Source organism: Zingiber officinale, chromosome 2B (assembly GCF_018446385.1).
Source record: "Zingiber officinale cultivar Zhangliang chromosome 2B, Zo_v1.1, whole genome shotgun sequence".
NCBI classification, from domain to species: domain Eukaryota; kingdom Viridiplantae; phylum Streptophyta; class Magnoliopsida; order Zingiberales; family Zingiberaceae; genus Zingiber; species Zingiber officinale.
Genome location: NC_055989.1, coordinates 139,454,747 through 139,598,925, shown reverse-complemented (window position 1 = coordinate 139,598,925; position 144,179 = coordinate 139,454,747). Strand labels below are relative to the sequence as shown.

At 37.3% G+C, this 144,179-nt stretch overlaps 7 protein-coding genes across 8 annotated transcripts; 4 read left to right on the top strand and 3 right to left on the bottom strand.

The window, feature by feature from the left end:
• The first annotated feature begins 10,797 nt into the window (after positions 1-10,797).
• LOC122047456 (pentatricopeptide repeat-containing protein At4g21065-like) lies at positions 10,798-13,283 on the top strand. The gene has a single exon (XM_042608773.1). The coding sequence runs from the start codon at positions 10,874-10,876 to the stop codon at positions 13,220-13,222; it is 2,349 nt and encodes a 782-aa protein (XP_042464707.1). The 5' UTR covers positions 10,798-10,873; the 3' UTR covers positions 13,223-13,283.
• A 3,669-nt stretch (positions 13,284-16,952) lies between these two features.
• Positions 16,953-19,103, bottom strand: LOC122047455 (protein KRI1 homolog). Its single transcript, XM_042608772.1, has one exon. It carries the CDS (start codon positions 19,040-19,042, stop codon positions 17,240-17,242), a length of 1,803 nt encoding a protein of 600 aa, XP_042464706.1. The 5' UTR covers positions 19,043-19,103; the 3' UTR covers positions 16,953-17,239.
• A 4,149-nt stretch (positions 19,104-23,252) lies between these two features.
• Positions 23,253-33,026, top strand: LOC122047453 (SEC12-like protein 1). 2 transcript variants are annotated; one of them, XM_042608770.1, is made up of 10 exons: positions 23,253-23,488; positions 23,575-23,675; positions 26,126-26,255; positions 26,478-26,569; positions 27,292-27,391; positions 27,480-27,552; positions 27,629-27,749; positions 31,901-32,020; positions 32,432-32,502; positions 32,595-33,026. In XM_042608770.1, exons 1-10 carry the CDS (start codon positions 23,321-23,323, stop codon positions 32,768-32,770), a joined length of 1,152 nt encoding a protein of 383 aa, XP_042464704.1. In that variant the 5' UTR covers positions 23,253-23,320; the 3' UTR covers positions 32,771-33,026. The 2 variants fall into 2 exon arrangements, with proteins under 2 accessions (XP_042464704.1, XP_042464705.1); XM_042608771.1 differs by having other exon boundaries at positions 23,346-23,488; positions 23,575-23,697.
• A 1,797-nt stretch (positions 33,027-34,823) lies between these two features.
• On the bottom strand, positions 34,824-35,622 carry LOC122049597 (bax inhibitor 1-like). The gene is made up of 3 exons (XM_042610966.1): positions 35,426-35,622; positions 35,192-35,305; positions 34,824-35,087 (listed from the first exon to the last, which is right to left on the bottom strand). Exons 1-3 carry the CDS (start codon positions 35,609-35,611, stop codon positions 35,034-35,036), a joined length of 354 nt encoding a protein of 117 aa, XP_042466900.1. The 5' UTR covers positions 35,612-35,622; the 3' UTR covers positions 34,824-35,033.
• A 14,029-nt stretch (positions 35,623-49,651) lies between these two features.
• On the bottom strand, positions 49,652-53,143 carry LOC122047452. The gene is made up of 7 exons (XM_042608769.1): positions 52,410-53,143; positions 52,152-52,238; positions 51,831-52,076; positions 51,535-51,699; positions 51,404-51,457; positions 50,910-51,056; positions 49,652-50,280 (listed from the first exon to the last, which is right to left on the bottom strand). The coding sequence occupies exons 1-7, from the start codon at positions 52,569-52,571 to the stop codon at positions 49,903-49,905; spliced, it is 1,239 nt and encodes a 412-aa protein (XP_042464703.1). The 5' UTR covers positions 52,572-53,143; the 3' UTR covers positions 49,652-49,902.
• Positions 53,144-70,923: 17,780 nt separating this feature from the next.
• Positions 70,924-76,880, top strand: LOC122047451 (O-fucosyltransferase 36-like). The gene is made up of 3 exons (XM_042608768.1): positions 70,924-72,312; positions 76,053-76,302; positions 76,397-76,880. Exons 1-3 carry the CDS (start codon positions 71,039-71,041, stop codon positions 76,571-76,573), a joined length of 1,701 nt encoding a protein of 566 aa, XP_042464702.1. The 5' UTR covers positions 70,924-71,038; the 3' UTR covers positions 76,574-76,880.
• Positions 76,881-77,840: 960 nt separating this feature from the next.
• On the top strand, positions 77,841-128,081 carry LOC122047450 (probable inactive ATP-dependent zinc metalloprotease FTSHI 5, chloroplastic). The gene is made up of 20 exons (XM_042608767.1): positions 77,841-78,903; positions 81,461-81,929; positions 87,653-87,853; positions 87,992-88,285; positions 88,399-88,668; positions 89,288-89,377; positions 89,487-89,618; positions 91,315-91,488; positions 93,527-93,648; positions 100,627-100,828; positions 101,928-102,056; positions 102,675-102,857; positions 105,864-105,983; positions 107,280-107,465; positions 107,569-107,643; positions 114,103-114,162; positions 114,271-114,378; positions 125,410-125,490; positions 127,438-127,547; positions 127,624-128,081. The coding sequence occupies exons 1-19, from the start codon at positions 77,966-77,968 to the stop codon at positions 127,507-127,509; spliced, it is 3,906 nt and encodes a 1,301-aa protein (XP_042464701.1). The 5' UTR covers positions 77,841-77,965; the 3' UTR covers positions 127,510-127,547; positions 127,624-128,081.
• The last annotated feature ends 16,098 nt before the right edge of the window (positions 128,082-144,179 follow it).

The following is a 144,179-nucleotide window of genomic DNA, read 5'->3' as shown; positions in this document are numbered from 1 at the left end:
TTTTTTCATGAAAACATTTTACACCCTTATCTTTGGAAATACATTATTAACTTAAAATCATACATAATCTATTTCCAATATTGCTTTAAAAATTATGAACATAATTCACATTTTTTATGTGTGTCAAAAGAAGAGTGTCAATATAAGGGGGAGAATATATATATAAAGTTGTTCTATTCTCAACTTTATCAAAATTATGGTTTAAAATTATGGATCAAACTAGGGTTAAAAATCAATTAGGTGGGAAATCTTTGAAAAATATGTTTGATTGTTTTTTTAAAAAACAAGTGTTCCTAATTCTTGAAAATCGTTAAAAAAATTTTTTTAACTATTATAGTAAAAAAAATATTTTATTTGCAAACTTGTTTGTTAAAATTTCAATTCTGTTTGCAGATGTTATTTAAATGCTCTTATTGATTTTTTGCATGTTATGCTTGAACTTCACTTACATATTTTTGATATATATGACAAAGGGGAGAATATAAATTAAGTTAAGAAAATCAAAACCTCCTAATCACAATGATCCTGTCTGAGCGCTGAGTCGACGGACGCTGGAGACGTGGCACGCTCCGCTGTCTCCGACTGGTGGTGTAGCTCTCCGACGAACCTGCAAGGAAGTCGAGCCGGGAGAGGTTTCCCGGCGACGGCCCTCCGACGCTCAAGTCAGGCAACGAGAGAGGCAGCGTAATGAGGCTACAGTAGAGATGTGTCCATACCTTCGTCGACGTCTGGGGGTCCTTATATAGAACCCAGGGGAGGCGCGGGCACGCTTCTCTACGCGTGCACGCTTTCCCAAACATACCTTAACAAGCGTCTGTCAGAAAAGTACCTCTGGCGTCATTCCACAATCGTCCGAGCATATCCCGGATGTGACGGTGGAAGCTTCCGTCGTATGATCCTGTGTACGGCTCGGCCGCCAACTCTGCTGCTTGTTGGCGGCAGGCGTCTCGAGGATGATGTTATCCCCTGTCTCCCTTGTCCTCTTGCGTTCCCTGTCTGTTCCAGGGCCGAGCGGGTCGGCCGCTCGACATGCATATGACTTCTGCATCGGACATATGCTCGGATGAGACTGCTCCCGCCTGTGTTGCCTTGTGCACCGGCCGAACGGACATTCCGCTCGGCCCTTGAAACCTTTTACCTTGAACATCGGAAACCCGACCCCTAGTCGGGTTGTCTTCCTTCGATTCGGGGGATTCATGTCGGTCGGCCTGCATCGCCCGGTCGGTCAGCCCACTTCATCCGGTCGGCCGATCTCAGGGTTGAATCTCTTGACCTTTGACCTCCACGTGCCGTTGACCTTCCGCCAATGAGGATCCCCGTCCTTATCACCGGATCACACAATAATACATATTACATATTTTTGAACTTAATAAAAATCTCTTTTACTTAGGGTTTGGGACTTAATGCATAATTTTTTACTTAGCCAGAAAGGGTTTTATTTTACTAACTTTAACCCAGGTTGTCATTGCATAAAAAAGAGGAAGATTGTTGGTGCAGTCATCACCAATTGTCAAACTCGGGTTTTAATGAATAACAAATGATTTAAAGTTAGATGTTGTGTGTTCTAATCCTTTTACTAAGTGTGCATGAGTTAAAGACTTAATAGGGAACATACACCAGACTGAAGTCTAGTCGGGTCAAGGAGGACTAGACGATTGACAGGAAGTCTAGCTGAGTTAGAGAGGATTAGACAATTTGCAGGAAGTCCAGTAAAGTCAGGGAGGACCAGACGATTACCTGAAATCCAGATGGGGTATCTGGTAGAAAGACCTAGTGAGTCTAGTGATCAAGGTCAAGTAAGTTTACAATGGTAAGTGAGATAAGCACCGGAGGAGAGTGATATAGTGAGGACGAGTCTCAGTGAAACTGTAGGCGCTGGTCTAACTTAGATCTATTTTGAAATTCTAAACTGAGACCATGACTAGATCCTGGTCTTGGTAAGACAAGATCTAATTAATAACATTATCTTATTTCTATTTTGTTAACCTTGTTTTGTATTGTACATTTACTATTTGGACTAACGAATTTTGCATGAACTAAAATACATAACTCAACCTCATATGAATATTGCTCGAGGTGTCTCGAAGTTGTAGGAAGGTGCCTCAAAGTTTAGTGGAGGCATCCTGTACATGGTAGAAGTGCCTTCGCGTGGATAAACTTGGAGGATAGAAGTTCGTTGAGCGAAGGTGCCCTAGAGTGCATTGGAGGCACCTCATAGCACGTTGGAGGCTCCTCAGAGCGTATTGGAGGTCTCCTCCCAAGCATCCTATCATTATTAATCTTCTCAAGGTATCCCGCAAGTATCCGATCACTCTTGACATGTTTCAGGCCTACCTACAAGTATATGATTACTCTTTACCTATTTCAGCCCTTTCCACAAGCATTCGATCACTGTTGACCCGCTCTAGGCCTCTCGCCAACTTCTTTCAAGGTCACTCACATCACATCCAGTCTGGACCATGACTTTGATACCACTTGTTAAGGCCAAAAGAATTCACATATCTTCATAATTGTATGATATTATTTATTTTGGGTCTAAGCCATCATAGATTTATTTTTGGACCTAAGCCCTCATGGATTTATTTTTGGCCTCTACCCAAAAAGTCTAATACCAATGGAGATATCTTTTATCTTTTAAACTTGATATTTTTACATGTATTTTTAATATGAGACTTTGATTGTATTCCCAACAAGTATTATATATGGAGAAATTTCTCAAAAAAAAAAAAAATCTACAGTGATTGAATCTTCACACCCCCTAATCAAAAGACTGTTATATTTGAGAGTATTCTAAGATAATCACCTAAGATATTGTATTATTTATTTGATAAATAAAATTTACTATTTATATATACATTCTATATGTATGTGATTTGATCCTAAACTCAATTATTAAAGTCCACAATATAATGCATAGCATAAGAGAAATTATGATTAGATCACAATTAGTGAGTATTTCATCATGTGTAATTATGTACATATTGAAATCTTCCCTAATCGATGAATTGATAAGACTAGAAATCATCATTTCTGTGAGACTAGCACATGTTATATTCCTTTGTTTAATCAATCAATCGATCGTCACTGTTTGAAAATATTGAGGTGTTGAGAGTTAACATGTGGATGCTAGTTAAGAGTAGTTAGTTCATTGGATGCGATCTACTATGTGATTTCATATTGCTCTTTATATGTCTATGAAAATTTTATTGTGACTTGAGTGCAAGCTTTCTTAGACTTGAGATATTCGAGTGATCTTAGTCATGAAAACTTATACTTTAGCATCTTGGCAAACATCTCCTTGGAGGTGTAAGTCTGGGATGATTGGTATAAGTCAATATGTCTGAAGATGTTTAAATAGCCCACAAACGATTCACCACTCATTTGATAATGGAGACGTATAACCTACGACCTCTTATTAGGATTATTATATAGGTCCCAGTAGACCGGCTAGAGGGGGGTGAATATACAACTTGCAATTAAAGTTAGCACTTCTCTTATTTCTTAACTTAGCAAGGACAAAAACACGAGTTAAGCAATAAACATAACATAAAAAGTAAAGAGACTCGAGAAGTTACTTGATTACAACCTAAGTGATTGTTAATGCAAGGATATAAAATAATGCACTACCAAAGCTCCTTCTTTGACAAGTGCCAGAGGAAGAGAAACCCCTTACAATGTTGAGAGTACAGAAGCTTAAAACATAAGACAGAAAAGAATACAGAATGTGTTGTGTTGAATTTCAAGAACTAGATCTCTATTTATAGCTCACTTATCGAAACTAGCCGTTTGCTAACGTGACGCATTCCAAGCGCCTAGACTCAGTTAGGGCACTTGGATGTGGTCATTTTGATCCACTCTACAACGACTCTTCGTCAATGAAGTTTTCACTTTCCGGGCACTTGGACCTAGTTCGGGCATTTAGAGTTGGCTGACGTAGACTCTAGCACTGATTATCTTCGCAATGGGCTGATGATGTGGCTGGACATCCAGGGTGCCTGGACACAATCAACTCAGGTTGACTTATCCAGTCGCTTGGGTGATCTTCCGGCCGTCCAGAGTTGAGTTCACCCGAACCCAGTGCCGACTTTCTCCCTGAGCAGTCTTCCTCCCCGATAGGGCTATAAATGAACCAAGTGTTTGTGAACAAGCTTGGTGTTCGGCTTGATAAGAGCTTATTTATGTTCGTTCAATATACATAAGATTAATTAAACAAACAAGCTTGAACAGCTCGTTAAGCTAAACAAATAAGCTTGAATACATATGTGTTCAGCTCGTTAATGTTTGTGAACAATGTTCGTGAACAATGTTTGTGAACAACGTTCATAAACAATGTTCACGAACCATATTCATTAATAAAACTCTTTTCAATATGCTAAATAAACAATAAAATAAATAAATAAATTTAAATTATCAAGCTCATGCAATAACCAATCAAACAACTAAAAGTTTCAAACAATCTTGAATTGAGAGCTTGATAACATCTAAATGAACCAAGCTCAAGCCAAGATTGAATTAAGAGCTTGATAACATCTAAACGAACCAAGCTCAAGCCTTTAAACAAGCTCAAGCTCGTAAAAAATAAACCAAGCCAAGCTTGAACACTCATTTCAAAAGCTTGGTTCATTTTAAGCTCGACTCGGCTCGGCTTGATTACCTTATCAAATAAGCTTGAACACCCCAAAACTTGGCTCGGCTCGGCTTGTTTACAACCCTACTCCCTGACTTCTCGTCCCTTGGAAGCATCGCACGAGTCCTTTTCATCCACCGGTGTACTCTTCCGTAGCTCCTCATCTCTCGGATGCACTGAGTCCATCGACTTGCTTCTCATGTCTATCCTTCTCGCTTGTTATATTTTTCGATCAACTTCTTATGTTCCTAGGTTCTTGCACACTTAGACATAAGACATCAAAATCGTAGAGCCTAACTTAACTCAGATGATCACATCAAAACTCACTTGGGGTACTTACATATTACTTGTAAGTCTTTGAGCAATAATTGTCAAGGGATGATTTTCTTGTACACGTGTTCGAATAATTTAACTCCACAAGACAAGAAATTATTACTTGAGCTAGGTGTGATGTAGTCAGCCTAATGGAGACTGACACATAGACCATGTCCTCAATCAAGTGGGTATAAGATGCGTGAAAGAAATAGACATAATGATAACTATAGTTGTTTAAGGGTTTAAAATTTATTTTGGTATCAACTATAATTTTCCGGTCAATTGAAGATCATGATGTACTAGTAGGTGTCACTTATGATCAATTTATAATTAATAAATAATTATAAATGACCAACAAATCAGGAATCTATTGGGTCACACACACTATGAGAATATCCGAAAGATATAAAACAAGTTTAAGAATGTGATTCTCAGATTGAGATATATTAAGTCTGGTAGAACCAGACGAAGGACAAATATGGAAAACATTTATTGGATGGAAGCATTAGTGCACCACACTTCTTTTAGGTGAGTTGAATCTATTTTGGTTTAATTTTGAACTAAAATTAGTTTGGTTTAATAATAAACCAAAATTTAGTTTGGTTTTAAACCAAGTTGGTTTGGTTATGAACCAAATCTATTACTAATAGATAGGGATGACTTATTGGGTATGGGCTTGATTTTGTTTATCAAACCCAGATGGAGATGTATAAATACATCTTCATGGGAGAAGAGAATAAAATATTTAACTTTTAGGTTTTTCTTTATTCATCCCTCTCCCTCGCTTGTGTCATCGACAATCAATAGGGGTTGCCTCCTTTTATGTCACAACCTCTAGCTCACTGTCGGACCTTCCAATTGACCACCGTGTCACTAGCACCAGATGCCAGACAACTGCCGTCACCGGCCACACAACGCCGGACAACAACTTGAGTTGTTGTCCCAATTTGTGCCACCAGGTTGCACTAGCTATAGGGCACAAATCAGGTCGTGGGCTCTTCTCTCATATCACATGGTCCCCTTCCTTTGTCTAGTACTGAAACGGAGATGTGACTTGTGGCTTTGTAAAGTCATCTTAAAGGTATCTTAGTGTGGATACCGATAGAGGCAAATCTAGTCAGGTTTACTAGTTGATGTCATTTCCATTACACGTTATACGACAAGTATAACTTCTAAACAAAATTTTATTTTATGATTATGTCTACACATGTATGTTTTTGTGGATATGTGTTTTAATAATTTAAAAAATTATTATACTTCTGCTAAGTATTTTTTAAAAAATGTACTTTTGTACGTGCATAGAAACAACAACAAATAGGGTTATTGAATTTGAAAACCTTCATGTAGACCCTGAACAACGACCAATAATACAATGTTATGATGCTAATGGCAGGGATCAAGTGTGAAGAGTGTATTTATTAATGAGACTTTGTTAGCCTATTCATGACTTTCAACAAACTGAAATAGGAAATGTAAAAAGAAGGTTTGTTGCAAATTAGTTTTAAAAATATCTGAATTGGTTGGAGTATAGTATATTCAAAAATAGTGCATATTGTTTATATTATTATCTTTTTAGAACTCGAAGTAACCATGGTGGGGGAGGTTCATTTGTTGGTGAAGGATTTAAAAATTGAAGAATGCTGGAGAAGTTTGATCAACATGTTGGCAAGCATAATAGTTTTCACATCATAGAAAAATTGAAATGCAATGATCTAACAAATTAAAATCTTACCGGAAGTATTTCTTCTTTATTTACTGGAAAGCTAAATAAAGATAGAGCTAAATATCGAACTCAATTGAATGCATTTGTTGATTGTGTTTATTTTATATTGAGACGGGGATTAACATTTTAAGGTCATAATGAATTTAATTATCAACAAATAGAGACAATTATTTGAAACTTTTTCATTAGCTTGCTGAACACAATGAACTTGTACATAAAGTTTCATTTCAAAATGCTCCTCAAAATTGTCAATTGACATCATCTAGTATACAGAAGGATATTTTTGTATTGCTATTGCTGCTGAAACTACTTGTGTTATTATCAAAGATATTTGTGAGACATATTATACTATCTTGGTTGACAAGTCTCATGATGCATTAATGAAAGATGAAATAACAATTGTTTAAAGATACGTGAACAAAGAGGAAAAGATATTAGAACGTTTTCTTGGTATTGAACATCTTCCTAATACAACTTCATCTTCACTTAAGGATGTCATTGATCGGTTATTCTCTCATCATGGTTCAAGCATATCAAGTTTGCGTGGTCAAGGTTACAATGGGGCAAACAATATGCAAGGTGAGCTTAAAGGCTTGAAAACTCTTATTTTACAAGAAAATCCATGTTTTATCTTAATTGTTTTGCTCATCAACTCCAATTGAATTTAGTAGTTGTCGCAAAGTATCATTTTCAAGTTCAATATCTTTTTGAGATCACATCAAAAGGTTATGAATATTGTTAGAGCATCTTGAAGAGGCAAGATATTTTTAGAGCCAAACAATATGAAAATGTTACATAAACACTAAGGAGAGGACAGATTCTAATGGACGTGGATTGAATCAGGAAATTAACTTGCAACGAGCCGATGATACTCGTTGGGGTTCACATTATGGTACTTTAGTTAGGTTCATTTCCATATTTTCATTCATAATTGAAGTGCTTGAACTTATTATTGAGGATGGGGTAAGCACAGAGTAGAAAATTGAAGCACACATATTGTTCGATGCAATGTAATCATTTGAGTTTATATTCACTATGCATTTAATGAAAAATGTATTAGGGATTACTAATTATTTATCATTGGCATTGCAAAGAAAAGAACAGGAGATTGAGATACTATGAGATTAGTTCATATATCAAAACAAATATTATAATCTATGAGAGATGATGAATGTGATTCTCTATTGAATGAAATTTATTTATTTTGTTCTACACATAAAGTTATGATCCTAAATATTGATAAAAAGTTCATAGTTCTTTACCGTCCAAGACGAAGAACTCAAGAAAAGATTAACTTGGTTTATTATTGCTATATATGAGTTGTTTGTGTTGTTTTAGATAAACAACTTATGAAGCTTAATAGTCATTTCTCTGAGACAAATACTGAATTACTTCATTGTGTGGGATGTCTTAATCCTAAAATCTTATTCTCTACTTTCAATAAGGAAAATCTCATTAGTTTTGCTAGATTATATTCTAAGGATTTTTTTGCATACGATATTGTGTTATTTGATAATCAACTTGAGAATTATATTATTGATGTGCATACATGCAGTGAATTTTTTAGCGGTTGATGGGATTACAAATCTTGCTATGAAAATGGTAGAAACAAGAAGACATGTGGTCTATCCTTTGATTTATATGCTTGTTACTTTAGCATTGACTTTGTCAATTGCTATTATGAGTGTAAAGAGAACATTTTCTGCAATGAAGATGATAAGAAATCAGTTGCGCAACTGAATGGAAGATGATTGGCTTAATAAAAAAAAAATGAAATCGACACATCAGCGGCCCCCTAAAGTCGGTTACACGGATATGGAGGGAGGTAAATATAGGTACACAGCTGAAAGCGCATAGCCGAGATGCTAACCCTCAAGGATCGAACCTTGGACCTCTTGGCCACGAAATTATGCGCCCCTAGCTGTGCTACGCCCTGGGGACAAAAAAAAAACTATTCGGGTAAACTTTTTATAGTTACCAACCCCACCGCCGAAACGACCTCATATCAGAAAACCCCCTAAGGGATTTTTTGGAGGTACGGTACCACTGTGTTGATAAGAGGTCCCACTACCGAGACAGTAGCACCTCAGCCAACAGACCCCTCAAAGGGAGATTTATTTGTTGCTAAGGGGTCTCGAATCTGGAACCCCAGGCAACATATATCTCTATGCTTACCACTAGGGATAAGTTACTTTGACAAAAAAAAAATTATTCGGGTAAACTTTTTATAATGATCAGCCTCACCGCCAAGATGATCCCATATCAAAAAACCCCCTTAAGGAATTTTTTGAAAGTGTGGTACCCGAGACAACACCTCAGTTAATAGACCCCTCAAAGAGAGATTTATTTGTTGCTAAGAGAACTCGAACCCGGAACCCTAGACAACACATGTCTTCATGCTTACCATTTGGGATAAGTCACTTCCCCACATGTCTTCCCACTACCGAGACAACACATAATCAAGGTCCCATCGAAGGGGAAATTATTTGGTGCTAAGAGGACTCGAACCTAGAAAGTATATGTTTCCATGCTTATCACTTAGGATAAGTCACTTTGATGAGAATGATTGGCTTAATATTTATATATTTTGTACATTGAGAAAAATATTTTTAATGAAATTGACAATGAAATTATTATGTAACCATTTCACATCATGACTTTTCATCATGAACAATTGTAATTTTAGTATAAAATTTTGTTGAGGTATATTCATTGACTATTTTAAAATTATATATAACTACCCGACTTCACCTCTAACAAACTCATTATAATGTATAATACAATGACACTAAATAACACCCTGGTTTATAGAGCTCTTTTGATTTAAAAAATATTAAAATTCTGAATTTTGTGGTGTTCATCAATAAGTTTCATCTTAAGTTTGTTAATGGATCTAGAAAATTTTAAATTACTTTAAATCAAATCAACATATTTTTGAAAGCCTCCTTAATATATCTATGTCCTCCAACGAGAGTAATAAATTTTTTAACTTATAAAAATTTAATAAATTTTATCACAACTCATTATAAAATATATGATAATAATACTTACTAACCAACACTATCAATAGATTTCTAGAATTTTCTTGGTTCAAAAAATATAAATTTTTGAATTTTTAAATAGTATAGGTTCATCCATCGATTTTGTCAAAATCTTATTTATGGACTTAGAGAATTTTAAATTATTTCAAATCAAAATTAATATACTCTTTGAAATCTCTTGATATGAATTGGAAAGTGCAAATTGTGAACAGAAAGAGTACGTTTAGTTTATAAGTTTTCTATTTTTATTTTTTGAAAAACGAGCATTTTTTAAGAAATAGAAAATTTTAGTCATTTTCTATTTTTCCAGAAAATGATATTTATTTTTTAGAAAATAGATATAAAAAATATAAATCAAACATTATTTTTAAGAAACATATATTTTTCAAAAAATAAAAATAAAAAATGTGCAAACCAAACGCACCTCAAATTTTTATCTATTTCATTTGGTAGAGGGGATAGAATAAGTGATATTTTATGAATTAAATATTATCTTAAGTTGTTCTATTTTTTTAGTGGGATAGGAATCATAACGTAAGTAATAATTAATATGATAAACAATCACTACCCCGAAGATATAATAAAATAAGTTGGATTATAACTTTTCCTATCGCTTAGTATCCTAGCCCATGTATCAAACGGGACCTTAAATTTGAAAAAGCGAGATAAAATTTTGAGAACAGTGAAATGAGTAGGGTGTAATGGGAATGTTCAAACCTGTATATGTGGGTTATTCTTTTTTGTTTTTTTTTTTTTTCGGTCGGGGCTATACCATCGTGATAGGATATTAAGATTGCTCAAAATACTCATTGTTCGTCCTCAACTATAGCACATTTGTAAAAAAAGTTTCTTTAAATAGAGCACGTAATCAAATGATGTTGAATTTCTAGGCTACTCGTCGTATGCACTTCTTTATTTATTTTAGTAATCGGTGAAATTTTTTTACCAGATTAGATTGATCAACGCGAAATTAGTCGATGAGAGTAATTGAATTTATCAATTTTTTTAAAAAATAAAATATAAAATTTATTTATTTATTATTACTATTATTGTTTTATAATGTCCCAACGAGGATCCCCGGGCCCACGGTTCTTCGAGATCTACGCTATGATTTAGCATCTACGGATCAAATCCTCTCGTCCTCCTTGCACTCCATCAGCATCCGCCATGGACGCCGCCATGGCCACCCCAGCCAAACGCCCCGTCTCCCCACTCCTCTCCTCCCGCTTCAAAACCCTCCCCGTCTCCTCTCGCAAGCCACCGCCACCTTCTAAGGAGCTCGCTGCTACAACGCTGCAGCAAACCAAACAACTCCACGCTCACATCATCCGCACGCAGTATCAAACTGCTGCTGCTGCTCCCCTTCTCTCACCTCAAGCCCAAATCAACCACCTCATCACTTCCTACATCAAGAACAGCTCGCCCTTCTCCGCGCTGAAGCTCTACGCCCACACGCGAAAGACCGGTGCCGGAGTCGATAACTTCACCGTCCCCTCCGTCCTCAAGGCCTGCGCGCAGCTGTCGAGCATCCGCCACGGCATGGAGGTCCATGGGTTCGTCGTCAAGGCCGGACTGGATTGGGATGTCTTCGTGTCCAATTCCTTAATGCAGATGTATTCCGACTGCGATGCCTTGGGCTGTGCCGTGAAGCTGTTCGATGAAATGCCCGAGAGAGATGTGGTCTCTTGGAGCACCATGATTAGGAACTATTCATGGTGTAAGTTGTTCGGCAAAGCCATGGATCTTGTCAGAGACATGCTTCTGTCGGGTATTCGACCTAGTGAAGTGACCATTATCAACATGCTCAATCTTTTTGCCGACGCCGGAGACATCAAAAAGGGCCGACCGGTGCATACATATCTGATCAAGAACAGTGTTAAGGAATCCCCAAGTGTCAATGCTACCACTGCCCTGATTGATATGTATGTCAAGTGTGGAAGTCTTTCTGTGGCTCGGAGAGTCTTTGACAGGATGAATGAAAAGAGCACTGCATCATGGGCTGCTATGGTTGCCGGTTGCGTTCGCTTCAAGGATTTGAGTGCTGCAATGGAGCTATTCGCGAAGATGCGAGATAACAATGTGTTCCCCAATGAGATCACAATGCTGAGCTTAGTGATTGAGTGTGGATCAACTGGCATGTTGCAATTGGGCAAATGGCTTCATAGCTACATACTTCGGCATGGCTTCAAGATATCTGTGGTTTTGGGCACTGCATTGGTTGATATGTATTGTAAGTGCCGCGATTTAAGGAGTGCAAGAGCATTGTTTGATCGCATGGACGAGAAGGATATCATGGTCTGGTCTGCTATGATTGCGGGCTACTCACACACCAATTGCATCAATCAAGCCTTTGATCTCTTCAGCCAGATGAAAAGTTTGAATCTAAAGCCTAATGAAATAACTATGGTAAACCTCCTTTCTCTATGTTCTGAGGCTGGAGCTCTCGATCGAGGAAGATGGATTCATTCGTGTATTGATAAGCAAGGAATAGAAATGGATGTGGTGCTCGCCACTTCATTGGTAGACATGTTCTCCAAATGTGGAGATGTTAATGCTGCTTATGCAGTATTCAATCAGACAACTGATAAAGATGTATGCATGTGGAATGCTATGATCAATGGGCTAGCTATGAATGGGTATGGAAATGAAACAATCAGCCTTTTCCTTGAGATGGAGAAGCATGATGTCAAACCGAACGATGTCACATTCATTGGAGTGCTCCGTGCATGTAGCCATTCGGGGCTAGTTGAAGAGGGTAAGCAGTTCTTCAATCGCATGGAGCATGCATATGGATTGATTCCCAAGGTTGAACATTACGGGTGCATGGTTGATCTTCTTGGTAGAGCTGGAAATCTTGATGAAGCACATGAATTGATATGGGGAATGCCTACCGAACCAAATACGATCATATGGGGAGCACTTCTTGCTGCGTGTAAGGTTCATAAGAACCCAAAATTAGGGGAAGTGGTGGCAAAGGAACTTCTTAAGCTGGAACCCCTAAACAGTGGGTACAATATACTTCTCTCGAATATTTATGCAATTGACCGGAGATGGAACGATGTCGCACAAGTAAGGAAAAATATGAAGGATACAGGAATCAAGAAGGTGCCTGGGATTAGCTCAATTGAGGTAAATGGAGTAGTCCATGAGTTTGTGATGGATGATGCTTCACACCCTCTACATGATCAGATCCAAGCAATGGTTGCGGAGATGCTAGAGAAGCTTAAACGGGCAGGGCATGTTGTTGATACGTCGGGCGTGTTTCTTAACATAGATGATGAAGAGAAGGAGACCGTGCTTAACTATCATAGTGAGAAATTGGCAATGGCATTTGGTCTTATCAGTACACCTCCGAATACTCCAATAAGAATCGTAAAGAACCTACGGGTTTGTGATGATTGCCATGCTGCTAGCAAGCTTCTCTCTCAGATATATGGCAGGGTAATTGTTGTACGGGATCGGAACCGTTTCCATAGGTTCTCTGAAGGATCATGTTCTTGTAAAGATTATTGGTAACTAGAATATTCTTTTGTGAAAGTTCATGTGTCAAGATGCAAATTGTTATTCACTTGATTAATTTTGTCAAATAGGTTAACCCTAAACCCCAAAACTCTAAACACCAATTTAGAATGGTTCAAGATTTATAAAAATATATTAGTTCAAATCTCTACTACTAATTTTGAACTTACTAAATTGAACATAAATAGTGGTTAGTATATAGCATGGAAAACAAAGAACTTGACCAAAATAACTTGCTATTGGTATGAAAGCAATAAGAACAATTCCTATTCCTATGAAATCTTTCTATTAGTCAGACAGGGTGTTATGGTTAGATCTTCCAGTGATCAATCAATAATCTCGATGGACCCCTTCATCAATTAGATGCCGAGAATGTTTTTCTCAATGGAGACTTGGCAGAAGAAGTATACATGAGCATTGCAAGCCACAACAACAAAGTTTGTAGTTTAAAACAATCATTATACGGACTCAAAAAATCTCAAAGAGTTTGTTTTGACAAATTTACTAATTAACGAGAGATCTCGAAATATGTTTCGGACATTTTGAAAGAAACTGGAATGCTCGGATGCAATATGTAGACATTTCTATAGACTCAACAATCAACCAAGGAACCAAAATGAATTATGCACCAGTTGATAAAAACAAATATAAGGCTTGTGTGCAAATTCATATATTTATAGTGATATTGATTAGGAAAATCAATAGTAGATCTAAGATCAACTTTCGACTGTTACACATATGTTTGGAGAAACTTAATTACCTGATAAAACAAGAAACAAACTATTATATCAAGGAGCAATACATAAGCTGAATTTAGGGCAATGAAGCATGGTATATGTGAAGGCGTGTGATTACGAAGACTCTAAAGAAGTTAAGGTTCATTATTGAAGAACCTATTCAGATATTTTGTAATAATCAATCAACTAGCAATATTGTGAATAACCTAGTGCATCATGGTATAATGAAGCACACAAACATTGATGGTCACTTTATGAAGAAAAAGATAAGAGAGGGAATAATCAAATCTAATATAACCTAGTGAGTATATGTCCTTGGGATTACAATGAAAGAAAATAATGTTAAGTATCTGTACCTGAGATTATGATAAAAGAAAATAATGTTAAGTATCTGTCATTGGGATTGCAGTGCAACAGTTAAGTTCTCCAAATAATTAATCAGACATCTAAAGTTTGAATTCCAATTGCAACGCACTATAGAGGTTTTTTTAGTAGGACAACAAATCTAAGAATGATGTTCGTTTAGATATACCTCTGTGAGTGCTTTCTAATTTATCTTGTAGCTAGTAAAAAAATTTTGTGGGACTGAGCCGATCACCTTCAGGATTAGTCTATTCGAAGAGTTGGATACTCGAGGAAATAATGAATCTAAAAACCTAATGACATCTTTTAGACAAAACAAAAAAGTTAAGTCTCTGTCCCAGGGGATACGGTGCAATGGTTAGACCTTTCAAGTGGTTTACCAGACATCTATGGATTTTATCCCAACTTTGGCGTACTACAGGGATTTTTCTCTAGTGACACAATAAACCTAAGAATGTTGACCGCTTGGATGAGTCTTCGTGAGTGTTTCCTGATTTACTTTGATAATGGATAAGAAATTTTCATAAGATCAGATTGATCACCTCCCAAAGTAGTCAGTTCGTAAAATTAGTTATCTAAATTAAAAAAAAAATAGTTAGGTATCTAACTCTTCAGCCAAAATAATAAAAAGTGTAAGCACTCTTAAGGAACTTTACCCTAAACGAATTTACCAATTTTTTTTTTTTAAAAAAATACTCTTATTATCCATATAGTAAAAGAAACACTCATCTTTTAAAAATATCAAAACAACATTTTACTTATAATTTGATATCCAAAATATTCATTTTTTACTTTTATTTTAAAATAACTGAAATCGAAATCGTACTATTTAAAAGAGCAATTTTGATTAAAACACTATAAGAACAGCTTTATCAAACCTGATCCAAGGTTGTATAAATATGGTCAAAGCACAAAAGAATATTTTAAATATTAAATTATGTTGAAATATTGTTTTAACCATTTTTCAAAGAAGAGTTTTCTTTGATCAGGTATCCAACTCTCTTTCAAAAGATTAATCCTCTCCATCTTGGAGAGGACTGACCCGGTCATTCAGCCATACAAAAGGTTCTAGTGTATAATTCAACATCATAAATAATTTGAACACAGTAGCGTATGATATATTCTATGAGAAAATCGAATCATTGTATGAAAACTCATCCTAATTTTTAGTAAAATGTTTTTTTAATAGAATTTAGCTTTTGATCGATTTAAAAGAAGAACATGTGTCACACCCCATGGCCGGACCGGGGACTGATATCGACATTACTTTCAATCCAAAGTTCGAAAATAATAAGCCTCAGTAGTATAGTAATTGTCACATAAAATCAGTCTTTACATATCTAACATAAAAGTACGTCGTTTTCACTGCTCAACAAATTAAATTACATCTCCCTAACTAAATTAAGAAATTCGTAACTGCAGCAGATTTCTAGTCCTCCTGCCCGAAATTTACGTTGATTCACCATCCCCAGAACTTGGCTTGTTCTCTATCCTCGTTCTCATTCTCGGTGCCCCTTTCATCTTTCTCTGTAATGGGTTGTAAGGATGGGGTGAACGATTTGGAAATCACTCAGCAAGTGGGGGGCACCACACAAATACTGAAATTCTTGAAAAGCAGTAGTAAAATAACACAATTTAGATACAGATTTTCACATAGACACTTAAATTGGATCATGTTCTACATGACTTAACTGATATCAACCCTCTAGAATTATCCCTCTTAGAGGAGAGGTCGGAGATTAAAAATATCACAGAAGTCAGAAATCAAATGTCAAATATGTTCAGAATATGTATTCCTACCATTTAGTTCATGATCAACCTAGTGCCTAAAATTATGAAAATAACGGAAATCAGTAATCAAGAATGTTCAGAAGTAAAGCAAATTAATTACAGGGAATAAAAAACCATTTCTTTCAAAAAAAAAAAAAATACGGAATTTGTATAATAGATTCACTTACTCTTTCCTTGGAAGTTGTTACTGCGGTGACCTCTTCTTCCTTGCACAACATGAATCTATCGAGGTTTCATCTTCGCTTACGATCTAACCTTCTCTCCGATAGATGTGAGATTATTTATAATGGTGGGGTGAAGATTTGATCCCCTATTAACCCCACTAATTCCACCTTTCATTATCCCACCACTTCATTATAGTAGTGGGGGTGAGGATTTGATCCCCCACTAATCCTACTATTTTCATCTTTCATTATCCGACCGGTCTTCACAACATGATTAAGATTGATCACACAATCGAAACAGAGCAATTAGATACGAGTGCCCTAAGCATCATTGAAGAGGTCAATGGAGCGAAGAACATAGACTCGACCCACTTCTTCCCAATCTATTTGAACCATATGATCTGAAATTCGAAGGATGTAATGCTCAGTTAGTTTTAGTGCAAAGGCTTCAACTAATTGCTAATCGAACTAGGGAAGGTCAAGTAGGTTTGCACTAGATGTAACAATATTGCCAACAAAACAATCATAAGATCGAAGAGTTTCAAAACCCTAAATTTCAAGAAATAAAGGAAATGAAGGAACAATTCTTTCATATCAAACATAAACAACACAATATTTAAACCCAAAATCATAGCAATATGTAATACAAGATAAGAAAAACAGCACCAGGAATAAACAATAAAAATCAACATGTAATCGAAATGGTAAGCCCATAACTTATACAATGAAGTACCGACAAGTTCATGTTTACTCCAACTATTTAAGATCAGCTAATAGGAGTTTAAACTATAACTAAGCAGAAAACATATCGAAACAATGAGAATAACAAAAGGCAACATCAATTAGAAATACAACATAAGGAACCAAAAAAATTATAAATTGTTCATAGAATAGAGACTCTCATTTCATATTCATCTATAATCGCCCAAAATTGTTCAGCGTGCACACCCCTTTAGGCTTTAGCTACGTCTCTTCGGATGCTTTGAGGGTATTTTTCCATATGCCATTAGCCTTGAATGTGAAAGTTTCAATTCTGCTTGACGGTGTCGTCTTCTACTGCGCCGAGACAACTTATTTTCTTCACCATCTGGTTGCTGATCACTCGAACCAGCCTTTGATTTGAGCATCTTTTGCTGATTAGAGCTCTCTCCTTGAAGAATCAAGTCCTTTTTCAGCTTCTGATGGTATGTAACCTTCCACTCTTTTTCCCTATAGGGGGCTAGCCTCTTCAAGGAAACATATTGGTTCAGATCCTTCTCGTTCGCCATCCAAATATCCTCAGGACGCAAACCATATCTATTAGCCAGGACGGTTCTATACTTGAACCGAGTTTTAAGGTCCCCAATTGTATCTTCATAATCTAGTTTATAGTACTCGTCCAATTCCTTATCAAGCTCTACCTTCTCCTTGAGAGAGATTTTACGCTTCCTCTTCCTCTTGCCATCTTCCTGCTTGGGTTCTTCTTCTGCTTCTTCTTCTTCTTCTTCTTCTTCTTCTGCTACATGTCTCTGTTTTAAAAACCTTTCTCGAGCTGCCTCAAATCCCTCTTTTCCAATGCCAAGCAGTTCATCCTCCTTATTGAAATCTGGCTTCTCTAGATCTCCTTCCTCCTGACTCCCAAATCCAGGATTGATATCCTCAGCATCATAATAATCATCCCCAAACATTTCATTCATCTTCTTATCATACTCCACTGGATCAAATTCCTCCTCCAAATCATCCTCGTCTAGCTCAACAGGGCCACCATCTCCAATCCCAGCAACAGCTCGGATTTTCTCAAGCTTCTCATGAATCTCCTTCTTCTTCAGATTCTTCAGATGCTTTAACTCTTCCTTCCGCTCGAACTCTGCCTGTGCCATCCTCTCCTCCTTGCTCTTCCTTTGCAATTTCCTACTATTTGTCTTCTTCCTCACTGATCCCTCCACAACCCTCGAATGGCCCAATACTCGATCTGCACCTCCTTCCTCAAACCTGAAATTGTACTCAGCCTCGTACTTGTCCTGCTTATCGAGCTCATCATCTTCGTCTGAGATATGATCAATAGATGGTTTTTTATCCTTCTCAGGGATCCACATTTTGTTGCCCATGTACTTCTTCAAGTACTTCTCGTTATCGTTGATATCAACATCGTTTCCGAAATATTTATTCACGTTGTTGTCCATCTTTTCTGCATCCTCATCCTTCTCTGCCTCTCCAGGCTTCTCCTTCACCTTGAGAATGTCATCCTCCTCGTCAACCGAAGCAAAAGCAGCCTTCTCCGCTTCCAAGAATGCCTTGATACCTTCGGCCTGTTCTTCGTTGTAGACCTTTGAGTTGTATTTTAGAGGCTCATCCTCGAATTCAGGCCCCTCTTCGATAAAGTGCCGAGCATTGACATCCTTCAGGTACAAAGGTCTCTCCTTTACAGCCCTCCGCTTCCCACTCTCCTCCTCGTCGGATGAATAGATCTTCGTGTCGCTGCGGAGGATCTCAGGGTCATTATTCTTGACCCTGACGAGCGTCTCGAAAAACTTGAGGTCGTTCCTACCGGACAAGTTGATATCCTCATCTGTATCGTCGTCGTCGTCGTCGTCGTCGTCAGACTCGTCAGAGGTGTCGGAATCGGCAGCGAGACCCTTTCTCTTGAGCTCCTCCAGCCGCTGGTGGGCCTCCCGCCGTTTGTTGTGCTCCAGCCGCTTGGCGAAGGTCTGATCGATTTCGATGGTCGACAGATCGGCTTCGTCGGCGCTTGTATCAGATCCATCAAACAGGTCGATCGCCATGATCGGCCACCCGAAAGCTTGACAGCGGAGAAAAAAACCCTAAACTCGCACAAGGGAAACCCTAGTTACAGCGAATATATTATGATTTGCCTGCAAATTACATTTTAGTCTCTGAATTATTATATTTGCATCATTACTCCATTAACTTTCATGCAGCCCCGTATTTTGTCTTGATGTAAATATTTAGTTTTAATTTCCAATAAAAATTTAGAGTAACAAATTTATTCTACGATCAGTGGTAACAATGTAGCTCCAACTTTTTAAAATAAAACAATATAAATTGTAATTTTAATTTCCTCCAATATTTTATATTTTGAAGAAGGAAATATCTGATATTGTGGCAAATATTTAAGGGCAAAAATCATGAAGGCATTTTGGACTATGACTCTGATATCATTTGTTGTGCCCAAAGGATGTCCACATTGGGCCTAGGTCTTCATGGCTTTGCTCTTTGGGCTCTCCCCTAAAAGCCTCATCTCAATGGAGATATCATGCATCCTTTTAATTTCATGATCTTTACTAAATCTTTTCAATGTGGGACTTTGATTGAATCTTAACAATAACAACTACGAGGACGGGCTCAGTTGGTAAGTGCATATGATAATAGCTATAATAGTTGGGAGTCGAACCTCGCCAAGGGATTTTATTATCTTTGCGGATCCCCATCTATATACTTGTTAATTTGGGTTTCTATCAAACTCCTTCTCAATAGCATGGGATGATCGTGAGAGGATCGTTAATGTGCCAATATCATATTTTTATGATTTCGAAGTTGCTACAACTATATAACAGTTATAATTTGTAGTTATAGTAGCTACGAAATAGCTATAAAAATGTAGATGCTACAACTACAATAGTTGTAACAATTACGATTTTATAATTATTACAATATAAAAAATAATCTTAATAAAAATGACTAAAATTCTTCGGAGCCTCCGAACAAATTCTAAATAATATTTTTTAGATTTAAAACTGAACCATTATTGTTACACTTGATAATAAATGTAATTCGCTAAATGAACTTCGATTATATATATTGTACATTTTGTGATTTAATCTAATAAAAATTATAGCTTTTTCAAAATTTATCTAATTCTACCTTATAATAAGTTCAATTTCATAACTATTATAACTATGTTGTTGCTATAAGTATGTATAATTAGAAAATCATAGTTGTTATAATTGTACAGTATTTATAATTTAAGTAGTTACTAGATGCGTCCCAGTTCAAATTTTAAATGGGAAATATAGATAAAATATAATAATCAAATAGTATGGTTGGTAAGGCACGGTCTTAATGATTTTAAAAGTAAAGGAAGTCTTTCTATTTTTGCCTAATATTTAACATGAATATCTAATATAATATATAATATGTTAGGCTTGAGAATGAACCCTAACAAAGTGTTTATCGCATAATAGAGCTTAAAGGGTGAGGTCTGATGCATACCGGACTAAGCTTAGAAATTTCCTTGGGATCATATGTCAGTATAGCAGCATGATTAAGCACCGCATGGGAATTTGGCCTTGATATTAGCACAGGAGTTATTGACTGTGATTATTGAGATGAAATTCTGGTTATGATTTTTAATCATACAAACCCTATTATCTAAATCAAACAAGGAGATTGCTTTGCACAAATTATCAAGGAGATTGCTTTGCACAAATTATCTTTGAAAGAGTCCTTATGTCTAAAATTTACGAAGTCAGTAGCCTCACCAAAATCGAAAGGGGCAATAAATGTTTTGACTCAACCCCCAGAGTCAACCTACAAAGCCTAATCATGGAAGAAGGAAATCCAAACAAAAACTGATATCTCAAGGGTGATGGGATACTTTAGAAGAACTCAATGATAAATTTGATTATTATGTAAATTATACTGATCCTGTCCGAATCGCCGAACCAAAGGACGCTGGGCATGTGGTGCTTTCCTAGTCGATGGCGCAGGCCTCCGAAGCTCCGGCGATCCTGCACAGAAGTCGGGCCGGGAAGGAGTTCCCGGCGGCGACCCTCCGACGCTCAAGTCAGACAAAGCTCAATAGAGAGAAAGGGGCTCCAAAACTCGTCGCGTGCGTACCTCCGGCGGAGTGAGAGGTTCTTTATATAGAGCGGTGAAAGAACTAATGCACGTCCAGCGAGGTGCATACGTGTCTGCAGCCCATATCCCGGTATGCACCTGTCAGAGAGTTTACCTGACGTCATACTGCAACAGTCCCATTGCGCTTTCGATGGGACAACAGGACACCCCGTTGTCAGACCAGGAGTATGACCTAGTCATATGACTTGACGGCTGTCAGAAAATGTTCCCCCTTCTTTACTGCTCATAATCCGGGGCGTCCGACCGGCTGGACAGGGAGTCCGTCCGGCCGGCCCCTCCTCCTTTTATGCGCTGGCCGGACGGCACTCACCTCGCGTCCGGCCTGCCGTTGACATTGGTGTGCTGGGGAAATTTTCAGTAGGCGCTAAGTAGAGACTGTTAGCAGTGTCATTTTCTCCTGATTCTTCCGCTCGGCTCTTAACTACTGTTTCGACAGAGCGTCGGAACCCCGACCCGGTCGGGGCGCCTTTTACTACCGAATGTCCCTTGGTCGGCCGATCGGTTTTATCCATTTCTTCCAAGTCCGGTCGGCTCACCCTTCTCCGGCGGGCTACTTGGCCATTTGACCTCCACGTGGCTTTGACCCCTCGTTAGGGGGTCCCGGACTCTTACCACCGGATCATATACAATTCCAGATCCTCTCCCGGATCTAAAGTTACTTGAGCCATCATGGGAATATGAGGTAACTGATAGACAACCCTTTATTTTTTCCAAACTTTTGCCAACCGAAAAACATGTGGTCTCTGTCTGCCTCGAGGATACCATACTCCTACAAGAACATCTATCAGAAAATCATGCCGGGACTATAAGTCCATGAACCTCTGTACCCCAATCCATGGACATTTATGATGATGCTACTGATATGGAGGATGATTTCCTCAGCCACATCCAATACTTGACAAATCTTACCATGCCTATTACATCACTCGAGCCAAAAGACACAACTTGGGATTCCTCTCAGGATACCTCTAATAGTGTATAAATAATATTTGAGGCAACAACTTCATGAAAACCTTCTCTTCATTCATTTCTCATACATTTCAGTGACTTCATGATATTTACATGATTCACACACTATGCATGCCTAATTATATAGCATGGATCTGTTTTAGCTAATAATTATTTTACTATGAGATTTTTTTTTATTCTTTAGTTTTTGTTTTTATAATATTATTTTTTTTTGGGTAGTTTTAATTTAATGAACGAACAACCAGCTAATTAGCTGCTTAAATTTGAAATTTCTCATAATCTTTTGAAAATTTCCCACTTGAATTTAATGAAGAACAAAAGTTCCCTTACTAAACTACCACTTGAACCAAAAACATAGATACTCTACTAGATCCCCTCCCAACTATTGGAAACTTCATTTATACTAGAGGGGTGAATAGTTTATCACTTGTAGGTTTAAATTTTGATTTATTATTAGTAACGCTGTATATGAATCAAACGTTCATGATTAAGTTTAGTGTTCAAGTTGGTAAGAATATGTTTATATTTGTTCAATATACATCAAATCAATTAAATAAATAAACTTGAACAACTCATTAAACTAAACAAACAAACTTAAACACATATATGTTCAACTCGTTAATGTTCATGAACAACATTCGTGAATAATGACCGCGAACAATGTTTATGAATAACATTCGTGAACAATATTCACAAATCATGTTCATTAATAAAACTTATATTAACGTGCTAAATAAATAAAAAAATAAAATAAAATAAATAAATAAGTTTAAATTATTAAGTTCAATGATCAATCAAACAGGTAAAAATTTCAAACAATCAAATAAGTTTGAATTAAGAGCTCGATAATATATAAACGAACCAAGCTCAAATTAAATTTAAATTAAAAGCTTGATTATATTTAAACGAATAAAATCCAAGTCAAGATTTTAATAAACTCAAACTCATTAAAAAATAAATTAAGTTAAACCTAAATAATTATTTTAAAAACTTAGTTAATTTTAAATTAGGCTTGTATATTGCTTATTAGTTCGAGTTCGAGGATGTTGTGTATGAGCGTTTATTCTTGTAGGTGTATTTACCAAGTCAAAAAGGACGTATAAAATGCCATCACGCGGTATCGCCCCCCGAATATTCCCTCCTCCCTTATCTTGCGCTACCCCCCACCCGACCCTTTTGTGTTCGTGGGAGATCGAGGAGAATAGGAGGGAGAAATGGAGGGCGACGACACGGCAGGGCCGGCGACGTGCGCGGCGTGGATCCGGGGACCGGATAAGCGGCTGCTGGTGGTGATGGGGAGGGCGAGGAACCGCTTCTGCCCTCCCGTGATCGACATCCTCGAGTTCGACGCCGAGACCGCTTCCCTCTCCAGCGATCCCCTGGTGCGTATTCGCCTCCCAGGTCTTCTCTTTCTTGTCCCCGTTGGTTCTGGATGACGTGGATGAAGAGTGACGCTGGGTTGTCGTAGGCGAGGCTCGTGATCGGGGATGAGGAGGGAGGCGATCCACTGGGGTTCGCGGTGCACCCTAGCGGGGATGAGTTCGTTTGCGCCACTGTCAGCGGCTGCAGGTGATGGTTTTAAAAAGTTCGGGTAATTACTGATTGACACATTTCTTTGTCGTTGACGTAGATCTAGATATTTGGAAAAAAGAAAAGAAAAAGAAGAAGCTAATTTAACTTTATCATATATAGTTTAGTCAAACAGCATCGATTTGTGGTGACTAGTACTTAATGCAACACCATTACTTTGAAATGCATAATGAGGCTATCTATTAGTTATCATATGGAAAACAACTTCCACCAAACTTCAGCGCCTGATGATTGAGATTTAACTCGCCATGGCTTTTATCCCAGTGAGTTACTACGTTGAGGGCTTTTATCCCAGTGAGTTTCTACGGTTGAGGGTTTTAACAGTCGACCCCATCTAGTGGGATAAGGTTTGGTTGTTGTGGAGTTTGCCACGGTTGCCTCCCGATCATAATTTCCCATCGTACTTACTGCAATATTAAAAGTCCATCATCCCTTTTGAGTTATTTCCTAGGGAAAATTCACTTACTTTTTCTTGAAAAATGATTGCTAGGTTTCAATAATGTCAAAATATCCTTCAGAGATTATAAGCCATACAACTTACTGTTCCTGCAAATCCTATAATTCAAGAAAAACTAATGAGCTTCCATTTCTTCAATGTTTATGCAAAAACCTTTCATTGTTCAAGAACTGTCTTTTATGGAACTTAAAGGTTGCTTTTCAGAAATTTTCACTAGATCTGAGTAGGTTTTGGAAATTTTCTATTCGGCTACATGAATCCTATCCCTCTGTTGGGATCTTATGCGTCATTGTTAATATTCAAATCAATTCAATCGTTTTTATTATATTAAGTAAAGTTTTCTTTTGTTTTGCTACACCTTACACTTTGACTTTAACCGACTAAACTTTTCTACCAGAAGAATTCATACTCAGACCATCTCAATTTATTCTCTCTCATTATTATTGATTAGAGCTAAAACCTAATTTCTGTTGCATATATGATTTTATTTTAAAAGTTTATAATCCTTGCTAGCAACCCCCACATGTAAATGGTAGCCCAAATTCGATCCATTGAATATGATGAGCCATATTACAGTCTTATAAGATTCTTTTTCTTTTAACATAAGCATATAAAAGTTACACAGAATTCCATCAGATCCTTTCCATTTTCTTCTTGTAGTTAGTCCATTAAGATATATCCATGGATATTCCTGTTGTGGAGTATATCTAAGATATCTAAAACCCCTACATGAATTCTATATTCCATCTATTTAACTATTCGCTTTATTCTTTTCTTCTTACTAAAGTTGTTATTTGAAACTTCATTCTATATATTCACCTTTTGTTCTACTTAAAACTTTTAATTACTAAAGGTTTTCTACATGGTTCTATCTTCAAATTTAATCTATTTACACCCATCAATCATTCTTAAATTGTTTGTAAATAATATACACCGAGGAAGTTTATCTTGAATATGACTTTGTGAATTTATACAATGTTAATTTACGAAGATAGTCCCCCCCTCAAAACACACACACAAAAATTTCTTTGCTTCATTTCCTTCCTTCTTCAACTTCCAATCTATCAGCACAATCTCTCTAGCAAACTATGACATGATTTGAGATTTTGAACCTTGATGTCAAGTGGTATCGAGTTTCAATGATTTACCGGAGTGATACATTTCGACTGTTTCGCTAAGCATGGTATGATATTTCAAACCATGACTACTAGTATGTACATCATCATGCATGTCTTTTATGGAATCTAATGTATTTTTCTAACTTAATAAATACCATATGCAAATTCTTCTTCTTTTATATATTTTTATTAGTTCTCTTATTAAATAAATAGCATGTATGGGTGACCTTCCAGACATGAAATTAAATTGATTCTCAAATATATTTGTTTGATATTTTATTTTTCTTTGGATAACTTTTTTCTAAAGTTATGGTCGGACGCATCAACTTAGTCATATAGATATGTACTGAATTTTTTCTTTTATTCCTTTGACATCTTAATTTTAAAGTTTTGCCAAATATCTTAGAAATTTTTTACTTTTATCTCCTAAACTTATCTGATCTTCAATAAAAAAATTATATGAACATACATGTTCACCACCAACCTTCATTTCCTACAAAGATTCTTAACATCTTTTGATCTCTTAATTTCAAGCAAATCTATGATTTGAAAATTGAATGCATTAACATAAACAAGAATTTTTTGTTTTTTGTGCATTTCATTTCCTAAATCTCTGCACTTCCTTATTCTAACTTTAGCATCCCAGTAAATGTTTTTCTCCTAATTTTTAGTTACTAAGTTACCACAGAACTTGAAATTCCTTTTCTCTTTACATTTTCTCATTAAGCATTTTCTCCTCAACTTAATGAATGAAATGCTCCACTAGTAGAACCACAAGTTTATTCGTTTGTTTATTTTTTGCTTTTACCTTCAGTGAGAAATTTCAGAAAACAGTTCATTTCTTTTATTTGCAGATTGTATGACTTAGATTATCACAATTGGAGTATAAAAATGGCCAAAGATCTTCCTGCTATCCAGTCCATTGGCACTCAGAAATGTTTGGCATTTAGTACGGATGGTCTGAAATTTGCTGTTGGTGGAGAAGTATGTACAATCTCTCTTCCTAGACTCTTCATTAATTAAAAAAAACAAAGTTATGCTGATGTTTAGGAAGAATCTTTAAAATTCTCCCTTTTATATTGGTATACATAAGTCTACATACACAACACGTGTAATACAGAATCATATACTGAATGTGTTTTGATGCTCTTCTACCACATCTACTTAATTAACATTGAAAGTATTTTCTTTTTCTTTTAACTTCAGGATGGACATCTTAGAATATTTCATTGGCCAACCTTGAATTTGCTCTTGGATGAGCCAAAAGCTCATAAATCTTTTAGAGATATGGATATCAGGTAAAGCACCTCTTTTTCGTCAAACATTATCATTTTTCCTCTTTTAATTGGCATGCTCTTGCACATAAGAGAGTATCTGAGTCCAGCATTACTTTCTATTTGAACTTGATGTGAAGTGCATCATGTGTACTAGCATATTTTTCAACCGCCCAGAAGTTGGACAGATTTCTTTATAACAAGCTGCTTGAAGTTTCGGTCTGGTCTATTTAATTTTGTTTCCCATTTATGTAATCTGATTGTTGTATAAACATATGGGATAGTTTGGTAATAATACTGTTTTGATCAGAAGTGCCTTTAGTAGAGATATAATTGCTAACCTTCAGAAGCTTTTGATGCAGAAAATAAATGAGATTAATATAAAACTGCTTAAAAATTAATGCTTTGAAATGCAATGAATTCCTGATCAGTAAGTAGGAGTTGAAACATGATTGAACTTGACATCAAACTAGCTGAAAACTCTTAAAATTATGACATGTTAGAGTTGTGGAAGTAATTGTTAGTTTGGAACTTCAGTAACTGATTAAATTTTCTTACTAGGACAAACTGTTATTACTAATTTCGCTAAGAGTTAACTGATTAATTTTGAGTTTTTGATAGGTTACTTGAAAATTTGTTCTATCGCTAGATTCACCTCTAAGTGTCGTACATATATATTTTAATTATGAACATCGTGACGGGGTGATGCTTACATGTTATGGATTTTTTTCAACATTATTTATCAGCTTGGATTCCGAATTCTTAGTTTCGACATCTACTGATGGCGCTGCAAGAATATGGAAGATAACTGAAGGTGCTCCACTTGTCTCATTGACTCGCACTGCAGTAAGCTTTATCCCCAGCATCTTGTATTTTGTGTTTACAAAGCACTGATATCTGTAATTTATAATAGCTTGTCTATTGCTTCTCTTAGGATGAGAAGATTGAGTGTTGCCGATTTTCTAGAGATGGAACCAAACCTTTCCTATTTTGCACTGTCCAGGAAGGTAGCTAACTGCCAACCTAAAAAAGTCATTTCGATTACTACTAATTTTCTGAATAATCATATTTGACTGAAAATAGGTAATAAAGTGGTAACTACAGTGTGGGATATGAGTACATGGAACAGAATTGGCTATAAGAAGCTGATAGGAAAGCCTATTTCTGTTCTTTCAATTAGCTTGGATGGGAAATACCTTGGACTGTAAGTGCTTTTGACAATTTGTATTGTTTAATCCAATTGTACATATGGATCCTAATAAAATAAAATAAAATAATCCTTGTTTCACCTCTAATAAAATGCAACAAATACTTTGATAAATCAAATTCTTATATAAAGAGTTATCAATTGCACTAAAGGCTTAAGGTTTTTCAGGTCATCTTTAATTTTCATACTTTCCTGGCCTTTAGTTCTTTTTTAGCTTTTCTGCATGTATTATATCCACTTATCATACCTTGGGCTGTAAGTGCGCTCGGCTATTTGTTACTTGTTAATCCAATTGTCTATACAATACTTAATATCAATGAGAATGAGCCTTATTTCATTCCTAATAAAATGCAACAAATAGTTTGATAAATCAAATTCATATATAAAAAATCATTAACTGTGCTCAAGGTTTTTAAAGTATCTTGAATTATGTTTGCTTGGCCTTTTTCACTTTTTATCTCTTTTCTGTGTATTGCATCCTCTTACCGTGAGTTGGGCTGTGAATGCACTTGGCAATAAAATCCGACTGTTTATTAGGCTACTTATTTTTTGATGAGAAGTAAAACTTGTTTCATCCCTAATAAAATGCAACAAATAGTTTGATAAATCAAATTCACATAAAGAACAATCAGCTGTGCTTTGAAGGTTTTTCAGGCCATCTTGAATTCTTATATTTGGCTCGTCTTTCTCTATTTTTAGCTTTTATTTTTTATTGGCCTTTTCTCTCTTTTTAGCCTTTCTGTATGTATTATATCCTCTTACAAAAAGATTTCACTCCAAATTTCTGATCATGTTTGTGTTTGAGATATATGATTGCTATCGTGCACTTGTCTTTCCAAGTGTCTCTTCTTGTTAACTGAAATCATTTCTTTGTTTTTTTTTTTATTATTTTTGGAAAAAAATTCTTTTTCTAATGTTTGATATTTCAACTATAAATGATGTGACGATCACTTCTTCTGAGGTAGTTATAGAGCTTTGAACATCTCAAGTTTTTCTAGGGTAGGGAATACGTAGGCCAACTTTTGTCCTCCTTAGTAAATATTTAACTCCCAAGTCAAGTAGTTTCTTTCTTGAGTAATGTTTTAAGAATAACCAGATGTTTATATAATCCAAATATCTTAAGGCTATGCTTAGTTGTTCTGAAAGGAACGATGGATTAGAGAAAAAGGAGTTGATTCATGGAAAGAGAAAAAAGAAAATACAATGACAATGAAACTTTTATCACACCAAGTGGGGTCGACTATATAAATACTCCTACATCATTGACTCGATCCCTGACTAAGGAGGAAGAAGCAAATATGATAAAAATTTGATTATTTCTAAGTGTGGAAGGACCCTCCTTTACCCATTCCATCACAAGTAGTCAAGGGATTTCTACTTAGATTCTACCAAAACTAGACCCTTTTCCCTGTAAGTTACACATTTACTCAAAGTAACAAGGTTTAAGAGAAGTCATTTCTTGCATGAAAACTAAGTGGGATCCTTATAGAGTTGACTTTATAGTTATGTCATATATGGTTTACGAAGAGATTATCCTGGTCATCCTTCCTTGAACCTAGCCTTGATAAACAATAATCCAAACGTGCAACTATAAGCAATAGTGTGGGGTCACTATGAAGTGGTAAACTTGTCATGAAAACACACACATATCTTTAGTTAGTTTTAGATGCTTGGCTTCTTTAGGGTCTTCTAGAAAGTCTTTTGTACATAATCTCTTTGAGTTCTAAGCATTTAACATGACAAAAGGTTTTGAGCACCAAAATTGCATTCGTAACAAATTCAAATTCAAATTCTCAAAAAAAAATATCATAAATCAAAACAGCAACAACAATCAAGTCTTATTCCACTAGGTGGAGTCGGATATATGGATCCTTCTGCGTCATTGAGCTCTATCCCCTACTATATTATCATCTATACTTAAATAATTTTTTTCTTATTTTATTGTTGCTAACCATATCTTTTTTGGCCTTCCTCGTTTGATGTACATATTTGTCATAGTTTCACATTGTCTAACCGGAACATTTATTGGTCATCTAAGTACATGTCTGTACCATTTTAAACGTGTCTCTCTGAGTTTTTACTCAATAGACACAACTCTAACTTTCCTTTTAATGCTCTCATTTCTTATTCTATCTATGCTTATATGTCCACACATCCATCTTAACATCCTCATCTCTGCAACTCCCATCTTCTTCTCATGTGCTCGAGTCATAGCTCAGTCATATAACATAGCAGATCTAACCGCAGTTTTATAAAATTTTCCTTTAAGTTTTAGAGGTACTTTACGATCACATAAAACACTCAACGCCCTCCTCCATTTCAACCTCCTGCTTGTATTCTAGGTAAGACATCTCTCTCAATCCTTCCATTGTTTTGAAAAAATGATCCTAAATACTTAAACTTCTCAATTCTAAACAACTCGTCATCTCCTATCTTAACAATTGTCTCATTACGTCTAATATTGCTAAATTTAAATTTCATATATTTTGTCTTTACTCTACTAATACGTATCTCATCTACCAAAACAATATCGTTTGCAAACATGCACCATGATAGTGAGTTTGTCCATAATTAGTGTAAAAAGATAAGGATTTAGAGCTGATCCTTGATGTAATCCTATCTTTATCAAAAATACTTTAGTTAATCCGCCTATAGTTTTCACTCTGATTGTTATATTCTCGTATATATTCTTAATTAGTTCGATATATGATACACTACCACCTCTGTTTTCTAGAATTCTCCATGTAATTTCGGTTAGGACTCTATCATAAGGATTTTCTAAGTCAATAAATATTGTGCTCCCGATATTTTTCAATTAGTTGCATGAGAAGATGTATAACTTCTATTGCCGACCTTCCAGACATGAATCCAAGTTGATTTTCAGTCACCATGGTCTCTTTCCTTAATCTTTTTCCACTTCCTCTTTTCTCAAAGTTTCATGGTATGATTCATTAGTTTAATACCTCTATAGTTTGCACAATTCTATACATCTCTCTTGTTCTTCCATAAAGGAACTAGAGTACTTATCCTAATCATGCATTTTTTTCATTTTCAATATCATGCTAAATAATTTTATAAGTCATTCCATACCTTGTTTCCCTATGCACTTTCATATCTCTATCGGAATATCAAAGAATAAACAATTACATAGTCAATCCAAATCCCTTTATAAATTACAACAAAGACCAGTAATGGTGCAAGGTGACTGATCATAGCTGTCAGTTGTGGTTGACTTGTGGAAGATAGGGCTGTTCGGTGACTGATCTCAGCATTCCTGGTTACCTGGCACATGACATTCACTAGGGCGGTGCAAGATACCTAGGGGTTTGTGTTGTCTGTGGTAGTTGCAATGAGGTTCTAGAGGGCATTCGGAAAGTGCAGTACTGGTGGTTGGCATAGACTGTTGATTGTCAACGGAGGTCGAGGTTTGTGTGAAGTGTCATTAGTGGAAAATAAAAGAGAGCGAGTGCTTGTAGCTGGTAGTTTCCAATGTTACAGGTGCTATGGAAGACAGGAAGAGGTATTGGATCAGTTTGTAAACCTAGTGGAGTAAGAAGAGAATGGATTGGAGAAAGGATAGCCAATAAAAATCAAGGGAGGAGAGAGACAAGGAAGAACAAAAGTGGGGATCAGATCGTTTAGATACCTCTTAGTGCAGACAGATAGAGAGGGGACAGTGTGAGAAGAGAATAGAGAAATAAAAGAGATCAAGATGGAACAACAGCAAATTGTATTACTGTGATCGCAAAAGTTTCCTTCAAATACATTAGATTCAAGATCACAGAGCACAACTGCCAACACTAATCTAAGATTCATGGATAGAAAATGAATTAACTTCTTAAAATATGATTTTCATAAGTAGCTAAGCTATAAAAGTCTACTGCCACAGTGTCTTCTACCTGCATCATCTTTCTCCATATCCAGCTCTATTGAATTTTCTTCCTTATTAGCCTGGCCTATCTTAACATCATCACACAAATTCCATGCTCCATAGTCCCTATACTCTGAACAACAATTTTACCATGAGTATGATAAATGTTGAATCTACCTTTTTGTACATGCTAACAAGTTATTATCGATTGAAGATTTTTTTAGCTTATGCATGTCATTCCTTTCCCAATGAACATTTGGCTATCATTTCTTAACAGTGGAACCAAAGATGGTGATATGTGCGTAGTTGAAGTAAAGACAATGTCAATCTCTCACTTGAGTAAGAAGCTTCATCTTGGCACTCCCATTACGTTGCTGGAATTTGCTCCCAAAGAAAGGTATGGACACTCTGTTTACATGCTTAAAGTAAGCTAGACAGACAGCGTGTTGGTGGTTATGGCTTTTTTCTGAGCTACCAAGTTTTTTATTTCAATATAGGAAGGAAAATATTTATCATCTACGATGCAGGATGTTTAAATTAAAATTGTTTTATGAATATGCAACCACAAACTGCTCAAATAGATAAAACTGTTTAATGTAGCAATTCAGTTAAAAACACAAAACTGCATGCATACCAAGGCAACTGATGGGTGGTAATGGACAAGTTGAAAATTGCACCATTCAGAAAGTTCCTTTTCTTTTTTAGTACTTTCTTTTAGTGACTTGCCAATTTACACTTACAAATATTGGAGTTTCACTCTGAAGATGGTTATCTAGACAGTTTAAAATTTCCCTTGCGGATAATGCAGGGTTGTTATTTCTACTTCAACTCAATGGGGGTTCAAGCTTACCAAACTCAATGTGCCTGCAGATTGGAAGGGTATTTGACATTCTGTTTCATTCTCAACTTTCTCATCTTTTATAATCTTGGCATTTGACATTTAAGGTTTTGTTGTCTTTATCCTTTTACAGAGTGGCAAATCTACTTGGTATTAGTGGGCCTCTTTCTTGCTTCGCTAGTTTTGTTTTATATATTTTATGAGACTTCTGATTCATTCTGGAACTTCCCTCTTGGAAAAAACCAACCTGGAAGATTTCCAACCGCAGCCTTCACCGATCCTCAACCTTCAGAAGATGGTCCTTGGTGAGGACTTGGGGCTTTGTCTAGATTTGGTCTACTGGCAAACCAAGACCAACAACCGCCTGTCTTGATATCCTCTAAATATGTCATGTTCCAGCATTCTTATTCATGCATATGATTACTGTTCATATGGTTACGGTTTGGAGATTGATCTATTGCAACAACCTGTCTTGATATCGTTTAAATTTGTCTGATATAGTAGGCCTTCTGGCTTCACTAGTTTTATTTTATATATTTTATGAGAATTCTGATTCATTCTGTAACTTCCCTCTTGCAAAAAACCAACCTGGAAGATTTCCAGCAGCAGCCTTCACTGATCCTCAACCTTCAGAAGATGGTCCTTGGTGGGACTCAAGGGCTTTGCTAGATTTGGTCTACTGGCAAACCAAGACCAACAACCGCCTGTCTTGATATCCTCTAAATTTGTCATGTTAAAGCATTCTTATTCATGCATATGGCCATGGTTTAGAGATTGACTGCCAACATCTAATGTGAATTCTTCAACAAAAGTAGTCAAGAATAAAGATGTGACGACGATGATGTCTTCTGGTATAGCCGTGTTGCTGTCTGCCCTTGTATAACTTGGGTTACTACATGGGTCTCTAGAAGTTAACTGAACATATTAACACAAAATGAGATATTGGATTTGCCAACTATAGGATGGTTCAACGTTCTTATCGACCTTCATATTTTCTAGGATCAGTTATCGACTTCCCTTTATGATGATATTACTTTTTTTCCCCTCAGTGATTGTTGGGAAAACGACACATGAGATGGTAAGATGCTAGAGGGGGTATATGATTCATATTACTTCTTAAAAAAAACCCACTATCTTTTTCCTTTTGAGTTACTTATCGAAATTGAAAAAACCTTTTACAATATGCAAATTATGAGTAAATACAAGGCTAAGAGGAATACAAGAGGCTATTAATCAAAATTTACCTTCTATTTCATCAACCTTCAGGTCTTCATTTCACGCCCCCTTTTATAGCCTTCAACATCTCTTCATACTTATTATAAAAAAATGATTATCACACTAATAACGTCGAGCCATGATCGATCCGATTTCATAGAAATTTTTTACCGATCATCAGAATAAATCGGGAAGCGCTCGCAGCAGGCAATCCAGAATCTCAGCATCCTTTAGTTGCGTGATTCATTTGGAGGAAAAATTTCTACAAATTCATTATAGTTAGGATTTAAATTGTGAATATGTGGATAACAACCTGAATACTTTATCGTTGCACCATAGATATAACCTAAATCTATCAATAATTATTTGAGCTATTAGAATCCACTATCAATCGACTAGACTACTATCATCCTAGTGTTGCACCCATGTCTTATCTAATCCAATGACTTTTTCAAACTTTCTATTTATAATATCAATTCACAAAATTCCCTTAAGTTTTTCTCTCTTCAAACCTCCCCAGAGAGAATAATTTTTTTAACTTATATCTTTCCTCTCTTCTTCCCTTTTGACAAACCTCCCTTTGAAAGATGCATAAACAATATCTCAATTATTGATTTTATCCCTCTGTAATAATCTTTAGCTTACAGTTAAAGTTCCTTTTAGCTTATATTCAAACCCTGAATGAACTCATTAGCATGAATATCAAGCTCCATCATTATAGGCCATTAAATACCAAGCTCTTATCCCCAGGTTGGCAAAGATAGTACCTATATGCATAGTTATTCTTATAAATCTTATAATCAATCTCTCACACAAAGGGATACTACGTTAGAATAAATTCTCTCATAATTTATCGTCTTTTAAAAAGTGTATCGTCTTTTAAAAAGTGAAGCCGTCCTTGAAGGACCGCTAACATGATGATTAAACTTTGCTTCAATAAAATGCCAAGCTCCCTTACCAAACCATAAGAAAGATGAGGTCAAGTGAGCTCTCTATCTCACGCCCATAGTACGGTGGGGACATGCAATCCAACTATAGAGCGTATACAACAATAGAAGCCACGGTCACATTATCAAGCACGTGTTCGTCCGATCAAATAAATGATTGTTCCAATGACGCACACACCGTATGCATAAGCTAAGCCAGCTAATTAAATAAAGTAACTTCCATTTCTCATCTATGAAAGTTAGCCCGGAAGTCAACAACATTCTTTAGGCCGTTACGCGGTCACACCCTCGAAGTTCATAATTACATTTAGCCTGTAACAAGTGTCCTAGCAAACACAGACGCATGACAGTCGGAAACAGGGAGAAAGCCATAACCATAAAACATTTTGCTTGTGATAAGTGTGTACCAATTAAGATTTCTTCTTCCTTCTTTTGTCTTCAGATTTCTCCGATGCATTTTTCAACTGCACAATAAAATATTTTTATTTTTTCAAAAATAAGAGAGAACTCGACAAAAAAATAAAGAAATTTATCAACTAAAGAGCTGGCGCAGTAAAACTGAGCTTACCATGATGTTGAGAATACGGACAAAAACTGCAAGAAAATCTGTAAAGAGGGTCAACGCATGTTTCCCATAGTCCAACTCTCCACGAGAGGCTCTCTCTATGATCTCTTGGGTGTCCTAGACCATGTATCCAGTGAAAATTAGCAGTCCCAAGTAAAGCTGGAAAAATGAATTTAAAATTTTAGATTGAGGAATCGTGGACGACTTCCATAATTTACTTTCCTTTTCTTCTACTACCTCAATTTTGAACCCAGCAGCCGATTGACCAAAGAGGGAACTAGCAAACTGCAACCATACGAGTATAGAAAGGCCAGAAGACAGCAATCCACCCAGGTAAAGATATTCTCTCCTCTTGGAGACGAGGGCGGCTCCTGAGAAACACGCAAATGCGATGGCAGTTCCGACAAAAGCAGTGATGAGCATCGCCCATTACTTTAGTCATTATTGGCCTTGCTTGCACTAGCATTTTGTAAGTTTTTTTTTGATATTATTAAAAATAAAAATATGTAATAATCAAACACACAATCACATAAACAGTCATATGCTATAAAATTCAAGTAACATAACAAATTAAAATATCAACATTAATAATCATCCAATTCTAAGAGAATTTGTCCAAAATCAAGAGATAAACAAATAAAAATATCACATATTATAATCTAACCACATTGTCATATGGAATCCCTAAGCAATTCTCGTCTTCTTACATCTTCACTATCATCTTTATTACTATGATTTTTCACTTGATGTTCACTATTATTATTAAGTTCAGCATCAACCTTGACAAACAATCTCTCATCTGGTTCAACATGAATCAAATAATTGAGTAAAATACAACAACAGAGAATAATTTATTTTTGTGTTTCAATTTCATAATGTGGATCCATTGAACTTTTTCTAATAGCAATCTCTTCTTAATGACTTTAAAAGCTGAAGAATGTTGAAGATTAAATAATTCTTGAGCATTTCATGGTGGATCACGACTATATTCTTTCAAATGAATGTTCTCCTCGATATGGTGTAATAAGACTGCTATTTAACATGAATCCAACATCAACAAGATAGCATTTTCCTAAAAAAATTATGTTATTAAATTATAAAAGCAAGGAAAACCTAACATAAGATATGTCATTTAATACTTTCTAGAATTTTAAGACATTCTTGTCTAGTTAATGTATTTTTTATTATTCTCGAGTCGAATGTTGTCCCTTCCTACCTGGCTAAGATATAAGTGAATTTCAAATCAAATGTGCATGATGCTAAAACATTTTGAGTTGGAAAATCCTTTCAACCATTAAACTTTGGGGCATCAAAGGGAGAAACTTTAACATGAATGTGTGTTTCATCTATTGCTCTAACACAATCTTGATATACCATATCTAAATTATTAATAATTATGAATATATAGATATGCAGCCATATTAGTCAAAAAAAAAATAAGAGTAATATTTTCACCTTAAAAATGGATAGAATATATTGCTATTTAAGATTTCTGAAGGAAATTATGACCCATTCGGTTGTTTGAGAAATTTATCCTTTAACTCCATTATAGCTCTTAAAACCTTATGGAGATGATGACTCATTGTTTCTCCTGATCGATAGAAAAAGAAGTCAAGTGCATGACTTGTAACATTGTGACCTAACAAATAGAGCGATTTTGTTACTTGTTCTTTTACAATGATCCTTGTTGTAGGTCGTAAACCATTATTTTTTTACTAAAATATTACACAATTTCATAAATACAGAAGGACTCATTCTAATTATATTATGACATTGGTCATTAGTTAGTACTTTTATCATTAATTCATTTAATACACGTTCCCCTTCTAATCTTACAACACGAGAAATTTAACTATTTTGTTTGTACCTATTTTGTGCATACCAAGCCGCAAATAAATAAACAACCTGTGCCGATGTGAGTTGATGCATACGATGTAATTTAATGAAATCATTATATTTACCATTTTAATCACCCATCTATAATCAAATAAATAAATTATAAAGAGAGCAATAATCAATTTGGAAAAAAAAATAAATGAATTCATTTATGTTATGTTTCTTTGTACCAATTAAAAGGTTTTGTAATTTGACTCTTATACTGTTGTTCTTTTTTTTCAAACGAGAGTGCATCATTCTAATTGCTTTGCAATTTTGTTGCAAGTCATGACTTTATTAAAAACAAGATAAGGTCTCCAAGACTAGTAGTTATCATATTAAATGTGAAAGCACTGGACCGCATTGGTTGTCACTCAACACTATCAATGAAATCTACACCACATCCAACAACCATTGAGTTTTCAAGATCCAAGAAATGGGATGTCTGACTTAGTTACGATATTATTTCATAATTTAATAATCTCTAGTCAATTTCTCAAGTATTTCATCTAGAACACAAAAATTATTGCTCCAAATTTTAGATCTTGCTTGGTTTTTAATAACTGAAAATCATGCATAGTAGATTATGTCAGATTCTAACACTGAGAGATACATCCAATGAAAAGAAGAAGATGTAGAATCTGTGAGATTTGCTTAGTTTTTAATAATTGAAAATTATGCATATATCTAAATCTAGAAAAAGAAGAAGAGAACCTAGCACTAAGAAACATATCCAAAGAGAATAGAAGAGAAACAACCTAGCATAGCAAAGAATAGAACACCAAGAAACAACCTAGGTTAAATTTGGCAGGATTCTAACACTGAGAAACAACCTAGCACAACAAAGAATAGAAGAAGAAGAAAAGATTAGGGTTACCTGTCTTTAGATAGATACACTGCGAGGGCTAATGTCAGTGCTATGGAGTGTGGGCAGTTGTAGTCGCCTAGTCAAGCGGTACGAGCAATTTCTTGTCGGATGAAATGTGGTCCAAAGACGAATAAACGATACCTAAAACAATGCTTGGAAATTAGTAGTATGAAATAGGGATAAAATTAAAATAAAAGTTTTTTTGATTCCTCTTACCCTTCCTTACATCCCAATTTTGGGTGTAAGTAAATCTTCCATTTCATAGGTAAGGAAGGTTAAAATTTACCTTTCTTTTCCTTAGCTCACCTCCTCCCAGACAAGGTTAAAAATTTTATTTTCCTTTGTTTACCCTTCCCTCTCCTTCCCTCACCTCCTCCTAAATAGAGGATAAATGGTTGTGGTTATTTCTTCTCGAAACATCTTGAGGGTTTGTGCGACTTCTGAATCAATCAATTTACATCGTCAGCTCAGAACTATCTAGTACTAGATTACTAGTGAATTAAACCGTCGGATCACAAGAGTTTGTTGACTTAAACGGGCCTTAAATATATATGATTTCATAAGTATTTTGTAAATTAATTTAGGACAAAACTCAAAAACTTTTTTAATCATCAAAATGACTCTTCATTTATTATAAAAAAATATCTTTTTTAATTAATAGAAAATTTTAAAATAGTAGAGCTTTTTTTTTTCTCTCCTAGGGTTTCTAGTGAGAGTCAACTACCCTATGGTCTATAGGGTTTCTTCGCTCAATCATTTCTTTTGATTTGGATGTTGACTCTATTTATGATGGATTTTGATGAATTAACATGCTTAGTAGATGAAGTTCAAACGATAGCGCCAACAGAGGAAGACACAATAACCCTAGAGACGGAAGTTATACGAATTGCTAAGGAGCATATAACTGCATGTTTGGTGGCGAAGATTCTCTCATCTAAAATAATTAATAGGGACACCGCATACAGCCAGATACTCCATATTCTCCAAGCTAAGAGTCACATCGATATTGAAGCAGAAGGTGATAACATCTTTGTTTTGAATTTCAAATCTTCTATTTATATGAAGTGGGCGTTGCATGATGGCCCCTAGAACTTTTTTCAAAGTCTGATAATTATCAAAAAGCTTTTAGGGTTGTAGAACCTATGGGAGATGAAGTTTGGGGAGACGAAAATATGAGTTCAGTGCCACAATCTACCACTTGTATTTATGAATGAAATAATTCTCAAGCACATATGAAATAAAATAGGAAAGTTGGTGGAAGTGAATCCAAGTGACAATGGTAAGTTCAGGGGTTAATTTGCTCTTTTACGAATTGTAATTGATGTGAATATTCCTTAAAGTTCTTACATATTGGAATGTATAATGGTGGGAAGGAAGTAATTGTTATTCTTGTCTAAGAGAAACTTCTGGATTTTTAATACACTTATGATTGACTAGGGCATGTATTCAGAGAATGCGAGGATGATCTTATGGATAAGGTTAACCTTGCTTATGGCTTATATATGGCTTATGGAGAGTTGCTGCTCACGTGAATGGGCTTGAAGACACAGCTAATCCAATAGCAATCCTTGCTCATATCAAGAATGCAAAAACGACAGTAATTAGAATGGTGATAGTGAGGCGGACTAGGAGAAATGCCATAGAAATTCTTTAGGGGAGCAAAGGGTGCACTTAGTGGCTATTGCTAGAGCAGATCCCTCATTTAGAAGTTTTCATGGTTGGGCCAAATCTGAATTTGAAAGTAGGGGATGTTTATCGTAAGAATGTTATGTTATATGATTCCCAAGTAGTAGAACCAAAGGGGGAATTGTTAGAGTGTATACTGAAAGCCTAAGCTTTTGTAAATATTTATTTTGAATAAAGAATCACATTTGGTCAAATTATCTACATTTGTTTGTAGTTGTTCAATTAATTTATATTGTAGATAACATAGTATGTGGTGTCACATACAGAAGATAATGTTATCAGTACCTTATAAATTATAAACAGTAGCTCACGACCAAAATAGAAAGGAACAAACCATTGGAAGGTCGTAGTGTAATTAGGAATTAGTTTATCTTAACTATATATATAATTACACTAGTACACTTAGAGTGTATTGAGTAGGACCATCAGAAGTTGTTTCTTTTATACTGACTTTATAAAGAAACAAAGATCTCAGTTATTATGGAAGTGCGTGCTCTTAATCCTAATATAATAACAAGCACATATATTTGATATTTATTTCTTTAATTTATCAATGGGTGAGATTTAGTTCGATAAATCAATAAGCCCGATAAGTTGGGAAATGATATCACTTATAGTGTGTGTTGTTGATTATAGAAGGAAACTGTGTCCTAGTGATCTAGGTTGATAATGTCCCTAAGAGGAGCTTATAAGGATTGTCATGTTAAACCCTGCAGGTGAACTTAGTCCGACATGACGATAAGGTTGAGTGGTACTACTCTTGGACTAAGATATTAATTAAATAAGTTATCAGTAACTCACTTAATTAGTGGGCATTCGATATCTTAAATACAGGGAGACTAACACACTCATAATAAGAAGGAGCCCAAAAATGTAATTTGGGATTGGTGCGGTAGTTCAATAATAGTTCTCTAGTGGAATGAATTATTATTGATAAAATTAAGTTGTGTGTTCGGGGCGAACACGGGATGCTTAATTTTATCGGGAGACCAAAACCAATTCCTCCTCTCGGTCCCTATCGTAGCCTCTTATTTATAGAGTACTATACCCACATATACCCACCTTCATACCCATGTTGTAGGGGCCGACCAAGCTAGCTTGAGGATCAAGCTAGGGCCGGCCAAGCCTTGATCCCTGGGTGGCCGACCCTAGCTTGAACCCAAGCTTAGGTGGCCGGCCCTATTAAATTAGAAAAAAAATTTAATTTTAAAATTTTCTTATGTGGAAGATATAATTTATTAGAGAGATTAAAAATTAAAATATCTCTTTTATAAGTTTCTACAAAAGATTAAGAAAAGAGATTAAATCTCTTTCCTTATTTGTAGATTGGAAAGATATTTTATTTTTCTTCTTTATAAATTATTCACATGTTGAAAAATTAAAATTATAAAAATTTCTTTTTATCAACCATGAAGGGATTTTAAAGGGAAATTTTATTTTTTAAAATTTCCGAAGACAAATAAGGAATTTTAATTGTTGATTGAAAATTACCTTGTTTGCTCTCCATGAGGTGGGTGACCATAACATGATCTATTAGGAAATTTTGTTTAATTTTTCTTAATTAATTCATGTCAAGGAAAGTTAAGGAAATTTTATTGTAATTAAATTTCCTTATTTGCCAAAGCTAAGGATTATAAAAGAGGGGGTTTTGGATGCCTTCAAGGTGAACGACCTCTATTATTTTCTCCCTCTTTTCTTCCTTGGTGTGGCCGGCCTCTTCCCTTTCTCTTCTCTCCATCTTTGTGGCCGAACCTCTCATCCTCCTTGGAGATCAAGTGATGGCCGGATTTTAGCTTGGAGAAGAAGGAGAGAAAGCTTGCATCCCTTGGAGCTTGGTTGGTGGAAAAAGATCTTCATCCTTTTGAAGCTTTGAGCTTGGCCGAAACTTGAAGGAAGGAGAAGAAGGTGCTAGGTGGTCCTCGTCTCGGAAGATCGTTGCTCACACAACGTCCGAGATTAGAAGAGGAATACGGTAGAAGATCAAGAGGTCATTATCTACTAAGTAAGGTATAACTAATATTGTTTTCCACATCATGTTACTTTTATCTTCATGTAAAAATACCAAATACAAGAGGCATGCGATTCTAGTATTTCGAATTAGTTTTCGATGTTGTGTTCTTTTATTTTTCTTTTCCTTGTGATTTGATTGTTCTTTTTGGTTGACCTAAAGTTATTTAAGGAAATTAAATATTAGCTTTCCTTTAAAGGCTTTGTCTAGGCGATGGTGGTTGTTCCCATATCCAAGAAGGCCATGTGCCTCGCCATACAGTCCTGGAAGCCAATTTTGGAAATTAATATTTAATGGAATTAATAACCTTTGTGATTTGGATCGAACGTGTTAAGTTCCGCAGGAGATCCAAGTCTAAACCTAAAAGAACAAATAAATTAAACTTAGGATCAAACGTGTTAAGTTCCGCAGGCGATCCGAGTTTAATTTAAAAGAGCACATGGTAGCTAGGAAAAGGTTCAGACCTTTGTACAAAAATTTTGTACAGTGGAGCCATTAGGTTTTCCGAGTAGCAACCAATAGGGATCGGGGAGTGCTAACGCGAAAGAGGTGATGGTAGCAATCGCACAACCAACTCTCACTGATCAAGTTAACATGAGTAAGCAAGTTAAGAGAAGTATGGGGTGATGGAAATACATAGCTCGTTTGGGACAAAATGTAAAAGATATGGTTATGAACACTAATAGCAGTACTGATGGGGCTAAAAGGGGGCTAGAAAGAGCTTCTGTAGGAGACTCAAAATATTCAAAGAAATGGCTCACACTGACAACAGATATCATGAAATGTCGATGATGGTTGCTATGTAACATCGCCAAGAATTATGAGTTGCATAATATGGAATGCTAGAGGGCTTGAGAACCCCCCGGATAAGAGCTCGTCACTCCTTTTTGTTAGTGAAACAAAAGTTTGAGGTAGATTATGTGAAAGGTGAAAATACTTTCTGGGTTATAGTAGTATATTCTATGTAGATTGTTGTGTCATATATGGGGGATTGCTACTCCTATGGAATGAGCAACTAAATGTCTCTATATGGTCATATTCTAAATTGCACATTGATTGTGTTATAAGATATGGGGATAAGAGATAGAGATTCATAGGTTTTTACAGGAACCTTAAAACACACCTGCGGCCCCAATCTTGGGAGCTTCTTTGATGCCTTAATCAACTTCTGAGTTTAATGGCAAGCCTTGGCTTGTTGGTGGAGACTTCAATGAAATTTTCTACGACACCGAGAAGCTTGAAGGGAGATTACATGCCCCATCTCAAATGTAATATTTCCATGATGTACTAATAGACTGTAATCTTTAAGATATTCATTGTGGAGGGGAATTCTTTTGGTGGATTAACAGATGCTCAAATTCTGACTTAAATTTTGAACATCTTAATCATTATGTGGGGAATATTGAATGACATCTAATATAGTCGGTAGCATATGTCACTTCTCTAGAGTTATATAACTCTAATCGCTATCCAATTATACTTAATTTTAATATGTCATAGAACCCTTGCAGCAAAAAGAAGCAGAAGTTCCAGTTTCGATTTAAAACGTGTTGATTGGCACATGGAGATTTAGAGAGGGTAGTAGAAACAACATAGTCAAGTCTAGAGAGCACAATTTTTTTTTCAGTGGACAATAAAGAAGTATTCATTAAATGTGTACTATAAGTTATTCTCACTTATGCAATGTCATGTTTCTACCTACCTAAATCTATTTGCGACACAATTGAGCTCAAACTTTTAGTGGGGTACGGAGAATGGGCGTAAACATATGCATTGGACATCTTAGAAGGAGTTATGCAATCCAAAAGGAATGGGAAGAATGAGATTCTATAAAATTGAAAATTTTAACAAAACAATGTTGGCTAAACAAATATGGTGAATTATACACGAGCCCAACTCACTCATGGCCCTAGTATTCAAGGTTAGATATTTCAAAGTTGTAGATATTATGGCAGCCCCTATTGGTAGTAACCCGTCCTTTGTTTGACGATCTTTAATTTGGAGTCGAGCGATGATTGAGAAAGGGTAATACCAGAGGGTAGAAAATGATCTTAACATAAGATTTATGCAGACAAATGGATTCCCACCTTGGAAAACCATGTTGCTCCAAATGATATCTCTATTCGGCTGGACTCGAAAGTGTTGGATTGGATAAGTGTGATAGGGGGGGGGGGGTGAATATCGCGTTTTTTAAAACTTTTCTTTTCGTATTTAAAAAACAAGCAGAGTAAGCAGCAGAAAGTAAATGACTCGATTCGGTTACTTGGTTCAGAGCCTAGGTCGACTCCTACTTCAAGGCCCGCGATCCTTGACCGCACCGATGGGCAATCCACTATAATCCTTCTTTCCGAAATCCTTGGAAAGAAGCATATCGTACAAATGAGTAAGATAGTAACAACCTACTATCTTACAAATGAAATAATACAATGCAAGGTAAGAAATGATATACCGACAAAATATAGAATTTGAAGCTCGGTCGGTACTTCCAGACGGAGTAGCTTGAAGAGTCGTAGACGACTTGTAGCACGATCGGCTTGCACAAAGGAGAGCTTTGAGATGATCAACAAGAGTTGAAAAGCCTTAGACCTCGAGCCCCTTTTTATAAGTGTAATTGACGTTCGGTCGATCGATCCCTCTGTTCGGTTGACCGAACCAGCTCCCTTCCTTCCTGGTTGGAGTCTGACGCTGATTCGATCTTCGGCATTAACTAGTCATTAAGGGTTCGATCGATCGATCCTTCTTTTCAGTCGACCGAACAAGCTCTTTCCCTGTTTGTCGAAATTTGCCGAGATCCACTTTTAATGTTGCATTAATGGTTGATTGGTTCGGTCGACCGATCCATGGGTTCAGTCAACCGATCCGCTTTATTTCCTTCTACTTTTGATTGGTGATGATTCTGTGCTGAGTCATCAAGTTCGGTCGACCGATCAGCTTTGATCTGACTCGGTCTATTCTGGTCTGATCTGAACATTGCTTTGATTTCTTCTTGTTCAGTCAACCTATTCACCTGTTCGGTCGATCGATCTAGCCGGACATACGCAACAGTGTTAGACAAAGCATCCTGTAAAACAGATGTTAGCACAATAATATTATAATGCATGAGTAATATAAAAGACAGTAGAACTATCTTGATCTCAATTTGGAAACCTTTCCAGTTTCTTCAGTTGGATCAGCGACCTAAGGTTGTTCCCATCGGAAACTCGACCTCACTGTCGCTCCTCTAGTTGTTTACCTCAACCTACCTGTCAAACTTAGATCCTTCAGATCTAGTTTGGACTTTTCACTTAGCTTTGATCGGCTCGCTAGGACTTTTCTCTTGATCTTCGATCCTCCAGACCTCTCGATCACACCGCCAAGCGTCGGGTCCCCTCGACCCACTTGGACTTGCACCTGGGTTCCATGATCTGCTAAGATTTCTCCTACCTAGCCTCCAACTAGGTCTTTCCCGGTTGAGTAAACAGCCTGCACACTTAGCCAACTTGTTAGATCACAACAAGACTTAACTTGAACATTTGACAACATCAAAACTTAGGTTTGATTCTAGTGCAACTTGCATCAATAATCTCCCCCTTTTTTATGTTTGGTAACCAAGGTTCAAAGTTAAGTTAAAATATGCAAAAATTAAATAAACAAGCAATTTAACTTTTAACTCTCCCCCTGAGTTAAACAACTCTCTCTGAATTCTCTATCTCTCCCCCTTTGACACACGTCAAAAATAGGAGAAAACTTTAAAACCAATTTAAAAGAAAATCTTTGAGTTAAAAAAACTTAAGTTTTATAACCCAGTTAAAATTTCACAAAGTTTGTAAACCTATAGCAGTTTGTGAAAGAATATTTGAAAAACCTAACAATCTTTTGAAGAATTTGAAAAATATTTGAAGTTAAGATTTTATAAACATAGCAAAGTTAAAATTTTAGCATAGGTAAAGTGTTTAGGAAAAAACCAATCTGAAAAATTATAAGAATTAAGGAATAATTCTTAATTAAAAATAAGAGAAGTGTAAGGAATTAAGGAATTTTTGTTACAAAATATAATAATTTTGAAATTTTGAGAAGGGTAAAATTGTGAAAAATTTCCACTAATATTTCAAAAAAGTTTTCAAAAATTAATTTTGAAAATTAATTTATAAACAAAAAAAGATTTGAAAATTTTGTAAGGTAGACTTGAAAAATATAACTTGAAGCTCCCCCTAAAATTGACAATATCCTAAAAGTCCAAGCATGATTAGAAAAACTAAGCAAAAAATGTTCTTATGATGAAATGTCCAACCTTTGTACAAAATTAACTACCACAAGATAGTAGCAATTGACTCAGGTTGGTCAATTTGAGCATTTAGAGCTAACTAGGTTGTTACTAGCTAGCTTACTCAAATTGATCCATGTATGTTGTTTAAAGCCCAGCTTTATAGTGTTGCACTGACATAAGTATCTGAAATCTTAGGTAAGGTCCTAAGCATCTCACCTATTCTAAGTTATCAAGCAAGGGATCATACTGTGCTTGTGAGATGCTGGCTCCTAAAACTATAGGATCATACAATTCTACGATAAAGACCTAGGCAACTCCAGAAAGACAAAAAGCTTGAAATAAGTTTTGAAAAAAAAAATTGAAATGGAAATTTTTGCAAAAATAATTTGAAAAACTACTAAGTAATATTTTGAAAGCATGTTAAGAAACATATTCTATAAAACACAACCCTAATTGTCTTCTTAGGTTACTAAATTCTGCTTCAGGTAATGGTTTAGTAAAAATATCTACCAAGTTAGATTTTGAATCAATATAATTAAGTTCAATATTCCCTTTGGACACATGATCTCTAATGAAGTGATGTTTAACCTCTATATGTTCAGTTCTAGAGTGATGAACTAGATTTTTAGTTAGGTTTATAGAACTTATATTATCAATGTAGGTCTTTACATTCTTATAATCTAGATTAAAGTCTTCTAATGTATGGGACATCCATAGCAATTGGGCTACGCATTCGCCCATTGCTATGTATTCGACTTCAATGGTAGATAAGGTCACACATTGTTGCTTACGGCTAAACCAACTAACTAAAGATGTTCTTAATTAGCAATTGACATCCTCCGCTAGTACTCTTTCTGTCTAACTTACATCTAGCATAATCCGAATCAGAATGCCCAACTAAGTCAAATTATGATGTTCGAGGGTACCACATTCCTAAACTAATAGTTCCTTTTAAATATTTAATAATTCGTTTAACCAAGGATAAATGTGACTCTTTTGCACAAGTTTGGTATCGGGCGCACATACTTACTGCAAATAAAATGTCAGGTCTGCTTGCAGTTAAGTAGAGTAAACTTCCTATCATGCTTCTATAATATTTTAAGTTAACAGGTGTACCATTTTCGTCACTATCAAGATTAATGTTACTTGTCATAGGTGTTTTAAGTTCTTTAGAGTTTTCCATACCAAATTTTTTAAGAAGGTCTTTTGTATACTTAGTTTGATGTACATAGTTACCATCTTTAATTTGTATAATTTGAAGACCTAAAAAATAAGTTAATTCACCAACCAAACTCATTTCAAATTCATTTTCCATTAAAGTTACAAATTCCTTTAAGAATTTTGAGTTAGTTGAACCAAATACAATATCGCCAACATAAACTTGAGCTATGAAAATATTTGAGTTAAAGGTCTTAAGAAAAAGTGTAGGATCAATTTGCCCCTCTTTAAACCCTTTGGATTTTAAAAAACTAGACAGTATTTCATACCAAGCCCTAGGTGCTTATTTTAGTCCATATAATGTCTTTTTTTAGTTTAAAGACATAGGTTGGGTTTTCTATATCTTTAAAACCGGGTGGTTGACTTACGTAGACTTCTTCCTTAATATGTCCATTTAAAAAAGTGGATTTAACATACATTTAGTATAACTTGAAACCTTTAAATGCTGTGTAGGCGAGCAACATTCTAATTGATTCAAGTCTGGCTACCGGGGCATAAGTCTCGTCGTAATCTACTCCTTCGACCTGACTGAACCCCTTGGCTACTAAACGAGCTTTATTCCTTAAGATTTCATCTTGATCATCTAATTTATTCCTAAATACCCATTTGGTGTCTATGATTGTCTTACCTTTTGGTCGAGGTACTAAATCTCAAACCTAACTCCTTTCAAATTGATTTAACTCTTCTTGCATTGCAATTACGTAGTCAGGTTCTGTTAATGCATCATTTATGTTTTTAGGTTCAATTTTAGATATTAATGCTATTTGACTTAGGTTTCTAAAAGCAGATATGGTTTGAACCCTTAATGTAGGACTTCCTATGATTTGGTCAACTGGATGATTAGGGTTAGATTTTTAATATTCGTGGATTAGAATTTTCATATTGTTTGGTTTGTGTTAATTTTTCTTCTTCTTCTTGATCAACGGAACCATGTTGATTAATTGAAATGTTGTTATTTTCATTAAAGGTTACATTGGTGGTTTCCTCAATTTTCAAAGTAGATTTATTATAAACCCTATAGGTTCTACTTGTAGATGAATAGCCAAGAAAGATTCCTTGGTAAGTTTTCGAAATAAATTTTCCTAAGTAATCCTTAAGGTTTAAAATATGCACATGACAACCAAAGACTTTAAAATATTTTATGTTAGGAATTTTGTTAAAATAAATTTCATAAGATGTTTGATTTTGATCTTTATTAATTATAATTCGATTTTGGACATAACAAGTTGTATTAACAGCTTCAGCCCAATAATATTTAGGTAGATTGTATTCATTTAACATTGTTCGTGCAGCTTCTTGTAAAGTTCTATTCTTGCGTTCAACTAGGCCGTTTTGTTGTGGAGTTTTAGGGCACGAAAATTCATGGTGATAACCATTTTCTAGGCAGAAATTAGTAAATTTTGATTTTTGAATTCTCCTCCATTATCACTTCTGATTTTCTTGATTTTAATTTCTTTATCGTTTTCTATTTGTTTACAGAAATTTCTAAAAGTTTCATATTTGTTAGATAGGAACTTAACCCAAGTATATTTAGAGTAGTCATCAATAATGACCAAGCAATAAAGACTTCCATTTAGTGATTTTATGCCATGGGGAGCTGTTTAACTCAGGGGGAGAGTTAAAAGTTAAATTTTAACTTTGACAACATCAAAACTTTAGTATATAAATGGTATGAAATTTATATCATATCAAAAATTTAGTATATTAAAATTTTAATATGATATTGATATGATATTATTTTATATCAAAATTTTAGTTACCATATATGTATACAATTTTGGTTTAATTTGCCATTTGATTAATATGCCATTTGATAGTAGAGTTTTTAATGTTATTAGGAATATAATAAAATTGGCATTTTTTTAGGATTTATAAAGTTGTATCTTTATAATAAAGAATTGTTGATTAATTTAATTAGACATTTACAGCTATTCACCCACTCTAATTATATTGATCCTTAAGTAAATTTTATTTATTTGCTAATTCGTAAATTTTATTTATTTGCTAATTCAATAACCTCGAGTAAGAGGGAGAAAAGATTAAATTTAAAATAATATTAAATAAAATAAAATTTATTTAAATATAAATAATGATATAAAATCTAATATATAGAATAATTTATATAGTGTACTTCATATGATGAGATGGAACTTGATTATTGTTGTCACTAATTTAGTAACCTTGAATACCATGATATAAATTTTGATACAAAATCTTGGTCTAGATATACACTGACGCATATTTCTCAATTTCCACGTACATCCCAGACTACATCCAATTGTGGCAAAAGACGAATACGCTCGCCCTCAGTGCCCCCGTCAACCCGTCTCAGGGCCAACACGAAGGAGACAAATCACAAACGACTACTAGCCTTTAGAATAGTGACTAACACATAAGGGAGGTATTTACCTCGACTTTGCCGAGATTCGAACCTCAGATCTCATTGTGGCAACACATCATGTGTTAACCACTAGACCCATTCGAAAGGATAAAAACTATATGGATAAACTTTTTATAATGACCACATCCCAGCAATAGTACAAAATGGCAATACCAAATAAATGGCTACAATAAGCAACATGTTAAAGAGACACAGTAGTAGGTAAAATATCAACACAAAGTTCCTTCCTTCACAATTGCCTAGGACTAGTGTTGTAAGATTCCAGCCCAAATGACCTTCGTGGACAATCATTGTTCCTCGACATAAAATCACACATGGGAAAACGATGCATAAAACATTCAAAGATGGTAGTAGATTTCACAATTGCCTAGTACTCGACAAGTGTTGAAGGGATCCAACTCGAATGCCCATTCTATGGACAATTATTGTTCTTACCAGGACCACCATAATAAATGTAGTGACCCCAGTCGTCATTATTGCCATTCCGTATGTCATAGCAGCTGGGTTCCTCCGTGAATGTACCGACCTCCATAGGTGTTCTCAGATTGTTGGACTCATCCACTATCTGTATGTTCCTGAAGTAGCTTGCCTTGCCGAAGCCTTCTTCAGGAAAATGGCCACTGCCCATCTCTGTTGATGTATGCTCGCCCTCGAGCTGTGAATTGACCACCTCCCCTCCCCATTGAATCATCGATGAACTGTCAGCCAAGTAGGAAAACAGGAACGAAGGCCAGTAGCCCAGGACATAGTCATTTCCAAATTGAATCCACCAATGCCCCTCCTGTGGATCCTGTAACAGTAATGGTTATGTTTTGTTAGGTTGTATCGTGCCAATAAAATGAATCACATGACTCTATGACAAGCAAAGCAGAAATATTGATTGCATAAATATGTAACTCTACATGTTTAGTTCACAGGAATAATATTATTCCACTCTTGACTAAAATTTGATGAATTTGGAATGATTATTCTGCCACAATTGCTATTCCTTGATGATTCTTCTTAGCTATTCCATATATCAAACCCATGAATCTTATTCTGGTACGTTGGAATTCTTACTCGATGAAGCAAATTAAGAAATGCATATCTTATCTACTCCTACCCTATTCCATTCCAAAAGAATATTATATTCCTCACCAATGCCATTCCATGAACCAAATGTACTATAAAGGTGCAACAAGCATCAGGTTTTATTAAAAGAATCACCTGTTTCTTTGTAATTTTCAACTGGTTATTCTAAATGCTAATCAGAATCGATGCATGATCCTTTTTTCAGAAAACTTTGAGGAAAATTTTTGAGAAGCTAGTTATTGGTTGAAATGAGCAAGAAGGATGACAGATCATGAGACTTATTGAAATAGTTATGATGATTGGTTTTGAATGTTAATGCCAATTGGTTTTGATGAGCTTGATTTGTACCTTCCAAACAAGTATACTGATGTCATACTGTGATCCATGGTAGTTGGAAAGGGGGTATATGCTGGCACCCATAGCAATGTCATTGTTGACCTGGATGAATCCTGAGCATAGAAGATTGTAGCACCCTGTCGCTTGATAAGCATCGCTCTGTTAATTTACAATCAGAATGTTAGAAAATGTGCTCGATAAGATGGAATACAGAACCTATATACACCAAACTTGATACAAATAATTTCTTTCTATAGAAATATACCTTTCTTGTGCCAAGTTCCATATCTTAGGAATAGAATATTTGATAATTTAGGAATCCAAAACAAAAGAATTGATAAAAACTACAGAGTGGAAATCCATAATTTTAAGCAGCATCACTTCCTATGGTGAATAACAGTAGAAAAAGAATCCAAATAACACAAGAAAAGCCACCTAATGTCTAAGTTTCAAATTTGTTTTATTAACTAGAAAATTGCAGAAGTTGAGAAGATATGTTAACTTACAGTCCAATAAGTAAATAATCTTGTATTGTTATCTCCATAGAGCTCTGGACTGACCTGATCATATCATGCCACTGTAAGGATCAGCGATGAACCTAAATTCTTTTTCATGTTTAGCGATTGACCAAACACACCTGCCAACCAGCTTCAATACTATTGAGATCATCCCCAAATGCTCCCCCTAAAATCCAGAGCTGAGACAAGCTGAACTCATTGGCCTGCTGAATCTTTGGTCTCCACACGTTTATGGTAGTTTTTGCCCCATAATACTTATCTCCCTCTACATAAGCAATTGCGTGCTATCAAAAGAACCAGAAGAAAAGAAAGAAAGGCAAATGAGAAAGGATGATGAACAAAATCATGGAATCCATGAGACAACACCAAACTGTCATTCAAAATCCTTTGTTGATTTCTTTTTGCTTAACCATACCTGGTGGCCACTCTCATTGACAAGGTCAGGGTCAAAAGACACCAACATTGGGACGGTTCTGTGCTTCTTCTTCCCATACCTTTTCACAGAGCTTGCTCTAAGCACATCACCCATCTTTGTTCTCCTGATGGGTACTGTCTCCTCGGGACACCTCCCATTTTGGTGCCACGCCTGAGCCATTGAGTGGTCTTTCTTGTGGGATTCAACATTGTTCACGATACCTTCGGGGAAGAAAGTAGGCCTCATCTGGTAGATAGACAACATTTTTGTAAAAGGCATCAAGGAATCGGAACTTTCAGTAAAGATCCATCAAAGGCAAACCTGTAAGGTGTGGTTTCTGAGGAAGGGGTGATCGAAGGCTGGTTGGCGAGAGACATGAACACAGTCAATTGTGTCCCCATCAGGACTCTGCAATATTCATGTTCTTCTTCAAGGCAAATGCTTACAAATCTTAGAAAAGGAAGTATCTTCTATACTCAAAGAAATACTCAATTTCTTTGCATTTGAGTATCTTCTATACTCGAATCAAACTGAAAGGTAAAGAAAAAAAAAGGAATAGCATAAGAGAAAGAGAGGGACCGTGATGGTCTTAACGGGGGGCTTGTTGAGCCGCTTAAGGTGCCGAATCGCCTTCAATTTGTGCCGGGCGGCCGCGGCTGAATATTCTTGCCCAAGGGCATCTGCACACGATAACCAGAGAAGCGCCGCCACGGCAAGGTTCACGCCGAGATGCGCTGCCATTCTTCGCTAGCTATAGAGATGCGAGCAAAGGCAGCACCTTTCCCAACCCACCCCTTCCCTGTTTAGGGTTTCTCTGTCCTCATCACTTCGCCTTCGCTCCTCTAGCGCAGCCGCTGAAAGACATCACCCCGACGTTCTTATCCAAAGCGGAACACTTCCTCTCCCTTTCCATCCGTCGATTCGTTCTGCTCTCCTTGTCTTGTTGTCAGCAACATGCCATTGGCGTCATCCGGTGGAAGGGAGCAGATCGGGCAGGTAGCGCGAGTGGAGCCAAAAACAAAGGCACAGTGATGGATCAATCACTGCGTCGGTGGCACTTTCGCGCTCTCTACATGAATATCCCGCTGGGATTGGAGCGTAGCGGAGGGAGAGCAAACAACAGCGCAGCGATGGATGTCGTCTTGCGCCTCGTCGACGAAAGATGCTCTGCCTCGGCCACTGCCTCGGGATGGTGGTGGTCCGCTGCTGCTGTGCTCCATCTCCGACCTGCTTACAGTCGACTCGTCTCTTTCATCGGAGAGACTAGAGAGCGCAGGCAAACCAGATTCAACTGAAACATGATCACCCAATTCAATCATATAATTTTTTACAGTTTTATTTTTATTTTATCCATCTCCATTTCATTTCTATATACATTTAAATCGGTAAAAATTAAAAGGACGTACCTCATTTACATTTCCATGGATATCCTTATTTTTTAAAAAAAAAAAAGTGAAATGAGCATCCTATAAATACAATAAGTGCACTGCCGACTAATTTCTACAAATCAACTAGCATTTAATTTTTATATGGCTGAATAATTAAATAATATATTTATAAGAATTAATTATTAATTTTTATACACTAGAAGTTAGATGTTAGATATTAACTTTTATAATTGTAAAAATTAATTATTAGTTTTTACATGACCAAATGATAAATAATGTATTGATATTTGGACATATCATTTAAAAAGGACAGAGGACATTCATTTGACATTTTTTGGAGGGAGCGCATAAAAATATAATTACCCAATTTAAATTTTACAAATTTTAGATTAGTCAAAATTAAAAATATATTAAATTTGATATTTAAGAATTGTTATATAGATTTTTTATGGCACAATGCCACATTAATATCACATAAAAAAAACTTGCTCATCTTTCCTTTAAAAAAATAACTCCCAACAATTTTAGTTATGGGTCCTAATTTTTTTTATGGGTATTATTTTTTATGTGATAAATGGGCATTGATGCACTTCTAATGGCCCTCTAAGTTTATCCATATTCCCTTTGTTTTCATATTTGAAACGTTCTAACACCATTAAATATTTTTGGCCTTTTACTATTTACTGAGTCTATCTCTACCTTTTTTTTATTATGTTTTAATATAACGATAAATAAATCAAACGTTCATAAATAAATTTGATATTCAATTTAGAAAGAGCTTATTTATATTCATTGATCATGTCTGAAAGTCGAGTCGACGGATGCTAGAGATGTAGCGCTCCTGTTGACTGTGTGAAGACTTCGAGCGAAACGGACCTGTAACCACAACCACGTCAGTACTGAGTCAGGGAAGGGTCCCTCGGCGTTGACCCTCTAATCAAGTCAGTCACCAGTGATGTGGAAGCAGTATAATGAAGAAGTAGAGGAATAGTAGCAACAGTAATGTGCGCGTACCTCCGACGAAACTTAGACCCGAATCCCTTCGAACGAGCTAGTGCGGTCAATGCTGACATCACCCGAATCCCTTCGAAATTCGTGCAGATCGCCCCCATTAAGGCTGAGCACGCATGGCCTGTTAATGGCGACCATTAATTGCAGACCAATGGGGGCATGTCACGCGTCGTCGCCGCAGTCACCACACGTCCGAAGCTACAGGTGCTGATGTGACATTTGGCGATTTGAATTTTGCGGCTGGATCGGCGCTCCGGTTCCCATGTCCTAGATCAGACAGCTCCAGTCGACCGAGCCCAAAGTTTATAAAGCCACAGTGACGGCTTCTCTTCTCCACTTTGCGTCTTCTGCGAGTGTTTTGACGGTGAACTTGTCCCTGTGCGGTCGGTGCTCCGGCGATCTTTTGCGCCCCTTCTGTGACCACCTTTTCTTCTCCTATAAGCTCTCCTCCTGAACCTTGCTTGCCTTCAATCTTTGCATTTCTATTCCATTGCTTTGTGTTTCTTGCTCGCATTTCTTCCCTTTGAACCTCCCCGTCTTCTTATATTTCGGCGATGGTAAGCTCCTCGCAACCGGCAGACCCCTCTCCTCATCTTTGGTATACTACCATGGAGACCAAATTTGATACGGGCGACGCCGAGAGTCTCAAAAATGCTTTTGAGCTTCCCCTTGATCACGAGATCATTTTGCCTTCCTCGTCCGATCGGCCAAACGATCCGTAGATCGGCACAATCTGTTTGTTCAGGGATCAATTTGTGGTCGGTCTCTGATTCCCTATTCATCCCTTCATCATTGAAGTTTGTAATTATTTTCGCTTTCCCCGCCCACAACTCGTGCTGAACTCATTTCGCCTCTTGTGCGGCGTCATCGTGCTGTTTCGGCTGCACGACATTCCTCTAACCCCTCGCATTTTTCACTACTTTTACTATCCCAAGCAATCCGAACTAGGAGCCTTTCTCTTTTAGTCTCGGGTCGGGCTAGTCTTTTTTGACAAAATGCCAACTTCCAACAAACATTAGAAGGAATATTTCTTTTTTATGCGTCTTTCCGAACGATCGAGCTTCCGGACTCGTTGGCAGGTCGGATTACCACCTCAATTGGATCTGAAGAAGTACAAGAGCCGCTCGAACTACCTTCATGTCGCCTCCATGTTGGGCGGCTAGAAGTATGACATCCATAAGATACTGCTTGATTTTGTGTTGTACATTTTTGGCCTGAGTCTAATCTGCACAGAGCTATCGACCAGCCTAGGTAAGAGGTTTCTTGCATGTTTTTCTTTTGATTCTAACTAATTTTTCTGCTTCTTTTGCAGCCAAAGTTATGTAGCGTGCTCGGATGTCTGGCCTTGCGAAGATTCAGAACGATGAGATCGAGGCGATTATCATGGAGGAATTGGTAAACTGCGGTCTACAGGCGGGCGACTCTCATGATGAGAGCGCAGCGACTCCCGCCCTGGTGAGTGGGGGGGGGGGGCAACTAGCTAAGCCCCAAGTGTCGAGGTTGTCGGCGACATGCAACCACCACTCGAGCAAGTGCCCATCGCCCGCTCGAAGAACTCGGGTTCCTCTGGCAAGCCGTTGCTAAGGTCATAGTGTTTCTTGTCTTTGACTGTAAATGTCCCTAATCTTGTATCTGCGACTAATTGCTCGACCGTAAGTGCAAGCTCAGATTTAAGGTCATCGCTCGACCATTATTGGAGACTCAGGTTTAAGGTCGCCGCTCGATCGTTTATGGAGACATGAGTTTAACGTCATCGCTCGATAATTTGACGAAGTCATGGGTTTAAGAGTGTCACTCGACTGTCGATGGAGACATGAGTTTAACGTCGCTACTCGACGATTTGACGAAGTCATGGGTTTAAGGTCGTCGCTCGATCGTCGATGGAGACATGGGTTTAATGTTGCCGCTCGACGATTTGATGCGTCATTCGGCACAAAGCTTGGCAATCCTTGTTTCTTATTTCTGTCCTACATTCAAAGAGTACAAGGATGCAAAGACACATTGATTATTACATCAACGCACCTCTCATCCGGCTCAATAAGGCTAGAGATGGTTCGCGTTCCACGGCCTTTCCAGTCGCCGCCCATCCTCATCCTCCAAGTAGTAGGCACCCAAGCGGAGCTTCTCTACGACCTTGAAGGGTCAAACCCATGGAGCCTCTAACTTGGTGACGTCGCGCGACCGGCTTCACTTTCTTCCATACCAAGTTGCCAACCTGGAACGATCTTGGGATCACCCTCCGATTATAGCTTTGCTTCATCCTCTGTTGGTATGCCATCAATCGGATGACATCTTTTGCGCGCGCTTCGTCTACCAAGTCTAGCTCTAGAAGCCTCCGCTCGGCGTTATCCTCACTGTAGTGTTGTATTCGATCGAATTCAACTCTGACTTTGACGAGGATGATCGCTTTGCCGCTATACACCAGGTTGAAAGGAGTGGCCCCAGTCCCTTCTTTGGGAGTTGTGCAGATCGTCCACAGCACGCTGGGAAGTTCATCTACCCAACTTCCTCCAACATGGTCTCCGTGCGCGTAAGATTCGCAAGATCTCTCGATTGGCGACTTCGGCCTACCCGTTGCTCTAAGGATAGGCCACGGAGGTGAAAGCTTACTAGATGTCATATCCTCCGTACCATTCTTTGAGTTTCTGACCGGCGAATTGCCTTCCATTATCTGAGACGAGCCGGCGCGGGATGTCGAACCGGCAGATGATGTGTTGCTAGATGAACTTCACGACCATCTGTTCGGTTATTCTTGCCAGCGACTCAACTTTGACCCATTTGGAGAAGTAATCCACTGCGATGAGCAGGAACCTTCGCTGACCTGTTGTCATGAGTAATGACCCAATAATGTCCATGCCCCACCGGTCGAACGGGCAAGAGATTGTGGACGCCTTTATTTCTTCGGTCGACCGATGCGAGAGGTTATGATATTTATGGCAAGACAAACAGGTAGCCACCATCCGAGCGGCATCCTCCTGGAGGGTCGGCCAGAAGTATCCTGCCAGTATAATTTTCCTTGCTAATGAGCAGCCGCTCGGGTGTCCTCCACAGGACCCTTGATGTACCTCCCATAGTATGTAGTGGCGTCCTCTGATCCGATGCATTTAAGTAGAGACCTAGAGAAGGCTTTCCTATATAACTGGTCTTCGATCAGTGTGAATCAACCGACCCTTTTTCTCAATAATCGAGCCTCCTCCTAGTCGAGCGGGGTTGCTCCCGATCGTAAGAATTCTACCAGTGCGGTCCTCCAGTCATTCGAGAATGTGAGCCCTTCCATCCGATCGATGTGTGCCACCAAAGAGACTTGTTCGATCGGCTACGCTATAATGATCGACGATAATGAGCTGGCTAATTTGGCCAGCTCGTCTGCAGCCTGGTTCTCTAACCGGAGGATCTTCTGTATGCCGACCTCCAGGAAGTGGGCTTTCAACTTCTCGAAGGCTTCAGCGTAGAGGTTTAGTCGGCCGTTACTTATCTCGAACGTCTCGGTCAGCTATTGAGCGACCAATTGAGAGTCTGAGTGGATGAGGACTTTGATGGCTCTGATATGCCGGCCGGCCTGTAGGCCGGCTATTAGCGCCTCGTATTCGGCTTCATTGTTTGTTGCCCTGTAGTCCAACTGAACGGGCAGTTGAATCTGCTCTTCTCGAGGGGAGATGAGTAATACGTTGATCCCGCTCCCCTGTCGAGTAGATGAACCATCCACATATACCCTCCACACAGCTTCTGGCTCGGGATTTTGTACCTCAGTGTCGAAATCCGCTAAGGACTACGCTTTGATGGACATTCGGGACTGGTACTGGATGTCGAACTCGCTAAGCTCTGTCGTCCATTTGATTAGCCGTCCAAACACCTCTGGATTGAGGAGCACTCTCCCCAAGGGACCATTGGTCATCACGATGATGGAGTGAGCGAGGAAGTACGAGCAAAGCCTCCGAGCGACGAGTACCAATGCATAAGCCAACTTCTCGAGACCAGTGTAGCGGGGCTCAACGTCTTTCAATATATGATTTAGGAAATACATCGGTTGTTCCTCGCCGTTTTGCTTAACTAGGCCGAGCTGACCGCATGCTTAGTCGATGACAGGTAAATTCGGAGGGGTTCATCGACAAGTGGCTTAGCTAGTACAGGCAGGGAATTGAGGTATGACTTGAGTTCGTCGAATGTCCAGTCGTACTCCTTGTCCCATTGGAATTTGGTGGCTCAACGCAGTATCTTGAAGAATGGCAAGTTCCGGTTGGATGATTTGGAGATAAATTGAGACATTGTTGTTATTCGACCGATGAGAGGCTGAGCTTCCTTTAAATTTCTAGGCGGCGACATGTCTTGTAGTGCTTTTACTTTGCTGGGGTTTGCCTCGATGCCCCGTTTGAAAAGACTAGTGAAAGGGAGTCAGTTAGGCTTTCATTATCTAAGAGGGAGTTTGCCCTCTTAGGGGGAGAATGAAGAGCTTAACTTATGCTTTCATTACCTAGTGGCATGAAGAATGAGGCTATGAGATTAGCCTAACTTACATGTGGTATTGTAAGTGTTATTGTGGTATTGTCAAACATCAAAAAGGGGGAGATTGTTGGTGCAACATCCCTAAGGTCAAGGTTGACCTGGTTGACCAAGCTGAGTCTTGGTTTGAGTTTAGATGTTTGACAATAAGATGTTAATTGAAGAAGAGTCAAGTAGGTTAAGGTTGACCGAATACTTGACTGGGAAGTCCTAACTGGGATGTTAGGCAGAAGGAAAATCCTGGTGAGTGAAGTCAGGTGAAAGACCTAGTGAGTGAAGCTAGGCAGATGGAAAACCCTAGTGAGTGAAGCTAGGTGAAAGTCCTGGTAAGTGAAGCCAAGTGAAAGACCTAGTGAGTGAAGCTAGGCAAATGGAAAACCCTAGTGAGTGAAGCTAGGTGAAAGTCCTGGTGAGTGAAGCCAGGCAAGGGAAAATCCAGATGGATCAAGGATGATCGGACATCTGGTGTTGGGAAGTCCAAGTAGGTCAAAGGATTGACTTGATACTTGGCACGAGGAAATACAGATAGGTCAAAGGGATTGACCAGACATCTGAATAGGAAAGTCCAAGTAGGTCAAGGGAGTGACCAGATACTTGGCATGACGAGAAAAGTCCAAGTGGGTCAAAGGAATTGACCGGACACTTGGTGGGAAGTCCTGGCAGGTCAAGGGAGTGACCAGATGCTAGGCATGATGTACCAACAGGTCAAGGATGACCGGATGTTGGTTTGGGAGTCTTAGAACTTGGTTTTGGGCAAAAACCAAGTGCTGGATTGATCAGGGGATCGATCCAGGAGCTAGATCGATCAGTGGATCGATCCAGGCTTTTCCCAGCGAACAGAAAGCCTCTGGATCGATCCGTGGATCGATCCAGATGTCTCTCCTAGAGGACGCGGCTGCTTCGCGCGATAAGCGCTGGATCGATCCGTGGATCGATCCAGGCGTTTTTCCTAGAGCACAGAGGCGCTCTGGATCGATCCGTGGATCGATCCAAAGCCTCCCCGATCGATTGGGAACATTTGAATCGATCGGGTTCCGACCGTTGGCGTCGATTTAAGCTGCAGGCGTGCGATGGCTGCAGCATCTCTTCACCGATTGACTCCAGATCTCTCGCCAACTCCTCCACAGCGCTCTCAAAGATCAGATCGCCAGTTCTTGAAGGATCTTGGAAGCTTTCCAAGTCAAGAGGCGGATCAAAGGCAAGAAGAGAAGCTAGGGTTAGGGTTTTCTGTACTCATTGTAAGCTTTGCGCTTGTATTTTGTTTCCCTTTCCTTTCTTCTTGTACTGAGAGTCTTGTAGGGCTTCTCCGCCCTCGGTAGTTACCGAAAAGGAGTGTCTTCATAGTTGAGGGTGCGTGCGTGGTGTGGATCCTTGGACTAGTCACCTCTTGTGAGGTGGATACCAAGTAAACCAACCTTGTTAGCGTTGTGTGATTTGTTTCTTTGTATTTTCCGCTGCACATCTTAGAAGAAACAAGCAACGCCGAACAACGAGCACGCGACGAGCTATTCACCCCCCTCTAGCTACTTTTGGTCCTAACACCGTTCAATGACGATGTCGCCCAAGAATCGCCCACTTTTTGTGCCGAATCGACACTTGTTCAGATTCATCTTGATCCCGTATGTCCTCAGTGTTTAGCAGATCTCCTTGATATCTGCACACAAGTCAATAACTCAGAGGAATTTGATTAATATGTCGTCGACGTATACCTCCACGTTACAATCGATCTACCGTTGGAACAGTTTATTCACCAGCCTCTGATAAGTAGCTCCGACGTTCTTCAGTCAGAATGGTATAACATTGTAACAGTACGTTTCGTTGGCCGTAATGAAGCTGACCTTTTCTTGGTCTGCTCGGGCGAGCGGTACTTGGTGGTGTTGGTCGCTTTGGTGGCCGGCAAGAGGGGAAGGGTGAATTACCCTGAAAAATTAAATCTAACCTTTCTCGAATTTTCAACTAATTAATAAATATTTGTAATAATAAAAAGAAGAGACTAATTAAAGAAATCAGACACAGATGGTTTACTTGGTTTGCAATCAGAGGATTGCTAATCCAAGGAAAGAATGACGCACTATCTGATGATCTCCTCTGGGCGGAGTAGCCTCTTACAGCGTTGACAGCACAAAAAGAAAGAACAGAATTGAAAGCACTGGATTACAAGTTGAGTAAATAATCTGTGCAAATTAGTGCTATATTTATAGCACTAGTCGGGGCGCCCCGAAGGGTTCCGGGCGCCCTGGGGGGATAAAATTTTATCCCCAACGTTCAGATCGAGTTTGACTCGATCTGGTCAAGATCTTCGGTCCGGGCGCTCGGAAGGGATCCGGGCGCCCCGGGCTGTTCCGGCGCCCGGAGTCCTAAAGTCAACAGAAGTTGACTTTCTTCATCCTGGATCGCTGCTCTGGTTCTGCTTGTCTCGTTTCGGGTCTTTCGTTCCGGCTCCGCTAGCTTGGATGATCTCGGCCATCCGGAATAGGGCTCACCCGAACCCAAGTTCCGGCCTTCTACTCGAGCAACCTTCCTTCCCGATTTCTCGTCCCTTGAACGTCACGTACGTTCTTCTCGTCCACCGGTGTACTCTTCCGCGGTCACCTCGTCCCTCGGACGCACCGAGCTCGTCGGCTCTCTCCCCGTGCCGTCCTTCTCGTTAACCGCGTCTTCTACTCGACTTCTTGTGTTCCTAATCTCCTGCATACTTAGATACAAAGGTTAGACAAAACATGACCTAACTTAACATGTTTGATCATATCAAAACTCCTTGGGGTTCCAACAGGTGGTACCCTTGATATGCGTCCAACATGTATATCAGCTCGCACCCTGTAGTGGAGTCTAGCATCTGATCAATTCGAGGTAGCGGGTAGAAGTCCTTTGGGCATGCTTTGTTGAGGTCCCGGAAGTCGATGCAAACTCACCACTTGTTGCCCGGATTGGAGACCCGCACGACATTTGCGAGCCAGCTCGAGAATTGAACTTCCCGTATGTGGTCGGCCTCCAGCAGCTTCTCTATTTCTGCCCGGATGATCAGGTTTTGATCGGCGCTGAAGTCTCTCTTTCTCTCCTTTACCGACCGAGCGTCCGGTCGGACGTGAAGTTCGTGTTATGCGACACTCGGGGAAATCCCAGGAAACTCGTGCGTCGGCCACACGAATACGTCGTGATTTTACTATAGGCATGTGATCAGCTCCGCCTTCTGCTCGGCTTCCAGATCGAACGCTATGAAAGTTGTTGCCTCCACTCGGTCGGGATGGATTTGGACTTCCTCCTTTTCTTCATAGACTAGGGTAGGCGGGTTTTCAGTGATGGCTCTTACCTCTAGCCGGGGAGTTTTCCGAGCGGACTTGACCTCAGTCTTGACCATCTCGACATAGCAGCGTCGGGCGACCAACTGGTCACCTTTGACTTCCCTGACCCGGTCGTCTACCCGGAATTTGATCTTTAGCAGTAGGTTGAAACTACTGCCCAGAACTCATTAAGGGTTGGTCAGCCTAGGATGACGTTCTAAGCTGAGGGGGTGTCTATCACAATGAAGTTTGTGGTCCTGGTCCTCCTGAGCAGCTCCTCTCCGAGCGATATGACCAACTTGATTTGGTCGATCGACAAAACCTCGTTGCCCATGAACTCATACAGTGGGGTCGTCATTGGCAGTAGCTCGCCTTGATCAATCTGGAGCTGATCGAAAGCCTTCTTGAAGATTATGTTTACCAAGCTCCCTGTGTCAACAAAAATTCGGTGAATGGCATAATTTACGATACCACTCGGATGATGAGGGCGTCATCGTGAGGGACTTCTACTCCCTCTAGGTCTAGGAATCCGAAGCTGATTTCAAACTCACTCGCCTTCTCTCGGCTGCAGCCTACTGCATGGATCTCCAGCCGTCGAGTGTATGACTTCCTGACTCGATTGGAGTCACCACTAGTCGATCTGCCGACGATGATGTTTATTTCTCTCCAAATGACATTACTCCTGTTTTCCTCCTCTCGAGTGGATGACCTGTTTTGCTCGCGCAAGGCTCGAGGATGATCAACACTTTCCCTTCGCTGATGATGCTATTATCGTTCGGGTGATCTTCTCACATCTTCCCGTTGCTCGACAGATTGATGTTCGCGTCGCTGGTCGGGAGAGGGAGATCGGCGGTGATATCCTCTTGGAGCCGGTCTGGCGATCGACGTCAGGCCGCGACAGTCGTGTGTGTTATGCGACGTCGACTGGTGGAAGGAACAAAACATAGGTGTTCATACCTTGCCTTTTGACACCTTTTGCCATTCGGAAGCCACATGCTGCACGACATGCGCCCTCGCTTCTTGGTGTGGTCGCATTCCTTCGGCTCTTGGTTCCCTTGGCGGCTGGTGGCTGCTCAGCGGCCGGTGTTCAGTCGGCGCCGAGGGTTCGGCTGGTGTCTCCTTCCTTCTTGCTGCCTGGGCTTCTTTCACATTTATGTACTCGTTAGCTTTCTTGAGAATGTGGTCGTAGTCCTGGGGCGGCTTCCTGATGAGCAATCGGAAGAACTCTCCTTCGACGAGCCCCTGAGTGAACACATTCATTATGATCTCAGATGAAACCGAGGGGATATCCATGACTACCTGGTAGAAGCACTGGATGTACGCTCGGAGAGTCTCTCTTGGTCCTTGCTTCAAAGAAAACAAACTAACGCTCATTTTTTTGTAGCGTCTACTGCTCACGAAATGGTGTAGGAAGGTCGTTCTGAAATCCTTGAAGCTTTGCATCGATCCATCCAGCAGTCTCCTGAACCAGCGTTGTGCCGAGCCTGAGAGTGTGGTGAGGAAGACTCGGCACTTCACCCCATCCGTGTATTGGTGAAGTGTAGCCGCATTATCAAACTTACCCAAATGATCATCCGGATCAGTCGACCCGTTGTACTCTCCGATCGCCGGTGGACCATAGTGTCTCGACAGTGGGTCCTGCAGTACCGCCTCTGAGAACTGGCGGTTAATCCGTACGGGAGACGCATCGCCTTAGGGCGCCTTCCCTTTCCGTGTGTCCCGAATGAGCGCTTTGTTTGAAGAGGGTCTCCGCTCTTGATTCACCTGAGCGATTTCCGAGGGTGTTTGGAACAGAGCCCGGTGGAAAGGTATTGGCGTTGGCGGTGCCTCCCCATGCGTATCGGTCGGCCCTCTATTCTGTCCCCAGATGGAGAGTTGCTCCGGTCGATCCTCATGTGCCGCTCGGCCTCCTGATGCCGACGTTGCCTGCTAGGCCAGCCGATCGGCCAACGCCTTCTGCTGCTGCTGCTGGACTATCTTTGCTGCTCGAGCTTGCACGAGTATGTTGAGCTCCTCTTGAGTGAGCGTCACGATGTGAAGTCGTCCAGCTTCCTCCATCTTCTCAACTCGGATGCAGGTTGCGTTCCCACAGACGACGCCAAATTTGATCTTGTCCGAAAGTCGAGTCGACGGATGCTGGAGATGTGACGCTCATGTTGAATGTGTGAAAACTCCTAGCGAAGCGGACCTGCAACCACAACCACGTTAGTGCCGAGCCAGGGAAGGGCCCCTCGGCGTTGACCCTCTGATGCTTAAGTCAGTCACCGGCGATGTGGAAGTAGTAGAACGAAGAAGTAGAGAACAATAGCAACAGTAATATGTGCGTACCTCCGACGAAGCTTGGACCCCTTTATATAGGGCTCCTGTACCGTGCGTGCATGCTTCCCAAGGCATGCACGCTTCTCGCGATTTTCCTTTAGAAGATGTATCAGTAAAGTGTCCCTGATACAATACCTCAACGAGTTGAGCATATCTCTGACGTGACAATGGAAGCTTCCATCGTACGATCCTCCGCCTGACTATGCCGCTAACCATGCCATATGTCAGGGGCACGGGCTCCTAGAAGGATATCGCCAGATCCTCCTTTTGTCCGTTACTGGGCCGAGCGGATAAGTCATTCGGCCAACCATCAGCCGTCTGGACGCTATCGTTCCCGGGCCGAGCGGGATGGCCGCTCGGCCAACCTTCCATTGTCTGAGCTCCGCTGTTGTGCCGAGTGGAGCTGTGTTTGAATGTAGTCTACTCGGTCGTGCCCCCACTTTGCTGGTTCCTAGGTTTGATGTAAGTCTGAGCGGGTTGGTGTCTCACCGACACATGCTTTTCTGAGTGTCAGATGCTCAGTTCGTGGCCGAGCTATGATAATGTTGGACCGGATATTCTTTATCCCGGTCGGGCAAAGGGGGTTGCCCGACTGGCCGGTGATGTAGGGGAGTTGATCATGTCTTGACTTTGACTTCCACCGTGGCCTTGTCCCTTCTTGGGGTGGGTCCCTTATCCCTTCATCATTCATTTAATATATACAAGATCAATTAAATGAACAAATTTGAACAACTCGTTTAATTAAACGAATAAGTTTGAACATATATGTGTTCAATTCATTAACGTTTGTGGACAATGTTTATGAACAACATTCGTGAACAATGTTCATGAACTATATTCACTAATCAAATTCTTTTCAACTTATTAAATAAATAAATAAATTTATATTATCAAGCTCAATAATTAATCAAATAAGTTTAAAATTTAAAATTTTCAATCAATTAAATAAATTTGAATTGAGGGCACGATAATATCTAAACAAACTAAGCCAAACTCAAACTAAACTCAAGCTCATGAAAAATAAATCAAGTTAAATTTGAATAATTATTTTAACGACTTAGTTCATTTTATATTCTACTTGGTTTGACTCGGTTACTTTATCAAATAAACTTAAACATTATTAAATTGGGTCCAACTTGACTTATTTATGACCCTAATTTCGAATCACTAGAGGGATATAATGGTTATAATATGTTATGAATCCTAGCTCTTTAAGTTAAGTTTATATTGTATTTCCGATTGTGCATTGAGTCTTCAAGGACTTGGCTAAGTGCGCATGAAGTTCGTGGAGTATTATAGCTCGATAGAGTCAAGTTGGTTTGGTTGTGTTTGATGGCTCAAAATTTGCAACTATAGAATTTGTGACATGACCAGAGGGGGGAGTGAATAATCAAAAACTTAAAAGTAAAAAAATTGACTACTCTTGCAAAATATAAGGTTTAATAAAGTTAAAAACATATAATAATAATACAAATATGAATAAAGTCATTGCTAAGAAGTTAATTAATATGGTCGATCGGACCCCTAATGCTACTTCATGTCCTACTAACTTGTTAAGTTAGTCATTCTTTGAGAAGAAGACTCATTAAAATTGTTCTCCTTTAAGATGGTAATTTAGTAAAAGATATATTTAAATTTTTAAATTTATTAAAAGAGGTATGTTACTTTATTATTTATCAAAGGACGTATATTTTATCATTTTGACAAATTTGACTATATATTTTTTAATTTTCTTCGTCATTTCTCTCTTTCTTCTCTTTCCTCCTATGCATGGAACATCTCTCCTCCTGAGAAGCTGAAATAAGTAATGAATAGCACCGTTTAACTTCTTACAATCCTAGAAATTCACAAAAATTAAAATGAGTGTAATCGGAGCTCTCTAGGTTTATCAGTGAATTTTGATCAGAGCTCTAATTGCACCCATCTCAGTTCTTGTGAATTTCTAGGGTTGCAAGAAGTTCAAATATGTTATCCATTATTTATTTCTGTTTCTCATAGATGTTAAAAATGTAATAAAAAAGAATTACCAAAATTTTCCAGATTAGGCCAGATATGAAATTATATCAGACCCAACGTGGACCTGATATGGAATCAAATCATGCCCAACATTGAAATTTTTGGTGATTCTTCCTTATTACATTTTAACACCCCCGAGAAGTCGAAATAAATAATGGATAGTATATTTGAACTTCTCGCAATCCCAGAAATTCACAGGAACAGAATGAGTGCAATCGGAGCTTTCTAGTTCCATCAGTGGATTTTGACCCGATTGCATCTATTTCAGTTCCTGTAGATTTCTGGGGTTGCAAGAAGTTCAAATATACTATCCATTATTTATTTCAATTTCGTAAAGGTGTTAAAATGTAATAAGAAAAATCATCAAAATTCTCCACGTTGGGCCTGATATGATTCCATATCAGGCCCAACGTGGAGAATTTTGATGATTCTTTCCTATTATATTTTAACACATTTGAGAAGTCAAAATAAATAATGAACAGTATATTTGAACTCCTTGCAACCCCAGAAATCCACAGGAACTGAAATAAGTACAATCAGAGCTGTCTAGGTCCATCAGTGGATTTTGGTCGAAACCTACTGATAGACCTAGAGAGTTCGGATTGCAACTATTTTAGTTCTTATGGATTTCTGGGGTTGCAAAGAGTTAAACGGTATTATCCATTATTTATTTTGACTTATCAGGGGTGTTAAAATGTCTTTAGAAGAATCGGATTCTCAGGAGGCTTTTTAAGTTCATGTTATCATGAATGCATGCATAAGAGGAAAGAGAGGAAAGAAAAAAAAGAAGAGGAAAGAGAAGAGACAGAGAGAAATGATAGAAAAAATAAAAAGAAAAATAGTCAAATTTGTCAGAAGGGTAAGATGGAAAAAACATTATAAAAAAGGTCACCTTTTGATAAATAACAAAATAGCATGCGCTTTTTAATAAATTCAAAAAACCTAAATACGCCTTTTGGTAAATTGTCACCTTTAAGATGTAGGGAAACCTCATATAGAGACCTTTTCTTTTATACATAGAAAACAAGTACGAAAAGAAACACTTTGTAAATAATAAAAATTCTGTAAGAGCTTGAAGTTAACAATCTTAATCCCTTAGGGTGCATTTGGTTCAGGGTTATCTTTGATAGCCTTAGTTATCCATATAAGGTTATCAATAAAAATTTTGTTTGGTTTAGGTAATCAATGATTCCCGAATAATGTTCTATGCCTGACACGTCAGCAAAAGAGGCATGCAACCCAGAATCGGAAAACCTCGAAAAATTGAGATTTTTCTTAACTCCGGGGTTAACGAAATTTTTTTACCCAAAATACCCTCGAATAAAAGAAAAATGTGATAAAAAAGAAAGATGTAAACAAAAATATAAAAAATATTTTAAAAAAAAAATGTAAAAAAATATAAATTTTTTTAAAAAAATTTAAAAATGAGGACAAAAATGTAAAAAACGTAAAAAATAATAAAAAGATAAAAAAATTAAAATATATAAAAAATTAAAAATAGAAAATAGAAAAAAATATTTAAAAACCATTAAAAATTTTTTAAAAAATTTAAAATTTTTAAAAAACTTTAAAAAATTAAAAATGGAAAAAATAAAAAATAAAAATAAACACAAAAATAAAGAAAACATGAAAAAGGAAAAATAAAAAATGTAAAGTTTAAATAATAATAATATATGGTTGGTTTTGTAACTAAGCGTAATATAGTAAAATATTAAACTAGGTTATTTATTAAAACCTTCGAACAAATAAATAAGTTTTTGTTGTATTACCTATGTTGAACCAAACAACATTTGATTATGTTTTATTCCCTATAATCTTGGTTATGTAATTACTTGGTAATCACATAATTAAGATTATACATGATAACTTGAACCAAACACACCCTTACGATTTCAACAAAACTATTAAAAGACTATAAACATAATATGAATATGAGGATTTGAGGTGGGTTATTATTGTACTGAGGTCACCTTGATTCTTCTATTTATAACATTGAAATTGAGCTTGGATAAACTCTACACAATTATTTTATTTAAATTTAGTCAACTCAAATCACTTCTAATTGACTAAACATTGATCATAGAAGATTTATCTATCAATAACAACTCTTCAATTGATTCAGCACCTCTTTAGTCTACCAAAATTGATTGGAGTTGTCTCAACTTTATTTAGTCGACTCAATTGAATAAGATTTGAGTTTATTTGTCAATAGATAATATTTTCAATCAATTTTAAACTAGTTTAGTTGACTCCAATCCATGTCAATCAACTTAATCCTAGTCAACTTAGGTTATCTTTGACAATAATCTTATCCATCAAATGAATACTTATTAATTAAGTTAAGACATGTTTAGTTGACCCAATCCAATAGAGAGCAACTTAGTTTCAATAATCGATTGTCCACTTTAGTCTACTGAATTTACTTTTATTGACTCAAGTAGAAATGGAACCCTTCTATATTAATGATTAAAATATCTGCAATTGATTATTAAGTTGACTCAACTACTTAGTTGACTAAAATATACACTCACTCAACTGAATCAACTTGAGAATCTTGAATTAACTTGAGATCAACCTCATTTATCGACTACAAACTAGAACGCTTATTCCTTAGTCAAGTACCTAGATAGACCTCCTACTAGAAAACCCAAGGATTATATTTGTTCTTTGTTTCTGATCAAGAGTCACTTGTCTTAGTCTACTAAAAGAGTTCGCCTTGAGGTCTTTATTCATCTTCCTAGAAGTCTTCCTTTAGGTCTTCACCAGTGGTAGGCATGTCACCCTGCTAGTCAACCTTGACCTTTTTAAGCACCATGCCCACCTAGGTTGAACTTCTCCATCTTCTGTCAAAATTGGTTAGGCTTCATCATGAATAAATATCTCTTTTATATGTTAGTCATTATTTCAAAAATGAATAGCAGTCCGTGATTTATCTCCTCCATATTGATTCTGAGATAGATTGACGGGGATACTAGGGGCAAGCGTATTCAACTTTTATCATCATAGTTAGGCTCGTTCATGACCTTAGGGTTATGGTGCATGGTAGTATTCAGATTATTACTCAATTATTTATAGTTGGTTCTCAGTTATGATAAATTTATAGAATTTTTTTTTTCTAATTGAAGCACACAACTAAAGAATATTGAACTTCTTGACCGTCCGTAGTAAATATTTCCCGATTTATCCTGATGATTTATGAGAAAATTTTATAGGACAGATTGATTATCCTAAGACTAATCAATGAGACTAATTAGATTTATTTTTTTTATTAGACTTCTTCATACTAACACTTATGTATATATATTTATCTCTTTATATTCATTGGTTCAACATTCGGGATTGTTAAGATAACAAATCTATTTTTTTTATTAGGCTTCTTCATCAGCTACAATCTCATAAGCTTTTGCTAGCACTGGTTAGTCCTCTCAATTTACTGAGTATTTATTCAACCTTAATCCACTGACAGTTCTGCCACCTCAATACTTATTTAGTCATCATCAGTGCACCTAGAGTTTATGTCAAATTTTTTTACTTGCACACGGGATAAACACATCAAAATCACAAGTGTAACTCAAATATTTTTTTCAATCATATCAAAACATGGAGCATACTTGGTAGGATTGATATGACGGTTGGAGGGGATGAAATCTTGAAATAGACGATCTAAATCTCAAGAGCAAGCTTAGTTAAATGCCAATTATGCATTAGAAACAAAATAAGTAATAACAAAACAAGCAAAACTAACTTAATTTCTTTTATGTCATTTAGAGTTGTCAAATGTATGTGTGATAAAAAAATGATTCACTCGTCCTTAACATTCATATTAATCTATCCTTAGGATAATATGGAAAAAGTAAATTATGAGTGAATGCTATATGATAAAAGGTGATTCGTTCGTCTTAGCACCCCCGTTAACCCGTCTATAGGTCAATATGGAGGAAGTAAATCACGGAAGACTACTAACCATTAGTGTAAGTGGTCAAGGAATATGAAATCACGAATGGATACTAGCAATTAGTACAAATAGATAAGACATGGGGAAAATATATTCGGATGAACCGAGTTTTGACTCCAAAAATTTATATGATAACATTTCATATTTTAATCATTGCACTATCCCAAAGTGGGAGGGTTGTCAAGCTCTTGTTTGTAATATTGGATGAATAGTGCAATAAAAGATTATTTCATTTTTTAGAGTTATTTAAGAAATAAATGCAATAGAAATTAAAAAATACAGTAGAAACTACAAAAATGATTTTTGAAAAGTTTATGCAGTGGAAATGATTTCTAAAGTGGAAGACATAGTGGAATTTTCTTATCTAACAAAAGAAACAAGTAACAAAAATGGTAAGATATGAATCTTAAATGTAAAGACCATAAACATAAAAATTAAAGTGAAAAACCACAATAAAAAAGCAATTTTTTTTAACAAACGAATAATTATAAACATTTTTAAAAAATTTTACCAATAAAATATACAATTAAAAATTAGTTTATAGAAGGTGCAACATTTTTTTAAGGAATACTTTTCAGGAATATATAATAAATTATTATAGACTATAAAAAAAATCCGCATAAGCGCCCCTGTTCTCACGTCGGGCTCTCCTCACCTGAATCCTATGCGACCCACCACCGGAAGTACGATGCCGCGGCCTCGTTGGTTTATCACCCGTCTACCGTGATCCGAACATCAATGGCGGCGAGGGTTCCCTCCGACGACGAACTAGACTCCGGCGACGAGGTGGAGAACCGTACCCTCGTCTCTAAGAACGACACCAAGTCTCCTCGCCTCAGCTCCGCTCTGGAGATCGGCCAATTCCCTGATCGGATAGGCGGCCGCCGCTTGTTTCCCAGGCGCTGCTTCTGCTTCTTTGTCTTCCTCATCGCCGTTTTCCTCTCTGTGCTCCTCGCTCTCCTTTTGTTCCGTGGTGGCTATACTGCTCATTCCGACTCCCAGATCGACCGAATGCGTGAGTCCGAGCTCGGTGCCCTATATCTCCTCAAGAGCCAGCAAGCAGCCCTCCTCAAGATCTGGAATTCCACTCGGGCTGTGGCAGCCGACGTTGCTTCCCCCGTTCCATCCGCAGTGAATTCCACTTCCGCGACGACTAATCTGCCAAAGCTCGAGTCTTTCGTTGAGTTTCAGTCGGCCTTACTCGAGCAGATTAAGATTAACAAGGAGATCCAGAATGCTCTCTTGTCTTCTCACGAAATCGGGAACAGGACGTCGGGCACTTCGGATGATAATTTGGACCTGGGGGTATCTGGTGCTGGAGTCGATGTATGCAAGAAAGTGGATCCACTGGCAAGTAGGAGGACGATCGAGTGGAAGCCGAAGAAAGATCGGTACTTGTTTGCTATATGCTTATCGGGCCAGATGTCCAACCATCTGATCTGCTTGGAGAAACATATGTTCTTCGCGGCACTTCTTGACCGTGTTCTGATCCTTCCAAGCCCAAAATTTGATTACCAGTATGATAAGGTGTTGGATATCGATCATATAAATGAATGCTTTGGTAGGAAGGTATCGATCACATTTGATGAGTTTTCTGCAGCAAAGAAAAACAAGATGAAGATCGACAGGTTTATTTGCTACATTGCATCACCACCTTGTTACCTAGATGAGGAGCATATTAATAGGTTGAAAAACCTGGGGCTTTCTTTGGGTAAGATTGAACCTGCTTGGCCGGAGGATGCCAAATTGACGAAGCAAAAGAAGAGGGTCGTTGGTGATATCATGCCCAAATTCTCATCAGATGGCGAGGTTATTGCCATTGGAGACATGTTCTATGCAGATGTGGAGGATGAATGGGTGGCACAACCAGGTGGTCCGCTTGCTCATAAATGCAAGACAGTGATTCAACCAAGTCGTCTCATTCACATCACGGCGCAGCGGTTTGTGCAGACCTTCTTGGGCAGTAACTACATAGCTCTGCATTTCCGGCGGCATGGATTTTTGAAGTTCTGGTAAGCTTGCCTTTTACCATGTGTTTCATTGTTGATTTTTGTTATTGATTTTATCAACAATTCACAGTTATAAGAAAACGATAACAGTTAATGATTCTTTTAGAATTTTGGCATAAGATTGTTGAATCTGTACATTATTTACAGTTAGTTGCATACCTAGGGGATGAATGATCAGTAACTTTTTCAAAGGAACTATATATTAAGGGATGATTAGGAATTTTGAAGAGAGAACTTGATAAATTCTAATTTTATTCCATGGGATAATCTCATTTATCTGTTATGATCATGATTTTGTCTTAAATGTTTCTTGATCTTTTCAACTATAATCTTCATTTCTTTTTTCTTTACAATTCCTTTATCTATTCGATGCCTTACTACTGCTACTCATCATGCTTAACCATGTCTTGGGTTTTATCTTTTTTGACAATTTGGCCCTAAAATCGTAATTTTAATAAAATTTCACCATGTTAACTCAGATGATGCTTTTCACTCTCATGGTATCTTCCAACAACTACCATTTAATTGAATCATTGACTGTTTGCATATTTTTCTGTAAAACATTGACTGTTTTGACATGTCGTTGTTTAGTCAGATTTCCGTGCCACAATATGGTAGAATTGTGCAAATATTTTTATTCATGAATTTATCTTTTAGCTTAACTAGAATTATTATTCCTAATTCTTATACCAAGATATAATATACCTCAATAAAACTGCTGGATATAGCTTCTTGTTTAAAAGAATTTGACTATGGCATTGTTCTCTCTCTGCTGTTCACTTCATAGTTCTATCTAATCAATGATTTTGGCATAAGCTTAAAAAGTATTAAGATGGTAGAGATGTGTAGATGTTTTGTTTGACTATATTTAACTCTTGAGTTGGATTTCTTTATAGTTGGCATTTTATAAACAGCAGATGTGAAAATACTATGTACCTTTGTTTAAGACAGTTAATAATGTCAATAGCTTTGAACTTCCTAAAAAATTTAAAACCAAAATTTCTGGTCAGAAGGAGTGATCATAAATTGTCATCATGATTTGTGAAGGCTCTTTAAGGTAGCACACCTCTGTAAACTGTAGCTAAGACTTATATGTGAGAGGAATCTGAAAAATATGAAAGAATCCATCGAGTCCCACAATATAATTTAGAACTAATATTCCCATTGATTTATGATTCAGTTGCAGTGTTGAAAATCATTCTTCCATAGGACAATATCATTAACTTCCACTGAGAAACATTATATACCAGTTCCATAGATCTTGTAGTGTCATTGTTATTGTTGTGTTATATTTAATATTCTCTAAGCTTCAATTTGAAGCATTATGAGTAATGAATTGTTAAGAATAGGTTGTGTTGGCAAGAATGGACTCTAGTAGTGGATTGGACTTGTTGGAGTCTAGGATGGTTTTGATTACAGACTTCAAACACTTACCCTGTAATCTAATAGTTATTAACCTGTTTTTTTCCATTTGTTTTGCTATTTCCTGATCCCTAGCAACATGGAGGAGGGATGTGATCTGCGTGTTCACAGCCTTGTCTCCCGTACTCACACATCTCCTCTGACAAATTTAGGGAACTGCAAGATCCAACCTCATGACAAATTCTTCTCATCCCTTGTGGACACCTTCCTTTCTCTTATTACCCTGTGCAATTGTCATGGTTTTCCCACAACCTGATTGTGGTTTGCATTGATCTCAAGCAAAACCAAGACTTGCTTCTTCCTCTCATTTAAATTCTTCTAAATTTAGTAGCAACTCTGCTGCCGGATATAGTTTCTTGTTTAAAAGGATTTGACTATGGCATTATTTACTTTATGTTGTTCATTTCATGGTGCTATCTAATTGGTGATTTCGGCATAAAAGATAATTAAACTTGTGTGCTTAAATCACCTAGTTTGGTCTGTCTTCTTATGCATTTGTGCTTTGTTTGTATTTATGCTCCATTAATTATTTTTGTAGAACCAAACTCATGAGCAAAGAAAAAAGGCTATTCACCTCTCCCCTTTAGCTAGCAGGCCAGATCCTCTGGACCGCTTTTGCGGTCCAGAGGATGCTCCCTATGCATGTATTGATGGGGATGCATGGTCCCCACCTATTTTACAAGTGGGGACCATGCATCCCCACCAATGCATGGAAAGGGAGCATCCTCTGGACCGCAAAAAGTGGTCCAGAGGATCTCCTCTCTTTAGCTAGTACCTTACACTGCCAATACTGTGTAGTATTAACAAAAGGCGAAGATTGTCTCCTCTTAATATGACTTGGATCCCCATGTTTTGGGCAACATTTGAAATCTTATTATGAGCTAGAGTTTTGATTTGGCCAAACCAAGACATGTTAGCGTTGCCAAGAGCCACTGAGGCACTAGTTGCTATGTCAAGCATTAATCCTACTCGAAGGAGGGGAAGAACAAGGCAGAGGAGAAAGGAATCATGTACCTCACCACATGTTGGGAACGAGTAGCATGCCTTGGAGTGCATTGGAACTGTCCTGCAAAGGCTCACGGAGCCTCCTCATTGTTGGAACTACTTCGCCATCATCCAAAAGACTCGTAAAGCTTCATGGAAGCTTCACTATCATTAGAACTACTTCGTTGTATCATTAGAACTACTTCATTGTCATCACAAACCCCCACAGAAGCCTCATTATTGCCTATTAGGGGTGTCGCCATGGTCCCGCAACCTCGTAATTGTCCCACATGCTAGTTCCAATGTGGAGAAAAATGTTTCATGTGTGTTGATCGACATTGAACAATTCTTCGCCTTGGTTTTGGGTATACATTTCTCAATCATGTCGAGTGGCAGTGAGGTGCTAGTGGCTATACCGATCACCAATCCTAGATGAAGGAGGGGAAAATAAGGCGGAGGAGAAGGGAATCACAAGCCTTGCCACATGTCATGAAGGAGTAGCATACCTTCCCATGCTCGAATTGTCTTGGAAAGGCTCATGAAGCCTCATCATTGTTGGAACTACTCCGCCATCATCCAAAAGACTCATGAAGCTTCATGGAAGCTTCACTATCATCAGAACTACTTTGTAGTCATTGCAAAACCTACAAAGCCTCACCATCATTTAGTAGGGGTGTTGTTATGGCCCCAGCCACATAGTTATTTAACGTGTTAGCCCCCAGGCGGGAACAAAATGTTTCACATATGTTGACCGACATGGAACAATTCTTCACACTTGGTTTTGGGTAGACATTTCTCACTCCACTGGGTGTACTAGCAACATTATCATCTGCTGCTTGATATTGTTTTCTATATCCTTCCTGTCACTTTGAGGCCAATGTCAAAGTGAAGAAGCTATGGGAATGGAAATCTTAGGATTTTCCTTATCAAACAAATGATAATTTAAGTGTCAAACCATCTTTGGAATAAAACTGTTGGTTCATAATTCTGCCCTAAAATTTGCCATGGGAGTCATGGATCACAATGAAGTTAATCCTACAGGGAGTTGGTTTTTGTTAAAGAATCTATTCAACTTTGCTAACTATTGGGATGAAGATGCTCTGGGTTGGGTGGGTTGTTGAGTATTCTATCATATGTCCAATGGTATTGGCTGAAAAAAAAGGATTGTAAGATCAAAAGCTAATGTCTATTGTTTACAAATTCTCAGAACCCGAGATTGGATACACATGGCCTGTGATTGTAAATTGTAGGACACTTGTCACACCTAACTACTATGAAATAGATGTTTTAACCTATTTGGTCATTTTCTAACTTCGATCTTTGTTGTTAATTTTCAGCAATCTGAAAGACAAGAGCTGCTTTTTTCCCATTCCTCAGGCAGCAGAGTGTGTGATTCGGGTTGTTGAGAAAGCCAATGCGCCAGGCATTTACCTATCAACAGATGCAGCTAGCAGTGAAACAAATCTCCTTCAATCTCTAGTTTTCTTAAATGGCAAACCTGTTCCTCTGGTCAAGAGGCCAGAGCACAATAGTACCGAAAAGTGGGATGCATTACTGTACAGAAATAACTTAGGTGGAGACAGTCAGGTGAACAATTTTTCAACAGAATTGCTTGTCATAAATTCACATTTCTCATCTTCAAACCACCAAACCCATGGTAAACGATTGAGTTGTTTCACAGGTTGAGGCAATGCTGGATAAGACCATTTGTGCTTTGTCATCCGTCTTCATAGGCTCATCAGATTCAACATTCACGGAGGATATTATAAGGCTAAGAAGGGGCTGGTCATCTGCTTCTCAGTGCGACGAGTACCTCTGTGAAGGTGAGATGCCCAACTACATAGCTGAAAATGAATGATGGCGGAACAGGTCTAGGTTGTGGCACGATTCCTCCTGATATTGAAGCTCTCATTCCAGTTCATGGTGAACATTTTATACATCATTATAGAAGTATGCAATACCTTTCAATTCTCTTCACAAACTACACAGAACTTGACTAGTTTTACAATGCCAATTTGTTTAAAGCGCTCCGAGAGTTAAATACTGTATCTGAGAATTGTCTTCCAATTGTTCCATACATAGATAGTATGTGTTTGGATGGTGTGACTTGTGAGTGAGAAACATCGAGTATTTTTACAAAGAAGTTTGGTTGAAGAGTGATCATAGATACTCTTGTTTCATTGTTTTGTTTAGCTTTCTTCTGTAAATAAAAGTGTTGATGGATGAATGGCCTATCTATTGGATTTATTTAGGAGATGATTAACGTAATAGTGCATCAACCCTATATCCGGTCTACTCGGCTTGGTTAGCTCATTGGACTTGTCTAGTTTGACTAGCCCATCTTCGTCACCCGAGGTAGCTCAAATACTATCCTCTCTCTTCCAAAATGGCTAACCAATTGAACTATGTTCTTGAATGGCTGAACCAATTAGATCCGTTGGTGTAAGAATCAAATCTCAATTTTAACGAATTAATGGATGTATTCTTTTAATTAACGGTTGACCCAAAATGTTGATTGATTGGGCATCCGATATGACTTAGGTAGTAGTGGAAAATTTATATAGAACTGAATCAATTATTGTAAAATTAATCCGTGTAAATTGGATAATGTGTCCTAGTTGGTGTACACTGGATAATGTGTCCTAGTTGGAGATAGAATAGTTGAGTAATAAATTAACATCCTTATGTTATGAGATGAGATCTTCTGTCCCGAAATGCTGTGTCCCCGTGTCCTAGCACTGATCGGACGACTATGACATTTTCATGATGTACACTGCATCCTTGAGATGTGATTTAGTTCGTTCGATCGACGCTGGGACACGGGAACATAATATTTTCAGGACAGAGGATCTCATCTCTTATGTTATACCTAGTCTCGGGATTGATAATTTTATAATAAATAGGTCTGAATGATAAATAAATAAATATAATACAATTATACAATTCAATTGGATTTGGTTAAGTTCGATTCAGTTAGGTTCACTAGGCCTGCACCTTTGGGCTCTCATGATGGATCATTCTCATGATGGATCATTCTCCTTGGGTCGGATAGATCTTAAAAAATCAAGGGGTTTTCTGATAAATCCGCAAAGTTATCTTTAAACCCAACCCCTCCGCCGTCTTTTCCTTCTCCGTTCACTGCTGAACCTGGGGCAGGACAAGAACACCAAACCAAATCTCCTCCTCTTCTTCCTCCCTTCTTCACATAGTTCAGGCGAAGAATGGAAGCATAATTGATCCATTTTCCCCAATGGAATCCAACACTTTGACTTACAATCGCACCTTTCCCCTCCTCCCGCCCTCGTCTCCTTTCTCTCGTTCACGCCTTCCTCTCCCTCCCACATTTCTCCGATCCAAGCCTCGTCGATTCCTGCTCCGTTGCGGCGTCAGACCTGTCGCCGCGCTTCTCCCGCCGCTAAATCCATCCGTTCGTTCGTCTACAACCGCCCCTACCCTTCAATCGGAGGAGAAGCTCCAGAATTTATCGAGATTATACGATGCTCTCCTGTGTAGGATCGGAAAGCCGCTAGCTTTCTTGTTCTTCTGTGCCGCTATTGGCTTCCTTCCTGTTCCGACGGCCGGAATCCATGCTTTTGCGGCAAATGCTACTGTGGAGTTGAAGGAGAGAAGGAAAACGGCGAGAGAACAGAAAGGTGCGACTTTCAAGGACCATGAGTTTTCTCAATATACCAGAAGGCTGCTCGCAGCTGTTTCTGGCCTCCTTCACAGAATTGAGGAGGTGGAATCCTCAAAAGGAGACATGGCCGGCGTCCAGGAGGCTTTGAAGGTTGTGAAGGAGAAGAGGAGGGAGGTTCAAGAAGAGGTTATTAGGAAGCTTAATATGGAGTTGGAGAAGTTGCAGAGGGAAAAGGCGAAGCTGACGAAGCAGTCTGAGGATGTTATGAACTCTGCTTTAGCAGATAAGAAGAAGCTGGACGCTTGGTTGAAAAAAGGAGGCGGTGGCACTCGTAAGAGGGGAAATGTGCAAGCCCTGGAGAACAGCTTGGATGCTGCTGAGAATGAATACAGTGATCTTTCTGAGAAGATGTCTGACATTGATGATAGGATTTCGAGGTGGGAAACATTGACTTACAGCATTGCTATTAGGGAGCTTTCTTTCATTGAAAGGGAGTGTGAACTCTTAGTGGAGAGGTTTGGGCGTCGGTTAACACAGGACAGTGCTGAAAGGTATGCGGAGTCCATGCCTACCTATACTTTACTTGCAAAAGTTGGTTTTACTAAGTGCTATACTGGATAATATCACCGAGCTTCAGAAGTTGTTTATTATTCTTATCAAGGATCCATCTACTACCATTCCTTTTGGTGATCCTATTGCTTAATAATACTGTTATTTCCGAGTTGAAGTTTTCTAATTAATAGCTTTATTAGCTAAAGAAATTGATCTAATTTCTCCACTGCCCATCTTTTCCTTCACATTCAAATCCATTCAATTAATGTTTTTCTTATTTGATCTTGGATGATTTTTTTGCAGCATCTGGTGGTGCTTCATGTTGGGCTCTTTACAATGATCTATCTTAGCTTTGTTGCATCATTGTTTAAGCTGATAAAACTGCTTTGTATTACTCATCATAGGTCTATTTAGAAAATGTGTGAATAGTGAAGAGCTAGATTCGACATGTGGATGAGTAGCCACACTTATTGGACATATGGTGTCCCAATGTCTAGCCAAGCATGAGCTTTTCTTGCTATATTGGTAGGGAAAATGTGTTCTTGGATCCTACAACACTAGTTGAGCTTTGAGCCCTAGTTTTAAAACAAACATCCTGTCTTGGCCGGTTCGAGTTTTATAACAAACACCTTATATTCGTATCTATTTCTCTTTCAGATCCACTTGTATCCATCTAAGTCCAACTTTCACTAATAATCACATTTATTTTTGGACATACAAGGAATTCAATTTCAAAACCAAATTGTCCTAGAAATAGTTTTTTTTTTAAAATTTGGGTCTTAACATTAGGACTTTACAAGCACTCATCTAATCACATTTAATTTTTATGTTTTAGAAATAAGTGGGTACCTTTTTATATGAATGTTTAGTTTTTAGAAAAGGTCAAATAGAGATTTTATTAGGATAATTAGAAGTTTTTTGGGATAAGTTGGACCTTTAGTTTATGAAAAATAAGTCGTCTTATCAATCTATAAAAGGGTTTAGGATGATATGTATTAAGACATTTTGAGATAATACATTTTCCAATTTTCTTTTCTTTTGGGTGAGAATTGTTTAACCATTGTGTTATGTAAAATGATATCAGAGCCGAAATTGTAATTTGGTGATCAATCATTTCCGATCTATCTTGATCTCTACTCATCGTCCATCTATTATTGCTTTTTATATGCCTTTTTTTCTTCTACTATAGATCTACCCACCGCAACCACGCCATCAACTGGTGTTGCTCTATCTTCTTCACCACTGTGCTCACCTCCCAATCACCGCTATTATCATTTTTTCTCCCTCCATGGCCGCTACCTATATTGCTCCGAATACAACGAACTCGGCCCACAAGTAGAGGAGATCCTGCTGCCCACAAACTTCATAACACAAGTTCTATAACAAAAAGACTTACATCAATCCACTATTGTTTTTTTTGTTGATTTCATTCTGTTTGACTGTACGTAGATTGGATGTGCAAATTCCGCAGCATGAAGGCTCGCATCAACCTAATAATATTATTCCTTCTTTGAAATTATTAGTTGATTTAGTAGGTAAATCTTGTTTTATCATCTCTTGTTACCTGTGTATTGCAACATTATTTCTTGATTATTCTATTTCTATCCACTTCATAATTATTTGTTTAGTTTCCTATTTGTTTTCTTAAATTACTGCATATCTTACTCATTACTTATCAAACCTCCACATTGTTATGACGAAAATCTCCACCATCAGAGAGGTAGATATTAGGTGTGAATTGGTAGAAGACAAGTTCAAGATCCTTTGATTTAAAGTAGAAGACCGAAGCCATTTTAAAGTTTATTTTACTAGTGTAATCAACAAGTTAGAAAAGTGCACTAGTCCTTGGTAGACCAAACATTACATTTAACTCCAAGACCACCTAGGCGTCATTTAAACTGAGATCACCTTTCTGTTCTTGATGAAGATGACCACTTTGTGGACACTCAAACTCCACCTAAAACCATACCATAACCTAGACCGGACATATATAATACTCACTAAATTGGACTGAATGCCCTAGCTTCGACGACCAACTAGAACCAAACACATTCCTTGATTGGGTGCTCCTTGGCGATGTTTGAACTTAACTCTTTTGCATTCGTTATATTTTAATTTAATGCTGACATTTTTTTTTTTGCTTATGCGATTGCTTAGTACACTCACTTTAATAGCTTGTACGTGGCAGGTTTACTTCAGTCAATTGATGGACTAATAATTCCTAGAAGTGATCTTACACTATTAAGTGGTGTGAGATTTGTTATCCACTAATTTCTGTTATTAATTAAGTGTGGGAAATTAAGAATAAAAATTGGATTACTGCTTTTGGACTACAAAATAGTGTCAGATTAGTCATTAATTATATTTTGTTAATTAATGTAAGTTTTGAAAAGTAATGATCAAAGTTGGAACTTACCTTGTATGTCATGTTAGTTTGATGCATGGATGAAGCTCATTGCAAGCTATTATATCTTTGATGCCTTTCCCTAGGAAAATATGTACCTTGCAATTAGTTGTAGAATGTTTTCCTGATTTTATAATCATGTTTCGTTACAGTTATTGCAACATGACACATGGGCTTTCAAGAAATGACATCAGGAGAGATCTAGAAACTGCACAAAATGACTACTGGGAGCAAATGTTATTGCCAAAAGTTTTGGAAGATGAAGATCCTGAAATTTATTCCGAAACTGACACTGTAGGTTTTGTTTCTAATATAAGACAAGCTCTAAGAGAATCCAGACAGATGCAAGAGAATATGGAATCTCAATTAAGACGAAAGCTAAAGAAGTTTGGTGATGAAAAACGTTTCCTTGTTAGGACTTCCGAGGATGAGGTTTTAAAGGGTTTTCCAGAAGTAGAATTGAAATGGATGTTCGGTCAGAGAGAATTTGTTGTTCCTAAAGCTGTCAGTCTTCAATTATTCCACGGATGGAAGAAGTGGCGTGAGCAAGCCAAAGAAAATTTGAAAAAAGATTTACTACAAAATATTGACCGTGGTCGACAATATATGGATAAAAGAAAGGTACTTTTTTTTTTGTAACATGAACCCATTTTATGCATTTTAATCATCATGAAGGATTAGATTTTATTTGATATTTACAAAGAATAAATTTTTATAACATAATATAAATTTGAATAAGAAGGGGAGCTTTGATGCAATGATAAAGTTGTTGCTATGTGACTTTGTGGTCATGGGTTCGAGTCGCAGAAAGAGCCTCGTGCAATATAGGTGAGGCTACGTACAATAGACCTAATGTGATTCGATCCTTCCCAGGACCCGACATTGGAAGGAGTTTCGTGCACTGGGCTGCCCTTTAATAAAAATTTGAATAAATGTAACTATCATCTTTATTATTATGCAAGTTAATATTCAACATATTGCTTGTTAAAATAAATAAATCTAATTGCTAATTTGGCTATTAGTAATTTAACATTATATCACATTGCACTTTTCCTTGTAACTTGGTATGAGTTAAAGGTTCTCCATCCTCTATATCCCACGACATCTCAAGGTCAATTTTGTTCTTCCACTGCCATTGCCCTCTCTCTTGTTACTACCTGCCTATCTACCAAAATCTTTGTCATGTTTGCCCACCATCCAACTCCTTTCTCACTACCGTACTCACCCCACACCTTCTCTCTTGTGCACTATTCACTTCCCCTTTTCCCTTGCTTCTTTCCTCAGTCGTCAACTTTTCATATCTCTACCTTTTCCTCTTCTTGGTAAATCTCAAAGGCTATTATTACTTGGAGGGCCCAAACATTTGTTGTGAGGGAGACTGAAATGAACATAGGGATGGGGAGGAAAGACATGGAGAGGAAAGAAAGGATCAAAATACATGACTACTTGGGATGAGGAAAGGATGGATGAAATTTTTTTGACTCATAATTACTTGGAAGAATTGGAGAGAAATAAGCTCAATGACTAAAATGTCATCTCTTCAAATATACATATTTTTCCATTTGTCCCACTCAATTTTGGTTCAGATTGTTGTCTCTGAGGTAGCGGAAGAAGATTGTCAAAGTGATAATAGAAGTATAAGGTTTATATGATATGAGATTGGACATATGTGTATCCCATGCAATTCCTCTGTCTAATAAAAGGAACTATGAGAATTCCCTTTTTTTTTTTTCTCAAACTGTTCCATACACCACTTATTTTTCCAACCATTACATTACATTGAGTTTAACAATACCAGTGAATCAAGATATTTGCTTAGCATAGACATAGTCCTCCAAGGAGGCACATTTATACCTCCCAGCTGAGATATTCTTAATATGCTAGTGGAAGCTAGTAGTTTGGAGCTAACCTAGTTGATAACCCTTATGCATCCAAATGTTAAACTAAACTAACACAAGAAGCAATTGCTGACTCAGGGAGTTATAGAAGACTCATAGGAAAATTAAACTATCTTCTTGTTACAAGATCAAACATATCATTTGTATTCAATGTGATCAATTAGTTTTTTGAGACTCCATGTGATGATCATTTGGGGTGGTGGGCTTGAGAATTTTTTTATATCTTATAAAATCTAGTGAAAATCCTCCAGTATTAGGATTGATCACTTTTTAATTACGAGGGATATTGATGGTTGATGGGTTGGCTCTCCTATAGACAAGATTCACCTTGGTCATCTTGCCCCTCTAGAAGGTAATTTGATTTTTTGAAAGAGCAAGAAGTAAGAAACAAACTATTATATCCTGATCAAATGCAGAGTATAGGAATGTGGTCCTAGCTATATCTCAACATATCTAGATTGAGTTGGCATCTGCTCCTAAAGAACCTATGAAACTGTAATTGACAACCAAGCTGCTATGCACACACTCTCTAATCCAATGTTCCATGAGAAAAAATATATAGAGATTGATTGTCATATTGTCATTGAAAGTGCAATCAAAATATATAGAGATTGATTGTCATATTGTCATTGAAAGCACAATTCAAGGAAATTGTCACGTAATTTGTTAGCACTAATGATTAGTTAACAAAGTTATTAATTGGTCCTCAAGAGGTCCTAGCATCAAGTATATAGTGTCAGCATGGGTTTTCATATATTTTTGAGCCAATTCAAGGGGAAGTGTTGGAGACCAAAATGTAAATACTAAGAGCCTAACTGTAAATTTCTTGTATTACGAAGATCAAAGTGTTATTTTATGTATATGAATAATATTCATAGGTAGAAAGAATTATTAAAATGAAATCCTGTTTTTCCCGTCAACATCTTTGGACCATCTTGTTAATATCAACAATTTGCATAAATCAGGGAGCATCCTCAAGGAGTTCCTCGTATCAACCTCATTATTGAATTCGATCACAAGGAACCCAGAGGACAAAGCATATACCTCCAGTTATCTTGAAGGACTTTAAAGCATCTTGGATCTTTTCTTTGTAACTTGGCATATAGGTCTTGAACCAAGGAAAACCCCAATAAGAGCCAATCTGCATAGCATTTAACTCTCAGCACTGTCGTCTTGTGATAGATCAAGACCCACCTAACCATCTATGATCTTTGAAGGCATTTTATCTGGCTTCCATTTTCGCTTATTAGCACCCTCTTTATCAGTTCTGCACTAAGTTAACATTGTTGCATACAGTCAGGTTACATATCGTTTTTGTCAAGTTTACATTCTTGTATTTTATCTAGCTTAAGTTGTTGCTCACTGTCATCCTCTAGCATGAGGTTAAGCCATCAGAGTCTCAACACTTTTACTCAAGGCACAAACATCCTTCTTCTGTCTACAATTGTATTCATCAAAACCTAAACCTGACAAAAATACATTTTCTCAAGGAGGCATACTTCTGCTTGTTGTCATTGATCACTTGCAAATTGTCTAAAAGATTTACCTCAATGCACGGTTTGCGGTGCTGAGCCGTGCTAGTCAGCATGAGGGAAACTTAGCGTTCTGCTCACCAACTGGCACCAAGAGAACTTCAACACCAGAAATAAAGGAGACAGTAGAGGAGAGGAGCGAAGAAGCAGAGTACCGTGAAGAAACAAGTGTCAATCAGCGGCGGTGTTTGGGTGACCTGCGGGGCAGCAGTGTGTGGGCGACCAACGGGGTGATGGAGTGCGGCCGACCAACGGGGCGATGGAGTGTGGGCAATCAACAGTGTGGAGCCGAATGCAAAATGAAAAGGGTGTATAGAATAATAATCAGAGAAGAAGGGAGAAAAAAAGGGGGGAAAAAGTAAATAAAATAATCCCTAACTTTTAAAAATATTATTATTTAATTAATTACGATGGAACCAAAATTAATTATGATTGAATTGGACTCTTATATATATAACCTTGGTTCGATTTTAAATTAACTAAAATAAATCCAAATGGAACCTAGTTTGAACCCACGTGACTTTAATCACCATGTCTATTCGATAAACTCTATCAAATCTTAAAGCAATTTTTATTTGAACTCCAAAATTTGAAATATAAGTTGATTTAGTTAAATAATTCATTAAAAATAAAAAAACAATTTAAAATGTAAAATATCTTTAAAAATATTTAAATAGAATAATAATTATATGAGTGAAGATTTTTTGTGTGTTTGTTTTTATAAAGGTAAATAACATTGATGTCATCTATCAAGTTACATTCGACCTGCTTAAGAAGTGGAATACATGTGTTTGAACCTTTCTAAACGTCATTTCAACATTTGATACACCTCCTTCATATTGGCACCTATTTCGGGTTTGCAAATCAAATAGCGCATGCAAGAGATACCCAAGCGACGAGCTTTGTTGAGGCGGTTGTCTCTGGGTTGTAGTTGACAGTGGCAAATTTGGGGCTGATATTGGGCCAACTTCGCACCTTATCCCATAGCGGTTTGATTGCTGAACAATCAAAGAAAAGATGACCCTCTGTCTCATCCACTTGTTGGCACAATGGACAGGTCTTGTAATCAACGTACGCCAGCTTGTCCTTGGTTCGTAAGCAACCCTAACACCACTCCGCAGCTTAGAATTGAACCAACCAGCAAGATGGTTGGCTGCAGCTTAAGGAGAACCGGCAGTGAGCATGATCTCCTGGCAGATCTGAATTTTTAGAAGTAGATATTTCTATAAAATAACTGAAAATAATTGAATCAATAAAGTAGCACAGAGGAAATAAATATAACTTTAAAACTGATTCAATCAAGTGTAGTTAGACCCGTATAAGCATGCAAAGGATTTAACTAAAATTGAACATGCTTGATCAATTAAACTAGAAGTATAGACACACATAGCAGTTATAAAGAAAATTGATTTTTATTTCTAATCTTCCCTTTCTATAAGGCCTCTGGAGATGGGAAAATCTTAAGAAAAAGAATATAAAAATTAAGCACAATCAAACAAATACGCAACACAAAAACAAATAGAATGTTACTCAAGGTGTTGCCGATTGGAAATGAAGCGGGGTTGCAGCTTGTCACAGTACAGAAAGTAGAAAGTACTAGAGCACGAGCAAGAGAATAAGTGCATGAGAAATTGAGTGATTTGAGAGCTCTGCCTTGAAACCCTTTTTATAGTGCTTGTTCGGTCTCCTCCCGGTCGCCTATATCAGTGCTGACGTGGCTACAACTTCTATCTGTGAGATAATGTTAAGGAAGCTCTATTGTCAACTAGACGCCTTCCGGTTGCCTAGAGAAGGGTCAAATCTGATCTTAATTTGACTGGCTCAGATTGCTGATTAACTTCATCTTCCGGTAGCCTGGAAGCTGCTTAGGTAGCTCGTATTCTCCGGTCGTCCGTATTCTTCGATCACCCCGACCTAGATACAGTCGCTTGGACTCTTCGAATTCCTTCATTGAGAGTTATCACCAGCAGTCGCTTCGGATTTCCTTTGGAATTGTTGAACTGTTTCCCTGCAATTTTTATACGTAATGAGTAGGATATAAAATATAAAGTTGCTCGCACTTACTTTGGGTCTAGACATTTAACTCCCATCTAGACTGACTTGGCCAAGCTATAGCTTGCCAACTGATTCCACTTGGACTTGTTTGCGAAGCTTCAGCTCTCCAAACTTATTCCACTTGGTCTTATCCGCCAAGCTTCAGCTCCAAGCTTACTCCACCTAGACTTCATCCGCTAAGCTTCAACTCCCAACTTACTCCACCTGGACTTCATCTACCTAGCTTCAGCTCCCAGCTTACTCCACTTGGACTTCATTCACCTAGCTCTCGGCTAGGATTTTCCTTGCTTGGTTCCCAACCAAAAATCAACTAATGCCTGATTCTCAATCAGGACTTCAGATGCATAAGTTCACTCACTAGGGCTTTTCAACTGCGTAACTTCACTCACTAGGTTTTTTAACTACTCTTGTACACTTGACATCAATTTGTTAGATCATAACAAACCTAATTTTAACTTTAGTCATATATCAAAACTCTGGCTAAAAGCTGTGCTCCCAGCACCAAGACAATGACAAGATGCATCAGAAGAATGAAGAATCCTAGAGATCCACTCAAGACAAGAACCAATCTCCTATAAAATTGATAAGGAAGATAATAGAGTAGGCAAATCACTTCTATATCCGTTAAATGCATTTGATAATTTTTTCTCTCAAACAACTTCATAATCATCATTGTGCTCACTAATTAGAACTCTTTTAGTTATTCTTTTTCTCCCTTTTCGCAATAAATGTGTTTGTTGGCTGCTTTACTTTGATGACATGATCCCTTAGTACCATTTATTTTTGGATAATATATGGAATATTTGTACTTTTATTTGATAGTGTTGTTATCTGATTTATAATTCTAACTTGTTTTTAGGGCCGTATCATCGTAGACCGTGAGAGATTGATGACAAAAACATGGTATAATGAGGAAAGGAATAGGTGGGAAATGGATCCTGTGGCCGTTCCTTTTGCTATTTCTAAGAATTTGATTGAAAGAGCTCAAATTCGACATGATTGCAGTGTCATGTATCTTACACTGAAAGCCGAAGATAGAGTCTATTTTGTTGACCTCAAGGTTAGTCGTGCGTTCTTGTAATTTGTGTGTTTTCTGCCTTTTTATTCAGGTTACTGTGTCTTGCATAAGTAGCAAAAGTATTTTTGTATGGTTATGTTGTTTGTTTTTTTCTGAAGTACTATCAGTGACTTAGTGCAGGAGTTTGATTTACTTTTTGAAGAGTCTGGAGGTTTTGATGGTCTTTATGTGAAAATGCTCGCTTCTGGAATTCCAACTGCTGTTCAGTTGATGTGGATCCCATTCTCAGAGTTGGACATCCGACAGCAGTTTCTTCTATTAATAAGGCTTTCCTCCCAGTGTCTAGTTGGTTTATGGAAGTCACCCATTTTAGGCTATATAAGAGAACGAGCTTACACAAATACAAGAAATATAATTGATGATCTAATGATCATCATGGGCTTTCCTCTTATTGAGTTTATCATTCCAAGACAGGTAACACTTGTATAATTATTTTCAAAAATATTTAATCTGTTGACCACAATAATCATTTACGTTGATCAATGCATGGGGATGCAATGAACTACATATTTGCATTCTTCTTTCAGGTGAGAATGAGTTTAGGCATGGCCTGGCCGGAAGAAAGTTATCAAGCTGTTGGTGATACATGGTACCTTAAATGGCAGTCGGAAGCGGAGATAAATCACAGAGCTAGAGCAGTGAATAATATTTGGTGGTACTTTTGGTTTTTGATCAGAAGTGCCGTATTTGGATATCTTTTGTTTAATGTATTTTTCTTTTTGAAGAGGAAAATACCAAGGTTTCTTGGATATGGGCCATTACGTAGAGATCCTAACTTGAAGAAACTTCGCAGAGTGGTATATCTTTTGGCATTTCTTTCTTCTACTTCCTAATTCTGTATTTCCAGATTGTACATGTTGCTTCTTCGACCTTCTGGATGTTATGTTTGATAATTCTGTTCTTAGTGCATCCATTCTTATCATTTTCTTATGGAATTAGGATGCTAAAATTGATGTTTGTTAGCTCTTTATCTTTAGAGGTCTAATACTACTTGTAGTAAGATTTTTTCAAGTTTTTTAAGTCATCAGAGAGTTTAATTTAGCATACAGAGGAAAAGAGAATACATCCTAAGGATAACTCATCCATTGGTGTGTGATATGTTCTTGGATCATTTCACCTTAATAGACACCCATTGGTGCCCATTCTTTCCTTTAAAATATTAAACTTATTTTTCCAAATTCTGTTAAAGAATAGTCATATGTTGACATGTTGTTATTGGTAGGATTTCAGAATGTGCATGCTAAAGTAGAATTTCAAAAGAGAAATTAAAATGCATGAATAACAGGAACTTCGTGCTTTTTACTATTAAGAGACTCCAGATAAGGCCTTGTGTTCAGTGATGTATTTTATAACTTGTTGTTTCCTGTATTCAACATGATTCTGGAGTTTTGATGTTATATTTTACTGCATGGACAGAAAGCTTACTATAATTATGCACGAACCAGAAACATAAAAAGGAAGAAAGATGGTGTTGATCCAATAACCTCTGCATTTGAGCAGATGAAGGTGAGAATATGCTAAAGCGAAACTCTCAGCTTGCTGTAGGCCACTGTACTGTCTCATAGCAATTCAAGCTATTTCTCGCATCACATTTTCTTGTTGACTTGTTTTGCAGAGGGTGAAGAATCCGCCGATACCATTACAGGATTTTTCTAGCGTGGAATCTATGAGAGAGGAAATCAATGACATTGTAACATGCTTGCGCAATCCCCGTGCTTTCCAGGAAAAGGGAGCTCGTGCTCCGAGGGTAAATTCACTGTTCAAATATTTTATCTTTACACTTTGCTTCATGTTATATGGAAACATTTGATTACTTCTGCATGCTATACCTCATTCCAATAGATTCTGAATAAGCACAAATGAGAAGTATCACACTAAGTAATAGAGCTTCGACTCCCATTTTTACAGTCAACAGTTGTTTCTGCTTTCTCTTCAACTTTGCAATTTGTATGGTTAAATATTTTCATTGAGGTCATCAAAAGTTTTTGAATATGATTTTTTTATTGGTCCATTATCTTAGGTTAATTTGGAAGAGTTGCCAGTTTGTGCTCCTATTGCGGCTCTTATATTGCTATTATATATACTTGTTCTCTTATTTTTTTTTTAGATTAGAAAATGTTTTCCTGTATTCAGTCATTTGATTAATAAGATAGCTCTTCAATTCATCAAACAACATTTGATTAATATCAAAAATAATTATTTTGATCTCGCATAGGTGGCATTTTGATAACAAAATGGAAACCTTTACCTGTTTCAACATTAATTAAAGGTTTGAGCATGATTTGAAATCTCGTTTCATGCCTGGCGGCACCATTGAAATGTATGTTGTTCTAACAAATTATCAAAACTATTCAACACATGAAATCTCTCTTGTTGCTGCATCAATCATGTTAACATTTGACACCCCTTAGCATGCTACGACACATAGCAAGATAATTTTAGATTTTATAGCTTTTGTCCATATAATACTATATCAAAATTATACCAATAGTTTGAAATCTTATACCATGCTACGCAACACGGTTGAAACATATCATTCCCATAAATTGCTAAAATTATTCAACATGGGTAATTTCTCATATTTCGTGTCTTGTCGATGTCATATCGACATTTGACACCCCTTGACAATGCTATAATACACGTCAAGATAATTTGAAAATTTGTAGTTTGTGCCATACAACATAATATAGACATTGTACCATTTTAAATGGGCTGCAAAGTTTAAACATAGGAATATAGGTGTCATCTCTTCTTTTTCTTCATCCTTCCGCTTCCAATTCATCATTGATACCATAAGTCAGAATGTCGGCATGGTATTGAAACCATATCATTGCTATCAAAGAGTAAAACTCCAGCACGACTTGATTGTACCATTGAGGTGAGACATAAAGTTCTAACTTTAGGTATATAGGTGCCATATCTTTTTTTTTTCCTTCCCTTCATTTCTTTCTTCCTTCCACTTCCAATTCATCACTGACACCATAAGTATCTAATCCCTATCATTCAATTCAAAGACCAAAACTCTAACATGACTCGAGATTTTAAACTTTGGGTTGGAGGCATTTGAAAATTACCCTTGTTTCTTTTATGATTTTTTCGGAGACAGTAGAAATTTAAATAGGACGATCATATTAATCATGTAACATTCAGGTATTCAGGTTATATTTTGATCCAAGCCATTTGATTGATAAAAATAATTAATCTGAATTTAAAGATATCCAACTTAATAATACAGAATCTGTCTTGAATTAATTTGGCTTGACTGCACAAAATTGTTCACTACTAATGTATATCGTCCTTGTGAACTTTTATTAGAACATTTTATTATCCTGGTCTTGCTTAACTGCATGAAAATGTGCCTTTACATTGTATTGTGTCTGCATATCCAACTACATGTTTCAACTTCTTAGTGGATGACCTTGAGATGCTTAATTTTGCTTCAGGGAGTTCTTATTGTTGGTGAAAGAGGTACAGGGAAGACTTCACTTGCTTTAGCTATAGCTGCAGAAGCAAGGGTTCCAGTTGTGGAGCTTAAATCCCGTGATCTGGAAGCTGGACTATGGGTTGGTCAAAGTGCATCAAATATCAGGGAGTTGTTCCACACTGCAAGGGATCTGGTTATTGTCTATCTCTGTTAAACTTTAGTACATATATGCGTGAACTAATAAAATAACATTGATAATTTGTTATCTTTTCATAACAAACCTCCTTAGCTGTTTTTTGGGTTATGCTAATGCATAATTAACATGCAATTTTTTTCATTATCTTGAACCAAAGGTTGTTTATTCCCATGAATGGGTGAGTGGTTAAGTATTTTACTGATATGCAAGGTTCTAAAATTCGCTAGGCGTTAGTCGGGTGCCAAATCAACACCTAGCGCCTAGGCCACCGAAGCAGGGACTAGGCGTCACTAGACGGATTCTACGGTATCAACATATATGACATAATAAATCACATTCTATAACTCCAACACAATAACATCAAATTTAAAATGAGTTCAAAATTACACAACTAATAAAATATCACAAATTTATTCTACTTCTCCATAATTTTCAACGACTTGTTCTTCATCGGACACAAACTCAATATCATCATTGTTTTGGATGCAAAATCATCCACATGAAGTTCTCTCATGTTGTCTCATGTTGTGACCAAAGGATATTCACATATCTCCACAATGACATTATATTGTCCACTTTGGGCATATGCCCTCATGGCTCTGCTCTTGGCCTCTATCTAAAAGGACTCATGCCAATGAAGATATTATACATCCTTTTAAACCCATGATATTTTTCAAATCTTTCCAATGTAGGACTTTGATTGAATCCCTAATAATCCTTCCCTCAAACGAAGGATCACAATTACTTTCATGGTCCAGGTCTCCCCACGTGCATCCGGGCACCCTTACCAGCTCTGGACTTTTTCCGCGAGCATCCTGTCACCTTGACCTTCTTTGGACCTCCCCACGAGCATCAAGTCACCTTGACTTGCTCTGAGGCCTCTTTGCAAGCATCCGGTCAACCTGACCTGCTCGGGGCCAACCCTCAATTTCGTTTAAGGCCACCCCACAGGACATCTGGTCTGGACCATAGCTCTGATACCATTCTTTGTGACCAAAGGATATTCACATATCTCTACAATGACATGTTATTGTCCATTTTGGGCCAAGACCCTCATGACTTTGCTCTTGGGCTCTACCCAAAAGACCTCATGCCAATGGAGATATTATACATCTTTTTAACCCATGATATTTTCTAAATCTTTCCAATGTGAGACTTTGATTGAATCCTCAACATCTCACTCTAGAGCTTTTTCGGGTTGTCTGATGAAATGACTTTTCCAAAGGATTAAACTTTGGTCAACCTTCAATTCAATTCCTTTCAAGTCGCTCAATTGAGGAAAGATCAGACAATAAATTTTTTTGCAAATCTATGTCTTCAACCTTTTAACTCTCTGATTTCTCCAAAATGTGGGTTTCTTCACTCGCTATGATGAAGATGAAGTTTGGTGCTAGCCGTCAGGGCAAACCAACAAATCGATTTTCTTGCTGAACCAAAGTTTAGGGTTTATAAAACTTAAGCTCAACATAAAAAAAGATTATATTTCAATTTTTTTAATTGGACTTTAAATTTAAAAGCCTAAACTAAAAGAAATCGTGAAAATCCTGCACTATTTTCGCAGTGCCTAGACGATTCGACCGATTAGTCGGCGCCTAGGGCCACCTAATGCCGCCTAGGCGCCAAGGCCGCCTAGGCTGACCGACTAGCATGTTTTCGATGCGGTTGGTTGGCGCCTAGCGCCTAGGCAGCACCTAGGTGGCCTAGGCCGATTTTAGAATATCGCTGATATGCTGGCTGGTTTCGAAAAGGCATAATCTGGTTTCACATTTTATAATCTTATTATACTCGTGTTTTGTACATTATTAAATATCTTTGTTATATGCTCACGAGAAGCTCTTATGCAATTATGGATTCAATTGTGTGTGTTTTTTCTTAATTACCTTAGCCTCAGTGTTTCTCAATACAGACCTTTGGCATAACATTTTTAGCTTAAGATGTATTGTTTTTTAGTTTCTTAAGGTTGTAATTAACTTTTTCGTGCTCTAAAACTTGCTTAACTTTTCATCTGTGATGCTGATTGGCTTCTGTTCTATAGGCACCGGTCATTATTTTTGTGGAGGACTTTGACCAATTTGCTGGTGTTAGAGGCAAATTTATTCACACGCAAAAGCAAGACCATGAAGCATTTATTAACCAACTTTTAGTTGAGTTGGATGGGTAACAGTCATCCTTTGTGTTCTGTACATTTTTTGTGGAAGCCTAATTTCTTCACCTTGTCTATCCTTCACATGACTTCCTTATTCCAACAAATTCTGTGTTGATAGAGTTAGTAAATTGTCCTTTTCCTAATATTGATAAGGGCACTTAACATATTTGAATTGGGTGAAATGGCAACCATGGTTTTCTTTAATGAATGATTTTTTAAAGAATTCTTACCTTAATTGGTCTTTTGTTAAATTGTTTTATCCTTACCGTTTGGATTTATCAACTGTTGTCTGTTATTCTATTAGCATAAGAGCCATGTTGATGATCACAACTTGTATGGTAATCTAGTGCTTTTTTCTTAACTACCTACTTTGCTACGATGAAATCTTGAAATAACATGCCCTTGTCACCCCTATGAGGTATTTCTTGACAGTAACTGTTGCATAATATTTTTTATAGCAACAACCTTACGTCTTACATGAAACTCAAGTATTTAACAGTAGGGTCAAAGTAAGGTGGTCCTAGCTTTAAGAAAGAAGTGAAAGCAGGAGATTGAGGTCCTAGGCAAATCACATCTTGGGTTTCCCAAACAATCACACAAGAGATTGACAATCACACTGCACTAAAATTTTTGAACATCTTGCATCATCGCAAAAGTTTCATGTGAGTCTCCTTGTATGAACTCCTAAGCCAAGAAACTTAGGAATAAGTAAATTTAAATAATATAGAAATTATAAGCATGTGACTCCCATATTACTAACTCAAAAATTTGCCTCTATCATATAATTTATTAATATAAAATATTTGTGTACCCAAAATGCAGAGACAAGAACTATGTTCAATCTAAATGAAAGCTGCGATTTTGCAAAATTACAGAATTTGCCTTTATAAATGGATTTTATATTTCTCATGAAATTTCCCTAATTTTTATATATAATTTACATCAGTACATATTTCTCTTTCTAAATGTATTCTACAAGTCAAAGATTTATTTGTAAAGATTTTTATCATGAAAAAAAATGTTTGTATCTTCTTTGTGTTAGTGTATTATTTTTGAGATATAAAATATGATTGAAGATTTTTAGACCAAAATAGTCAATTCATTACATTGAAAATAGTAGACCTATAAAAGACACAAACGAGATGATAAGTTGAGATCCATTATGCTATAGGTGCATCAATTTTCTATTTCTATCCATTTAAAATTTCTTATTCTTATAATCATAGTTTGAAATCTTGTACCTTGTTGCATGACAATCAAAACATATACAATAATAATCAAGACTTATCCCACTAGGTGGGGTCGACTATATGAATCCTTCTACGTCATTAGACTCTATCCCCCTACTATATTATTATCTATAATTAAATAAATTTATTGCTAGCTAAGTCTTTTTTTTGTCTTTCTCTTCCTCGTTTGATGTGCATGCATATTTGTTATAGTTTCACATTGTCTAACCAGATTTATTGGCCGTCGTACCATCTTAAATGTGTCTCGAAGTTTTCCCTCAATAGATGCAACTCAGACTTTCTCTTTCATGTTCTCATTTCTTATTCTGTTCATTCTCGTATGCCCACACATCCATCTTAACATTCTCATCTCTTCAACTCATCTTTTGCTCATGTGCTCGAGTCATAGCCTAACATTCAGTGCCATATAACATAGCAGGTTTAACCACCATTTTGTAGAACTTCCTTTTAAATTTTAGAGGTACTTTACGATCATATAAAACACTCGACACCTTCCTCGATTTCAATCATCCTACTTATATTCTATATAAGACATCTCTCTCAATCCCTTCATCGTTTTGCAAATAATCCTAAATACTTAAAAACTCTAAGTTCTAGACAACTCGTCATCTCTTATTTTAACAATTGTCTCATTACATCTAATATTACTAAACTTAAATTTCATATATTCTGTCTTTACTCTACTAAGGCTAAAACCTTTCACTTCTAGTGTTTCCACCAAACTTCTAATTTAGCATTTACTCTTTCATGTATCTTATCTACCAAAACAATGTCATCTGCAACATGCACCATGATACTATGTTTTGAATGTGAGTTTTATTAGTGTAAAAAGATAGAGAATTGATCCTTGATGTAACCCTATTATTGAAAATACTTTAGTTACTTCGTCTGAAGTGTTTACTCTGGTCGCTACACTAACACCTCTCTTTTCTAAAACTCTTCATATAATTTCTCTTGGGACTTTATTATAAGCTTTTCTAAGTCAATGGATATTATGTGTAGATCTTGTTTTTGCTCTCGATACTTTTCAATTAGTTGTAAGATGTATAACTTCTATTGTCAACCTTTCAGGTATGAATCCAAATTGATTTTCAATCACCAGTCTTTTTCCTTAATCTTTTTTCTATTACTCTTTCCTAAAGTTTCATGTATAAGACATTTTTTATATCTATTACTCATTAGTTTAATACCCTTATAGTTTGTACAATTTTGTATGTCTCTCTTGTTTTTATATAAGGGAACTAGAGTACTTACCTTTTATTGATTAAACATTTGTTTTTGTTTTCAATATCATGTTAAATAATTTTGTAAGTCATTCAATACCTTGTTTCCCTAGACATTTCCATACCTCTATCGGAATATCATTTGGTCTTTTTTTATTTTGTATCTCATTTAAAACTTGTTCTACTTTTGAAGTTTGAATTCTATAATAAAAATTTAAAATTTTTACCTAAGTTAAGTTGGTCACCTAAATTTTTATTAAAAAGTTGATGAAAATACCTCTTTTACTGCTCTTTTATTTCTCCATTATTTACTAATATTCTATTACATTCATCTTTAATACATCTTGTTTAGATAAGATCTCTTATCTTCTTCTCACTTTAGCTATTCTATAAATGTTTCTTTTTTTTTTAAATCCAATTTTCTATATAACAGTTCAAAAGTTTCATTCTTTGCTTTATTCATTGTATTTTTAACTTCTTTCTTAGCCTCTTCTTTTTTTTTTTTTTTTTTGACTATTGTATATTTTTTAATATTCCTCGATCTTACAAATATATAATTTCTTATAGGTTGTTCATTTTCCCTTCACTTTTTTTTTACTTTCTCATTCCACCACTAAAATTCCTTACTTGGTGGTGCATGCCCCTTTTATTCACCAAGTATATTCTTGGCTACTATTTTCAACTTTCGTACTATCTTATTCTATGTCGTATTAGAGTATATTTTACATAATACTTGTACTCCTACCTTTTCCTTAAATATATTTTACTTCACATCCTTTAACTTCCACCACTTAATTTTAGCAATCATGTATATTTTTCTTCTATTGATACTATGATTAAGGTGTATATCCAACACTACTATCGTATGTTGGGCAGTTAAGTTTTTTACAAGGATGACCTTGTAGTATTTACAATTTTTTTATCCCTCTTCATAACCATAAAAATGTCCATTTATGATTTATTATTCCCACTTTTCAACGTGATCTAGTGTTTTTTTTCCTTAAAAAATATAGTAGTTAATATAAAGTCATATGCTATTGCAAAATCCAATATAATTTTTCCTTTTTTATTTCTTATTCCAAATCCATAATCCCTATGATACCTCTCATATTCTTTATTTTTTATTTCGACATGGCCATTTAGATCACCTCCTATTAAAATCATTTCATTTGACTACATATGCTAATTATGCTCATATGTGCTTCATCTAGGTCGTCCCAAAATCTTGTTTTGATATTTTCATCTAATCCTACTTGAGGTGCATATATGCTAATTATGTTCATAGTTTCTTTCGCTACAGACATCTTTAGAGCTATAATTCTATTCTCTTTTCTAACTACTCCTACAATTTCATCCTTTAACGAACTATTTACGAAAAAAATATCTACTCCATTTCTTATTTTATTCTTTTTGGTGTACCATAACTTAAAATCCGAGTTCTCCATCATCTTTGACTTCTCGACTATCTATTTTGTCTATTGTATACACAAAATATTAATTTTTCTCCTAATCATCGTATGTACTACCTCTATTGCTTTATTAATGAGGTTTCCTATATTCCGGGTTCCAATGCGAACTGTTATATATTTAGCATTATACCCGAGTTCCGGAGAAGTAGCGGTCTTTGTTGAGACGTTACAGTCAGACCCTACAACGCATTCCTTCCGAGGAATAATTTAACATTAGCACAATAGTTTAATGGATTCTTTCATTGAAAATTTATCATAGTTTAACATTGGCTGGTAACCTAGCATAATCCTCCTCCTTTATCCGGGTTTGGGACTAACCATGATGGGTTCGTCATGAGCCATGACTGGTTGGTCAAAACATATCATTTCGATAAATTATTAAACTTCAATATTACTCGGCATATGTAATTTATGTTGTGTTATTGTGTTTATCATTTTGATGTGTTTTCTATCATACCGACATTGACACCCCATATGCCAAGATCAATTGTATATTTTAATTAATTTTTTATAGCTTGTGTTTGTGTTAGTTAGAAGAATTAATATTTTATGTTTACAAGAGACAAAATGAGTATACAGGGAAGAGTAAAATGAGAAATGGAGTATGTATTATTACAGATATTTTGTTAAATGAAGTAGTCGAAGTAGTTAGGAAGGGAAATATGATGATAACTCTTAAGATAGTGGTAGTAAAAGAAACTATTAATATAATTAACATATATACAGGATTAGATGAAGATGCCAAATGTAAGTTCTGGAAGACCTAGAGAATATAGTATAAAAAATTTTGACAAATGAGATGATTTTAATTGGGGATTTAAATGGATATATAGGAGTAAAAAATGTGAAATATGATAGGGTGCATGAGAGCTATATAATCTTGGAACAAAAAATAAAGAAAAATTATATTGGATTTTGTGTCAGCATACAAACTTACAATAGTTAATACATATTTTAAGAAGAGAGAAGAACACTTAGTTACTTTTAAAAGTGGGAACAATAAGTCGCAAATTGACTTTCTTATGGTTAGGTGGAAAGATAGAAAAATTTGTAAAGATTGCGAGACTATCTCTAGAGAAAACTTAACCACCAAACATAGGTTAGTAGTATCAGATATGCACTTTAAATATAATATCTGTAGAAGAAAAATGTGCATGACTCCTAGGATTATATGATGGAAGTTAAAAGAGAGAAAACAAAGTATCTTTAAAGAGAGGATAGAAGCATAAGTATTAGAAGAATGTTATATGGCAGCTCAAATTTAATATGGGATAAGATGACACCAAATTTAAAAACAATGGCCAAGAGCATATTTAGTGAGTCAAAAGGACACACTACCAAATAAAGAATCTTGGTGGTGGAAGAGGAAGTAAAAGAGAAATTAAAGGAAAAAAGAACAACCTATAAGTCACTGTTACACTTTTAAGAACAAAGATAACTTTAGAAAGTATACATAGCTAAGGAGGCCACGAAAGAAGTGAGTAAAGCCAATAAAAAACAAGGAACCTTACCCAAATAGGATAGATTATAGATGAATCTAATAGGGTACTAGTGAAGTAGGAGAAAATAAAGGAGTGATGAAAAAAGTATTTTCATCAACTTTTTAGTGAATGATTAGATGACCAACTTAGTTTAGGAAATTTAAGTAAGTTGGAGAAGCATAGAAATTTAAATTATTATTGCAGAATTCAATTTTTAAAAGTAGAACTAGCGTTAAATGGGATGAAAAATGGGAAAACAATTATATTTGATGATATTCCAATAGAGATATGGAAGTAGGGTATTAAATGACCTACGAAATTATTCAACCTGATATTGAAAATGAAGAAAATGTTGGATCAGTGGTGATTAAATACTTTAGTGCCTTGTATAAAAACAAAAAGACGTATAAAATTGTGTGAATCAAAGACACTAAGCTGATGAGCGATACTATGAAACTTTGAGAAAAAGTGATAAAAAATGGTTAAGGAAACAAACCAAGGTGATTTGAAATCAATTTGGATTCATGCTTACAACAGAAGCTATACATCTTCTTAAACATTTGATTGAAGAGTATTGAGAATAGAAGCAAGACTTATACCTAATATTCGTTTTGACCTAGAGAAAACTTATGATAGAGACTTGAGAGAAATTATATGGATAATTCTAGAAGAGAAAGGTGTTAGCATAGCGTATATTGAGAGAATTAAGGATATGTATGATGATGTAATGATAAGAGTGAAGATTTCAGGTGGATTAACGGGAGCGTTTTCTTTAAAAATAAGATTACATCAAGGATCAACTGCGAATCTATTTTTTTACACTAGTTATGTATGAATTCACTAGGCATATCCAAGATAAGTTACCATGATGCATGCTTGTTTTGGTAAATGAGATTCGGAGCAAATGTTAAGCTCGATATATGTGAAATGCAATATATAAAAGAGGGTGGCAGTCAAGAGAGAAGATTGTGCACAGCTGCAGAGAGGAAGGGCAATCACGGGCAGTGGGGAAGGCTTAATATCGCTTTGACACTAGTTGAGACAAGGGTTAAAAGAGGAAACTAGGATTGCAGCTTATTCATTGGATACTGCACACGTTGACTTTTGTTACAAGGTGATTCAAACATCAAGTGCACTAGAACACATCAAATCATTTATTTTAACAGAAGCATATTCTATTCAATGCACTAAGTCTTTAAATAGACGTAGCCATATAAAGTATAAATAAGAGAAACCTTCCCTTACTAATCAATCTAATATTAGATACATGTTCCTAATAAATATAATCACTAGCTAGATACATCATTCTAATTGATTTAATCCCCAGATGCAACATTAATTTCATTATTTTCATTTGTTAGTGCCAGATTATTGTCATTAGCATGTAAACATGAAGTTAGAAAACTTATTAAACACTAGGCCATGTTGGAAGACTGGTTAGGTAGAGCATTCATGCAGGAGGATTTTGCCAAGTTCACATAATTGTTCATCATAACCTTTTTTATTTCGATATTATTAACAATTAAATTTCCAACAAATTTCCTTAATATGCAATACAATTTGCAGCTTTGAAAAGCAAGATGGAGTTGTTCTAATAGCCACGACTACCAAACTTAATAAAATTGACGAGGCTTTGCGAAGGCCTGGACGTATGGATAGGGTGCTACAACTTCAACGGCCAACTCAGATGGAAAGGGAAAAAATATTATGTTTTGCTGCTAAAGATACTATGGATGATGAGCTTATTGATTTTGTTGACTGGAAGAAGGTTAATTACATAAACCCTCATGCATAGTTTCTCAGTTCCTCTTGTTAATTCTATTTCTTTGTTATAAAATAATTGAAGAATGACTTTTTGCTGAATATGGTTTTGGAAGAGTAATTCCATTTTCATATGCATTTTATTTTTCATAAGATTTCTATAGATGTTTTTTGTGAACTTGAATACTTGTTTCAGTGCCCCAGACCTTTACTGAATGTCTCAATGACCTTGCGAACGTGGTCTCTTGGATATTGAACTTTGACATATCAGTAATTTAATTTAGTACCAGAAGGTCTTGACATGCTTATTGCTTCAAGTACTGGTTCCCTTTTCTCCTTTGAAGGAAGCATTATATCATGTTTGAGTCAACTTCTTTATCCTCTTTCCATAAGTCTGTCTATCAAATGATGCTTCACACCACGGCCTGTAGGTCAAGGATTGTCATGCTAAATATTTATTTCTGTCTCAACATTGTTACTTTCTGTTAACCTAATTTGTTGCTATCTCTTCCACATCTATAATTCTTCAAATGTTTTACATAGCACAATTTTGAATTTCACATTGAACCATTTTCCTATGCATCTATAATTTTTCAATTTTTATTGTATTTCATGAGTAAGTTTGCTTATTACTATTTTTTTCAGGCATGGTATGCTATTTTGTTTTGCTTAATTGAGTCCCTGCTTTTATTATCTTTTACTTGGTGTATTGTATTTGTGCACTTGACCAAATTTTCTGCTTGATCATATATGATATAGTGCATGAAATTGTCAACCTGTCCTTGACCATTACTTGAGTGATACCACTTTGTTTCTTGACCAGTGAATATTAGATCACAAAGCTAAAGGTTACTTGTAAACCTTCCACACAAAGACAGACGATCTTCGAGACTTAATTAATATTAAGAAAATATGAATGCTTCTTATTTTTACTCTTGGTACTCTATCAAACACTTCAATGATTGTCTTTTGTAACATCCTTTAAATTCTCACTAAATTGCAGAGAAACTTTGATTTTTCACATATAAGCTTCATTTCGGCAATCATATGGTATTTTTTGTGTTTTGAAGGTAAAAGATTTAATTTGCATGAACTTCCATTTTCAGGTTGCTGAGAAGACTGCTTTGCTAAGGCCAACAGAATTGAAGCTTGTGCCTTTAGCACTTGAAGCTAGTGCATTCCGCAACAAGGTTCTTGATGCTGATGAGCTGATATCCTATTGTAGTTGGTTTGCGGTATGTAACAATTTTGTAACTCTTATTTGTAATATCTTGCAGGCAAAATGTTCTTTTAGCAAATTTAGAATATCGTAACATCTGACTATCTAATTTCTGTGATGGATCCTGTTAAGATTTACTAATAAGAAATCCAAATTGTATGAGCAGAATTCAATAATCCAAAAAACAATAAGAACGTTAAAATAAGGCTACAGTCACATAGAAGAAGTAAATACATGGTAAAATTCATAAGCTCAATATAACAACAAAGAAAATTGATTCAATAATGAGTAGGAAGAGCATGTGGACACTGACATTACAGATGTTGACAGAGAAAATTGAAGTAATAAGAAAAAAATAATTATCAAAATTAACCAAGGAATATTAATAGGATGTGGGAAGTGCAAGGTGTAGTAGCTGGCAGCCTCTCTTTCACAATGATACCATCACATGGCTACATCAATTTGTTATAAATTATTTCCTAAACTATGCTTGCCATCTATTATTTACTACCATGATGCATGCCTTGGTAAATTTCAAGCTTAACATGTGGATGCCACCTTTAACCCATCACTTATTTAATTTTCTAGGTTATCTTGTTAATGACAGTTTTTTTTTTCCCCACATTTTTTACAGAGCTTGAGTGAATTTGTTCCTACATGGTTGAGACTGACAACAGGGTTTAGAAGGATAAGCAAATCTCTAGTTGATCATTTAGGATTGACATTGACAAAGGAGGATATGGAATCAGTTGTTGATTTAATGGAACCTTATGGTCAGATAAGTAATGGCATCGAGTTATATAGCCCTCCGCTTGATGTAAGCAACTCTGCCATAATATGCCATGTTTCTTTCTTATTTGATCAATACTTATGTGTGGTTTCAACATATTTTCCTATTTCTCTTTTGGACATTATTCATGGCCTTATTTGAATTCTAGTTTCACTGAATCATCTAATAACTTGAGCTATTTTTTAATAATAGCTGGTGGTATGCTTTATGATTTTGTTTTTAAATTATGAATTGAGTACTTTAATTGTTGATGTAATCGATGGGTAAGAGATTGTGTTTCCATGAATTTGAATCATCTTTAGAAAATCAAGGTGTATTGAGTTTGATTAGGTAATTAATTAACAAAATCTAGTTTGCTTATTTTCTGACGTTCTCCTTCACATGTATAGGCATGCAGTGAATTAGACTTGTCCAATCCCAATAAGTGGATTGATTTAACTAGTTTATTTAGTTAATGACACAGGGTAATGGTAGTATTCTTACCCCAATCTCCAAACTTTTTGCTGCAATACCATGTTATGTTTGATCTGTGACCCTATGATATCAAAAGTCACTCATGCGAATGACTCAATGCTACAATAGAACAATTAAAGCTATTGTAGTTTATAGTTTTACATTTTATGAATTTAGTCCTACATGAACATTTAGCTATCAGATGGTTTATTGGAGTATATATCTATGGTGCCATAGTTCCTTTGTGAATACATAATATTTTCTCTCTCAATGGTCGATACTCCTTGGTAGTAGATAAAGCCTCTTCCTGAAGCATCGAGATATTAATTTTCTTAGTTGGTACTTGCATGTGTGGTTGTTCTAATAGGTTTTGGGGTCAATTCTATGTAGCACAGATACTCCGTTTTTTTTTTTTTTTTTTTTGAAGTATCGGACACGAATACGATACACAAACATGCATATCGGATATGGCCAAAAATGTGTCATTGACTTTTTAGAGGTTTGATCATGTGGATAGGTTTTGGACACGGCTAGGATACGTTTGGCAAAAATTGCAAATATTTAAAATTTTTAGGGGTAATTGAAAAAACTTAAAATTTTAGGACTAATTGGAAAATAATTAATAAAAATGAACTGTTGTTGGCTTTTAAACTCTAAACACTAATCCTTTTCTACTTGCCTCTCATCCTACTCACCTCTCGCCTCTTGTCGACGCCAATGCTAACGCCGATGTTGACGCCGACACCTCTCGCCATGTAAGCCCTAGATTATTATTTTTGATTTCTGCCCGCTACTCCTCTAAAATGCTTAAACCCTAATCATTTTGTTAAAAAGATTTGATTTAGAAATTTGAATATAATCCTCTTCCATCTCTATAATTTTTAATTTTTAATACTATATATATATATATATATATATATTGATTGTCGTATCCTAGCCATATCGTATCTTATATTTTCAAAATTTATCGTATCGCCGTATCCGTATTGTATTCGATACGATACCCATATCTGTATCCATGCAACATAAATTCCTAGTGGGTGCAAAATCTCTCGTTGGGTGTTTGATCTCTCCCATGCAAAGAGCTGCTGTATTAGGCAAAATGCCCTCATGATTTAACTACTTGTATCTAGCCGGGCGCCGGTGATGCTGGGTAACCTGGTGTAAGTGTTATCACCTTTTGCTCCAAAAGATTATTTTTCTAATTTAGCTTCCTGTGTATCCTTCTTTTTGCATCATTCAATGACGCCAAATGTTGCCAAAATTGCATTAACATTGCCTCATCTATAGTCACATCGTGATCAGGAAAGGATAGCTGCCATCTTTAAATCCATCTTTAATCGCAATCAAACTATAACTGAAAGGAAAAAAATTAGATAAATCACCTCATTCCCTAGAATTATGATGGTTTTTATAGTGCCTAGAGCATTTACACATGATTCACATTTCCATCTAACAAAGCTAGTGTTTTATTGCTACCTTCGTCTCTATCCCTTCAAGGGATAACAATTGGTTGTGCACTCATGATTTATCATACTTTTTTAGCTCGTGCCTTTTTAATTACACAAGTCCTTTACCTACGTAATTTCTAAAACCCATGTATGTAACAACCTATTTAATCAAATGGGTTTGCAAAGCTGCCATAATTACCTGAATAAATGGATAATCAATACATAAATATATATGTGCAAATCAAAAATTTGACTGAGAGAGAGAGAGAGAGAGAGAGAGCGCTCACGGGCTAGCACATTTGATTCATGTAAAGGTGTTGCTGCCAGCGGTGCGGAATGTTGCGTTGGTTGCCTTGACCCCTCCTTGCATGTACTGCTGTTGCTGGGTGAAACCCTCCGTGGTTTACCTCCTTTCTAGATAGTGGGGGCCACCTTGGCGGGGCCGCCGAGGTGACAGTTTCACCTTTTATCACCAATAAATGGATAATCAAATTCTTCCTAAAGAAGAAGAATTTCTAATTGGTGGTTACTGCCTATACGGATTATGATATGAACCAATATGACCTATTTATATAGTTTAATTGTTCTCTTTTCTACATGCATCCAATATTGTTCCTTTCAACTTGTTGGGTACAACACTACCTTTGAACTATGATATCATTATGATTTTGGTTTTGTTAGTTAGGAGTATTTAATTTTGAATTCTAGGTGTGTTGAGTTTGATTGGTAACACTTTTCAAGGGAAAAGAAAAAAACTGGAAGGTTCCAATTTATACTTTCATATTCTCGTGCTCTTGAAGAAAACTGGAAGGTTTCATATGTAAGCTTATGAAAGTGAATTGGACTTGCCCAATCTCAACAAGTGGATTGGCTTAGCTAGATTTTCTTGCTAATGACACTTAGGATTTGAACCCAAAGGTATATCTGTCATACCGTGTTCGGGGGCTTGATCACCTTGGTACTTACCTTCTCAAAAGAAAAGATGTGTACAAAAAACTAATGCCGCTTACTTTCAAGGTTCATAAATATTGACTTTTAGCTCTTAATGTCTGCTTTTAATTGATATGTGTCTCCGCATTTCATTATATTTTCCCATTTCTTTTTGATAACTTGGGATGGTTTTTGTTAGTGGACAAGGGAGACAAAATTTCCACATGCTGTCTGGGCAGCTGGTTGTTCTCTTATTACACTTCTTCTACCCAATTTTGATGTAGTTGAAAATGTATGGTTGGAGCCTACTGCTTGGGAGGTAATGCCCTTTTTCTGTCTTCAGTCCCGAGCTTTTGTTTTTATTCTTCAATGTAATAAATAGACAAATTTCTTTTATGTCACTTTAGTTTACTTTTCTTGCAAGAGGAATATGTATCTGTATGTTGTTGCCACTGTCACTGTCGGTTACTGGTGCCTCTGGTTGCCACTGCCACTCTTCATCTGTCCAACTGCCCTATCAAGGTGACATCCACTTGCTCCACCACCGCCTCTTCTGCCTACACATACCTTCGCTTCATTGCCCCTCTTCAACTAGTCGAATTGTCTTACAAAAGTAAACAACTAAAATTTGACATATATGACACTCAATAAGGAGTGTACATCACACAAGAATGCCTCTTAACATTTGCATTATCTTTTAATTCTTTTGCTGAATATTGTCAAGACCAAAACAAAATTTTGTCATTAAGCTCCTCATGCTGTCATTAGTACCTGTATCATCAGCAATAATTGAATGGTGCACACAATTCAGTTCACTTTTCTTTGTTTTTTGCACAAGCATCCCAAACATTCTGTAGTAGAGACGCCATCGAGCAATGCCTTGTAGTAGCAAAGGATGTTGAATCATTCTCATCTGAGGGTGGAGAATGAAAATTGCAAGGCCAAACTTGAGATCTAACAAGAACCTATGTCACCCCATACTTGTAGGAGATACCTCAATCAATTAGATCCAAGGAATACATAATATAAGATCAACGCTGGTGGAGACAATACAATTAAATAAGGTTCAGAGAGTTCAATATCACTCAATGATTTATCAATGGGAAAAAAGGTTATTGGTGATTGTGAACAGATAAAATGTAACATGTTCAATTTGTTATATTTCTTTTAACTAATATTTCTCTAAAATTGTGCATGACGACAAAAAAATATTTATTTTCACTACTTTACTGGATTAATATTATTTAAATAAATAAAAATGGAGAACAAAAGTTCATCCATTGCAAAAAAAAAAAGTTTCTTCAGAACATGTTTTTTCTTATTCTTAGTTTAGAAAAATGATAATGTTTCATTTGTCTGTTTGGATTATCTAAGAAAAAAAAGTTTTGGTTAGGGTATAGTTCCTGATATTCTATTGATTCTATGTCAGTCAATTTATATTTTCTAAGTTGTATCTAGCATTTGTTAGATTGTAGTTTCATGAATTCTTTCCCTACATTACATTTCTATCTGCTTCATTGATTTTTTTTTTTTTTTACAAGTAAATATGACCTCTTCTTTCCTAACAGAAAAACATATTTAGCAATATTTTTTAGTATATCCTTTGGCATATTAGGGGATTGGATGTACAAAGATTACAAAAGCAAAGAACGAAGGTTCTTCGAATGGAAATCTGGAATCAAGGTCATATCTGGAGAAAAAACTTGTATTTTGTTTTGGTTCACATGTTGCATCGCAAATGCTGCTTCCTTTTGGGGAAGAAAATCTCTTGTCAATACCGGAACTCAAGCAAGCGCAAGAGGTTTGTTTAATTTGTATTAATAGCTGTCAAATTCTTTTTTTACATGATCCTAGTAACTGTTACTTATCTTGATGATTCCTATAATCATATTTGTCAAGTACAGATTTGTACGCAGATGGTAATTCAATATGGATGGAGTCCCAATGACAGTCCTGCCATCTATATCACCAGAAAAGAAGTAGTTATCTGTTCTTTGAATCTTAAATTTCTCCTTTTTTTTTACCTATGTTTCAATGCTTTATTGAAGAAAAAATGAATGATGTTTTCTAGAATTGAATTATACATTGTAAGAGTAAAATATGAGTACACATTTATGATCAGAAACATTAGGCCTACTATGAATGTAATTAGCATATATGCACCTCAAATAGGATTCGATGAAGAAACCAAATCAAGGTTGTAGGACGTCCTCTAGATGGAAGTATTACAAAATATTCCACTCAATAAAATGATTTTAATAGGAAACGATCTAAATGGACATGTCAGAATGAAAAATGAAAAATATAAGAGGGTGCACGAGAGTTATGCTTTTGGAACAAGAAATGAAGAAGGAAAAACTATATTAGATTTTGCAATAGCATGACCTTATACTAGTTAATACGTTTGTTAAGCATGAGAAGAACACATGATTATGTTCATAAGTGAAATAATAAATCGGAAATTGACTTTCTTATGATTAGGAAGAGAGATAGAAAGATTTATAAAGATTACAAAATCATCCTGGAGAAAGCTTAATTACCCAAAATAGGTTAGTAGTGTTAGATATATGCCTCAATTATAGTATTAATAGAAAGAAAATATACACGACTCCTATAATTAAGTGGTGAAAGTTAAAGGATTAGAAACAAAACATATTTAAGGAGAAGATAAGAATACAAGCATTCGGTGAAATATATGGTGACTCTAATACGACATGGGATAAGATGATATTAAAGTTGATAATAGTAGCCAAGAGTGTACTTGGTGAGTCAAAGGGGTATGCACCACCAAATAAGGAATCTTGGTGGTGGAATGAGAAAGTATAGGAGAAAATGAAGGAAAAATGAACAATCTATAAGGAATTTGTAACGACCCGCCTCATACTAGCTAGGCTGCGAGGCCGGTCGCTACAGTTATGCTGTGCTGGACTATTAATGCGGAATGAAAACTGGCTAATTTAAAATTTTACTGAACTAAATGCTGTAAAGTTTAACTTAGTGTTCTGGGTGTACCTAGGAGTTGTATACATGTTAGGGAAGGTGTTTACAACTGATAATAAACTTCGGATCGATCCACAGACCGATCTACTGATACTGGCACGGTAGGAAACTCCGGATCGTTCGACCGACCGATCCATAAACTACTGTTGATCACATGCGGCTGCTGGATCGGTCTGCGGCCGATCGGTGATCTGATCGGTCGATGAGGCCGGTCGGTGGCTCTTGATCGGATCTGGCGGCCGATCGGTGAAACCATTTGCGACCGGCTCAGATCGATCCACGGATCGATCGGAGCAACAACTTACATTCGCGAAACGAGTCACGATCGGTGCCGATCGAGACTCGATCGATCTGGCGACCGTCGAGTTCGATTCGTGTCAGGCCACGATATCGGCGATCGTGCGAAGCCATTACACAACACTATAAAGCTAAGAGAAACATTCTACTGGTAATGGCTAACATACTAAACATGATTAAGGCGTAGAATACTAATTCATGGCATGTAAACATATGGAAACCAAAACTAACAAGGTTTTAAACTGTTCTCTTGCTAACTAACAGAAACATAAGATAACGCTTGCTATAAGTACTAATGCATACTGAACACGTTCTAATGCATAATAAAATAAAACTAGATCCCTAGGATCTTTATTCGATTCCTTCCACACACGTCTTGATCTGCGTTGACCTCCGACCTCCTGCTAGTCCGTTTCTTTTTACTGTATGCGGTATAAGGAAAATAGTATCCATAAGCTAAAAGCTTAGTAAAAACCATCTACCTCACAAAACATAAATACGATGCAAATATGATTTTAAATCATCTGTTTGAAAGGATATGCTAAGTATCTTGAATAAACTAAACATGGCGTGACATATAAGCATACAATCATGGCATATCTAAAGCTGAACATGATATCAATCACATGGTATCAATGAAGAACTAAGTGATACTAAAACAGAGCCAAGCTAATCTTGAGCTACTACTAGGACTGTATTGAATTCACGAACTAATTTGTGAAAGGTTGAAAACCATATCATATAGTAAGTGAAAATACTAAACATCTTGTTTGGGCCCAGCAACTGTACTGCGCATCCCTAACTAGACCCGGATTGCAAGTTCGAATCTAGTAGGGTTTACTAGGTTAGCTAAACCTAGGGACGACTATGGAAGCCCAACCCAATGGATATCTAAATCAAAGCCATGAGTGAAAAGTAAAATCTTGAAATAGCTAATACTATTTCTTTGAATCTAGGTTATCTGAACCTAGAACTAGGTTGTCTGAACCTAGAGGCGACTATGGGAGCCCACCCATTTGGACATCTAGTCTCGTAAAAGCTGAAATAAAAACTGATCATGCTAATTAACATGTTCTATGGCATTTAACTAAATGCCTACTGTATCATAAGGCTGTGCTAGGCATTTTGTCGAGCATTTGGCGCTCTCTAACTCTCCTCTCGATCAGGGAGACCACCTCTAGGCACCCAGCAGCGTCTAAACCCCTATCTACAGAGGATACACGTGCTCGGCCCATCTAAAGATGCTCACTAATCCCTAAATCTGTGAGAAGAGTTAAAATACACACTATATGCTGACAAAATTCAATAAACTAATCTAATGCATAAAAGAAAACACGCGAGAGCTACTTATACTGCAGGTGAGGGGTTTCTTACCTTGTGTGCTAGATTTCTTACAAATCTAATCGATAGAAATTCCGGTGGAGACGACTTCTCGACGATTCGCTCGCGTCCACGTGCTCTACTCGCGGAGGGGAACGTTCTTGTGCTGAAATCGTCGCCGGAAAGTGACCTTGGGACCCTAGGGATGGAACCCTAGTTCTTCCCTTGTTGTGGCGCCGAGAGAAGGAGAGGGGAGAGGGGGTCGGCGTGAGTTAGGGTGAGGAGAAGAAAGTTACCGAACCAAGTTCTAAAAATAAACCAAACCCCAACTTAAATTTCCTATTTATACTAAGTAATTAATTCGGCCAAACCAATTATAAATATAATTGATTCCCTTTCCTTTCAGCACGGCCCTGCTGGGTTCACCGGTTACTAAGGCTAACTAAAGGTTTAGCGGACCCGAGAGGTCCCGGGTTCGATTCCCGCTTAAGCCATTTTACTTTTCTAATAATTTTTGCTACTTCCGCTATTCGGAAAATTTCGGAAAAATATCTAATAATTCCAGAAAAATCATAGAATATTCCTAAAATAGTTTTGAGAATTTTCGGGCGTTACAGAATTATATATTTGTAAGAACGAGAAAAATAAAAAAAATATACAATAGTTAAGAAAGAAGTTAAGAAAGCAGTGAATGAAGCGAAGAATGAAAGTTTTGAACGGTTATATCGAAAATTGGATAAAAAGAAGGGGAAAGAGAGATTTATATAATAATTAAAGTTTGAGAGAGGAACACAAGAGATCTTATCCAAATATGATGTATTAAAGATGAATGCAATAAGGTACTAGTAAATGATGGAGAAATAAAAGAGCGGTGGAAGAGGTATTTTCATCAACTTTTAATTAAGGTTTAGGTGACCAATTGAACTTTGGTAATTTAAGTAGGTCAAATGAGTATAGAAATTTAAATTTTTATCGTAGAATTCAAACTTCAGAAGTAGAACAAGTTTTAAATAAAATGCAAAATGGAAAAGCTATTAAAGTAGATGATATTCCTATAGAGGTATGGAAGTGCTTAGGGAAACAAGGTGTTGAATGACTTACAAAATTATTTAATATGATATTGAAAATGAAAAAATAATTGATCAACAAAGGGTAAGTACTCTACTTCCTTTATATAAGACAAAGGAGACGTACAAAATTGTACAGATTATTGGGGTATTAAATTAATGAGTCATACCATGAAACTTTGGGAAAGAGTAATTGAAAAAAAAAAGATTACGGAAGAAGATCATGGGAAAATCAATTTGGGTTTATACTTGGAAGGTGGACAATAGAAGTTATACATCTTCTCAAGCAACTAATTGAAAGTACAGAAGCGAAAGCAAGATCTATATATGGTATTCATTGACTTAACAAAAGTTTATGATAAAGTCTCAAGAAAAATTATACGGAGAATTCTAAAAAACAGAGGTGCTAGCAATAGCATATATTGAACTAATTAAAGATATATATAAGAATGCAACGACTAGAATGAAGACTTCAGGCGAATTAATTGAAACATTTTTAATAAAGATAGGATTACATCAAGATCAGTTCTAAGTCCCTATTTTTTTACATTAATTATGGACAAGCTCACAGACATATTCAAGATACGGTACCGTGGTGCATGTTATTTGCAGATGATATTATATTTTGGTAGATAAGATACGTGAAAGAGTAAATGTTAAATTAGAATCTTAGCAGGAAACACTAGAAGTGAAAAGTTTTAGGCTCAGTAGATTAAAGACGGAATATATATAATTTATTTAGCAATATTAGATGTAATGATACAATTGTTAAAATAGAAAATGACGAATTGTGGAATTGAGAGCTTTAAGTATTTAGGATTATTTTTGTAAAATAATTGGGCAATTGAGAGATTGTCTTACATAGAATACAAGCAACATGGTTGATACGGAGGAGAATGTTGGGTGTTTTATGTGATCGTAAAATACCTCTAAAATCTAAAGGGAAGTTATATAAAACGGCGGTTACACCTGCTATATTATATGATGCTGAATGTTGAGCTATGACTCGAGCACATGAGCTGAAGATGAGAGTTGCAGAGATGAGGATGTTAAGGCGGATGTATGGACATACGGGGATGGGCAGAGTAGGAAATGAGAGTATTATAGAGAAAGTCCAAGTTGCATCTATTGAGGAAAAATTTTGATAGACACATTTAAGATGATACATATACTTAGATGACCGATAAATACTCCAGTTAGACGATATGAAATTATGACAAATACACACATCAAACGAGGAAGAGGAAGACTAAAAAAAGACTTAGTTAGTAATAATAAAATAAAATTTATTTAAGTATAGATGATATAGTAGGGGATAGAGCCTAATAACGTAGAATAATACATATAGCCGACTCCACTTAGTGGGATAAAACTTGGTTGTGGTCAGTGGTTGTTGTTGTTGTTGTTGTTGTTGTTGTTTTGTTTCTCTTCTCTTGATGTTCATTGCAACAAGCAACAGGCGTTCCCTTCTTTTTCTATTTTTAACTTTCTTAATTTTAGTTCCTAACTAACTATTAGTTTTGTGCAATGAAGCAAGAAAGAATCTTGAATCATTATAACTGGATCAAAATATTTGAGAATGCCAAGAAAAGCAACTTTAAAGTAATATGTCGAAGGTCAGATGTAAAATCATTTATGGATAAATATAAAGGAAATGAATTATCTATTAGAATATATAGTTTGGACTTGGTTGTCTTAAATTTGTATTTCTCTGTCTATATACTTGGACTTGGTTATGAGTTCCAACAAGGGTAGGAGTTGGTTATGAGTTCCAAGGGTATGGACCTTGGTGTGGTGACACAATATTTTTTTACCATTTTTAACAAGTGATATATGGAGTTGTCAATGTTTGACCTGGGATATTAGTGTCAGTGTCAGATGTCCAACATGCACAAAAATGGGTTGTAAAGAGTTAAGTATCCGAGTTCTTTTTTAGTTATAGTCCAACGTACATGTCTACTATTCTCTTTTCTTATTATTCATTGAATAATATCGCTCAATTACTTTCATAGCAGGTTCAATCCTAGAGTTTCCTTTTTAGCATTCCCCATTTTTAAGGGAAACACTGTGAATTTGATGTAGCTGCATGGCCTCCTTCACTATAATGTCAAAGGCACAACCTAATTTCTTCATTATCATCTTCTCCTTCCCACACTAATGATCGACTTCTGTACTTCTATGAATTGGAACAAGAAGCACCTAGATTTTCTTATTCTGAACTCGCTAAAGCTCTACCGGTGAAGCTACTAGGCTGTCTCTTGAGCAGAGAAGCTCTGCCTGAACACAAACTCTTTCGTGCTCATGTTCAAAATCTTTCTTCTTTGCCATGTGGTGGCATGGTTAGAAATCCATTTGGCCCTCTAGATCCAATTTTTAGTGACAAAGTTCTTGTTCTGACCCTCATACCCCCATCCCATTGGGTATAATTTAAGATAGATTTAGCTACGAAGACAATGATCAGTGATGAATGCATTGCGGCAAGGTGAGGGGCATGTGGGATGCTGACCAATTTATGGACCATAGGCAGGAAATGGATGTGACCCCTTCCAATTTGTAAAATTCAATGTAGCTGTGTGCCTGTGTCAATTTTTGATTACCAGTCTTCCCTTGTTCTTTTAGGTAACAGGTGTCAATGTCATAATTCTGTTTGAAAATAAGTACAGGTAACAATGTTATAGAAATTTTAGACTGAAACTTATGTTGTCTTACCTCTATGCACTATTTTCTTTTTGATTGATTATTGTAATATGTTAGGTTGGAGGCCTCAGTATGGGAAACAACCATCAGCTTGAGCTGGCAGAAAAAATTGAGCAGGTATCTGTCTTCTCATAAAAGACAACCTGTTTCTTCTCTATGTCAATCACTCATGACACTTTTATTATGCTCTGTGGATCTAATTTTTAACGATTGCTTCTTTTACAGATTTATGATTTGGCCTATGATAAGGCCAAAGAAATGCTTTGGAAGAATCACAAATTGCTTGAGACAATTGTGGAACAGTTGCTTATACATGAGAACTTGACAGGAGAGGTGATTACTCCCCTTCACCTAAAGTAAACGATCATGTATAGTTCCTGATTTAATTTCTCATAATATGAAAATCAAGGCCATTTGGAGTTTTAGTTGTCAATTGGTAAACTATTGTTGATTGAAAGAATGAAAAATAGGAGAGTTCTTTTATAGGCCTCACAATAACCTGTTTTTCTAGGACTTCATGTAAAATATACTAGATTTGTTGGAATACTAAACTAAAACAATACTAAGATGTGTACCTAATTATCGAAATATCGGTGCGATACCAAAATAGTATCCTTCTAGTTAAAACTGAAACATCAGCCCGACTTGAGATTTTGAACCTTGCAAGTACATTATGTTGAAAGTTGTACAGTATGAGATAGTAGAATGGACATGAAGACTTTTAGAAGAGTGTTTATGGGATTGATTGAGCCTATCCATGCGTAGGCATAATCTCTCTTTTGGTCTACTAGTTGCATCAATATATCCTTTATAATAATCATTTTTCCGTGTGATCTTTTTCTAACAGCTGACATGCCTCTCTTATATTCTCATGAATATTCTCCATTTTGTGAAAAAAGGAGGCAAAGAAAACAAATCAATGGTTAACGATCTTAACACCCATATGTAATTTTCTCATATTGTTCATTTTTGTTGAACAAGGAGTCAAAGAACACAAATTGATAGGTTAACGAGCTTGAGATATGTAACTACAAATGAATCCATGCTGGTTTATGTTGGTCTTCATATAATTGTCACAAATGACTTTACAACAACAACAACCAAGGTTTATCCCACTAAGTGGGGTTGGCTATATGAATCTTTTTACGCCATTGAGCTCTATCTCCTACTATATTATCATCTATACTTAAATAAATTTTATCTTGTTTTATTGTGCTAACCAAGGCTTTTTTGGTCTTCCTCGTTTGATATGCGTGCTTGTCATAGTTCACATCACTAAACTAGAGTATTTATTTGTCGTCTAAGTACATGTTGTACCATCTTAAACGTGTCATCTTGGAGTTTTCCCTCAATAGATGCAACTCCGACTTTCTCTCTAATACTTTCATTTCTTATTCTATCCATCCTCATATGCCCACACATCCATCTTAACATTCTCATCTCTGCAACTTTTATCTTCTGTTCATGTGCTTGAGTCATAGTCCAACATTCAGCTCCATATAACATAGCAGGTATAATTACGGTTTTGTAGAACTTTCTTTCAAGTTTTATAGATACTTTACGGTCACATAAAACACCCAACGCTCTCCTCTATTTCAGCCATCCTGTTTGTATTCTATATAAGATATCTCTCTTAATTCCTCCATCGTTTTACAAAAATGATCCTAAATATTTAAAACTCTCGGTTCTGGGTAACCCGTCATCTCCTATCTTAACAATTATCTTATTATGTCTAATATTGTTAAACTTAAATTTCATATATTCTGTCTTTATTCTACTAAGCCTAAAACCTTTTCCTTCTAGTGTTTCCCGCCAAGATTTTAGTTTAGCATTTATTCTTTCACGTGTCTCATCTACTAAAATAATATCATCTTCAAACAACATGTACCACGGTATTGTGTCTTGAATGTGTGCTGAGTTCGTTCATAATTAGTGTAAAAAGATAGGGACTTAGAGTTAATCCTTGATGTAACCCTATCTTTATTGGAAATGCTTTTACTCTGGTCGTTACATCCTCATACATATTCTTACTTAGTTCAATATATGTTACACTAACACCTCTCTTTTCTAGAATTTTCCATATAATTTCTCTTGAGACTCTATCATAAGCTTTTTCTAAGTCAATGAATACCATATGTAGATCTTGTTTTTGCTCCCGATATTTTTTAATTAATTGTCTAAGAAGATGTATAACTTTTATTGTCGACCTTCTAGACATAAACTCAAATTGATTTTCGGTCACCGAGGTCTCCTTTAATCATTTTTATACTACTCTTTTCCAAAGTTTCATGATATGACTCATTAATTTAATACCTCTATAGTTTGCACAATTTTGTATGTCTCCCTTGGTCTTATACAAGGGAACTAGAGTACTTATCTTCCATTATTCATACATTGTTTTTGTTTTCAATATAATGTTAAATAATTTTGTAAGTTATTCAATATCTTAGGGAAATACCTTGTTTCTCTAGGCACTTCCATACCTCTATTGGAATATCATCTGGTCTAACCGTTTTTTTTATTGTGCATCCCATTTATAGTTTGTTCACTTTTGAAGTTTGAATTCTGCAATAAAAATTTTGATTTCTATGCTCATTTGACTTACTTAAATTACCTAAGTTATGTTGGTCACCTAAACCTTTATTAAAAAGTTGATGAAAATACCTCTTCCACTGCTCTTTTATTTCTCCATCATTTACTAGTACCCTATTACATTCATCTTTAATACATTTTATTTAGTTAAGATCTCTTGTCTTCGTTTCTCTTACTTTAATTATTCTATAAATGTCTCTTTCCCCTTCTTTTGTATTCAATTTTTGATATGATCGTTCAAAAGTTTCATTCTTTACTTCAATCATTACTTTCTTAGCTTTTTGCTTGGCTATTGTATATTTTTTCTTTACTTTATTCACTACTTTCTTAGCTTTTTTCTTGACTATTGTATATTTTTTAAAAAATTTCTCATTATTATAAATATATAATTCTTTATAAGCTATTCGTTTTTTTCCTTCACTTTCTCTTGTACTTTATCATTCCACCACCAAGATTCTTTACATAGTGGTGCATGCCCCTTTGATTCATCGAGTACACTTTTAGCTACTATTTTCAATTTTGAGTCATCGTATATTTCACCTAATTTTTGTACTTCTACTTTCTTCTTAAATATATTTTGCTTCTCATCCTTTAACTTCACCATTTAATTTTAAGAGTCGTATATATTTTTTTTCTATTAATATTATGTTTGAGACATATATCCAATACCACTAACCTATGTTGGGTAATTAAGATTTCTCTAGGGATAACCTTGCAATCTTTACAAATCTTTCTATTCTTCTTCCTAACCATAAGAAAGTAAATTTACGATTTATTATTCTCACTTTTGAACGTGACTAAGTGTTTTTCTCTTTTCTTAAACAACGTATTAGCTAATATAAGGTCATATGCTATCGTAAAATTTAATATAGTTTTGCCTTCATCATTTCTCGTTCCAAACACATAACCCCATGTACTCTCTCATATTCCTCATTTTTCACTTTTATATATCCATTTAGATCACCTCTTATTAAAATCATTTCATTTGGCAGAATGTTTTGTAATATTTTATTTAAGATGTCTCAAAATCTTGATTTGATAACTTCATCTAATCTTACTTGCGATGCATATACACTAATTATGTTCATAATTTCTTTTGCCACTATTATCTTAAGGGTTATAATTCTATCCCCTTTTTTAATTACTTCAATTTCATCCTTTAATTAACTATCTACAAAAGTACCTATTTCATTTCTTTCTTTACTCTTTCCTATGTACCATAACTTAAAACCCGAGTTCTCTATCATCTTTTGCCTACTCGTCTACTCATTTTGTCTCTTGTACACACAAAATACTAATTCTTCTCCTAATCATCGTATCTACTATCTCCATTGATTTACCAGTGAGGGTTCTTATGTTCCATGTTCTAAATATTAAATTAGTAGTTTTTCTATTATATTTGTTCTTATCCAACTTATGGTGTGATAACTCTTGCCTATTTAACACTGCACTCAAGTTCTCCAAGAGATGTAGCGGTCACAAACGAATTTGACAATTGAAAAAAGAATCACATATTCCTAATATATCCTCTTGCTGTAGTACAGTGGTCTATAGGGTTATGGTAGTGTGAAGAATTTGACAATTATGAGTCTTGATCTCAAGCAAAGTCACTATATGAGGTAGGAGTTTTGTTTGGTATCAGTTTAGCCTCAAGCAAGGTCATTACATGAGGTAGGAGTTTTGGTTATATGGTTTGTGGGACGTTGAATGCTTCTTATTAATATTGGATGTTATCCAAAGGTTATTTGGTCTTAGAAGATGGTCACTAAATGAGATATGATTCTATTACCTTGGGTGTTAAATTGACTCCTTATGTTACACCCTCTCATGGTCGATCTACTTAATGATCGATACTTCCCAAATGTGTGTTACTTTACTGACTACAAGGGATCCACCCAAATATAGAGTGTTAAGAAGAGAAACCTGTGTCTTAGATACCACGGAGTTATTATCTTATATAGAGGAGAATATACAACATAATTATAATAATACCCCTAGTTATGTTACAATATTCCAACACTTCCCCTCAAGCTAGAGAATATAGATCATATGCACCAAGATTGTTACATATGTAGTCAATTCGGGGACCTCTCAGTGACTTAGTAAATATATCTACTAGTTGATCATGTGAGTTGACAAAACTAGTAGATATTTCTCCCGATATGACCTCTCTAACAAAGTGACAGTCAACTTCAATACGCTTTGTCCTCATGAAAAATTGGGTTCGAGACAATATGCATAGCGGCCTGGTTGTCACATATAAGTAACATTTGTGTAACCTCCCCAAACCTTGGTTCCTGAAGCAACCGTTTTAGCCATATAATCTCTTGACTAGTTATGACCATAGCTCGATACTCTGCCTTTGCACTGGATCTTACCACAACATTCTGTTTTTTACTTTTCCAAGAAACAAGGTTACCTCCGATAATATACAAAACCCAGAAGTGGACCTTCTATCAGTGGGAGATCTTGCCCAATCTGCATCAGAGTATCCTACGACTCGAGTATGTCCTTTGTCTGCATACAAAAGACCATTTCCTGGCGCACCTCTGATATATCGAATAATGCGAGTCACAACATCCCAATGTTCTTTGCATGGAGAGTTGAGAAACTGACTTACTACACTTACCGCAAATGAAATATCCGGACGAGTAACAACAAGGTAGCTTAGTTTCCCTACTAATCGCTTATATCGTTCAGGATCTGGAAGAGGCTCCCTTGATTTGGCATGAGCTTGACATTAGGATCCATAGGGTTATCGACTGTCTTTGAGTTTAACATTCCTGTTTCTTCCAAAATATCTATTGCATACTTCCTTTGGGATATGACAATCCCCTGTTTAGACTGTGCTATTTCTATCCCCAAGAAGTATTTGAGTTTGCCGAGATCTTTTGTCTGGAAATATTTGAAAAGATGTTGTTTCACCTATGAAATCCCAAGATGATCACTACATGTGATGACACTATCATCAACATAAACCACTACGTAGATGCAACCAATAGATAAGTAGCGATAAAAGATAGAATGGTCAACCCGCTCCGAGTCATGCCAAACTGTTGAATTACAGTACTAAATCTATTGAATCATGCTCTAGGTGATTGCTTGAGGCCATATAAAGATTTCCGCAGGCGACATGCAAGACCAGAAGACTCCCCCTGAGCAACAAAACACGGAGGTTGCTCCATGTAGACTTCCTCGAGCAGATCATCATGTAAGATTGCATTTTTGATGTTCAACTGATAAAGAGGGCGAATCGACAAAAATAGGCGTACAGAAGACATCTTAGCAACAGGAGAAAAAGTATCTCCATAATCCAATCCGAAGATTTGAGTATAACCTTTAGCGACGAGACGAGCCTTAGGTCTGTCAACTATACCGTCTGGACCAACCTTCACCGTATACACCCGTCGACAACCAACAACTGACTTCCCAAGTGGTAGAGGAACGAGGTCCCAAGTCCCACTACTCTGTAAAACATAAATTTCATCGAGCATAGCCTGTTTCCATCCTGGATGGGCAAAGACATCACCTTCAGTCTTTGGAAGAGAAACAGACGACAAGGAAGAAAAACAAGAATAATAGGAAGGAGAAAGACGATGATAACTCAAAGAAATATAGTGAGGAGAAGGATTACAAGTGGAACGCATACCCTTTCGAAGTGCAATGGGAATGTCAGAGTCAGGAGATGGGACCGGAGAAAACGGCGAAGGACTTGGCTCCAAAGATGTGTCCACAGCAGTGCCAGTGTTGGGCAGCGGCAAAGCAGGACGAGGACGACGCTGATAAACTTATAAAGGAGAAGACGAGGCTGGGGATGATAGAGGTGCCACCGGAGGATAAAAGATAGTCACTGGTGCAGGTGGAGAGAGAGAAATCTCGGACTAGGAAGCGGGAGGCCCCAAAAATGAAACTGAATCAAAGAATGTGACATTAGACGAGATGAAGTACCGACGAAGAGTAGGGGAATAACACTTGTACCCTTTCTGAGACCGTGGGTACTCAAGGAAAGCACACTTATGAGATCGGGGAGAGAGTTTATCAATGCCAGGATCAAGATCATGAGCAAAACATATAGAACCAAAGACCTGAGATGGTAAAGGATGAAGAGGATGATGAGGGTAGAGGATATGATGAGGTATTTTACCCTGCAGAGTGGAGGAAGACATGCGATTGATGAGATAACACGCAGTAAGTACGACATCACCCCAAAACTGATGAGGAACATGAGAATGGAGAAGAAGAGTCCGAGTGGTCTCAAGGAGATGACGATTCTTGCATTCTGCAACCCCATTCTGTTGAGGGGTATGAGGGCAAGACATGCGATGCAACACACCATGAGATGCCAAGAAGGAACGAAACTGAGTAGAAAGATACTCGCGTGCATTATCACTTTGCAAAGTTCGAAGAGAAATACCAAATTGAGTTTTGATTTCATGAAAAAAAGATTGAAAAATAGAAAATAATTATGTACATTCCTTCATCAGATATAACCATGTACAACGGGAAAAATCGTCTATAAAAGTAACAAAATATCGTGATCCCAATGTAAAATAAACATGACTCAGACCCCAAACATCAGAATGAATCAAAGCAAAGAAGGTCGTAACCCGACTCACAGTGCGAGGAGAAAAAGAACTACGAACATGTTTACCTAACCGACACGACTCACAAGACAAAGACTCTAAGTGAGAAAGACTAGGATGTAATTGTTTCAACTTATCAAGACCTGGATGTCCCAACTGAGCATGAATAAGAAGTGGAGATGTCGCCGCCGAACCAACAAGGGAGGGTTGTTGAAGCCGATAAAGGCCATGAGACTTACATCCGAAGCCCATCATCCTCCCCGTACTCTGATCCGGTAAGGAAATAGACGTTTTAGTAAAAGAAATGACACAATCAAGAGACCGAGTAAGTTGACTTATTGACAATACATTAAAGGGAGCTCCGAGAACATAAAAAACATTATGAATGGAAAGAGACGGAGAAGGATGAACAATACCAATACCCTTGGACTGAGTTTGGGAACCATTGGCCATGGTGACAATTGGTAAATAACCAGAAGTAGTGAGAGAAGAAAATATGGATTTATTACTAGTGATATGATCAGTGGCCCCAGAATCAAGAACCCAAGGACCTGAAGAGCGAGATATGCCAGCAAAGAAATCACCAACGTGTGCAACAGTAGCAGTGGAATCAGAAGCCTGAGGATCCTCAAACCATTTCATAAAGTCATTATAGGAAGGTGGTGGGGTCGGATCCGGTGATACTGTGAAGTGGAAGCTGAAGAAGCAACATAACTCTGAACGATTTGAGCAGCGCAAGGAGGTTGCCCATGCAGACCCAGCACTTATCAATCGTGTGGCCCGGGCGGTGACAATGATCACACCAAAGACGGCTTTTGCCACCCTTGCGAGGCGGAGGTATGTTGTTGTGTCGAGAGACCAAAGCTGACGAGTCAACAGGAACAGAAGGAGGCGTCGTCAAGATCTTGGTCGGGACACGGAGGAGAGTCTCCTAGGTATTGTCCATGGTAGCTTTTGTGGAGCTGCCCAGGATCTCATCACGAACATGAGAATAATCTGTGAGCAGACCATATAAAGGCAGGGACATAAAAAATTTCTTCCGATTTTTAAGCTCTTCAACAAGTCTGGTCGCAGGTGGTAGCAGTTTATTGAAGTCGCAAAGAAGGCTAGAGACCGAACCCAGGTAAGTTGACATTGAATCCTTAATCTGATGGGCACTGAGGATAGTCATGAGATCTTCACAAACTTAATAGAGTTGCCGAGAGGTGTTTGTAAAGAGTTGTTGAGCCTGTGTCCAAACAGCTTTGCAGGTTTTATGAGTACGGAAGACATTCCTAAGAGATGGATGGATGGTGGCTCGGATAATACAATACAACTGAGCGCCAACCTTTTTCCATAGAGGACGATCGACAACTTGAACATCTTCTTCAGTTTGAGTGAGACATGTCTCATAACCCTTTCCAACAAGCCAAAGCTCAATGTGAGATGCCCAAGAGATGTAATTTTTACCATCCAACTGCTTGGAACAGAGGGGTGCAGTAATGTGGTTAGTAAAGATTGAGGTATCTGGCTTTGGGATGCTGGATGTAACCATTGATTAGTTTGGAAAGCATTGTGAAGAAAGGCTCTTGACTTGACTGTTGGAGAAAATAGTGCTAGAGAAGACGAGGGTTGTGGTTGCACCCGAGTCTCCGGTGAACAGGATGTTGCTGAGGAAGTAGGAGAAGTTAGTGGTGCACTCCTGATTCGGCAGTTGGAACAACCTCATGGGCGAGCAACTACGGAAGGTGTCGTGAGGGTTGGTGTCGCCGATCCTTGGTGACGGCAGCTGCAGAACAGCGACGACGTGTCTGCGTGCGAAGAATGTCGGAGGAGAAGGCGTAACCCTTCTCAGAGGAGAAAGGAAGAAGTGGGCGGGAGGCGTTGTTCCGTGCCCTAGCAGAAAATCGCGAGGAAGCCATGATGCTGCGTTTTCCTGGTTGTAAGAGACACCCTGGTTGTACTTCTTGGTGAGTTGAGCAGCGGCGGGGAGGACGACGTTGGCCACCTGCGGGACAAGGGACTCACCAGAGAAGGCGCGGATGATATGCTCCGATGGAACAAGAGGAAGAAAATTAGGGTTTTGGCGAACGGTACTGTGTGCGGGAGAGAAGAACGGCGATGCAGAAAATTAGGGTTTTGGCTCTGATACCATGTTAAGAAGAGAAACCTGTCTTAGACACCACGGAGTTATTGTCTTATATAGAGGAGAATATAGAGCATAATTACAATAATACCCCTAGTTATGTTACAATATTCCAACATAGAGCATAATGATAGTGTTGGCATAAGATGGAGTGGAAAGGAAGGAGAATTATGTAAGGTGTGATAAACAATGATGAGAAGGTTATCATGAAGGTGGTTAATGAGGCATGGAACTCTTTGATCCCAACAGGAGAAGTGAACTTATTTCAAAGTCAATTTGTGACAATTTTAAGTGTACCAAGTGTCAGCATGCCACTGTATTAGTATTGTACCATTCTGATTGGGACGTCTAAAACCTTATCTGAGATGTTATATTGAGTGTTGTTGTCAATCTGATTCCCATGAGATCATTCATAATGCAAATCCATAAATTTTTGAATAATCGAAAGTGCATCAACTTCAATCAACAGTGTGGGTGCTTGACGTTGATCTATGTGGAATGCTGTCATGCGCGGTTTATTGTTAAAAGTTAACATTGATGGAGAGTTATTGTTGGCAATGTTATTACAAGTGCTGTAGTGAGTGTTTTAGTTAGGCATGACCAATTAGAGTTATTAGTCGTTTTGGCTAACCTAATGTTGGGGTTTGAAATCCAGCGTGATTTATTGACCCTCATTTCTGGTTCTGCCTTGATTATTGTTAGTTTGATAGTCGTTGATTGTTAATGATTTGAGTGGTGAATTTAAATTGAGCAAAGTGTTGGCCATATATCCTAGCATTTTCTCCCTCATGTATGGGATCAACCAACCCTAATAATTACTTTTATGAATGTACTCCACGTGAAATTGAAGCCTGTCATGTGCTCCTCTGTCTGTTGTGATGATGGTTGAACACATCTCTTCTCTGCCACCATTTGTTGCCTTCTTGTTCTCCCAATGAATGCCACCAACCTCCAATTGTGAACTATGAGTAAAATGGTCAATATTCGTCTGGCTAGATTAAAGCTTATTTCTTCACCCCCACTCCCAGCCTTCTTCTATCCTTCATCCGTCTAAAACTTAAAACTTTTTGTAATATTGGCCACTCACCCCCATTTTGATGTTGAGATCATCAAGGGTAGAGATGGTGTGCCACAATTTCATGAGTTTCACATGACATTCATATTGTCAAACCATAATTTTTTTTGATGTTTGATTGTAGGAGCCATCACTTTCAGTTACAGTGCAGGAATAACTTTTAATGGCGCTACATTGCATTATGAAAATATATTATAAAATAAATTTAATATTGATTTGTTGATATATAATTAGGACTATAAAATGGGTTAAAATATATATTTTTTTAATTTCTTTCTAAATGTGAAGTATGAAGTTGAATTTTTGTGGGTGATGACCCCTTTCCTTCTGCAGCAGGTCTCCATCACTGGTCTCATTGATTGTTCTTACAATAATTCAGTTGCTAAAACAGTGTAAAATATATCAGGTTTACTACAATTATTAAACTAAAAAAAAAGTTTAAAGTTCAAACCTTTACTGGTTTATCTATTGTATCATTTTTGAGTAAAATATAGTCATGAGGTCACCCCGAGCCCGTCTAACATTTGAAACATATTCACCATTATAATGCCTATAAGTATATTTTTGCAATTGCCATGAGATCATCAAATTATATGGGATCATATGTGGCAAATAGTTCATCTATGTTATGGATGTATTAGAGTGATATGCGGCAAATTATATGCAATAATATGTGGCAAATAGTTTAGCTATGTGATGAATGCATTAGAGTGACATGTAGGGAGATATTTCTTCCAGGCGTATTGACTTGACTATATTGTTTTATTTATCCACTTGCTAGCGAATGGCCCAGCTCAATTTCTTCTGTGATGGCATACTCCTTTAAGTTTTATTATTGCTGATAAATAGCATTTAATGATGGAATAGCATCCATTGAACTGAACCTAGGGAGTTGGGTCTCGCAACTTGTTTATGCTCCTTGTGTTTTATTATTTCATTTTTCAAACTTTTGCTTCTTGTTGCTAATTAACACAATTTATTTCTTCTAGGATTTACAAAAGATTTTCAAGGACAATGGTGGCATTCAGGAAAAAGAGCCATTCTTCTTATCTAAACAGATTCTTAAAGAGGTACTGTTACAAAGATGTTCTTAATCCTTCAGCTCTCTTTATTTCCAAACAAAAGATCTGCAGATAGAGTACAACTTGTCATTAATCCCACAGGGCATCGGCAGTGTGGAAAGCCAAAAACACTTGACGTCTTGCAAAACCATCTTGACCAACTCTAACTTTCGTAGTCCCACATTGTTACTACTTTGGATCATGTGTGAATTTTAGTAGAAAGAGTCATGTTGAATACCTAAATTCATATCAGTGTCGGGTGCTCGTAACTGAATCCTAGTAACATAGGTCATTCGAAATCGTTTGATTTGGCAAGTTATGTAATGAGTGTGTCCAAGGCGATCCCAACAAGTTTGTAATGAGTGAATCCAAGATCATTAGGTCATTAGAGATCCTTAGATTTGGCAAGTTATTCTTTTTCCTTGTGGACAGATTTTGTCGTTCACTTAGTGCTTTTCAAGAACCTTTGGATGAGAACACTTGGCACACCTCTAATGGTATGAATGTGGGATCCGGTAGGAATTATATTTCTTGTGGTTTTTAAACAGAAGAGAGTTTTGAGTCTTAATTGTTTATTTGTAATTTTTAAAGTGAAGGACATGTGCAAACAAGTCACCTCTGCTTCACGTTATCTCACTCTACACCACACTCAAAACCTGTAGTTATGCCTAATAAAAACCTTACTAATTGTGGAAGGAGTGCTCGAGATCGCAACCACAGCCACCATTTGTCTCTTAATTGCTTATGTTATCACAAATTCTTAGTCCTGTGCTAGATGGTCAATGCAAGAATGGTCCTTTTGAAGAATTATCCTATGTAAATAGACACACAGGGACCACACGAGTGTATGGGAAACAATATAGGGAAATTTATCAAATCACACACCTAAGTTTAAGAATACTCAAAACTCTCACATAACTTTGATATTTACAAAAAGGGCGCACTTGTTTCCTAAAATACACCTCCAGCCATTAGAACCTCAAACCAAATCAAACCATTTTTTTCTTAAATTGAAGCATAGAACCCCTCACTGCAAAATTGCAACCACCATTGAACTCAATGGAGCTTGGCGATCAGTGTTCGGTTGCAATTTTGCAGCTAGACATGAGCATTCACAGCTGCATGACTGCGATGTTGCAGCCATGAGCTCATGACGAAATTCACAACATTCAAACCACGACCAGATCTTGATCTCGATGCAAGCTCACGGCTATGAAATCATGGCTCAACTATGATATAGCCTTGAAATTGCAGTGGCTTGGTCGTGAAATTGTGGCGGAGTTCATGGATGGTACAAGCTCATGGCCACCACAAATGGCCGTGAGTTCATGGCTATATCGTACAAAATCGCAACCACCTAGTTGTGGACACAAGTATTCACAAGCTTGCGGCTGCTTGCGGCCATTTGCGTGTGCTCGAGACCATTTGTGTCCATGAATAACTGTGATTTGGCAATGAGTTGCTGGCCATTTTGTGGTGGCTATGATATCGCGGCCGCTTGGTCGCAAATGAGCTCGCTGATTTCAAAGGCTCGCGATCTAACCACAAAATCACGGCGACCGCAATTTCATGGCCTAGGGTTCCATAGTTCGTCAGCGAAGAGAGGAGAGAGTTTTGGCTTAAGTTCTACAATTCGGTTTAGGTAAATAAAACATTTGTTTGGGGCTGTAATGAGTGGAGGCATATTTTAGGAAACAAATGTGCACTTTATTAAATATCAAACTTAGGTACTTGTTTTGAATATTCCTTAAATTTAGACGCATGATTTAGTAAATTACCCAACAATATACCCTGAAAGTCCTTGTGCTTCGACTGCTACTGTGTGGGAAAGACACAGCTTACTGCCTTCTCCAATCTACTATATATGCTACATTAAATTTCTGAAAACCAGGATGTTATCAATTTTGGCATGCAAAAAATTAAATCTGAAAGCGATCTAAATTTCCTTCGTTGCAGATTAAACCAGGAAAGTATCTTGATGAACGTGAGAATGCACAAGTTCTGGACCTTTTGGAGCTTCGCGTATAACTTGGCCAACCATTTGAATCTGCTAACTCTCCATTCCAGTTAATGTTCAATTAAGTTTGATGTTCTTAGGAAGTTTTTAATTTACTCTCAATTAATAAGTTTTTATGTTTCCAGGGAGAATCAAGTGCTGACTTGAAATCCTAATGTATTGTGCTAAGCCATTTTCTTTCGAGGAAGGTTATTTTCCATGGTCTTGTTGGTTATTGGTAATACTGAGAATTATCTGCTGGAGTCTATCGGCCATCAGATCTTCACAGATACCTACTAGACAATCAGTCGCGGTGATACTGACTCATGAGACGACACCAGATATAGCTTGAGAAAGTTTCGGTTCACTTGTATGATCAGCAATATGGCAATGCTATCGAATACCTCTCATCTATTCTTCTCAGTTTGAGCTGACGAGTTCTTATCCTTGAACTCTTTCATTTCTTGTGCTAGTGAAGGATTCTCAAGGAGGTTTCCTACCTTCTGCCATAAATCTTGAGAATCTTTATAATCACCTATTTTACACCAGACATGTTTACACAAAACATCAATCAATAAATTGATTATCCTATTATTTGCTTGAATCTTTAGATTTGCTCCTCGATTCAACTTTTCCCTTCTGGTCCTTGGGAGCTTTAAAACCCCTTTTCAAGGTGTGCCAATTCATGATGTTAATTTGTGTGAATGTCTTCTTGTAACACTTCCAATGGAAAAATATTTCTTGTTAAATAGTAGTGGAAGGTTGACATCGTGACCAAGGACTATTTCAAACTCCACGAGGAAGGAGCTTCACTTCTGATTGATTCTTTGTTTCTCTAGCTTTGTGCATCATGGTGGTTATTCCTTCAAGAACATTCTTGCTCTGATACCACTTATTAAGTATCCAATGACTTTTTCTTTTTAAATCATCAACTCCTTTAGCTCTTTTCTTGGTTAACGATTTATCCTCTCAAAATATCTTAATTTGATCCCACTTATTGGATCGTTCGGTGAGGCTAGAGGAGAATGAATAACCGATCACTTCATTTCTTTAGCCTTTCAATGCTTCAACTTTCCAAAAAGCCTAGCCTCTAAAACTCACTTGCTAAGAGGTCTTACCTTTGAGGCTTTCACTTGCAAAAGGCCTTACCTTCAAAATTTTTATCATTTGCCTAGTGATAGTCACTCTTGACTTATTAGAATTTCTACTTGCTTAACCTTAGGTCAACCTTGACTCGAAGTCCCACGGTGATCGACCAAGACTTTTTTTCACCAATCAATTTGACATGTCAAAATCTCATCCATCCAATGTCAACTCATGTGGACAATTCCCTTCAATATTTGTTAGACTTTCTTCACTTTTTGATAGTTTAACAACTTTTCAGTTGCTAACACTTGCAAACTTTTTCATTTGTCAACACACGTTGGATTTTTTTACTTATCAACTCTTATTGAACTTTTCACTTACTAATATTTATTGAATTTTTTTCTTAGACACTTCATCCAATCCAATTAGATATTTAATCAATCACCTATTTAATATATCAACCTAATTTAAATATTAAACTCAATCACATTACTTAAACATTAAATACAAACATTATAACACCTAATACATCTAAGATCTAACCTCAATCGTTAAATTTAACAAGGACATATTGTTTCGTTATACAACATCCCATTAACTTGTCGTCTCTTATCATCCGCTCATATTCGAGTCCTACAAATTCGTAGACACTTCATCCATTCCAATTAGATATTTACTCAATTACCTATTTAGTGTATCAATCTAATTTAAATATTAAACTAAATCACATTGCTTAAACATTAAATACAAACATTATAACACCTAATAAGACTACAATGAAGTTTAATTGCACCAACATCTAAGATCCAATCTCGATGGTTCATTCACCCATGTTGCACCATTCCGCTATATAACATCTCGTAACTTGTCTTCTTCTCTTTTCATTCGTTCATAATCGATCGGACGGAGGAAAATTTAGTCTCGTCATTGTTCATATCTGCCACAAGTCTTACAAAATCTTAGACAATTCATCTAATCCAATTAGATATTTAGTCAATCATCTATTTAATATATGAACATAATTTGCATATTAAACTCAATCACATTGCTTAAATATTAAATACAAACACTATACTACCTAATAGGACTAAAGTGAAGTTCAATTGCACCAACATTAAAGATATAATCTAGGCCGTTCATTTACCCCGCGTCATATCGATCTGTTATACAACATCTCCTTAACTTGTCTTCTTCTCTTATCATTTGCTCATAAGAAAAATTCAATCTCATCATTGTTCATATCTCCCACGAATCTTATAAATTCTTAGATACTTCATCCAATCCAATTATATATTTAGTCAACGAATAGATCAACCTAATTTAAATATTAAACTCAATCATTTGCTTAAAGATTAAAGACAAACATTATAACACCTAATAACACTAGAGTGAAGTTTAATTGCACCAATATCTAAGATCTACATTCATTTACCGGTTTAAACTTAGAGTTGGGGAGCTCGAACATAATGTAATAAATTATATATTATTATAAAAAAAATATAATCAATTATATAAGAAAAGTTTATTATAAAAAAATATATAATCAATTATATAAGAAAAGTTATTATGTTCAACGAAGTTGTGTCCTACTAGGTTTTAAAATATAAAATTCATTTATAATGAGATCACATCTATATCCTTAGTTAAATCTCATTAAATATAAAATGTCAAGCAATTAGCAAAAAAGTCCTCCTCCATTTTATTACGAAATGTCGTCTTCACATGTTTCATGGCTAAAAATACTCGCTCAGTAGTGACGGTATAAACAGATAACGTCAAATTAAAATGAATTAATTTAGTTAACATAGCATAAATCTTTGATACCCACTCTTAGTCAATTGCTGACACAATTTGACAAGTATATAAATCATCAAATTCTATATCACATCAAGTTTATAATGTACATATCATCACTATTAAATGATTCAAATGAATTTTTAGGATCTAAAAATGTACTAAAAAAAAAAAAATTTCACTGATGATTCATTGAACCGAGTATCTTAACTCCATCAAAATGAATTTATTATTACATTAAAAGCATCAAAGTGGTTATGATATTCAACTGTAGTTTACTGACAAGAAAGATTGATCTTATATAGACAATCAAGACCAGACACATCAATTTTATAAAGAAAGTCTTCCCGCCAACATTTGTTGTTACCTCTAAAAGCACTACATTGAAGTGTTAGCTAGCTAACCGTTTCAATTAAGATCCTCATACGCAAATAATTTTTCTCCTTTTCCTCTTTAGATTGGACACACATCACATTATCAATATGTTGCTAGTGCATCGTCAAATTTTCAGTTATTCTCTCACACATAGTATGAGACGAAGAAGTTGCAGAACCAATATAGGCAAAAAAAAAAAATGTACATATTTTTCTTTTGTTTATTCTTTTTCAATTGTCAAATCCTTAATTGACCAGTGTCAAGTATAAGACGAATTAATATCATTCAAAAAAAAGCTAATAATAAAAATAATATGCTTTATTTCTTGACGATAAATACTCCAACCAATTAAATTTTTGAAATCATTTTTTCTTAAATCGATGATTTTGACTTCCAAATTTTATACCCAAATACTTCAACAAATTTAGTTGATAAGACCTTATCTTTATATATGGACATCTTATCTCATCTTATACATTGACATATATTCACATATATATTTCCTTTTTTCAATATCGTTCAAGACAAATAGAGGATAATTGATGGTCATTGGTAGGAGAGGAAGGAATTTAGATACTACGAATTAAAATTTTTTCACTAGATTGATGTTACATTATAGGAATTTTAGAAATTGAAATGTTTTCACTAATTTGATGATCTCTCTTTATAAGAAAAAGGATATCAATGTCTTTTCATTCTTTACAATAGATGTTCTATTTTGAATAATTCAAGTTATATCCCTAACAATCCAACAAAAAATAAATAATAGTCAATCAATGGTTTCTTTACCTACGAAAATTTCCCACCGACTATCAGTATAAATTGGGAAGCATTTACAGTGAGCGGCCCAGAAGTCCAGCATCCTTTAGTTATAAATCTCATTTATAGGAAAAAATTTCTACAAATACGGTATAGCTGTGAATTCAATCATAGGTACCTGAGAGATAACTGAGTACCCTTACCGTGGTAAATATTCAAGCAATAACCAAGGAAGCAATCTAAATCATTTTCTATACAATATATTTAAAACTCATTGAAAAATCAAAAGAAATTCTACTGCCAATTGCCAAACATTATCCAAAATCTCAGACAAAGAAGCTAAAGTAGCTTTTGTTGGAGGATTGGTGGCCGGCTTGAAGAGGGGTTGGATAGCTAGGCCACCCCCAAATCGATTTCTTCTCTACAATACGTTAGTTTGCGCAAGCGGAAATATAGAAACTAAAAACAATGAAACACAAACGAGAATACAAACGCTAACACGCTCGATGTAACGTGGTTCGGAGATTGCTTGCTCCTACTCCACGACGTGTCCTTGAGGTGGACGAGCCCTTGATCCTTTGGTGGATCAGTCCCCGGCAATCTCCGGCTAAAGCTTCTCCTTCTCGGTGGAGCAAACCTCTCACAAAGTTCTCTTCCTCTTTACAAGATGAAACTTAGGGTTAGAAGGAAGAGAGTTGGCTTGGAAGCTTTGGGCAAGATTCAGAAGGTTTACAATGAGTATCAGTAACCCCTTCAATGCCCCAAAGCTCCCCTTAAATAAGAGGAAAGAGTTGATCACCAATCAACTCAAACCCCGACACCAGTCGACTGGTGCTAGCCGTTAGGCAACGCCAACGGCTCTATTTAGAGCCCGTTTTCTGCCAACAGTCATGTACCAGTCGACTGGTATTAGGACCGGTGGTCCCTTAGTCGACAACGAATGTACATGCGTTCGTGGCTGGATCGATCGGTGGTCCCATGACCATCGGCGGTCCCGATCACTCCTCTCATCCTTTCCGGAGTCGCCTTTGAAGTCCTCTTCCTCGGCCTTCGTCCCTCAGATGCACCCGAGCCCGCGGCTCCTCTCCGTGCCATCCTTCACGTTGCCATGAAGTCTACTTCCTTCGGCTCCACTCCATTGCTCCTCGTCCGCGCGGTCCCTCGGATGTCTTCCACACCATCCTTCACCGACTCAACGATCCGAGCCCTTGGATGAGCTTCCCGAACTTGGTCACACCAAGTCCTTATGTGTTCCACCAAGTCCTGCATGACTCAAACACATATCAAATACATATAAACTATGATCTTACACATCAAAACCTAGGTCGATTGCACCAACAATCTCCCCCTTTTTGATGTGTGGCAATATGTTTAAGTTAGACACCAATAACAACTTTGAAAAGTACAAGCAATATGTAAATATGAAGCATAAAACCCAAGATCCCCCTTAACACATGCTCTTAATCTTAATTTTCAAAGATTTGCACCCAAGTAGATTTCTAACTTAAACCTACCCATTTCTCCCCCTTTGACACTATCAAAAATATTGTACCAGATACGTACACATACTATGGTATCAGTTCCAACCAAATTTGAACTAAAAATTTGATTTTAAAGACCAACAGAATGCTGAAAGGCTGGTACCAGTCGACTGGTATCTGCACCAGTCGACTGGCACAAACTGAACATCAATTTCAGCCTACGGCAGCCAACTTCAGAAATCCATAAAAAATTCCAGAAAATTCAAAAAATCATGAAATTTTGAACACATATTTCTTATAATGTTCTTTAACTAAGAAAAATATGTTTTCATGAAAAGTCATCATATTTTTGAAGTTTTGATAAAAACTCAAACACTTTAAAAATCAATCAAGTTTGTATCAATTTCAAGCTCAGTTTTTCAATCATATGTTTTAATATAGCTACACCATAGTAAATAAAACATAGAATTATTTTCAAAACATTTAAAATATCCAACTATGATCTATGGGCAAGATGTCCATTAATTAAACATTTGCTTTCCCCATAGTTGGCCTATGATCACTAAACATTGATACACTTCATAACTCATCAAAATGCCATAAGCATAAGTGAATTATTTGTATCATCCTAATATCTCACATTCATGGTTAGAAAATAATACAAATCATTGTGAGATAAAGGTAACCTCTACTTAGCCCTCTTGATCATAAATCTCTATCAAGGCTAAGCCCTCTCCCTTAAGGTCTCAAGTCAACCATATAGGAAAAATTTGAATTATTGACTTCCATGGTTGACTTGCCATAAAATCCTCTAACCCTTGAGGATTGATTTTGGCACCCAATAGAAATTCTTTCTAATTGGGTTGACCAAGTACTCTTTGGGGATCCATTTCCTATCTATGGTCTTTATCTTGGATTGCCCTTTAGCAAGTAGACAATGATAGGTCTTTTCATTATTTTGTTCATTGTATCCTATCCCATTTTTCTTAAAATTTGCCCTTTGGCTCCCAATGATCATATTTAGGGTTTTAGAGCCAATTTCAAATTTCCTAAGGGCATTGGTAAGGTATTCTATCTTTTCCCTTAATTCCCTATTTTCTTCTTCTAAACATGATACATTTGAACTTGAGGAAGAAAAAGCATGCTTATTGTTGTCCTTAGAGCACATGGATTCTAATTTTTCTTCAAGCATGCTAATATCATGTTTCAAAGACTTGTTTTTCCTTTTTACCTTGAACAAGTCATCATTTGTGCTTGAAATAATTTTAATTAAAATATGAGGAGGAAGATTATGTACCTCACTTACCGAGAAGTCCGAATCCGAAGTTTGACCTCCCCCTTCACTTGAGCTCCCTTCTTCACCTTCACTTGAGCTCCTTCCTTCTTCTTGTTTGGATGAGGTGGAGGCTACATCATCAATTCCCATTAGAGCAAAATTGACTATGTGATGCTCTTCTTCCTCCGATGATGATGAAGGATCATCCCATGTTGCTTTTAGGTTTTGAGCCTTCTTCCCCTTTTCTTTTGTCTTCTTCCCTTCCTTCTTCTTCCCTTCCTTCTTCTTCAAGAGAGGACAATCATCTCTTTTGTGTCCTTCTCCTTGGCAATTGTAGCAAATTACCCTCATTGTTCTACTTTTACTTCTTGAGCTTTTCCTAGCATGAGATTTGTTAGTAGAAAAAGATTTAAATGCTTTTCTCATCTTCCTTACCATATACGCCTCTTGGTCACTATCCATTGAGGCACTTGACTCCTCGGAATCGGAAGATGATGGAGATAGAGCTTTCTTCTTCCCCTTTCCCTTGTTTGCCACAAGGGCTACTCCTCTTGATCTATGAGCTTCTCCATCCAATCCCTCAACTCTTGTTTCATGAAGCTCCATTGTTGAGAAGAGTTCATCTAGAGAGGATTTCTCTAGGTCCTTTGATATGTAATATGTATCTACAATGGAACTCCAAGTTGTGGATCTTGGAAAAGCATTTAGGGCTTTCGTAATCACGTCTCGATTTGAAAGTGTCTCACCTACACTTGTTAGTCCATTAATAATCTCCTTAATTCTACAATGTAAAATTGATACCTTTTCTCCTTTCTCAAGCTTGATATTGTTGAGTTGAGTTCGAAGGAGATCTCTTCTTGCCAATTTCGCTTCCGATGTCCCTTCATGAAGCTCCACTAGCTTTTCCCATAACTCCTTAGCGCTTGAGTAGGTTCCAACCCTCGTTAGTTCTTGTTGGGGAAGGACATTTTGTAGATGATGTATGACTTTAGAATTCGCTACATGTTCTTCTCTTTGCTTCTTGGTCCATCTTGTTATGTCGATTGTCTCATTGCGTTCATCCTTTGGCTCTTCAAAACCATTTCTCATGATTAGGAATATGTCAAAATCGGTATTGAAAAATACCTCCATTCTCTTCTTCCACCAAGAGAAGTCGCCTTCGAATTTGGATGGATGAAAGTTTGAGCCGGCCATTTGATGAAATGCTCTTCTTGGCGATTAGTCCGTTGAAGGGTGTCCTCGCTCTGATACCAATTGTTGGAGGATCGGTGGCCGGCTTGAAGGGGGGTTGGATAGCTAGGCCACCCCCAAATCGATTTCTTCTCTACAATACGTTAGTTTGCGCAAGCGGAAATATAGAAACTAAAAACAATGAAACACAAACGAGAATACAAACGCTAACACGCTCGATGTAACGTGGTTCGGAGATTGCTTGCTCCTACTCCACGACGTGTCCTTGAGGTGGACGAGCCCTCGATCCTTTGGTGGATCAGTCCCCGGCAATCTCCGGCTAAAGCTTCTCCTTCTCGGTGGAGCAAACCTCTCACAAAGTTCTCTTCCTCTTTACAAGATGAAACTTAGGGTTAGAAGGAAGAGAGTTGGCTTGGAAGCTTTGGGCAAGATTCAGAAGGTTTACAATGAGTATCAGTAACCCCTTCAATGCCCCAAAGCTCCCCTTAAATAAGAGGAAAGAGTTGATCACCAATCAACTCAAACCCTGACACCAGTCGACTGGTCCATGCACCAGTCGATTGGTGCTAGCCGTTAGGCAACGCCAACGGCTCTCTTTAGAGCCCGTTTTCTGCCAACGGTCATGTACCAGTCGACTGGTCTTAGGACCAGTCGACTGGTCCCATGACCAGTCGACTGGTCCCAATACATTCACTCCTCTCATCCTTTCCGGAGTCGCCTTTGAAGTCCTCTTCCTCGGCCTTCGTCCCTCAGATGCACCCGAGCCCGCGGCTCCTCTCCGTGCCATCCTTCACGTTGCCATGAAGTCTACTTCCTTCGGCTCCACTCCATTGCTCCTCGTCCGCGCGGTCCCTCGGATGTATTCCACACCATTCTTCACCGACTCAACGATCCGAGCCCTTGGATGAGCTTCCCGAACTTGGTCACACCAAGTCCTTATGTGTTCCACCAAGTCCTGCATGACTCAAACACATATCAAATACATATGAAAGCCTAACTTAAACTCTTTGACACACACATCAAAACCTAGGTCGATTGCACCAACAGCTTTTCTGGTAAAAGAGCAACCATTCCTTTTTTTCTCATTTGCAGGTCCTTTTTTTCTCTTCATATTTGTAAAATTTTAATCCCTTCAATATATTCTGGTAAAAGAGCAGCTAAAGAAGCTAAGGAAGAAGATTATATTCTTTAGAAAACCCTTATGAAACACAAATTAAGTTGTTGATTTCAGCATCACAGCTCTCTAAAAATGCACCAGTTGACCAAGCATGTGTTAGGATCGATGGTCGCGGCTAGAGAGGGGGGGTGTGAATAGCCGACCCCAAATTCTTTCGTTTCTTCCTACGATTAGGGTTAGTGCAGCGGAAATAACAAATAGAAACGAGAAAGGAGAAGCAAACCTCAACATGAAGATGTAACGAGGTTCGGAGATGATACTCCTACTCCTCGGCGTGTCCGTAAGGTGGACGAATCCGATCAATCCGTCGGTGGATGAGACCCCGGAGAACCGGCTAATGTAACACTCCTTCTGGGTGGAGAAACCTCGCCACAATGTTTTGCAAAAGCAATACAGGAGATACAAAGAAGAGCAAGAACAAAATATACAATGAATGTACAAATACTCGCTTGCCTTCTCGTCGACTGAAGTCCCAGATGAATCACCAACTTCACGGACGAATGCCAACAAGCAACACAGTCGAAGAAGCTCACACGAAGCTTCGGAGCTCAGCAAAGCTCAAGAGCACAGCAGTTCAGAGGAGGAAGGAGAAGATCTGTAGAGGCCCTCGATCTCGTTTATATGGCCTCTGATATCCTGAGTCAACCTGCGAACCTGCAAGCAAAAAGACCAGAACACAGAAGCCCGAAATAGCCTAGCCGTTGAGTCACAACGGCTAGGCCTGGACCGATCAAGCTCCACCTTGATCGGTCCAGAGCCTATCTGATCGGTCATGGGGACCGATCAGGCCCTAGGCTGATCGGTCCCCAGACCGATCAGCTGTTCCTTCCCGAGCCTGTTGCCTCCTTCTGATCGGCCTTCTGATCGGTCTCCAGACCGATCAGATAACACACAGAAGCTCACTGTGTGGTTACTGATCGGTCACTAGACCGATCAGTCGTATCACTGGATCGGTCCCCAGATCGATCCAGAGCTTGGTTTTTCCCAATACCAAGTCTCAAGTCTCCCACACCAACATCCGGTCAACCTTGACCTGTTGGTACATCATGCTTAGCGTCCGGTCACTCCCTTGACCTGCTAAGACTCCCCACCAAGTGTCCGGTCAATCCCTTTGACCCACTTGGACTTTTCTCTTCGTGCCAAGTATCCGGTCACTCCCTTGACCTACTTGACCTTCTCAACACCAGATGTCCGATCACCCTTAATCCATCTAGATTTTCCCTTGCCCGGCTTCACTCACCAGGACTTTCCAACTGCCCGGCTTCACTCACCAGGACTTTCCGTCTGCCTGGCTTCACTCACCAGGACTTTCCAACTGCCCGGCTTCACTCACCAGGACTTTCCGTCTGCCTGGCTTCACTCACCAGGACTTTCCAACTGCCTGGCTTCACTCACCAGGACTTTCCCACTGCCTGGCTTCACTCACCAGGACTTTCCCGTCTGCATGGCTTCACTCACCAGGACTTTCCACATCTGGTCCAGAGAACGAGCTACCGAGCCCTCTCTGACCACAGTTCGGAGAACGAGCTACCGAGCCCTCTCCGACTTCTATCCGGTCCAGAGAACGAGCTCCTCTCGACCGGTCCAGAGAACGAGCTACCGAGCCCTCTCCGACTTCCCATGCCAAGTTTCCATATTTGGACTTCTCCGTGACAAGTCTCCATACTTGGACTTTTCCCGTGCCAAGCTCCCTGCTTGGACTTTTCACCATGCCAAACTCACTGCTTGGACTTTTCCCATGCCAAGCTCCCTGCTTGGACTTTTCCGAGTCAGGTCAACTCACCTCGGGTCAACCAGGTCAACCTTGACCAAGGGTTGCACCCACAACCTCCCAAGTTTCTGTTCTTGTCAAACATCAAGATACAACTTGAGTCAGGTCAACTCGAGTCAGGTCAACCAGGTCAACCTTGACCTAAGGTTGCACTAACAATCTTCCATCAAAATACAACTCTTCTGTTTTCGTCAAACATCAAAATACAACTCGAGTCAGGTCAACTCGAGTCGGGTCAACCAGGTCAACCTTGACCTAAGGTTGCACCAACAATCTCCCCCTTTTTGATGTTTGACAAAACCATAACCTAACTTAGGTTTTCTAATGTTCTTCCTTGAACATTCTCCCCAAACCTACACTCTCCCCCTTTTTGACACACATCAAAAAGAGTGAATCAAGGTTAAGAGTTTCTTCCTAATGAAAGTCTCATACCTTTCATTGAAACTCTTAATTTCCCCCTTGATACTAAGGTTCAACAATTAACGTAGTGATAATCCCATATCACTCAAGTCTTTAGGAGTAAAAACTCCCCCTAAAAGTCAACTCCCCTTGACTAATACGTAAAACTCCCCCTAAAGATCAACTCCCCCTTGACCATTGCACCAACAATGTCTTGGAGAGTTTCAAACCTTTAGAACTCTAAAACACCACTTCCACAGCTGCAATTTCAGACAAACAGTCGAAATTCAGCAGGTTGGCACGCCCTGATCGGTCACCGGACCGATCAGGCTCCCTTTGGATCGGTCCAGTGACCGATCCACACAGACCTGGACCGATCAGGGAACCTCCTGATCGGTCCACAACTCTGATTTCTGATTTCTGAATTTTTCTTCTCCCGAAATTCAGAAACCTCTAGAAAATCACAGAAAATTCGAAAAATTGTGAAATTTTGAGGATACATTCCTCATACCACATACTATCATGGAAAAATAGTTTTCTATGAAAATAGCTTCCATTTTTCAATCTTGATACAAAGTTCACAAGTCTTTGAAATAGCTCAAAGTTAACTCATCTTTGTATCACTTTGCTCAATGATGAGAGCTATCACTAGAAAAGCTTCATCAAAGTTTTTCAAATCAATTTTGAAATGATTTTAAACCCTTTAATTTAGGACCACAATCTTTGGGCTAAATGTACATGACTTGTACATAAACTTTCCCTATGATCCCTAATTTCGAATTAGGCTCATCTAGGTACAAGAACTATGCACCTTGTTCCTAACTCATCATCCTAATATATCACACACATCTAAGGTGTATCAAACACATCCAAGTCAATTTTGATGTGAGATATGGGTTTAGGTTAGCTTAATCTAAGTTCTCATGCATTTTTCTAAATAACAATTTGATCTTCATATCAAATTGTATTTTAGTCCTTAAATCAATTTCATTGATCATTAATGCACAAGATGATGACATGGCATATAATTGTATCATAAATGGAAACATGTGCCAATGTCATGATGTCATGGCATAAAGTATGAAACTTAAATAAAGCATGACATTTAACTAACCTAAGCATTATCTGACATTTAAATGATCATGAATTAAATATGATGTCATAACATGGCATATGGCAAACAATATATGGCAGATAACATGTCAAGGTATAGAAAATACCTAATTCTAGCCTTAGTTGCCATTTTTGATAATTTTGATCATTTTGCCATAAATTCTATATTCCTAAGTGTAATAGACCTAAAATTACATACCAAGGATGTTTAGATCACTATGTGCCAATTAAATTGACCTAAGAGAACTCCTCAAATGTGATTGGCACATCCTAATCACCTTAGGAATAATTTTTAATTTCATTTTCAAGGCTTGATTGCACCTTGAAAATTCCTAAAGTGTCACCTTTTGCCATGATTAGGTTAACTACCTATTCAAGTAAGGTTGGCACACCCTAACTCATCTAGCGTGATGAAATCACGCTCCTAGGAACTCAATACCTATTGGAGCTCATTGGGTTCACTAAGTATTCACTAGGGATGACTTCCCTAGCAACCCTTCTAATGACCCTCCTAGGCTTTGAAGCCTTGGTCATTTGGGACTCATCAAGATCAACTCTAGGGGTGACTCCCCTTGTGACCTTGGTGATGGTCTTCCTAGCCCTAGATTTTGTTCCATAATCGAATGGAACATTGTGATAAGTGGGCTTCACCATTTGGGACTTAGGTTTGTGACCCAAACCTTTCATGTCCTTGGACTTGGGTTTTTGACCCCTAGACCCTAGAGTCAAATCCTCAAGAGATTTTTCTAGAGAGTCAAGTCTTGACCTCAAGACTTGATTTTCTTTCTCTAATACCTCAAACTTTAATTTATCATTTTTCTTTGAGGTATTCCTAGGCATATGTCTAGATGATTTGGGATTTCTACCTAGATTTTCCTTAGCCTTAGATGGGTTAATTCTAGGGTTGACATTTCTAGTATTATCTTTATCTAGGTTGACATGTTTGGCTCCTAAGCTCATGTATTGGTTCCTAAGGTTATCATGCTTATTATTGTTAACAATTGCAACAAAATCACTAGCATGTGTTCTATTTGAATTGCAAAAATGAGCCTTAGAGATTACCTTAGGGTTTGCCCTAGCTCCCCCTATACATGTGCTCGATCTCTTGTCCTTGTGAGGTTGTCTCCCCCTTGGACATTGACTCCTATAGTGTCCCCTTCGCTTGCATTGGAAGCACACCACGTGCTCCTTGCTCTTGCGTATCGGAACTCCGGCTTCCTTGATCTTTGGCGCCGGTGGAGTCTTCCTAACCCTCTTTGGACACTTACTCTTGTAATGTCCATACTCCCTACACTCAAAGCACATTATGTGTAATTTATTTGAAATTGAAATGCTTGAGTTACCTAGGGTTGAGATGGGTTGTATGCTTTCTTCTTCATCCCTTCCGGAAGTAGATGCTTCTTCTTCTTGCTCCAATCTTGAAGAAGAACTCTCCTCCTCTTCTTCCTTAGATGTTGAGTAGCCCTCAACTTCTAATTCCTCTCCTCCATGATGTGAGCTACTTGGCTCACTTGACTCCTTTTCATGACTTGAAATGGAGTTCCCCTCATGGAACTTAGCCAAGTTGTTCCACAACTCCTTGGCATTGTTGTATCCACCTATCCTACACAATATATCGTTAGGTAATGAGAATTCAAATATTTTCATTACCTCGTCGTTGATTGTGGATTGGTGGATTTGCTCCTTCGTCCACTTCTTCTTCTCAAGAGGTTTTCCTTCTTTATCCATCGAAGGAGTGAAACATAATTGTACACAACTCCAATTTTCAATGTTAGTCATAAGGAAATACTTCATCCTTACCTTCCAATACGCGAAGTCGTCGCGATCGTAGAAGGGTGGAATGGTGATGTCTTCTCCGAGTTGATCCATCTCTAGCTTGTGCTCCCTCGGGTGTTAATCCGGCGAAGAGCGACCTCGCTCTGATACCACTTGTTAGGATCGATGGTCGCGGCTAGAGAGGGGGGTGTGAATAGCCGACCCCAAATTCTTTCGTTTCTTCCTACGATTAGGGTTAGTGCAGCGGAAATAACAAATAGAAACGAGAAAGGAGAAGCAAACCTCAACACGAAGATGTAACGAGGTTCGGAGATGATACTCCTACTCCTCGGCGTGTCCGTAAGGTGGACGAATCCGATCAATCTGTCGGTGGATGAGACCCCGGAGAACCGGCTAATGTAACACTCCTTCTGGGTGGAGAAACCTCGCCACAATATTTTGCAAAAGCAATACAGGAGATACAAAGAAGAGCAAGAACAAAATATACAATGAATGTACAAATACTCGCTTGCCTTCTCGTCGACTGAAGTCCCGGATGAAGCACCAACTTCACGGACGAATGCCAACAAGCAACACAGTCGAAGAAGCTCACACGAAGCTTCGGAGCTCAGCAAAGCTCAAGAGCACAGCAGTTCAGAGGAGGAAGGAGAAGATCTGTAGAGGCCCTCGATCTCGTTTATATGGCCTCTGATATCCTGAGTCAACCTGCGAACCTACAAGAAAAAAGGCCAGAACACAGAAGCCCGAAATAGCCTAGTCGTTGAGTCACAACGGCTAGGCCTGGACCGATCAGGCTCCACCCTGATCGGTCCAGAGCCTATCTGATCGGTCATGGGGACCGATCAGGCCCTAGGCTGATCGGCCCCAGACCGATCAGCTGTTCCTTCCCGAGCCTGTTGCCTCCTTCTGATCGGCCTTCTGATCGGTCTCCAGACCGATCAGATAACACACAGAAGCTCACTGTGTGGTTACTGATCGGTCACTAGACCGATCAGTCGTATCACTGGATCGGTCCCCAGATCGATCCAGAGCTTGGTTTTTCCCAATACCAAGTCCCAAGTCTCCCACACCAACATCCGGTCAACCTTGACCTGTTGGTACATCATGCTTAGCGTCCGGTCACTCCCTTGACCTGCTAAGACTCCCCACCAAGTGTCCGGTCAATCCCTTTGACCCACTTGGACTTTTCTCTTCGTGCCAAGTATCCGATCACTCCCTTGACCTACTTAACCTTCTCAACACCAGATGTCCGATCACCCTTGATCCATCTGGATTTTTCCTTGCCCGGCTTCACTCACTAGGACTTTCACCTAGCTTCACTTACTAGAGTTTTCACCTGGCTTCACTCACCAGGATTTCTAATCTGCCCGGCTTCACTCATGACTTCAATCACCAGGATTTTCCCACTTCTCGGCTTCACTCACCGGGACTTTCCAACTTGGCTTCACTCACGGGACTTTCCAACTGCCTGACTTTCCCACTTCCCAGCTTCACTCACGGGACTTTCCAACTGCCCGGCTTCACTCACCAGGACTTTCCGTCTGCCTGGCTTCACTTACCAGGACTTTCCAACTGCCTGGCTTCACTCACCAGGACTTTCCAACTGCCCAGCTTCACTCACCAGGACTTTCCGTCTGCCTGGCTTCACTCACCAGGACTTTCCAACTGCCCGGCTTCACTCACCAGGACTTTCCACATCCGGTCCAGAGAACGAGCTACCGAACCCTCTCTGACCACAGTTCGGAGAACGAGCTACCGAGCCCTCTCCGACTTCCATCCGGTCCAGAGAACAAGCTCCCGAGCCCTCTCTGACCTCAGTCCGGAGAACGAGCTACCGAGCCCTCTCCGACTTCCCATGCCAAGTTTCCATACTTGGACTTCTCCGTGACAAGTCTCCATACTTGGACTTTTCCCGTGCCAAGCTCCCTGCTTGGACTTTTCACCATGCCAAACTCCCTGCTTGGACTTTTCCCATGCCAAGCTCCCTGCTTGGACTTTTCCGAGTCAGGTCAACTCACCTCGGGTCAACCAGGTCAACCTTGACCAAGGGTTGCACCCACAACCTCCCAAGTTTCTGTTCTTGTCAAACATCAAGATACAACTTGAGTCAGGTCAACTCGAGTCAGGTCAACCAGGTCAACCTTGACCTAAGGTTGCACTAACAATCTTCCATCAAAATACAACTCTTCTGTTTTTGTCAAACATCAAAATACAACTCGAGTCAGGTCAACTCGAGTCGGGTTAACCAGGTCAATCTTGACCTAAGGTTGCACCAACAGCATGCATGATCAATATCTAATTTCTTATCCATTTTTTATCATCCACTGCACTTATTTTTCTATTTTCTATAACAAGTGGGCATCTATTGGTATCTATGCTCCATCTTGGAAAATTTTCTCAACTAGGTGCTAACGTCTTTGTATATGAGTGTATATTCTATTTATTTATTTATTTTTGCATGATGTTAACTACATATACCCAGTAAATTACAAGAGGGACTACTA

Bases quoted from the DNA above. Each gene is read 5' to 3' on its own strand.
- LOC122047456 (XM_042608773.1), top strand. From the start codon at position 10,874: ATGGACGCCGCCATGGCCACCCCAGCCAAACGCCCCGTCTCCCCACTC.
- LOC122047453 (XM_042608770.1), top strand. From the start codon at position 23,321: ATGGAGGGCGACGACACGGCAGGGCCGGCGACGTGCGCGGCGTGGATC. The intron at 23,676-26,125 runs GTGATGGTTTTA...TTTTATTTGCAG, and splicing joins GCCACTGTCAGCGGCTGCAG to ATTGTATGACTTAGATTATC. The intron at 27,750-31,900 runs GTAAGTGCTTTT...ATTTCTTAACAG, and splicing joins GATGGGAAATACCTTGGACT to TGGAACCAAAGATGGTGATA.
- LOC122047455 (XM_042608772.1), bottom strand. From the start codon at position 19,042: ATGGCGATCGACCTGTTTGATGGATCTGATACAAGCGCCGACGAAGCC.
- LOC122047451 (XM_042608768.1), top strand. From the start codon at position 71,039: ATGGCGGCGAGGGTTCCCTCCGACGACGAACTAGACTCCGGCGACGAG. The intron at 72,313-76,052 runs GTAAGCTTGCCT...GTTAATTTTCAG, and splicing joins CATGGATTTTTGAAGTTCTG to CAATCTGAAAGACAAGAGCT. The intron at 76,303-76,396 runs GTGAACAATTTT...GTTGTTTCACAG, and splicing joins ACTTAGGTGGAGACAGTCAG to GTTGAGGCAATGCTGGATAA.
- LOC122047450 (XM_042608767.1), top strand. From the start codon at position 77,966: ATGGAATCCAACACTTTGACTTACAATCGCACCTTTCCCCTCCTCCCG. The intron at 88,286-88,398 runs GTAACACTTGTA...TTCTTCTTTCAG, and splicing joins AGTTTATCATTCCAAGACAG to GTGAGAATGAGTTTAGGCAT. The intron at 91,489-93,526 runs GTTATTGTCTAT...TCTGTTCTATAG, and splicing joins TCCACACTGCAAGGGATCTG to GCACCGGTCATTATTTTTGT.
- LOC122047452 (XM_042608769.1), bottom strand. From the start codon at position 52,571: ATGGCAGCGCATCTCGGCGTGAACCTTGCCGTGGCGGCGCTTCTCTGG. The intron at 52,077-52,151 runs GTTTGCCTTTGA...TCTATCTACCAG, and splicing joins TCAGAAACCACACCTTACAG to ATGAGGCCTACTTTCTTCCC. The intron at 51,458-51,534 runs GTGTGTTTGGTC...TGATATGATCAG, and splicing joins GTATTGAAGCTGGTTGGCAG to GTCAGTCCAGAGCTCTATGG.
- LOC122049597 (XM_042610966.1), bottom strand. From the start codon at position 35,611: ATGCTCATCACTGCTTTTGTCGGAACTGCCATCGCATTTGCGTGTTTC. The intron at 35,306-35,425 runs GTAGTAGAAGAA...TACATGGTCTAG, and splicing joins CTGCTGGGTTCAAAATTGAG to GACACCCAAGAGATCATAGA. The intron at 35,088-35,191 runs GTAAGCTCAGTT...TTTATTGTGCAG, and splicing joins TCCGTATTCTCAACATCATG to TTGAAAAATGCATCGGAGAA.